This window comes from Bos taurus, chromosome 22 (assembly GCF_002263795.3).
Source record: "Bos taurus isolate L1 Dominette 01449 registration number 42190680 breed Hereford chromosome 22, ARS-UCD2.0, whole genome shotgun sequence".
In the NCBI taxonomy this organism is placed as follows: Eukaryota; Metazoa; Chordata; class Mammalia; order Artiodactyla; family Bovidae; genus Bos; species Bos taurus.
Genome location: NC_037349.1, coordinates 17,758,725 through 17,902,903, shown reverse-complemented (window position 1 = coordinate 17,902,903; position 144,179 = coordinate 17,758,725). Strand labels below are relative to the sequence as shown.

The following is a 144,179-nucleotide window of genomic DNA, read 5'->3' as shown; positions in this document are numbered from 1 at the left end:
GAAGACCCTTCTCTGCCCAACCCAGTATGGTCACTATTCATAGCACACTTCTGTGACCAGAGGCAGGGGTCTTTCCCAGACTCACCCATTCTCTGACACCAGGTGAGTGTCCAACCATTTAGTTCTGACACTGACCCCACAGGCTAAAGGCTCAGCCCCACAACACTGCACCCACTCCAGGCACCAATCACGTGTCCCCACTTGTCACCTGTACTTCTGACCAATCAGACATAAATCAGGGTTCTCACGACCGCCTCCATGGGTTTGATAATTGGCTAGAGCAGCTCAGAGAACTCAGTAATGCTTACAGGTTTACTACAGGACACGATAAAGTATACGGATGAATAGTCAGGGACACAGGGCGAGGTCTGGAAGGGTCCCAAGTACAGAGTTGGAGAACGTCACTCCCACCCCGCCCGACACATGGATGTGTTTACCACTCTGCAAGCTGTCCAAACCCCATGATTTACGGATTTTTATGGAGGCTTCAACACTTGGACCCCATCCCTTATTAACTCAATTTCCAGCCCCTCTCCCTTCTTTCTAGATTGGGGGAGGGAGCTGAAAGCCCCAAGCTACTAATTTGGTCAGGATTTGGTCTTTCTGGTGACCGGCCCCATTCAGGAGCCCAACCAGGGAGGCCTCAGTAGAACCAAAGATCTATCTCCTCTCACCTAGGAAATTCCCAGGGTGTTAGGAATTTTGTGTCAGGAAGCAGGAGCAGAGACCAAGACACATATATTCTTATATGACTTAAAAATCTATTTTCTTGTGTACAACATATAGGGGTGGATCATGTTTATTTTGTTTCTTCTTATTTTTCCACCAGAATGTAAGCTTCATGAAACAGGGGCCTTCTTCATGCTTGATCCCTCATATTGTCAACAGTGTCCAGCACATAGTAGGCACTCAATAAATCTGGCTGAATGAATGAATAACTGTTTGACAGAGGAATGAACAGCCTATATTTGAGTTTGCTACTGTTTTGTGCTCCCATCCTGGCCTGAAAGCTTCTCCAGAGCAGAACCATGCCTGTTTCATGCAGAGAAGGTGTCTTTATATTATCTGCATTTTCTTACTTCCTATATTCTTGACTGTCTCTCCCAGGGCTGGTCACTCCTTAGAGATCTTAAACAACAGTCCTTTGATATGGAAACCAATCTGATCCTGCTCCACATCCATCGCCTTTGATCAGACTCCTGCAATTTGAGACACTACTCCCCTGCCCTAAGTCAACCCCAGGCTGCATACTGGACAAGAAGGGACTCTCCTGTAAGTCCAGAGCTCACATAAAATTCTCCAAACTACCCAGCCCTAGACAGCTCAGCTTATTCACCTTGCCTCTCCCATGCCTTCCTGTGAAAACCACAATAAAGGCCCCTGCCCACTCTTCCTCCTCTCTCTTCCTGCCTCCTGAGGACCCTGGTGTTTCCCTGCATGGCCCCCCATGGCATTATGAGTCCCTCCTCTTGGGAATGAGCAACAGACTCTCTTTTCAAGGGCTGTCCTCTCCTGATCTGTTGGCCTCATGACACATAAATAGTAATAAGACCTACATTTGAATACAGTCTCCTATCCGCAAACACAGCCTGTGCTTAGTCGCCCCCTGAACCACATGGGCTGATCTCACAGGTGAAAGTGAAAGTGTCAGTCGCTCAGTGGTGTCTGACTCTTTGCCACACCGTAGACTGTAGCCCACCAGACTCCTCTGTCCATGGGATTCTCCAGGCAAGAATACTGGAGTGAGTTGCCATGCCCTCCTTCAGGGGTCTTCCCAATCCAGGGATTGAAACCAGGTCTCCCACATCGCAGGTGGATTCTTTACCACTGAGCCACCAGAGGCTGGCACTCAGCAAACCCCACACAAAGATCACACGGGGGCAGGAGTCCCGCCTATCCACCCCACTGCTCTACCTCCAGAGCCTAGCACACTGCCCAGCACACAGCAGGAGCATAATAAACATCAACTGAATAAATGAATAACTTGGCTGAGGGCCTACGAACTGTCAGGATCGTCCACATCTCAGAGGATAGCACAGTGCGTGCATGCACCGAAGCCTGGGGAAACCCTGTTCTGCTACATCCCAGCTGTGCAGACTTGGACAAGTTACTTCTCTGCACCTCAGTTTACCCACATAAAATGTAGTACATAATAATGCCCTCAGAGAATCGCTGTGAGTGTTAAATGCATTCATTTAGGCAGAGAACAGACAGCTGCATGTGGCAGACGGTCATCACCACAGATGTAATTACCTGCCCTTCTTTTCTCTGCCAACCAGCTCTGAGAAGGACGGATTACTGTTTCTATGTTGGAAGGAAGAGACTGAAGTGAAGAAGTGGCGGGACTGTACTTTGACCACTCATCGTGTGTTAGAATCCAGGCTTCCTCCAGTCAGGATGGAGAGCTGGGCCTCCTCTCACGGTGGGGCCCACAGCCCACTCTGGCTCTTGCCCACCCTCCTTGGGCTGCACACACAAGTCATTTGGCGCAATAACCTGGGTTCCAGGCATTCAAATTAAGCTACAATTACGCCTTTGAAATCAGGACTATATTATGCTTGGCAGAGAGCTGTCCAGTGGGACTCAGGCCATAGCACCCCCTCCACACCAGCAAGAGTTTAAGCATTTTTATTAGTTGCCAATGATGAAAAATTGTGAGATTCCACAGAGAACATCTAAATGTCCATATTCTGCTGAAAAAACAAAAAAAAAAAAAAAAGAAGGGCTGTGCTTATCAGAGTTCAGACCCACCTCTCCAACACCACAGACCCTTTGTTCACGTTCACTCAGACTGTCACACCCTCAAAGGCTCCTGTTTCCACCCTCTCTAGTTCTCCCTTCAGACACCTCCCAGAAAAGAATTTTACCCCACTGCCCTTGGCACAAGAATCTTTTAGAAGATATCAGGGTTAGCATGTCATGCCCTTGCTCTAACTTCCTGATTCTTTGTTTCTCTACAACTTCATGACTACACTCCTTACTGGGACATTCCAAGCCTCTATGGCCCAGCCTCTGGGTACTTTTCCGACCTCATTTCTTTCTATTTTCTTCAGAGCCATCTTAAACTATAATCCTATCCTAACCAGGCAGACAGACAATGAACAAAGAAACAGATGAATGAGACTGTGGAGATATGAAAGAGCTGAACAGGGCAGTGTGATAAGCAATACCTGTGGGTCACCTAGAGGTAGAACAATCTAGGAAGGCTTCTCAGAGGAGGTGGCCTTTGAACTGGAACTCCCATGAATAGAGTTGGTACCAATGAATCTTAAAGACGGATCTTCATCCATCCTTCATTATGAAGGATTTCAGTCCTTCCTGTAGCCCTGTCTCCATATTCCTAGCAAGGCAACTTGGCTACCCTCCAACCAAGAAACAAAGTCTATTTCCCTATTCCTTGAATCTGGACTATCGTTGGGACCTACTTTGGCCAATAGAATGCAAAGACCATTCTTTCCTGGTCCAAATGCTTGGGCATCCTTGTTGAAAATCAGTTATCATACATGTGTCTATTTTGGACTCTCTTCTGTCCAGTGGGACAGGGTCTATATGTCTACCTTTCACGAACACGACACTGTCTTGATTGTTCTAATTTTATTTTATTTTTTTTATTTTTTGATTGTTCTAATTTTATAGTAAGTCTTGAGACCATAAAGAGCTAAGTTTCCCACCTTTGTTCTTTTCCAAAATTGTTTTGGTGGATTCTAGATCATTCTCATTTTCACAAAAACTTTAGAATCAGTTCATCAATTCCTACAAAAGTGCCTGCTGCGATTTTGATTGGGACTATGTTGATCACTTTGGGAAAAACTGTCATCTCAACAAATGAGTATCTCAAACCATGATTATGGTATACCACTCTATTTAGGTCTTCTTTCTTTCTCTTGTTGCAGATGACTTCCATTGTAAAAAGTCTTGGCTATTTTAATGAAATTTATTCCTCAATTGTTAGTGGTAATATGATTTCTAAAAACTTCATTTTCTAATTGTTTACTGCCAATACATAAAAACACAATTGACTTTGATTAGCCTTAACCGGAAGCCACATACATCTACCCTGAACATGCATGTTCACTGTTCAGCCAGAGACATGGGGAGAAAATGGAGAATGTAGGGGTTCCCCCTCCAGCTCTCTCTCCTGCCCAGGACTTCACTGTCACTTTTCAGTAGCCCCCAGAACCAAGCTCTGATCCCCTGGCTAAAGATATGGCAGGATTTCTATTGGAGTTTTAGGTACAGTTTATTGCACCATGACTGCACCCTACCTTCAAGCTAAAGCCATAAACGCTGCAAACTACTCAATGCTGGGTCACTTCTTTCAAGTTTTGACCCTCTCCAAAATCTACTTACTCTGTGCACTTTACAGAGTCTTCAGGTCCTGATTTTCTATCTTATTCAGAGCTTATAGTTATTCTCTGAAGGAGGATCAGCCGGTTAAGAGCCTAGTCTACCATCCCATAAGTGCAACTCCTTATTGATCTTAACACCTCTGATAGAACAAAAAAGTTAAAAAGAAACATATAAAAAAAAAATAAAATAACAACTGTTGGCAAGGATGTGGAGAAATTGGAACCCTTGTGCTTTGCTGGTAGGAATGTAAAACGGCACAGCCACTGCTGAAAAGTTTGGCAGTTCCTCAAAAAGTTAAGCATAGAACTATCATACAATCTAGCAATTCTCCTGGGCATATACCCAAGAGAATCAAAAGCTGAGACTCAAGGAGACACTCGTATACCAATGTTGAAAGTGACGTTATTCACAACAGCCAATAGATGGAAATAACCCAGTGTCCATCAACAGATGAACGAATAAACAAAATGTGGTCTAGATACAATGGGGTAATTTTCAGCCATAAAAAGGAAGGAATTTCTGGTACATGCCGTTTGCTAGAGATGTCATAACAAAGTACCACAGACTGGGTGACTTAAACAACAAGAATTTATTTTCTTCAGTTCTGGAGGCTAGAAGCCCAAGACCAACGTGTCAGTAGAGCTGATTCTTCCTGAGAGCTGCGAGGAAAGGATCTCCTTGGCTTTTAGATGGTCTTCTCCTTGTATCTTCACATGGTCTTCCCTCTGTATAAATCTGTGTCCAAATTTCCTTTTCCTGTTAGGGACACTGGTAACACTGGATCAGGTCCCATCCACATGACCCGATTTCAGCTGAATTACCTCTGTAAAAACCCACTCCACAAATACGGTTACATTCTCAGGCACTGACAGTCAGGACTTCAACATATAAATTTTCACAGATGGAGGGAGGAGGGACACGAAACTCAGCTCTAACATACAACAACATGGACAAAACTTGAAAATATTAAATAAGCCAGACACAAAAAGACAAGTATTATGCAATTCCACTTATATGAGGTACCCCAAACATTCAGATTCATAGAGACAGAAAGTAGAATAGAGGTTAACAGGGGCTGAGGGGAGAGTGAATGGGGAGTTAGTGTGGAATGGTTACACAGATTGTCTTTGGGATGATGAAAAGTTCTGGAAATGGATAGTTATGATAGTTGTACAATATTGTGAATGTACTTAATGTCACTGGGTTATATGGCTAAAATGGTAATTTTGTTATGCATGTTTTACCATAATAAAAAAGAATACTTCTATAAAAAATCTATAGGAAGAAATTATTACCCTATGTTTCTTTCACATCTGAAAATGGATGGAGTAGTAGAGAGCATTTCTATTTTGTTTGTTTCCTGAGAAGAAATTTTAATTTTCTATTTTTCCCCCTTTGTACCTCAATATACTGACACCAAGTGACACCATTATTTTAAGACAAGAGTGAAAAGTGAAAGTCACTCAGTTGTGTCCAACTCTTTGCCACCCTGCAGACTATATAGTCCATGGAATTCTCCAGGCCAGAATACTGGACTGGGTAGCTTTTCTCTTCTCCAGGGGACCTGCTAAACCCAGGGATTGAACCCAGGTGTCCCACAATGCAGGTGGATTCTTTACCAGCTGAGTCACAAAGAAAGCCCAAGTATACTGGAGTGGGTAGCCTATCCCTTCTCCAGCAGATCTTCCTGACCCAGGAATCGAACCAGGGTCTCCTGCATTGCAGGTGGATTCTTTACCAACTGACCTTTCAGGGAAGCCCTTAAGATAAGAGAGAGGTTGTTAAAAGCAAAATTAGAAAGAGAAAACAGTTTCTGAACAAGTCTTTTTAAAATGAAGTTAAAAGTTAGATCTTCCTTTGGAACAGTGGGTCATCAATAGCCCAGGGTGAAATAATTTAATTTCAATGGTTCCTTGAACTCTCCCAGGGTGGTCAGCTGGGTGTCCTTTTACCCCAGTAAGATTCCATCTTTCGGACTGCAGACTCAGAAGAATGATTTCTCTCTGTGTCAAATGTCACTGTTACCCATTTATAGAACACAAAATGTCGTGGTCCCGGGAGTTTGGCATATGAAGACAAGCAATTTGTGTTTTGAACAAGACATCTGGTACAAGGCATTTTCACTTAATATTTAAAACCACCTTGAGAGAATTATAGCAATCCTTACTGAACAGATAGGAAAACAGGCCTTGATCTTCCTTCAGGAGCCTACACACAGCATTGGAAAATGGATGTATATTATAAACTATTTGCAGAAAAGTTGTAGCCTTTCCTCTGATGGTTCCAAAATAATTGCCTTTTCTTTCCACTGGAGAAATAAGAGGCAAAGGAGATATATATAATATATCTGTATGTACTGTAAATCTTAAATATTTGCTTCATCACCTTATAAACCATGTCACTTTAGGCAAGTTACCTCACTTTCTTACACTTAGTTTTTCTCAACTGTAAAATGAGAGAAAATACTAAAATTTGACTGGAACTTAGGAAGCATTTGATAACTATTAGCTAGTGTTATTATTATAAAGGTGGTTATTCTTATGTTCTCAGCAGTATATCAAGGGCCATAAGCATATTATTATGTTTCCTCTCTTTCTACAGATATATATCTCTCTATTAGCACCCATCTATCGCATCTAACTCAATCATCTCAGCAACTCTGCAGAACTGCTTCTCTCAACCCTGTCGTATCACAGGGAAACGGACGTTTTGAAACATTAAGTACCTTTCCCAAAGTTTGCACAGCTTATTGGTTTAGACATTCAGGGTCAAGGTTAAGGAAAAACTGTGGCTTCGAAGTCCCAGTTTCAACACTGGTTTGTGACTGTCCCTGGACCTTCTCCAACCTCTGTTTCCTCACCTGGAAAATGGGAAAAACCGATCCCTTCCTTCTCTACGTCCTTGCTGTGGGTACCATCCGAGACTGTTGGCTGTGACACCCGGAGTCACGATAAAAGAGTACTCAGGCTTCCTGGGAGGCCCACATCTGTTCTATTCCAGGCAACACTCCCAGTTCCTAGTACTTTGAGTGGGACACAGTAGGTACGCAATTCAAAGAAGCCAGAAGAATGGGCAAATTAACTGTTTTGCCCCAAGCAGAAGATTCCTGAATAATTCTCCAAATCCCAGTGATCCTGTGGTCCTCAGAACAAGAGCCTGGGAGGAAGATCAATCACCATGTCTGTCCCAGGTCGAGCTGTGATTCCAAAGAGGAAAAACGGACCCCAAGTTCCCGAGGCGGGGCGTGGGGGCGGAGACACCTTTATGTCAGCAGCAGTTGTGGCAGAGGGAGGAAGGCCTGCTATCTTTGCAAAGGCTCTGGGTGCTGGTGCCCTGCGTGCTCACAAGGCCGCCTCCACAGAGAGGGGAGAGTCTCTGGATGCCTCACAAACTGAAGTTCACAGTGAAAGTGCGTGCCAGTTTCATTCACAGCCTTATTTTGGCAGTTCAGAGCTCAGCCACCCTTTCAAGGTCCACGCTCAGGTCATGGAGAAAAGCATTCTGAGTCACTCACTGGCTGCCCTGTGGCCATCCCTGTGTTCAACTTGGGTTTTTCTACTCCTCTCAGCAGAGATTAAAGTCTCATTTAGTTTTCCACTATATCCTGGAGGATGCATGTATCTGACAATGAGTCGTGCCTAGAAAAATGAAGAAAACCCTCCAGAGGCAGCCATTTATTTGTTTGCAGATAAAGCTGCAAAAGAACCTAATTAAGGCTTTTATTTTTCACTTAGGGTCAGTTTTGAAACACTCCATTACCAAGAGCCCAAAGGAATCTGCTTTCAGAGTCCTAAGGACTTGAGCAGCTAGACTGGGAAAAAAAGGATCTGGGAGTCAAAGAAGATGCAGGCTGCCTTCCAGAGATGGGGGCAGAGGTCCTGAGGTTGAAGAAGAGCCCCTTGCCGCCAGGAGAGTGACTCTCCCGGTCACAGAGACAGTCACTGACAATATTATGACACCCACACAGCCCACTGTGCAAACTTAACTGCAAGTTATTTTTAAAAACTGTTTAAAAGCTGCAAGGTGCTTAGTCCTTCAGGCCTCAGTCTTCTCATCCATAAATGGGGATCATAATGCTTGCCTACATCAGAGTTGTTCTCAACAGTCCAGCGATATGATGAGCAACAAACCAATTTTCACAGCCACTGCTGTGACGGAGGTGCTGCTATTAACCTCACTTCACCCATGAAGTAAAGGGGCTTCCCTGGTGGCACAGATGGTAAGAAGCCTACCTGCAGCGTGGGAGACCCAGGTTTAATCCCTGGGTTGGGAAGATCCCCTGGAGAAGGAAATGGCAACCCCCTCCAGAATTCTTGCCTGGAAAATCCCATGGGCGGAGGAGCCTCATGGGCTACAGTCCATGGGGTCGCAAAGAGTCGGACGCGACTGAGCCACTTCACTTTTCACTTTACCCGTGAAATAAGAAGCCTTAAAGAAGGCCTCCAGGCATATGAAAGATTAAATAATTTTCAGAAGCATGAATAGAATTCCCAATTATGTAATTTGAAACAAACACACACACATATGTAAATTCACACACTGAGATGAGTTTAAGTCAACTATAAAGTTAGAGGGCACTCTCCCCACGAGCACCTTCACTTCTGACACCAACTGCAAACTCAGGGTGGTTCCCAAAACCCTCATGCTTGCTAGAAGAACCCACAGAACTCATGAAAACTCTTAGACTCACAGTTATGGTTTATCACAGGGAAAAGATACAGACTGAAATCAGCCAAGAGAAGACATGCATAAGGCAGAGTCCGTGGGAAAGGTCAAAGGTGGAGTTTCCACTGCGGGTCACCGACAGTTGACTCTCCTGACATTCACACGGGCCACCACGCACAGAGTGTCTCTAACAAGAGACACTCACCCAAGCCTCAGAGTTCATAATGTTCACTGTGGTGCCATTACACAGGCACAGCTGACTGACTGATTTATTGATTCACTGATTGACTGACCCACGGTTGGCTAATCTGCAGGTCATCTAGTAACTGCATGACCCGAAGCCCGCACTCTGCATCACCCAGTTGGTCTTTCTGGCGTGGCCAGCCCCACCCTCAATCACCCTGTTATATCCAGCTGACCCAGGCAAACAAAGATCACCTTCCAGGAGCCAAGGACAAAGGCCAGACCTCCTTTGGGGCGAGGCTAAACTCTGTACTACATATACACACATATATTTGCTTGTATTTACACAGATAAGTATATAAATGCCTACAAGAGAGATTAGAAGGAATCTTACACACTGGGAACGGTCAGAATAGAATGAAGTGTAACCTAAATGTTTCACTGTTTTGTTTTGTTTTTTCTATATTCCTCTATTTTTTTAACTCTTTTCTGGTGAGAATATATTCACATATTATTTGTGAGAATAATTACCTTTAAAACTTCAGAGAATAAAGAAAAAGAGAAAAGAAAACAAAGTCTATTGTGGCCGCCGGGCTGGCAGTCTAAGGCATCAGGTCTGAACTGCCTCCTCATCCTATAAATAGGATGAAATCTGCTGACTTGACCTGGTGTGGAATGGCCTGGGCTGACTGTGTCACAGAGTTCGGAGTTGGGAAATCCTAATGAAATGGTGCACAGCTGGGACCCAGGAGGAAGAGGAGGGAGAGGAAGGTGAATCCACAAGAGAAACGACCCTCGGACAAAAGCCCACTTAACACGCAGCAAGGCTGCACGTTAACTGGCAGCCAGGCTGGGCTGAGTCCTGGGAGGAGACACGGTCAGTGGTTGGGATGGTGAACATGGAATTCACATCTTGGCCTTGAAAACGGGTGAGAGAGGTAAAGGGCAGAGGAGCAGGAGCAATCACCCCCACCTTGATGGTCCTCCACCCCAAATCTGACCCAGGAACCCAGGAGGAGTCAAAGCCCCAAGCCCCGCCTGTGTGGCACCCCATGGCACCGATCTGTCCTCCTCTCCCAGCCACACAAAAGCTCTTCCAGCTCAACACCCCAGAAGCTCCCTGATTTCACCCAACCTCACAGCACAGGTCAGGACAGGCCCTGGCCACGTGTCCTGGTCATCTTCAGGATAAGCTCCCAGACCTTGTTCTGTGGGGCCCAGCTGTCCCAAGCAAAGGCAAGGCCTGTGGTTTTCTTTTGAAAGGCTGTTGCATTTTCCCTTCTGAAAAGACTTCTAACAAACCCTAGCAGCAAAGAAAGGCCAATTTGCACAGAGTTACATGCATGAGAAACATAAATGAAAATCATTTGAAAGCATAATTCAAGCACCCTATGGAATCTATATGATTCATGTTCTCCAACTTTTTTTTTTTAGAAGAGTAGGATTCTTTGAAAGAGTTCATAGTGCTATTAGAGGCATAACATGAAGTTATAAATACAATGTCTGCTATATACTGGGTACCACACTAACTCAATTAATCCTCACAATTAAAAATTGCAAAGTGCTACCCCCATTTTACAGATGTGGAAAACTGAGGTTCAGAGAAATTAAGAGGCTCAACAGCACACAGACAGTGAAAGGAAAAGTCACGATACAAACCCAAGGCTGATGTGAGATTCTGTACTCTTCCCAGAAGGTCCTAAGAGTTCCTGGCTCTCTCAGCTCAGAGGAAGTCCTGGTTCCAGTTTATCACAATGAGCTGTAATTTATCAGGCTTTGTTGTCAAATTCAGCAACATCTTGAATCCCAAAATGACCTGGACTGACTGTAAGCTCACCTATTACAGGGACACATTTTCCAAACCAAAATACAAGCTCAGAGTCTAACAGATGAGTTATATTCTCCTTCAAGTGTGAAGTCAATGTGGGAAGGTGTCATTTGGACACCAAAGTATGATGATTCCAAGGACAGTTCAATGGTTTATGAAGACCATAGGGGAGAAATTCAGGCACTGGGATTACCCAGAAACCCCATGTTCCCATAGCATCCTGTGTGCACCTTGGGCCCACCTCTCACCAGATGCTGGTGATTGACATGTGTCTTGCCCAATGGCTTGCAACCTGGAGGACAGAGGCACCTGGGGCAACACTGAGTTCAGTGAGGGTACTGAAAGAAAGGAGAGAAAGGAAAGGAAGTCAGAGAAAGTGGGAAAGGAAGGAAAGATAAGAAAAGTAAACCAGAGAAATGTAAGACCTACAGTCACTCTAGTTATAAAACCACTGAGTCCAGTCCCTGGAAAAGGTTCCACGGGCAAACAGACCTGTAGGTAGGAGGCTCCTCTTTTCCTGCATCTGTCACTCCTGATGCAGCCCTTCCTGGTGACCTCAGCCAGCAGCCTAGAGACTCCAGAACCTGCTGACCAGCCCCCAGGACCACACAGGCAGTGCTGCCTGAGGACCGCCTCCCTCGGGTTCCCACGGCCACCTGGAGACCCGGTCCTCCACAAAGATGATGAGGACCCCCAGGAGCAGGACGGGTGATCAGGCACAGGACAATCCCCATCCCTGCTTTAACACTATGACAAGTCACTTGCACAGGGATCGGGTGAAGACACAGACTATCTGGATCACAATCCAGCTCCCCCAAGCACCCTGCAAGTGGATGAAGAAATAGGAGCCAGATGATGGAGCCTGTAAGGTGTTGAATGACCACCCCCTAAAAGGGCACTGACTGATGGCTTCACTGAAGCCTGACAGGGACGCACGTGTCCAATTCCACAGGTCATGCTTCTCAGCGACAGGTGAGCACAGGGTGGGCAGCACAGACCCGACAAGGGCTGCCAACTTTTAAGAGAATTAGGACCCCAACATATCCAGGCAGCCTGGAGCAACAGCATGGATCCAACAAGGCGCAACTCTAATGGGAGAGATGCTTGAGAGCCCTGCACTCGGGCCCCGAGATGCAGCTGCCCAAATCCCAGAGGGAGCTCAGCGCTTGACAGCCGCGGGTGTGAGGAAGTCGTGGGGTTGGGCCATGCGTCAGGAGCAGGGGTGTCTGCCAAGCAGGGCTGTGACGGTGGCTGTGCGAGAGTCGGAATAAACACAGTGCCTGGCTCCTCTCTGCTCCAAGCAGCGCCTCCGAGGTCCCTCCACTTTCAGAAGGACAGCAAAGAGCTAGTACTCATCCAGGAGAAAATGGTGACAACAGTGGGGCAGATGGAAGCCACGTCATATAAGCAATGGTGGAAAGAGCTACGTTTAGCCTAGAGAAGCAGCTCGGGGGACAGGAGAGCGGCTTTCCAATGTCTGAGAGGCTTTCCAATACATAAGGGCTGTCACAAGGGAGAGGGATTTCAGCAGGTTCCATGTGGCTCCACAGGGTGAGACTGGGAGATGGAAGTGGCATCAAGGCAGACTGGGCTGTGCAGAAGTCAGGTGCAGTCCAGCAGTTTGAGGTGTCTCCAAAGAGAATGAGCTCCCCGTCATTGGAAGTAATCAAGTACCAGCAGAATGACCACCTCTTAGGGGTACTGGGAAGGGTATCGGCCAGCTAAGATGACCCCTGTGGGCCCTTTCACCTCCAAGTTAAACCTTTCCTGGGAGACCTTAGGAGGAAAGACCTATTTCTCTAGCAGGGTGTCTCTAAGGGCCTTTTCCTTAAATTCTCTGGCTAAAGGCAGGAACCAAGCACTTTCAACAGCTGCCATCCCACTGATTCCTTTTCCTAAATTAGGCTCCCTGGGGCCTCACACCGGCTGGAGCCCAGAGACAAGGACCCTACGTGCTCCAGAAAGTAACTAAGTCCATGATATCATCAGTGACTTGTCCCAAGAACACCGAAGCCCCAGGGGCAGAGGGCCAAGTTCCTCAAATTACCATTCTTGTGGCAGATTTTGGCCTTTTGTCCCCATGGGCTCAAGTCTCTGCAAGGCGACACATGCCAAACAGCGCCCGAAATAGAGCTGAGTGCCGGGACACAGGCTGGCACCCAGGAAGGGGACACCCATTCAAGGACACGAGGGAGGCGGCCTCTAACAGCCCTGCCCACCTCTCCCTCCACTGTCGTCTACAGTTGTTTTCTTCTGAATCAGCCAAGCAAAGTCAGGGGTGGGAGACGCTCCTCCCCACCAATAGGAGGGGGGCAGGAGACACCCTGAGCGGGGCAGGACTGGCGAGTCTTGGGCCTCTGCTCAGTCTCAGTTCCCCCAGCAGATGAGCGAGCGCTCTCAATGCGGTAGGCATCCTGCTACAGCTATCCATTCTACCAATGGGAAAGGAAAGGACTAACAAGCCAGCAGATACTCTCTCGCGTCGCACTGGAGGCAACTGGAGTCCAGAGACGTTCAGCAACTTGGCCAGGGTCACACAAGGCCTCAGTGCAATTCTTAAACAGAAGTAGGTCCACGAGGCCCAGAAGCACCAAGGAGGCCTTCTACCATCCAACCCACCGGCTCTCTCATCTCTGGATCCTCTTTTTTCAAGGAATCAGAATGTGTTGGGAATCAAAATTCCTAAATACATAGAAAATGTAAAATCTCTGGGTGCCTAAAGGAGGTGGGTGGGATCTGAAGAGCTTGGGGCTTCCAGAGACAAATTTAGCTCCTTCTCAAATTTCCGTCTTGGGATGACTGTCAATCTCGGGAAGATGAGAGAAGAGACGGAGACAGGTAGGGGCAGGAGAAGCAAAGTGAAGACACTGCCAAACTGGGCACAAAGCCTCAGCCAAACAAACCAACTCTACAGAAATCTGTGCATCAAGTAGCAATTGCATATAGTTCCATCTAACACACCAGGAGGTATCTGTGGATGAAATAACACAATTCTAGGATTTCCTTCCAAATTACCTAGTAGGATTAACAGAAGCAGAGGAGGTGATAAGAGATGAAATGAGACCGGCCCTGAGTTAGTAACTGCTGAGTCCAGGCACTAGATACCAGGGGCTCATTATACTTAACATTCTCTCTACTCTCGTACATGATTAAAATTTGCTCTAAGATTTAAGAAAGAGACGTTGCCAATATTTTGAGCATCCCTGCTAATGTCATGGCCTAGAAAGAGAATCTGTAAAGGATGCAAATATTTTCCCAAGGTCAATTCTGGTGTCTGTGATTATGTTAGTGCTTATTAGTCTTTCTGGAAGGCATATGAGCACATTCCTACTGAGCAGGGCAGGGACTAAGAAAAGCATGCTCATTAAAGACACGACCAAAGAGCTATTCATCCTCACTTTTTTTCTTTCCAGGAAGCCAATAAGCTGGTTTCGGCCTCCTTCAGGGGAAGGAATTGTCTCTGCGGAAGCTCCTAGAAGGTATGGGGTGGGGCGGGGGGGGGGGGGGGGGGGGCGGGGCGGGGCGGGGGGCGGTTCTCATCCTTTTAATTGCTTCCTGGTGATCTCAGAGCTGGGCTATTGTGCCCTGGCTCCAGTGATGTCACCAGCGAGCCTGCTTTGGAGATTCCAGCAACCCCTCCGCAGAGCCTGGCCCATCCAAACCCAGTTGCTCAGATGCCTTCTCTAAATAGAAGGCTTGTATGATGATGCCTCCCATCTGCCTGCTTGAGGAAGCCACCAGGCCACACCAATTAATCCTGAGCTAATTTTTACCTGTGTCCACCTGTCAATGTCAATTTCCACAGGTCCTGAATAATGCAGCCACGTGGTGTGCTGATGGGACAGCCTGACTAGGGGACAGGACTGTCCATGTTCTGGGGTGAGTTCCCCTGGAAGTTCAGGGATGGCTCTGGTGGTCCACAGACCCAGCATGAAAAGACCCAGGCCCACACAGCAAGAGATTTACCATGTGCTACTCTCAATTCTCTGTATGTCACACTGGTTACTGCAGGAGAAAGTAACCACTGCCACTCACTTTGCTGCCGTTAAGTCTTTAACATCCTTCTATTAGATTGGTGCAAAAGCAATTGCGGTTTTTGCATTGTTGAACTTTGCTGTTTGATATCAGAATACATTCCTAAATAAATGTGGTTATGTTACATATCATTTTAATGCATATTTCTCAGTTTATTTTTTTGATAATGACATTACTTGTTGTTTATTTTAGACTAGTGAAATGATGTTAGACAAAAAGAAAATTCAAATGGTTTTCTTATTTGAGTTCAAAATGGGTCATAAAGCAGTGGAGACAACTTGCAACATCAACAATGCATTTGGCCTAGGACCTGCTAATAAACACACAGTCCAGCAGTCATTCAAGAAGTTTTGCAAAGGAGACGAGAGCCTTGAAGATGAGGAGCACAGCGGCTGGCCATCGGAGGGTGACAGTGACCAACTGAGGATCGTCGAAGCTGATCCTCTTACAACTACACGAGAAACTGCTGAAGAACTCAACATCAACCATTCCACAGTCATTCAGCATTTGAAGCAAACTGGAAAGGTGAAAAAGTTCATTAAGTGGATGCCTCATGAAGCTGACCAAAATTCCAAAAAACTGTCTTTTGAAGTGTCATTTTCTCTTATTCTACACAAGAACAAATTAGATGGTGACATGCTACAAAAAGTGGATTTCATACAACAGTCACTGACAAGCAGCTCAGTGGCTGGACCAAGAAGGAGCTCCAAGGCACTTCCCAAAGCCAAACTTGCACCGAAAAAGGGTGACGGTCACTGTTTGGTGGCCTGCTGCCTGTCTGACCCACTACAGCTTTCTGAATCCGACAAAACCACTACCTCTGAGAAGTATGCTCAGCCAATTGATGAGATGCGCTGAAAACTGCGATGCCTGCAGCCAGCATCCATCAAAAGCAAGGGCCCAGTTCTCCAGGACAACACCCGACTGCACATCACACAACCAACACTTCAAAAGTTGAGGGAACTGGGCTACGAAGTTCTGCCTCACCCTCCACACTCACCTGACCTCTTGCCAATTACCACTTCTTCAAGCATCTCAACAACCTTTTACAGGGAATACACGTCCACAACCAGCAGGAGGCAGAAGATGCTTTCCAAGAGTTTGTCAAATCCTGGAGCTCAGATTTTTATGCCACAGGAATAAGCAAACTTATTTCTCATTGGCAGAAATGTGTTGAGTGTAATGGTTCCTATTTTGATAAATAAAGATATGTCTGCCTAGTTGCAATGATTTAAAACTCCTGGTCCAAAACTGCAATTATTTCACCAAGTGAAAGTGAAAGTCACTCTGTTGTCTGAAAGTGAAAGTCACTCCGTCGTCTGAAAGCGAAAGTCACTCCGTCGTCTCCGACTCTTTGCGACCTCAAGGACTATACAGCCCGTGGAGTTCTCCAGGCCAGAATACTGGAGTGGATAGCCTTTCCCTTCTCCAGGGGATCTTCTCAATCCAGGGATCAAACCCAGGTCTCCCGCATTTCAGGCAGATTCTTTACCAGCTGAGCCACAAGGGAAGCCCCAAACCAAGAACAAACCTCAGGTTTAGGGTTCCTGCAGGAAACAAGATCCAGCTAAGGCTGAATGACTTTGATTTCCACCATGTTTAATTCTACAGCCACTGCCCTTTCCATCATGTTTAATTCTGTAGCCACTGGATGTGACACTGGCTTCCCATGGACAAGGCAAAGAAATGTTAAGTAGATACAATTCAAGAGTTCTGCAAAGTGTGATGACACAGACAGATTTAACAGGGAGCTAAAGAAGTCTGCATGGGCCCTTCTTGCATCCACCCCAGGACCACTCCATACAAGTGACGGTGTGAAGAGATCACAGAAGACAGGGAAGCCCATCTCAGCTGAGTGGGATTAAGCTACCCTACAGCCAACTTTTCAAAGTCTACAAAACCACAGAACCATCTGAAAATATTTTGTTTGTGTGTGAGTGTGTGTGTGTGTGTGTTTTCTCAGTTACCAGGCCTAGAAATCCAGAAGTCACCCTGACTTTACCATCAAAACCCACTTATCATCCCCACCCCTGTTAACCCCACCCATTATCACCATCATTAGCATCACCATCATTGTCTTCACCATCATCAGCATCACAATAGATAAATGACATTTACAGAGTGCTTCCTAAGAGCCAGGCGCTCATCAGTGAATCCTCCCAACACTTGACAAGCAGAGATAATCTCACCCAGCGTATCCTACACATAATGAAACAGACCGGGAGAGGTTAAATGACTTGCTCATGTTTACAAACCAACTCAGTGGTGGAGTCAGGATTCGAACCCAGGTTTGCCATCAGAGACCAAGCTCTTCATCACTGAATTTTCCTGCCTTTAATGCAATCAACCACTAACCTAGCTTAGACCTTCAGCATTTCTTTCCTCGTTGTCAATACTATTGATACCTGATCAATCTTCTTGCTTCCTATTGACCACTCGTAGGCCCACAGGAACCAGGTTATCCACTTTTCAGTCACCAGCTTGCTGTCTGTAACACTCATTCTGCCCCAGACTCACCTGCCTAAAATCTCCCAAATGGGCTTCACCACTGGATCGTAAAAACTCCCTACACCCATTAGGGCTCATTGATAGAAAACAAGACAAAGATGCTAGGTACTTCAAGAAAGGAAGAAAGGCAAGGGCAGGGAATATATTGGAAAGACATTAAGTAGCTCGCTTATGCTAAGCATGGAGCCAAAGATATAGTAAGCACTCATCCCAAGTTTGTTGGGTGGAAAATGAAAGAGAGAATGGGACTTCCCTGGTGGCTCAGAGGTTAAAGCATCTGCCTGGAATGCGGGAGACCAGGGTTCAATCCCTGGGTTGGGAAGATCCCCTGGAGAAGGAAATGGCAACCCACTCCAGTACTCTTGCCTGGAGAATCCCATGGAGGGCATGGAGCCAAAGATACAGTAAGCACTCATCCCAAGTTTGTTGGGTGGAAAATGAGAGAGAGAATAGAGACCAAATAGGGCAAATTGCTTGGTGAACATCCTTTGCTTGTAATCCAATTTGGAATTGCTTTAAAAGCCCCTAGCAGATGAGGCTCTGGGCTACACATACCCCTTCCCCACTACTGCCATCGGAGTTGGAAGGATTCCCAGAAAACCTTCATAAAATCACAGGTAAAATAAGTAAAGCACCAGCCTAGAACCTAGAGATTTACACCTCAGTCCTGGCTCCACCACTCACTGGGTGGCATTCTTGGGCTCAACATGTCTCCTTTCTCAGCCTCAGTTTCCATGTTTGTACGATGGTCATGTCTAGTAACTCCAAGTTCCCTGCGCTCAGAGGGGAAAGCGATAGAGTGTCATTGCGTAAACCCTGAGCAAGTCCAAACACAAGCTCTGCAATCAACATTCTCAATCATATTTTGGAATTAGTATTAAAATAAACTCTACCCAGCCGTGGGAAATAATGCGGCCATGATGGCAGCTACAGGAAGAGGGCTTTGTTCGAGGGAAAGGCAGTCCTGGGTTTCCAAAGCTGCTGCTATTATTATAGCTAAGTGCATTTACAGCACCAGGGCAGCAGGAGGAAGTTGACAATTTAAGATGAATGAGCTGGGACCTAGCCACCATCCAGCAAGTAGACTGTACAGGAGAATATATATTTTGGCCCTGTGTGTGCAGAGACATGAACACGAGTGTGTGTACACTTGATGGAAAAGGCCCTAGCGAACTTTCCAGCAGTAACTCGCACAGACGAAGTGTGGAGGAAGCTGGGACTGAGGGGTCCAGTATCTGCTTTTTATGTGGTCACTGATTTTGCATCAGTGGTCACTGCAGCCCAGGCGTCCTGCTTCCACAGCCAGGGTGTGCCTGCTCTCCCATCAAACCCCCACCCACGAATCCTTGCTACCGCACACCCTGCTTCTCCTCCAAGGGGACCCTCAGTCTGCTGGTGGCCGCTGTCGGTGCCCCTGTGTCCACAGGAGGCAGGTGCAGACACGCTCCTCCACGTGAGCACAACATGCAGTGTTTTTTGTTCTAAGTGGATTGGCACCAACCCACCCTCAACCTGCCAGAAATCTCCTGTGTTCTTTGGGCTCAAGCCCAAGGTCATCATATCACTTTCCAGGGAGCCATGGAACTGGACCCAGAGAGAAGGAACATCTGGAAAGTAGAAAATGGACACATGTTACTCTTGGAACCAAAGCAGCTTTCACCCACCACACAACAGGCGCCAGGCTCACCTTCAAGACCAATACCAACAGACCAACAGACACAGAACCAGGGGGAGCGGCCAGGATCTGGGGAAGGGCCAGGCTAGGAGCAGGGGTGTGGGGAGAACGGGCCCTGAAGAGAGGCCCTACCAAACTCCCCACAGGCAAAGCTATGTTGGGATTTGCACCCTCCTAGGTGACTGGCAGGAGAAACAGGGCTAGTAAAGAGTCTCTGCAGGGCCTCAGTATACAGCAAGAGTCTTAAAAAGATGTATATAATGTTGCACACAAACCCTGTACTCACAATTTCGTGTTTCTGCATTTACATCTGACATCTCCTCTGGTGTCTGATCCTGGGCCAGGCCCTCTTTTCACTCCAGCTCCTTCAATGCTGCCTTCTCCTTGACGTGTGACCTTGAACCACTTAGAGCCTCAGTTTCCACACCAATGACTTCATCCAGTAAACCTCAATTCCCCACTCTCTGTGTCTTATGACTCTGGCTGTTCCCAGCCTCTATGGAAGGAGGACCATTCCATGAAGGCCGAAGGGGTCCCAGCCCTGATGACATTTCAGAGCCACTCTGGTATTCTGAGATTCACATGTCCAAGTGACCATGGCCACGAGGGGCAGCAGGGCTGCCAGGACACCCCTGGAGAGCTCCTATCTGTGTCTGCTGTAACCGAAGCCAGCTCTTCACTCGTCTGAGTGAACACAATGCAAAACTCAACACTTTATAAACTTTCAAGAGAAATGCACTGACCCCAGGTGGGTTGGTCAGAATCTGGCAGGAAACAGCCAGGGTAATCAAAACGAGCATCATTTAGGCCATGTTTAACAGAAGGTCATTTTGCAAAGGTATGGGCAGGGTGCAGAGACACCCCAGGAGATCACGTGCTTCCCTGCCATCAGCACAACCCCCCAGCACAAGGTGATAGGGATGTAGGAAAACAAATAGCCTCCCCACTACCACTGCTCTCCTCCTTCTCCCTGATGCCCCACTCAGACATAAATGGGGGCACCCCACTGGCCAAACCCAAAGCTCCCTGTTGCCCAAACCCAAAGAAAGCCAGAGGGCAAGGAGCCCATGCAGGATGGCCTCGCAGGGTGAGGGAAGTAGAGAGAAGAGACGCCGCCCACCGAGCACTGGGGGATTTCTTAATAACCTTTACTGGCGACTCATGTGTTCACAGGGAAGGAAGGCCCACGTCACCCAGCACCCTGAACTTCCCTTGAAAAGCTCCCCACCTGACTACCTGAATCATCAGGGCCCTCTCCTCTCAGCAGTGCTATCTCTCTCCCTCTCTCCTGCCCTTCCTCTGCCTGAGGGTCAGCTTTCAAAGCCAGTCACTCCCTCCCCAACTTCAAACCCTAACTTCATACCTCTCCCTCCTTCATTATGCAGAGCAATTTACAGAGCATCCTGCCCTCTGGTCCAAGGGGTCATCCACGTCTGACCTCCCAACCGTACAGCGCCCTCCCTGAGAGGCAATCTGGCAAATCATCTTCTTGTCTCCTTTCACGTTTCTGTCATTCGTACTGTGCAGTTCAAACTCATTATCAGCTGCAAAGCCTTGTTTGGGGAGTGTTGCAAGAAAAATAATTTCCCCTAATTGATCTGGGTAAACATGTGTCTGTCAATACAAATCCCATCCCTTCACGGATCATTTGCTGTGTCTCCAGCTATCCACCCCAGGGCAATGCTAAGGAGGCTGGATCCATCTTTGAGAAAGCTCTCTCTGAGTCAAGCTGGAAGAAAGGAAAAAATAAGCAGATGCTTCAAGCCAGGAGGATTTCTTGTTGTCATGATCAACTCTGGTCTGCTCCCCTGCAAGAGTCCAGATTCCCTCGTCTCCACCAAGAGTCACTGCCCTGGAGCCCCCGGCCCACAGCTGCCCATCACCACACCACACTGGCCCCACAGCCTGGCTTGTCTGCATTCACTCTAAGTGAGGAGGCTGCTTTCTGCCCCATTTGAGGACAGCATGTGTCACTTAGAGGAGACTGGCCCTCTGTCTTCCTAAGCACCTCCTCCCTTGGAGGCAGATCGACCATCAGCGGACGCTGTTCATGGCAGGAAAGAAGCAAAATTGGGAGTCTGATTTTCCTCCCAGTTACTGACTGAGCTGAGGCCAGTGTAGACGGAGAGCCTCCAGCCCACCCCCTGCATCCTCAGAGGGCACTCTGCACCCAGGTCTTCATCAAGTTCATGGGTGACATTGAACAGGCACAAGCTTACTGTCTCTGGGGAAAGAGGTTGGCTGGGGGATGCCTCACGTCCAAGGTGTGCACAAATCCCACCCTGGTTGTTGACTGTGTTGCTGTGTAGATTCCCCAACCCCTTCTGGGAATGGCACCCAGATTTTCCTAAGGGAACCAGCCGTTCTGAGTTCTGGATCCAGGAGGCTTCCACAGGGCAGGTCCCAAGCCCTGGATCCAGGCCTCGCCAACCAGCTCACTTCATCCGCCAGCTGTCAGCTGCTCTGCTCACCCGCAGGAGGGCCGGGGCCTCGCCCGGTCTCGCACACACTGGGAGGCACACCATCCATGCCGGCACACCGCCCCGCACCCAGGACTCAAAGACAGCCAGAGTGATTCTAGCTTTCCTGTTACGTGACGGTGGTGGGTGATTTAAAGTCTCTGCGCCTCAACCTGCACACCTGTGAGACGGAGATAGAAAATGCCCCTCCTTATAGACAAAAGGGAACCTGCCTACACAGTTGGCACGAATGTAAATTGGTGCCGCCACTATGGAGAACAGTATGGAGCTTCCTCAAAAACCTAAAAATAGAGCTACCATATGATCCAGCAATCCCACTCCTAGGCTTATATCCAGAAGACAGAAATTCTAATTTAAAAAGACACATGCACCCCAGTGGTCATAGCAGCACTATTTACAATAGCCAAGACACAGAAATGCCCACTGACAGATGAACGGATATAGAAGGTGTGGTGTATCTATATACAGAATATTACTGAGCCATAAAAAGAGGGAAATAACACCATTTGCAGCAACACGGATGGCTCTAGAGATGAGCGTACTACGCAGGTAAGTCAGACAGGAAAGACAAACATCACCAGGTACCACTCATCCTTGGAATCCTACAAAATGATACAAATGAACTTACTTATAAAACAGAAACAGACGCAGAGGTGGAAAACAAGCTTAACATTTACCAAAGGGGAAAAAGCAGGGGAGGGATGAATTACAATGTAAATAACACACACATACTACTATATACACAGATCTACTCTATAGCACAGGGAGCTCTACTGAACACCTTGTAATAACCTATCATGGAAAAGAACATTAGAAAGGATAGATGTATAACTAAATCACTTTGCTGTACACCTGAAACTAATATGACATTGTAAATCGACTATACTCCAAAATAATAATAATAATAAAGTTAGAGTTAAGACTTTAAACCAGGAGACTGCTTTTGCTAAACAACACAGCCCAGTTTAGGAATACCTTAAATAATCAATAATAAGTGTTGGAAGATTAAATTAATAGTGTTAAAGAAAAAAAGTCCCTTCTTCCTAAGATTGCTGAGATTTAGGGTCTAGCACATACAAAAGCTCATGATAAACTTAGTAAAAGCTTAACAAAGATTTGTCATCATTATTCTCAGTGGCAATCAGTGAAAAGGCAAAAGGGGATTGGGCAGAATCACAGCACCTGCCAAGGCCTGACGAGACGAATCCCACTGGGCTCTGTAATATGACTGAGGTGGGAAGAGACAACAGTTCTGTTAATGTAACAAAGTTCCGACGCTGGGCTGGGTCTCCTGCATGTTTGGCCATGAGCTCCCAAGGTAGATGCTTGGAGTTCTACCAGATCCCTGGGGACATCTGAAACAAAAACAGGCAGGAAGCACAGTATCTCTCCCTCTGATTTCTTCCAGGAACCCAGGGTACCACCAAGGAGGGCAAGGATCACACTAAAGGGCTGTCCAGCACCCAGGGACGGGGGTGAGGAGGAGCAGTGAGTGACTGAACTACCTGCCGTCACAAGCCACTGCCTAGCTCAGAGGGCGTCACCAGCAGGCCTGGGGACAAGGAGTAACAAAGGCTGAGTCTCCTGTTGCATTTATTCCTGTCATGATCAAGTCTACCTCCCCACCAAACCAGACACAGCGTGGGCTCTGGAGCCAGACCGCCCATGTCCATGTGTCTAAATAACTGCTTTTCCGCTGAACATGGGACTTGGATTTAACTTCTACAGGCCTCAGTTTCTCCTTTGTCAAGTGGAGTTTGGGTTCAGACGTCCCTTGCAGGACTCTCATCAGAGGACACGTCAGGAGTCAAGAACAGCCTCTGACACATGAGTGGTACTCCCGAAATGTTCACTATTATTTTGAAGACAGAGAGTCCTCAAGGCAATATCAGGGCCTGATCCACCTTTGCTTCCCTGGTCCCTTAGATCCAACAGCTAATGTGCTGACCTACAGCCCTAACTTCCAGTCTGGCATCTCAAGTCTGCTTTCCTAAATGTCCCTACTGATTTCCATGGTCTCTTTTTGGAAGGAGAAAGCAGTTTTACCTGGAGTCAATGAATAACGGGAGATATTCTACACCTCTGAAGAAAATTTCTGGAGCCACATCGAGTTCCCCGATAGCCTGAGGACTGCTGAGAGACCCCACAGGGTTCTGGTGCAGGAGAGACCCTCCAAGGTTTCATGTGTGTGCGCCTGCTGCCCCCTGGTGGACAGAGTTAAAGTGAGCAGGAAGTCTTGGAAACAATGAAGGCTGTCCTTGCCACTCCTAACAGGAGGAATATCTATGCAGAGTTTTAGTTTGCGAAGTGCTTTTCCGTTCAGCATCTTATTGTTGGTTGTTGTGTTTGTGTTGGTCGCTCAGTCATGTTCGACTCTGTGCGACCCCATGGACTGTGGCCTGCCAGGTTCCTCCATCTGAGCCTTCAAACAACCCGCAAGGGAGGGAGGGCAGGAATTCTCCCCCACTTCAGAGACAAAGAAACAGGGTTAGAGAAGGTAAGCCCATGGCAAGCTAAGGAATGAAATTTCAGGCTCAAAAATCTGATTCCAAAGCTATTCTTTTGACTCCAAAAGTCAGTGTCCTGTTCTGACCATTCATAGAATCATCTTGGGCACTGGTTAAAATTACAGAATCTTAGCCACCAATACGCCAAATACCTAGGGCTGTGAGTGAGAATCTGCATTTTGACAAACTTTCTAGGTGATGGTAAGTAGAGTCAGGTCCAGATACTCCAACTGGCTTTTGAAAATCACTGCCTGGTTATCACATAGCCTCGGATTCTGTGCTTAGACACCCTTCTAAGTCTGTGTGAGCTGCTAGACTGGGTGGCTGATGAACCAAAGAAATGTATGCCTCATGGCTCTAAAGACCAGAAGTCCAAGGTCAAGGTGCCAGCATATCCGTGTGCTGTGCAGGAAGGGCCTCCTTTTTAGCTCACAAACAGTCGCCTTTTGGCTTCACATGACAAGGGAGCTCCCTGGGGTCTCTTTTAAGGGACACTGATCCCATTCATGACAGCTCTGCCCTCATGACCTAAACACTTCCCAAAGGTCCCACTTCCAAACACCATCACATTAGAGGGTTAGGATTTCAACATATAAATTCTGAGGAGACATGCAGTTTATAGCACCCTCCCTCTGCTCTGCCCCCAAAGCTAAGGGTCTAATCTCTTCCTCCCAACTTTGGCCTCTCCCTGGATCTCATCATACTAAGAGCCCAAATCATCTGAGAACTCATTTGCCATGCACACTATTCCTTGATGCTCCACCCCCATAATCCTAGGGGTCAGTGTTCCCATCTTACAGTTGGAGGCCTCTGGGCCAGTACAGGTGAGCTGTAAGATCTGAACCCTGGACTGTGACCATGGAGACCACACGGTGTGGCTCTGTGCCACGCTACCCTGTCTCCCCAGCAGAACTCCCATCCTGTGTTCCAGCCCCCTTAAAGCCCTGCCTGATTTTCTGATCATGAGACAAAAACAAACTGTCACTAAAACGACACTGACTCATTTGGGTCTAAAAGATGAACTGCCCTCGTCCAGGTCACATCTTTCTTTGAGGTGGAAATCCCATGGCTAAATCCCATGTACTCCTACAGCATGGGGACCTGGCTAGAGGGAAGGTACCCCAAATCTGGATGTCCTTAGGCTGCTCCAAAGTACAGGATAAATATCAACTGCTTAGAGAACCACTAGACAGAACATCTACGGTGCTGGTCTCTATGCATGTTTCACTACGAGAAATACGCATTCAGAAAATAAGCTCAGGTCAAAGGTTTAATTCTCTGAAGAAAAAAAGAAACAAAAGACAGAAGGTTCCCAGGACTGTCCCGCGGTCTGTCAGAGAGGCGCCCACCTCCCAGAACAGGAGAGAGAGGCGCCTGGCTCTAGTGTGTCCCAGAGGCGGGAGGAAGGAGGTGAGGAGGGGGCACTGTACGGAAGGCCTTTGGGGCCTCCAACCACGGCAGCCCCTGTTGGCCTGTGAGCCTGGTGTGTGTGTGTGGGTCCCAGAGATTTCATTTGAGGGAGAAACGGTGAAATTTTAAGAGGAAAAATAAGAAAAGGAAAAATGGGATCCAACCTTCTCCTCGGAGTACAAACCTGAAGGCCCAGAGGGAGGTAAATGGACTCATCCAGGGCACACAGCTGGGAGAGGCCAGACTGGAATCAAAACCCAGTATCTGTGTTAAATCAACACGTGGCACCTCCATCTAGCCCGTGGGTCACACTCAGTGGTTTTCTCCGATACAGGCCACACTCACGTAATGCAATGATGGGCAAGACCCAGGGCGCGGGGAGGCGGAGACCAGGCACAGCAGGGGCCGGCACTTGCGCATGCACCCTGGGAGACAGCGAAGAGGCGATGCCGCAGGACGCAGCCTGACCTCGGGGTGAGGGGAAAATGACCCAAGGAAGCAGTGTGTGGGGGCTGAGCTGAGCAGGGGAGCTGGTGGAACACATGTCACTCACAGTCACTTTGGTGCACGAGCTTCCGCTCACTAGTCACCCGGAGAGGCACTGTGACAAGCATTCAAGCACTGACTGCCCCCAAAAGGAAGAGATGTCCTTTCTAGGTACTGAGCACCTACCTACACAGAGCTCTGCAGTCTGATCTGTTTCCAGTCTGCCCTGCAAAGCAAGCTGTACCACCCCATCTCACAGAGGAGAAAAATGAGGTTAAAAGAACTGCCCAGTGTCACGAAGCTGATAACAGGTGGAACCAGAATTTGAACCACAATGTATACGGTCTTTCCACAATCCCTGCCTATGAAATGTAAGCAAGCAGAGACTGGAGTTTAAGCTGAACGCCCCAGCCACTGAATCTAGACAGGTCTTTCCTGCTGAGAAATATAATGCCACAGTCCTGACTTAGAAAACACAGTTCTCTCATGGCTGTCTATATCAAGGGCTGCCCATGAATTTGAAATTGAAGTTGGCTGAAGTACAACAAGCTGATAGGTGTTGAAGGCTGGGGTTAGGGAGCTACAAAGAATGACAGGGACCAGGAGGGAGAGAGGACAACCAGGTCAGGGAGAAAGTCCCTCCTGCCTTCTAAGGAGTGATCCTCCCAGCCTGGCAAACACACACATGCAATACACACAAATACACACACATCATGCATGCACACAAAACATACATATACCATGCACATGCATATATACACATGCACATACTCGTGCACACATCTATACACACATGCACATATACACACATGCTTGTACCCACCACCACTGCCGCCACCTTGGGCCTTAGGCTTCTGCATCTTGTAAAGCCACCTGACTCTCACATGGATTCTCTCGTTTTCCTCCACTTGCAGACAGCCTCTCCTTCCATCCTATAGTCTGAGGGCAGAGACATCAGATGTCTGGGAAACCCTCACCAAGCCCTGCATGGCTCTGGCCGCTGGGCAGAGGCCCAGCGTCTGTCAGTGACTGTAAAGGGCAGGGCTGGTGTTCTCTTTTGGCAGGTTTGTAAAGAGAAACCTAGCCACTGCATCTGCTGTGCTTCCACAACTGAACCGAACTGGGACCAGAGCCACAGTGTACAGCGGCCAGTGCAGGGGTTAGGGCCGCCCTCAAATTCTGCACTCTACCCTCCAGGGACTTTAACTGGTCTGGGGCGAACAGTGACAGCCAACTCAGCCCTAGGGTAACAGGCAGAAAGAGCAAATTAAGTCAGATCCTGGCCACAGCCAAAGTCATGAAAACAGATCACACTGCAGGGGAAAACACACACCAGTTATCAAACAGCCAGAGGACCCAGTGACCATCTGAGATTTTGCCAGAACCACCAGAAGCAAGGATCCCTGTGGCTGCTGGTTCACAGGGGCTCAATTAGAACAGTACCCCCATGACCCAGTTTATTCCAGCTGGATTTTCTCATTGGGTCTGGTTCGCATGCCAGCAGCACATATGAGCTACACGGCCTCAACTCTAACATACTCAAGGTTCCCTTTTCACCCTACAATGACACTTATACACAACCCACTTACATCCCATTTTTAAAGCAATCTAATGCCCAAACTGAAATATAAAGGAGAAATGAGAAGACAACAGTGGTTTAATACATGTATTTTGATCTGTGATGCTCAAGCACATGGCCCGAGGAACTCCACTGAAGGCAACGGAGTTACAAGTGTGGACTTAAGGGAGAGGATCAGAGCCATTTCAAACAAGACATACCATAAAACTCAAATAACAGAGGTGAACACTAAATAAAACTCAGCGTTGCATTCATAAGACCTTGTCGAAGTTCTCTGTGGGTGTCGGCGGGGTATCTGCCAGCCTTGTGACATGTGGAATGATGCTCCACTGTGTGAACATCCCTGAGCACTGCCGGACACCCAGCTCTCCTGGACTCCGTCCACCAATGAGAGCGACAACCAAAAACCATCCCTCCATTTGTACAATGCCGCGGGGGAATGGCCCCAGCCTCCCCCTCCACGTCAGGCCTGGGGGAGCAATCCTCTTCCAGGTGGAGGCAGGCGTTGGAAGACCGACAGGGGCATCTGAGCACTCACAGCCAGGCTCACGGTGCCTCGCGCAGCCCCTGACCCAGCACTCCAAAGGTGACCAACCGGGCATTCAGTGTGTGGGATGTGCCCTCCCCGCTCCCAGCGTCCCTGCACAGGACAAGGTATGCAATTCTCCTTATTCTCAGTGGGCGGGTTGTAAATTCAGCATGTGATACAGCAACCTGCATGTATCCTCTAAAACTCTGTAAAATTTACCCATGCACAGGCACCAGAGTAGAATGAGCATACAGACCCTTAGTCTACCCAACAAGCAGACTTGTTCTCCAGTCTTGGAGCAGATCTCTATGTCCTTAATTAGGGTGCACATGAGGGGTGCTTACCCTGAGAGCCGCCACGCTGTGAGGAAGCTCACGCTGCTTGGGGAGGCCACGTGTAGGTGTTCCAGCTGACAGTCGCCATCAACCCCTGGATATCTGGGGGAGCCAGCCTTCAGATGATGTCAGCGCCCTTGCCCTTGAGCCACCCCAGCCTTTGAATCTTCCAGATGAGGTCCCAGACATCATGGAACAGAGATAGGTCATCACGCAATAGCAGCATCTGAATTTCTGACCCACAGAATGAGGAGTAAAATTCTGTATGCTTTTGCCTGAGTGGCATTAAATGGCAGCAAATTTCCATGTATCTTTCAACAATTCAAGATCACTCAGCTCCACAAAAGGCCCATGCTAGCAGACACACACCAGAACTGAGACTGACCCAGCAAAAAGCAAAATCAACCCCACACTCAATCAGCACTTTAGTTCAGAGGCCAGAGGCAAAGCCCCTGGTTTAAGTTACTCCTCCTAAAGGAATGTGTGTCGATGAATTCTTGAGGGATAAATACAAAGTGAATTCTGCCAAAGGGGCTCCAGAGGGACTTGTGGCTAGACAGAGGAGCCGCATTCTCCGGAAGGATACCCAGGGGTTTGTGACTGTCAGAGGAGCCAACAGTGAGTGACCTCAGAGACCTCGGCCGTCCTCGGGGCACATGTGAGTGGCGGGCTCTGGGGGCAGCTGTGTGGTGTCAGATGATGGTGCAGCCACAGCAGTATCTCTCGGGGTAATCTACCAGATACACCTGGCGGTCGGTGCCATAGATGTAGTAGACGTCCGTCTTTCCTTGGTACCAGTAACGAACTTCTGTGAGGGGGATCAGCTCCAGGGTCTGGCGCTGAGGAAACAGTTGGCCAAAAAGAAAACCTCAGTGTTCTGTTCAAGTCACTCACCTCCTCAAGAACCCTCATAGCTCCCTCCTGCCTGCAGGAGGAAGCTCATGTTCTGGAGTTGCCATTTTGGCCCAGACCTGCCTTCCAGATGTATCTCCTCCTAGGCTCCTTCTCTCACCCGAAGCTCTGCCCCAAACTGACTTCTCATCTTTAACCATCACCTGATTCTAAGTTTCATCAAGTGAAGGCACAGACAACCCCAGGGGAGTTTCAGGATGTAGGGAAAGTCACCAGCCCAAAACAGGACATTAATTTTTAGATGGGGCAGGGAGAGAGTGAGATGGAAAAAATTGGAGGGTAAAGTCATTGTAAACATTTTTATATTAAAACAACCATGGAGATATTAGGAAAGGAGACATTAGGGCCCCATGTATGACAGCTGTCTCCTAACTGGATTCTACTTGCTAATGTCTTAACCCTGAGCAAAATATCAGCATGACTCTTGGTCTATAGATGCCAACCCAAAAGACAATCTGGGGCAAAGATTCACAGAAGTGTTCCCCCATTACATCTCTTTAAAAAAAATGCATGTCTGCCCCTAGCTCACCCCTCCCTGCTCCAGGACCACCACACAAATGGCCTGTGTCACCTGAGATGGGGCTGTGCCATCATAGAAAGCCCAGGAGACCCAGGGTGTGGACGGAGGCCTGCCGCCAACATACTGTGTGATCTTGGGTAGTCAGTGCCCCTTTGCCAAATGAAGGGTTCAAAAGGACTCCAATTGCCAGCCTCAGCAGTAAATACACCCCAGGAGAACCATCTGTAACCACAAACTGCTAAAATCATGTCCTGATCCTCTTTCCCAGCCCCAAAACAGACACCTCAATATTTGGGGGTCTGCATTGTAGTGCCCCCAGAATATACCAGGGCTGCAGGAGCAAGGGTCCTTAGGTACCAATCTGGGGTCCTCTCTGGATGGGGCTGCAGACCAGGCATCACCTCCAGGTGAACAGCCGCTGAGGTGTGGCCGATACTCAGAGTACTGCTCCCACTGCATCGCCCCCTTGCCTGACCATCCTGCTCCGGCTCCCCAACCCCTTCACCCATTTTCCCTGGGAGCCCTTGCTTAACACGTGACGAGCACACAGATCCTTGTCTCAGAGCTGCTTCTGCAGAGCCCAGCCTAATGCAAGGTCCAGCCACACCCATTTACAGATGAGGGCATGGAGGCCCACGGACAGAAGAGAGGGTTCAAAACCCGTGACCATGTGCAAGAACCAGGGAGCAGAGCCTGACCTGGTAAGCGAACCGTCCCTGCAGTGGTTGCCAGGTGAAAAGCACCCTGAATCCCTCAGCAGATAGCCCTGCAAACCTTCCCTGGCTTTCAGAGAGTCACTTGTGTGCCTTGAATGTGGTAGATAACATATTCCTTAGAGTTGAAAAAGTTGAGTTCTACTCCTGGGCTCTTCCACTAAGAAGCTGTGTTTCCTTACCTAAATTACTTCCACTCTCTGGGCCCCCTCTGATTTATTGGAAAAGTCATGGTTTGAAGTAGACCAGAGGTAGCTGAGGATGCCCACAGGCTAAAATCAGCCTGGTAGCCCATACAACGTTCTTAGCATTTTTTAAAATTTTGTTCTCAATATTGAAAAACTGGAAGGTTTCATATAAAAATGTGGACTTCAGAAGGTCTGAAATCTCTGTCCGAGGGGAGGCCCAGCCTTCTGGATAAGGGGCCCTCCCACCCACAGTACCACCCACCCTGCCGGCCTTTGAGTTTGCAGTGCCCCCACATCATGCTGAGGTTCATTCCAGCTCCAAGAGGGTCACTATTAAGTTAAATGCATCCTTTTCTCTCCTGCAAATAGGGTAGATGTGCAGAGAGAAGGGGAATACTCATTGCAAAGGGAATAGAAGGACACTTCCCCGGTGATCCAGTGGTTAAGAATCCACCTTGCAATGCGGGGTGTGTGTGTGTGTGTGGGTGGGGGGGGGGGTGCCTGTTCGAGCCCTGTTTGAGGAACTAAGATCCCACATGAGGCAGAGCAACTAAGCCCATTGCCACAACCAGATAGTCCACGTGTGCGCTGTGCGCTCAGTCATATCCAACTCTCTGCGATCCCACGGACTGTAGCCCACCGGGCTCCCCTGTCCATGGAATTCTCCAGGCAAGAATACTGGAGTGGGTTGCCGTTTCCTTCTCCATAGGCCACAACAAAAGATCCCGCATGATGCAACTAAGATCCGACACAGCCAAATAAAATTATTTAAGTTTCGGGTTCCGGGTGGTTAAAGCAAATGATCTCATTCCTTCAAAACCCTCTGAGGCGATGGTAGCATCTCTTTTTCACAGGTTAAAAACTGAACTGCAAGGAGTTCGCAGCTGGTGTGGGACCACTTTGAGATACGGGAGAACCAGGATCTGCACCCAAACTGTAAGACTCGGACCCGGGAGAGACTCCTCACCAAGTTCAGGCGCTGGGCTTCACGGCTCGACCCCTCATCTTCCCGCCCCATTTCTTTTACACACACACCCCCGTCCCTTCCGTCCCTTCCCACACACCACGCAGCATCTGGAGGCGCGATGGGCAGCACCGCCACCTAGTGGCCAGGAGGATACAGACGCGCAACTGCCCTGGCCCAGGCCGCCGGTCCAAGCCTTGGGGGCCGGAGATTTGCCAAGAGCCCTGTCGGGCCGCACGCTGGGTTCCAGCCCTGCCTTCCACCCTAGATCTCGAGCTTTCCCGTCCCCTCTCTGAATGAATACCAGGGGGTGAGAATCAAAATCACACTGAGCCACATTCCTGCGTGAAACCCTGCAAGCTTCCTGTCACTCTCTGGATAAATTAACCCAAACCTCTCCCTGTGGCGTTCGGGGGACCCGGCCTGCTCTTTGCCCTCCGGCCACTGCCCCAAGTCAGTCCCCAGTACCTCCGTGCTCCTCCCACTGGGGCTCCTTCCCCCCTCACCCTCCCCGCCCCCATCATTCCGCCCTGGCACTCTGGGCAAGGAGCCTCCCTGCAGAGGGAAGGGCCCACTCCCTCCTTTATGTCCACAGGGCAGTGCCCTGGAGCCCCAGCCCAGCCGGCACCTCACTTCCCACCAGTCTGAACCCCCTCAGCTCACCTGCTGCAGGACGCGGGCCCGGGAGGCCAGGGCGGCGCTGTGTTCTGAGATGCCGCGCCTGGAGGCCAGAGAGATCTCCCGCAGGGGGAAGTCCACAATTGGATACACCTGGGGGAGACGCAGACCTCCTGACCCGAAGCCTCAGCACCTGGAGCCTTAGAGGGCTGAGGGGAGCTTGAGCCCAGAGAGCGGAGGGCCCAGGCCAGGGGCGAGTGGGATGGGTGGGGCTTTTTAAACCTCTGCAGACCCTGGATCCAACCAAAGAGGAGGACTGTGGACAGAGTACTCCCCCACCCAGCAGACCTTTGCTGCTGCCTAACTCAGGTTGAGGGTGGCTGCAGGGCTTCCTAGAGCCGTGATGCCTGAAGTGAGCCTTTAGGAAACAGAGTGACTGGGGCAAAGAAAGAAGGCTAAGGACTATAGCGCAGTCATAAAGAAGGAAACCCTGCCATTTTCAACAATATGGGTGGCAAAGGGCATTATGTTAAGTGAGGTAAGTTATAGAAAGATAAATATCCTATGATCTCACTTATATGTGGAATTAAAACAAAAACAAAAAACCAAACTTCTAGATGCGGAGAATATACTGATGGTTACCAGAGATGGTAATGGGAGTGGGGGCGGGGGGGGAGGGTGAAGGGGGTCAGTTAGTACAAACTTCCAGATAGAAACAAGTCTTGGGGATGTAAATTACAGAGCTGTGACTACAGATGATAATACTGGATTGTATATTTGAAAGCTGCTGAGAGTAGCTCATAAAAGTTCTCATCACAAGAAAAAAAAAATTTTAACTGTATGGTGATGGATGTCAAACTAGATATATTTACCAGGCAATCTGAAACAGCCACATACTGTAAAAAGAGAAAGGAAGGAAGAAAAGAAAAGAGAAATAAAGAAAACCTGACCCTCCCAATAAACCTCTCCGTAGATGTCCTATAAAAGCCACATTCTCTTACCAGGTGGACAGCAGGGGGCAGCAAATCTTTTCTGTAAAGGGCCAGAGTAAACACAGGCTTTGAAGGCCATAGGGTCTCAGTCTAACTGCTTAACTCTGCCCTTGAAGTATAAAAGCAGCCACAGACAGTACACAAACAAATGAGCTGTGCTCCAATAAAACTTTATTTATATAAAGCAGGGTGAAGGCCAGAGTTTGCAACCCCCAGTGTACAGATGCTCCCTAATCTGGCTGCCGGCACCTGTTGTGTCTCAGCCCCTTGCTCTGGCCGGTTCACTGCCCCCAGCCCCCCCGCTCTCTGCTGCTCATTACGGCCTCTGTCCTGCTGCTTCCTCTGCTGGACACTTTGACCCCTGTTGTCACACCGTCCACTTGCTCCCAACACCACTCCCCACCCCAACACCTCTGCCCCTTCCTGTCTTTCTACCATACAACACTGTGAAGAAAATGCCATTATCATCTTCTCCCTCAACAACTGTGAGATCTGAGGGCAGAGATTGTTTTCCAGGATCCCCAGGGTCTAGCATAGTGCCTGGTATAGGAGGAAGGTCTCAAGATTTGTGCAGGGGAAGAAGGGAGGAAAAGAGGGAGAGAAAAGGAACAGGGGAAGGATGGAAGGTTGACGATGTAAAACTCAAAACAGAAGTAGCCCTGAAGGGTCCCAGCAGCTTGTGTCCTGCCTGGGAAGCTCTGCTCCTGCCCAGTCTCTGGAAGAAGGCATTGCCTGCAGAACCGGAATACCCGGGCTCACAGGGGAGGAGGGACCCAGCTCCCTTTGGGGCAGTTGCAAAGCCCTCCTCACCGTTGTGTTTTCGTCCTTAAACAGGGTCTCTCCTCTGGCTTTAGCAAGCAGCTCCCCAGGGAAGTCCAGCTGGTGCTCAGACACAAACTCAAACAGACTGTTCTTCCTGGAAGTGAGGAGGATGAGAGACGGAGCCAGGGGATTGCGTTAAGAACATGGCCTTGGCATCAGGCAGCCCAGGGCAGGAGGGCTTGCCATGCTACCCTTGGGACCTTGGGAACACGCTTTAGCCTCTCTGGGCCTCAGCAGCCTCACCTGTAAGGGGGGAAACTAGTCAGGTGCTGATCTAGCAAGGTGCCTGACGGGAAAAACCCTGAATGTGTGTAAGCTTTCCTGACATGGGAACTCAGGACCCGGGACTCCTATCTCCCAGCAGGCGCCTGCACTGTTAGAGCCCCAACCAAGTGGACCTCCTCTGCAGGCGCCACTGCAGGCCATGCCCCACCCCAGCCACCACCCGACCTGGCCACGGCACGGAGAGGCACACGTACCACGCGATGACCAGCTGGATGAAGTGCAGCAGCTTCTTCTCGCCCTTACAGGTGGCACAGGTCTTGTTCCCCCTCCCCGAGCACGTGCTGCATCTGAGAGGGGCCCCAATTGTAACAGACAGTCATGGCATCCCAGTGGCTCCAGGGCCCTTGCCCCACTTCCTTCCTCAGAAAGGTGGGCTGTGGTGGGCAAGGCTTGCTTCAGTGTGCCCACCACCTAGACCTCCTGCTTCTCATAGCAGTGCTCCAACCTCCTACTGGAGACCACCCTTCTCCCCCCTCCCCAGAGCCTACACGGTTCAAGGGCTTGTGCCCCATCCCTCCTGGGACCAGCCTGGGACCTCAGCCTGGCCAACCAGTTCATTCCATCTCTCTCGCCACAGGGCTGATACAAAGACTAATACATGAGCCAGGTGGGTGTGTTGAGATCTACACCAGAACTTTTGTTGGGACTATCAGGAAAGGGTCATCCTTTTCTACTGAGATTGCCAAGCTTGGAGCTGCTGGTGGCCACCTCTGCCACCACAGGAGATAACCTGCCTGAGAATGAGGCCAAAACAAAGGAAAGCAGAGTGCAGGACAGAGACAGATTCCTGGTGATATCGCTTTAGCACCTGGATCCAGCTATACCTCAAGTCATTCCAGAAATCTATTCCTAGACTTTTCCACTGCATGGGCCTACAGGTTTTCTATTTTGCTAAAGCCAGTTTGAATTGGAGTTGTTTTGCTTTTTAAATGAAAGAAACCTGAGTTTCCTTCCAAATCTAAGACCTTCTTTACCAATCACAGGTGGCAGATCCTCCAAAGCTCACCATCTGGCTTGTTAGAAGGATGGCCTGGGCCTTGGTGAGCCCAAAGTGTCATTAACCAGTGCACCTGTTGAGAGTTTCACTCGTCGGGGTTTCTTGTTCCCTTTTAAAAATTTATGAATACATCATTTCCAAAATGGGCAACAGGCCCATTGACTGCAAAGTCCTGCGAACAGGCACTTTGTTGATCTAGCCAATCAGCCGACCTTCCTTGATTCCTCCTACATTTAGTCCCTGCAGTGGGTTATAAATAGGGTGTGCCCAGGCCTGGGTCCTCCGAGTTAAGAGTCTCACCTTGGCTGCTTTTCTATATTCACTTCCCCTCCACGTGAGCAGGAAGAGGTCTCCTCTCTTCACCCACTGCCTCCCTTCCTCCCGGAAGTGCCTCATCCCTCCCGTCCACCCACCCGCAGATTGCCTGACGGGCTCCATCTGGTCTGGAGAAACACTCTCCGAGGTGACAGGCACCTACAACGCCCAGAGCTCTGGGGACACAGGGGTGACAAGACAGATCGCACACCCACTTGCCTTCCTGAGGGCAGGCAGTGACAAGCAAGAACACCCGTGAGAGCACACTCAGCTCCTCAGCTCTGGCTGGGGAGCCCGGTCTTACCTCCGCCTGCCAGACCCCGAACACATCTGACACCGCCGGGCGGACTTGGCTTTGCGCTTGGCACCACTGCAGGAGGAGCACCGAGCCTGCAGACACACGCAGCCTCAGTCCCACCCGCCTCCCCGGAGCAGGCAGAGGGCATCCTGAGGCCCAGCTGCAGGCCAGACAGTGACCCTCCCCAAGCCACTTTCGTGCTCCCTTTCTCTGGGCCTCCGCCCCTTGTCTGTAAAAGACCCTGCATCCTCACGTCTCTGCTTTTTCTGAGACATTCGCCTCTGCTGCTCTTCTCTGATCCCCATGACCCCCAGGGATCATCCCATACTAAGCAGCCATGGCCAGAAGAGGCGGGGAGATGGGCAGGCTGGCCCTTCGGGTGTTGGGGGTAACAGTTCAGTCTTAGAAAAGCCCCCAGAGATGGCCCAGGTTACACCCCTATAGTAGGCTTGGGGTGGGCTCTGGAGCCATTCCAGGGAAAGCCTGAGGGACAATGTGGGAGGAGGTGAGAGGGGAGAGAACAGCAAAGGCCACGGGGAGGGGGCCCTGGGGAGCAGGCCAGGGCAGGAGTGAGACCACAGGAGACACAGGGCTGGCACAGCCACAGCCGGACCCCGCAGGGCACAGAGCCGGCAGAGCGATGAGCCTGCAGCAGGTCAAGGAAGGAAAATGCTCAGCTTAGAGCAGCAAGCGGTCAGTGTGTATCCAAAAGGCTGGGGCACAAATCGGGAAGTGGGGAGATCTGAGAACACACAAGGGGCGTGGACTTCCTGCTGGGACAGCCGGTGCCTACAGGGGTCTGCAGAGAACACTGATGCCGCAGGGGCCTGGATGGTGCTGAAGGGCCCACAACAGGCTGAACAGTATACGTTATCCCCTCACCCCCAGATTCACGTCGAGCAGAGCCTCAGCGTGTGGCAATCACCTTTGCAGATGCAATTGGTAACAGTGAGGCCACACTGCAGAAGGGTGGGCCCCGTATCCAATGACCGTGTCCCTGTGGCACGGCAGAGACCCACACACGGAAAAGCGATGGAGGCAGAGGTGCGGTGAGGCAGCTATAAGCCGAGGACTGCCAGCTGCCACCAGAAGTCTAGAGGAAGGATAAGATGGCACCTCCATCAGGGCCTCCCAGAACTAACCCTGCCAACACCTTGATTTTGGATTTCCGGCCTCCAGAACTCTGAGATAATAAATTTGTTGCTTTAAGCCACCCAGTTTGTGGTCTTTTATTACAGCTGCCCCGGGAAACTAATCCAAGGCCCGAGTCTTGTCCCTCCAAGGCCCTGAGTGTCCCTTCTCGTCACGTGTGCCTGCACTGTAAATCCTGGGCATCTGTCTCTCTGTCCCACAGACAGAGGGTCCCTGCAAGGAGCACCCCAGGTCTCTGTCCTCCTGCAGCTGCACTGAGCAGGTACTCAATAAAAGTTTGTAGGTGGAGGAGGGAAAAAGACAAGAATAAAAACCATGAAGCATCAAAATGAAATAAAGTCAGTAGAGACCAGCCAATCCAACGTTCCCATTTTACAGGCAGGAAAGTGGAGGCCGGGAAAGGGAGGATGACTTGACTGAGATCCCACTGTTAGTGCAGGGAGGCCCAGGCTCCAGCCCAGCACTCCACCCCCACAGGGCCCTGCTCGCACACATCACCTACTCACCAACAGCAACGTGTGACTCACCGTGCCAGCCCCGTGGCAGCCACTGCACTTGTAGCGTCCACGCCCATGGCATTTGTGGCATTCCTGAGAGTAAATGCTCGCCTTGATCCCGTTTCCCAGGTACCAGTAGTTCCTGATTTCACCACCCCCACCCCCAGGATGTCAGTATCCCAAATAAATGTCCAGCAGTTCAGGCCACAGTGGGAAGATGGCCATTCACTCATGACAAGGATTCCAAAGAGCCTTGAACGCCAAGCCAAGGAGGTCACATTACCATCTCGGAGCTCCAGTCTGTCCTGGATGCTAAGATGGGGAGACCTGGTCTCTGACTCCCATGTCTTAACTCATACTCCCAGGCTAAACCACAAAAGCCAGTATCCTTTGCCTAATAGGTGGCTAAAGGAGTCTTTGGGAACAAAAGCCATTAAAAAAAAAGAGAGAGAAAAACAGGGTATTTTTGCAAAAGGCAGTGAGGTAGCTACTGGAATTCAATAACTGAATCAAAATAGCTTTTCCGCCCTGGAGAACAGAATGAAACACTTTCTTGATCTCTCAAAGTCGTTTTCGTCTTATGACGCTGTGAAAACTCAGAGGGTAAAACGACACGCTTGAATCAAGTTCTACAGTGAAAACAAGGAGGTGATTAGATGAGAACATAACATAAACATCTCAGCTGTGTCTTTACAACACACTAGGCTACCCTCGCTGCCTGTCCTGATTACATTTCTGTAAAACAGCATGGATGTCGAATTCTGCTCCCCTAATGACTTCCATTTTAAAAAATCCCATGATGCTTTAATTTTGTTTTATATTTGTTTCATTCAGCTATTTACCGATGGGCCAAAAAATAAAAATAAAAAGGATAAAAACATTCAGAGGGCCTAAGAATATGAATGCTTACTATTCAAAGCTGGTGACAATTTCATACCATCCTGTTGCTATGTGAATGCTCCCTATGCTACATGGAATTTGGTATGAGCCTATATCCCATAGACTGGGTTTCCTTAGAATTCTGTGCATTTGATGGGCAAGGAATGAACCACCAGCCTAGACTCTCAGTTTCCTTTTTAAAAGGATAAAATTTGAAGAAACCACAGTGCCAGAAAAACCAGCTCAGAGAGGAGTAAAGTCTCCAATAAACAAGTTACCTTGACCAATGATGAGTGAGGGACTTGGAACCTCCTAGTGTCTTCCTGAAACATTGGGGGAACCTGGACCTTGATGTCCCAGAGCCTGGGGGAGGTTCCTCTTTGTGGCCCATCCACGGAGTGATCTGACAGAGAAAGGGGTCATGTTATGACCAGCAGACAGCTGGGAGTACCAGCTTTCATTTACTCATCAAAGAGTCTGGACCTTCACCTGGTACCAGGTATTAGGCTCAACCCGGGGCCAAGGGACTGGTAGGCACAGGTCCCCTTAGAATCTGTGGTTAAGAACCTAAGCTCTGAAGTTGAACAGATCTGGCTGACTCCTGTTTCTTTGTACTTCCTTGCTGCAGAAGCCCACCCCAGCTCCTCTACCTCTGTGCCCTGCAATTCTCTCCTCTCTAAATGGGGGCTAATGGTGCCACGATGGTAGTAAAAATGCGTAGCAGAAGGCACACCAATGCTTATTAGCCCAGGGCTAGTACGTGCTGAGCGATCAATAAACAAGGACTGGAACTGCTACCCTCACCACTCCCACCATCGCCTTCTTTCTCGTCCTCCTCCTCCATTCAAGGAGACAGACTCAGCAACAACCACGATACAATGGCATATGACGCGGTAAGTGCTTTGGACCAGAGCTGAGTGAGTGAGGGGTTCAGGAGAGGAAATCTTCAAAGGCTTCCTAAAAGAGGGGACCCGTGAGCTGAGCCTTGGAGGACAGGCCATAGTGGTCAGCATGGAAAGCAGGCTGAGCACAGAGCTTCCCAGACAGACAGCCTTAAGCCTTTGGGTGCTGCAGAAGAGGGTGGGGTGGCGCACTGAACAAGGAGGGGGTCTAGAGACTCGGGGAGGTGCTGGGGGTGGCCTGGGAGGCCGGCAGACGCCCAAGCACACTTGCTCCCTTTGCCATCTGGCCCCAGGTGGCAGCACCAGCCTGTGGCCAAAGACGAACACTCGACTTTTTCAGGATCTCCTGCATACCACTTCTTGGACAAGGAAGCGTTTGCTAAGCTCAGCTCTGGGGAGGCTCCAGGAAGAAAGGCTATGCTGTTGTTTTATGGGAAATCAGGCTCAGGGCAGCAGAGCATCTTCCTCAGCGTTAGTAGCTAAGACAAGTCCTGACATTCACCACCAGCCCCGTCCATATCTGCTTCCAGTTACACCGGTATCAGACAACTCACTTACTGGTAAAGGGCTGAAAAGTCCATTCACTTATCCTGGATTCACTGAAGGTCTCCAATCGATACTGCAAAGGAAAAACAACTTGTTCACACTCATGCCCTTAGGAAGACAGAGCCTTATGCAGAAAATGAGGCTTCCCACCCCTGGGCTCATCATGCCACGCACAGCACCCAAGGGCTGCTCCAAACAGGCTGGCAGTAGTGACTTCTCACAGGTGGCCCAGGGCACTCCTGCAGGGGTCACTCAGTCCGAGGCCTCGGACAAACAGATTAGTTGTGTCTTAAAAAACAAGGCTTTGGAGCCAGCAAATCTGGTTTGAATCCCAGCTTGGTCACTTCTAGTTTCGTGTTTGGGGGCAAGTAACTCCACTTCTCTAAACACCCAATTCCTCCTCTTAACTGGTGATGATGGTTATCTACAGTGCAAGGCAGCTATGAGGATTCGATAAGACATATATGGAATGTGCTTCCCATAATGCCCAGGGCATTCAAGCTGCTTCACAGTGGCTGGTACTCATGATTCCTTGTATTATCCCTCACTGCAAACCCAGGAAGTGACAGAACCAACGTCACCACCAGTCACACACACACAGCCCCCCATGATTCCTTTCCCCCGGCCTCCCCAGACCCCCGCCGGCTGCCCCTCACCCGACACAGGTTCTGTTGCTTCAGCTCCAGGATGACGAGGTCGCTGGCGGCTGCGCTGCCATAACAGCACTTGGAGTTCACGAAGCTGAGGAGGGCTTCCCGGGCCACCTCTTCTGTCACCACGGGGACTCTGCCGGGGACGGAGCAGAGGGGCAGTGGGTGTGGGGACACCCTGCGGGCTCACCCGGGCCAGCCAGCCCCCTCCCTGTGCAGATGTTAACTGAGGACTGGAGACTGGGGCGGGCAGGGAGTTGGGGGGCGCCATGGTCCCCAGCAGGGATAGAGCCCTCGGGCGTCCACCTGGGCAAGGTGTCTCTGGCATTAGGAACTGTGTGAACAGACTGCCGGTGGGAAAGCGGCACCGTCTAGAGGACAGAAATGTACTTTAGCTGGAGTGTGGGGCTGGGGAGAAGGGCTGATAGAATCCTAGAACTTGAATAAAATAAAAACCCAAAAAAACAAGATGAATGTCATTTCGTAGATATGGAAAACTGAGGTCCAGAGAAGATGTCACACAGCTAGACAGAAGCAGGGTTAGGCAGACACGGTTTCTGCTCTCGGGAGCTGTAAGCAGCACTCAGGAGGAGACCCCAGTCGAGAACCTTCTGACAGTGGCGTCCAGGGAGACTTCCTGTGAGCCTGCAGCAGGAGAGCAGCACTGGCTGGAAGGCAGACGACAAGTGGCCCTTCCTCGGCCAACTCTCGGAGACTCCCCTGAGGCCCAGATGACCTGTCCCTCCTCAGCAAAAGCCCTCCTGCCCTACCGCCGCCACAGGCAGAGGCCCCTTCCTCCTTCCCCTCTCGTCTCCATATTCTTCTCCATGGCAGCCCAAGTCCAAATGTAAGCCCTGCATTCACACACGCTGTGTCCCCAGCATCCCTGCCCAGGGCACAGAGAGGTCTGTGCACCCACAGATGGCGCACAGCAGATGGAGAATGTGGGGACTGGGGCGGCTAAGACGAGTCCACGGAGGAAGTGGGTCCGTGGGCACACAGGGCGGGTGGCCAACGAGCAGAAGGGAAGTGGTCCAGGCAGCAGTGGGGCGAGGAATCAGGAGGACATCCTCGAAGGCAGGACATAGCCGCTCTAGACTTACAACAGGCATAGCTCCTTGTGTCCACACACACCTGGCTGGACAGCCAGAGCTCTGCCCTGAGTCCTCCACACAAGGAGGGTCTGCTCCAGGGAGCAGAGCAAGTACAGCAGACTTTTGCTAAAGGCTTAGAGAGCAAATGTTTTAGGCTTTGTGGGTCATATGGCCTCTGTGTCACCACTCAGCTCCTCTGTCACAGTGTAAAGGCAGCCACAGACACTAAGGGAAATAAAACGCGTGGCCGTGTACCAATAGGCTGTGGACTGGATCTGACCCAGGGGCTGTCATTTGCAACCCCTCATCTGGACTAGCGTTTTCAACCCTGGCGCAGTAGCCAGACAGCTTGGAAAGCTTGGACAAGTACACATTCCCAAGTTCCATCGCTGGAGAATCTAATCGAGCGGGACTGAACTCTGAGGCACAGTCTATATTGAAATCTGTGGCCCCTGAGATCTCCGAGAAGGGCTCTCAGGGGACAAAGGTGACCAAGGGATCGTCATGCATGACCCCGTGTGATGGCTCCCCGGGGTCACCAGAGCTCACCTGTGTTCCAGAAATGAGGACCAGCATCTTTGTTCCTGGGGTCTCCCTGCGGTTTCTGAAGGTGGGAAAAATATCTGGTGTCCTGGAGGAGAGGGGAGGAGTCAGGGTTCAACAGTCTGGCTTCAAGGCACAGGTATTTGTGGGATGAAAGAAGGAAAAATGGGCCGAATGTGAGAAAGAACAGATGAAGAAGGAGGGTTCCAAGACCAGTATCATCCTGGGCTTAAATGGAGATGGACGTGGTCATGGAATGTCCATGGACACAGGGCCTATGCCCCTGTCCTCCAGTTCCCTCCAGACAGTGACAAGGGGCTTCCCAGGGTCCCCAGGGGACAGGGGAGTTCTCCCAGGCCAGCCTGTTCCACACACACCCCCTCGACAGCATCACCCCTAGAAGAGGCTGGAAGACCACACACTTACTGTCCCCTTGAAGGACCCAGTCACAGCTGGGCAGCGTCTCCAGGAGTTCTGCCGGGGGCGCCAGAGGACTCTCAGCCTCGAAACTGAGGTCTACCACACCTGAGGGGAAACAGGCAGTGCTGAGCCTCGGGGAGGAGGGGCCACGGCAGCTCAACAGGCAGCTGACAAGTGAGGGCCAGTACGTGGGGAAGAGCCCCGAGGTTTAAGTCAGCTTCACTGTGGTCCCCTCGGGCCCCTGGGGACACACACATCTGCAGGGCAGGCAGTGATGGGGTGGGGTGATGAGAGTAGCAGCAGTAATAATGAGGAGAAGATCATGAGGCAGGGCAGCTCCTGCTCGTCAGCACCTGCTCTGAGCCAGTCGTCAGGACAGGTGCTTCATAAGCAGCATCATATTCCACGGCCCCAGGGGACAGACACTGCGTAACAGATGCGCACACTTCTACGACGCTCCGCTCATCACAAGACGGACCTCTGTTTGCTCCCCTCTAACCTGGGCAGGCTTGTGACTGCTTCACCAAGGGAACACAGGGAGCAGAGAAGAGAACTGCAGCTCCTACTGCTGGCCTCCTGAAGCCAGCCCTCTTCAGGCCTGAGCTGCCAGGTAAGAAATCAGACCATTCCACTGGAGAGGCCAAGTGGAAATACCCACAGACTACGTGGACAGGGGCCCAGTGGTATCCTGCCTTCTCCAAGAACCCTGCCAAGCCACCAGGAATATGAGCACATTTGGGCCCTGTAGTCCAGATTACTGCCTGCCAGATCACTGACCCTTTAATGGACTGCATGTCTGCAACCCCCCGAAATTCATATGTTGAAACCCATACCCCCAACAGAGCTGGGACCTTTTGGAGGTGATAAGGTTGACATAAGGTCTTAAGGATGGAGTTCCGTGATGGGATCAAAGTCCTAAGAAGGTTGCTGTGTGAGCAACCAGTGAGTAGGCAGCTGTCTACCAGCCAGACGCCGGGTCTGTGAACTGGAAACTCAGGACAACTCATGAAGCCTCCCACACATGGTGCCTCACCTCACCATCCCTCCTGCAGGTGTAGAAGGCAGGACTTCTAACTCCGCTTGACATGAGCAGTGTGAGGCTCAGAGAAGTTATTCAAGTATCCTGAGGATGCACATTGCTAGACTTAGAGAAGGACAGAGGCTCCTTGCTCCAGCTCTAGCCCACTGGGCCATCCATCAAACCTGTTCCCCAAAGCCCCCATGCTGGGAGACAAGGATCCCTCAGCTCTGTCTTTCTAGTGGTCAATTGACCACAGGAAGTTGACTTTAAAGGGTGAGCTGATAAGCAGTTAGTGGAAAGGGATTATCTGCATTAAGTCACTGAAGCCCACTCGATTCAAGCTTTCAGTGGATCCACCTCATCTCCTGGATCCTTCTCTCTTTTTTCTTTTGCAGTTCTTTAAAGCCTGCTGCTGTTTATCACTACAAAAATAAAAATAATATGTTCTGTCCTTTAGAGATTAATAAAAACAAAGGCAAAAGGAATAAGATCTTGTTCAAAAGTAGAACAGCCTAGGTTATCTGGAAGTAGAGATAGACGGCAGGTAGTGAGGAAGCCTGAAATTTTGGAATTCAGGTCAAGAACAGTGAGGGAAAGAGGGGATGTAATTAAAACAAATAAAAAACCCTGGCTCAACCACCTCCCCCGTTAGGGATGTACTTGTCCTCTGACAGTAAGAAATACTAATGGATCTCTTAAAGTTCTGCCTCCTGGGTGGAAACTTTCAAAGGAAGCAGAAATAGAAGGACATTTGTAGATGTAGAGTACCTTTCTTAGCTGGAAAACTATATCTGTAAGTGAACGATTCTGCTGAGACCCTGGGGAAAGCCCTGGGACAGATGTGGGTATGACATAAAGTGACACCATCCCAAACCTTTGAACACCTGTTGCTGTGTCCTGAAATCCCAGGATGAGAATTCACCTGGAATTATTTGTTGAACCTTGGTTCTCAATATTATTTTGCTTCTAATGAGTTTACTAGCATTCTCAGCGACTCTAGCCACCAGGCACCCAGGGATCAGCAAACATTTTCTACCAATCAGTTCAGTTCAGTTCAGCCACTCACACATGTCCAATTCTTTGTAACACCATGGACTGCAGTACACCAGGCTTCCCTGTCTGTCACCAACTCCTGGAGCTTGCTCAAACTCATGTCCATCGAGTCAGTGATGCCATCCAACCATCTCATCCTCTGTCATCCCTTTCTCCTCCTGCCTTCAGTCTTTCCCAGCATCAGGATCTTTTCCAATGAGTCAGTTCTTCGCATCAGGTGGCCAAAGTATTGGAGCTTTAACTTCAGCATCAGTCCTTCTAATGAATATTCAGGACTGATTTCCTTTAGGATTGACTGGTTTGATCTTGCAGTCCAAGTTACTCTCAAGAGTCTTCTCCAACACCTCAGTTCAAAAGCATCAATTCTTTGATGTTCAGCTTTCTCTATGGTCCAACTCTCACATCCATACATGACTACTGGCAAAACATCATCCCAAAGCTTTGAACACCTGTTGCTGTGTCCTACAAATAACCAGGTGGTAATTTCAGACTATGGGCTGTACAGTCTGCTTCAATCATTGTGCCCTGAAAGTAGATGCAGACAATAGACAATTGAATAAGTGTGGTTTGGTTTCAAATAAACTTTACAAAACTGGCAATGGGTGAGCTATGATTCATGAGCCATATTATGCCCTCCCTGACCTACCACACACTTGTGCGGCTGGGTTTGAAGGGGATCAGGAAGGTGGAGGCTGGAATTTGAAACTTTCTGGGCTGGGGTCCATGCTCATTCATTGCAGTATCTATGAATCCAGTCAAAAGAATTAAAGATGAGGGGCAGGGTTGGACTGCAGCCCAAGGTGATTAGACTCAGAATCCCTGGGCACAGTGGTTAGGAATCTGGGCTCTGATATGCCACCATCTGAGCCAGGTAATACATGACACTGTCAGACATACATCCTCCCAACACTCAACATCCCCAGCTGTGGAAAAGAGCAGGTGATATTAGGGCCCATCTAAAGAGACAATCTGGTCCCATCACTTCATAGCAAATAGATGGGGAAACAGTGGAAACAGTGTCAGACTTTATTTTTTGGGGCTCCAAAATCACTGCAGATGGTGACTGCAGCCATGAAATTAAAAGACACTTAACTCCTTGGAAGGAAAGTTATGACCAACCTAGATAGCATATGCAAAAGCAGAGACATTACTTTGCTGACAAAGATCCATCTAGTCAAGGCTATGGTTTTTCCAGTGGTCATGTATGGATGTGAGAGTTGGACTGTGAAGAAAGCTGAGCGCCGAAGAATTGATGCTTTTGAACTGTGGTGTTGGAGAAGACTCTTGAGAGTCCCTTGGACTGCAAGGAGATCCAACCAGTCCATTCTGAAGGAGGTCAGTCTTGGGTGTTCATTGGAAGGACTAATGCTAAAGCTGAAACTCCAATACTTTGGCCACCTCTTGCGAAGAGTTTACTCATTGGAAAAGACTGTGATGCTGGGAGGGATTGGGGGCAGGAGGAGAAGGGGACAACAGAGGATGAGATGGCTGGATGGCATCACCAACTTGATGGACATGAGTTTGAGTAAACTCCGGGAGTTGACAATGGACAGGGAGGCCTGGTGGGCTGCGATTCATGGGGTCACAGAGTCAGACACGACTGAGTGACTGAACTGAACTGAAAGAGACAATGTGTATACAGCTCTCAGCCCCAAGCCTGGCATGTAAAACATGCTTGGTCAATGCCTTGGACCTGAGGAAGGCAGGTCTTCTTCATTCTTTGTGCTCCTTTAAGCCAGGGGACCAGAGTGAAAATGTCAAACATGAAAAGAAAGGCAAGGTTATCACAGCCGCATTCCCTTGGAGGGCCACCACCCACCGGGAAGTCTTGACTCTGATGGGGCATCAACACTCTCTTGGACAAAGGAGACAAGGAAATGCCACGTGGCCGCTCTGTCCTGCTAGAAACCAAACAAAGAGGCAGGAAGAGGGGAAGAATAAGAGGTGGGAAACTCAGAGCTCCATCCATCAACTGGGAGTCACCCTGACCTCTGGCAACGTGTCAGAGCTAAATTAACCTCCCCATTATGTTAAAGACAAGAATAAAAACCTCCAGGCTGAAGCACAGTCTGACACATCATTTCCTGGGCAGATAGCATCAGGCACAACAGGAATGCGGATGTCACGGGACATTGTGTGGCGCCCAGTATGGGGAGCTCTGATGGGGGCTACCAGCCGCGTCACCATTTCCACGACACTGGGCTGCATTCTAAGGCGGTCGTCTGGCTGGACCACTGCCCCCTAACAATGCTGGGCCTGGTTTGGGGATGCTCCATGGTCTCTCTTGCACCTCATGACAATCACTTTTGTAGAAGGACCGCATTTTGTAGAAGGACAAGATGGGGTTCAGAGATGTGGTTTGAGACAACGTGCTCACAGCAGAGACAGAAACACTACTTAGAACTCAGCGCCTGATTCCAAGCCCCACGGCCTTTCCACTCAGGTGGACATCCCACTGCTCCAGGCACACAGGTCAAGTGGTTGCCAAGAGAGCTTCACAAAGGGCTACCCAGGTCGTGTTTCTATTCACTAGACACCAGCTGTTTTTCTTTTGTATAGAAAGGAATTTTTCTTATGCAGACAGGCACAATTCATGGATAACCCCTCAAGTTTCTGTTTTTAAAATGTCATTCCTCTGATGTCAGAGGATCAAAGGAGTCCACGTCTCCTGCTCCTGATTAATCATTGTCAAAGCACTGAAATTTTAAAAGTGACTTCCATGTGGATGTCATATCCCAGAATGTCCCTATCCATGCCTCCTTTGGTACCAAAGTATATCACTGGAGGAATGCATTTTCTCTGAAGCTGCTCCACATTATAGACACAAAAAATAAGGAGAAAAAAGCTTAGTGACCAGGAAGCGTATCTCAATTGGCTAAAGGGGATACCATCTTTCACCTAAGAAGGGACATTTAAATTATAGAAGTCCCACAGCAGCCTTCCTTTCTGAAACCAGGAAAAAATTTTACCTAGGTTCAGATTTCATCAACTTAGTTTCTAAAAAATTTCAGAACCATCTCACACCTTGCAGTAGACCCAAAGTGCTGGCTTAAGGTTCAACTGCGTTGGAAACCAGCACATAGAGTGACCCTACAGCAGAATAAGGGGTTTTAGATTTTAAAGGAACTAAAAAGAGTTCATCTTTCTCTTTACCTTGGTTACCAAAAAGGCTGATGCCGAAAGAGAAAGAGCACAATAATAGTATTTTCCATTGAGAGCAGTTTAAAGTTCCAGGGGACATAATCCAATCATTTTCTGATCATTTACTCCATGACTACTCTGGGCTAAGTGATATACTGGGCACTTTACATTAAAATTAATCTTTTACAAATTATACAAGATGACACAATGTCTATTTTTTTCTAGGGGGAAATAATGCTCAGAGAGGTTTAGTGACTTAGGTAAAGTCACCCAGCAATTAGGCAGCACTTGGATTTGAATTCAACTCTGACATAGCCCATATCTACTACAACAAAACCCAAATATAAATGGAAAGCTAATGAGCAGTGCTTTAAAGATGAAAGATTGCAATCAACTATTAGCAGAAACTTATTACCATAATACTGCTGCTAAGTCGCTTCAGTTGTGTCCGACTCTGTGCGACCCCATAGACGGCGGCCCACCAGGCTCCCCCGTCCCTGGGATTCTCCAGGCAAGAACACTGGAGTGGGTTGCCATTTCCTTCTCCAATGCATGAAAGGGAAAAGTGAAAGTGAAGTCGCTCAGTCGTGTCCGACTCTTAGCAACTCCATGGACTGCAGCCTACCAGGCTCTTCCGTCCATGGGATTTTCCAGGCAAGAGTACTGGAGTGGGGTGCCATTGCCTTCTCCACAATAATACTATGGATACACAATTCCAACATATCAGAGGTGAGAGTAGGTCCTCCCCAAATACATGCTACATTATCTATGTATATTCTCTCACTTCAATATGAAAAAGGACTCCAAGAAAACGTAAACTGAGCTCTCTAAGATTAGCATGCATTCATTTTATACCCCACTGAAGTTCTGAGGCTTGAAGCTCTGAGAAACCAACGTTAAAGGCAGTAAAAAGTGTTGGGCTTGCACAGGACCTTCCAAGTCACCAAGTTCAGTAAGTCTGAAACTGTACTAATGTCACAGTCCTCTCTGAGATTCAAATGAGACCTGTGGATACCCTACCCCAACCCAACACACACAGAGCACATATACATCATATTTTGCCCTCGACTTCATGCTTCTCAAGTTAAGAACTTCTGACCAATCTCCTTTTACAGTTGGGAAGCTGAGGCTCAGAGAGGTTAAATGACTTGCCCAAGATCACACAGCCAACTGTCAGCAGGGCTAGAACTTGAGCCCTAGCCTCCCAATTTTAAGTCTGATGCTCTACTGTGCTGCCTGTTCCAAATTTAGGAGCAAACATTTCTGTTTTAAAACATAGCACATCTCTTCTGAAAATACCACTTCCTTTTTTATTTCTTTAAATAGTTATCAGATTCCATTGAATTTCTGTCCCAGGAAGGACAAGATGGACTTCCCTGGTGGTTTAGATGATAAAGAATCTGCCTGCAATGCCAGAGGACCCAGGTTCGATCCCTGGGTCAGGAAGATCCCCTGGAGAAAGGAATGGCTACCCACTCCAGTGTTCCTGCCTGGAGAACTCCATGGACCAAGCAGCCTGGAGGGCTATAATCCATGGGGTCGCCAAGAGTCAGATATGACTGAGTGCCTGACACCATGACTAAGGACAAGGTGGGGTTACCTGGGCTGTGTTTGATGAGTGGCAATGAACAAGCCACCTTCTTGCTAGAGGGAGATCACACATAAAAACCTTTCACTGACATTTCTCTAAAATTAACTTCATCTAAGAACTGATGCAACTGTGAAATGGGAACCCTGATATTCGGGCTCACATTTGGCTCTGGAGAATGGGGGTGGGGACCGACTATCAATCAGAAAAAGGAAGGATAAAGAATCTTAAGATTCAGATAGTGTTACAGGATTAGGGAGAAAAGTTCTCACCTTGGTTTCTGCCTTCCTTTCCCACTGCCCAGGGGTACCTAATGGGAGAACAGCCCGCAGGGTGCAAGTGGGCTTTTCAGGCAAGAAGAAGGAGGGAAGGAAGGAAGGGATGCTGTAGCAACACAGACGCAGAACCAAGACAGTGCTGAGGGCAGCAGAGAGATTTCAACCCAGTGGCCCCTGAAAGCGGCACCCTTTGCCCTGCCCGGCTGTACTCACTGTCATCGTCACTCAGATCCCTGTCCATGGTCCAGATGTCCAGTCGAGGAAGTGTCTGCCCTCCCAGTGGGCCCAGGCCGCTGGGATCTGAGGGACCACCCTCGGCCGCTCCCAGAACAGCGGGCCCATTGTTGCCCGATTTAAATACAACAGAGGGAAACATCTGCGGGGAAGCTGTGAGCCCATCAGAGCACTGCTCGGGTCTAAGTGCTGCTCTTGAGGCTCCTCCTCACAAGACCCTCCACTTGCCAGGCTTGTGCTACCAATCTCCTGCATCCCCACACAGTCCTATGAGACAGGCATTTCTATGGAGCTCATTTTTCTGAGCAAGAATTCAAATCTTCATCTGTCTAGACTCTTAAAGTCAGAGCTCTTGACCCCTGTGCCACATGGCTCATCTGAAGGAGGCAGGTTCCTGAGTGCTGTGTGGGCAGGATGGGGGAGGAGGAGACACCAAAAAATGTAAACTGTAATAACCATGAGGAGGTTACCTCCCCAAGGGGCAGAGGAGAAGCACATGGGATCTCTCAAGACTTAAGTGTCAACCTCCTGGGCTCTCAGGGGAATTGTTGAGGCTGGGGTTATGAAGTGATGCTCCAAAACCACACGGAACATTGTGGGCAGAGCCAGCTCCTGACCCAGGCTGCGTGGGCCCAGCTCTCTGTGAAACATCTATGGGTTTTTAAAGGTCTATTCCTAAGCCTTCTGCATCAGGACTGGAAATGCCTGCAACCCCAACCCTTGTAAGGATACCCTTCTCCTCTAGAGGAGTCTGAACAATGTTCAGACTGGACCTGGTCAGCTGCTGCTGGAAGCAGAGAGCTCATGAGCTGGCACCACCTGCCCTGGATCCCTGGCAATGACCCCTCACATCTGGACCTGGAGTTCTCTAGCCAGGACAGCCTGGCTTGGTAGGGCAAGTCACATTCCCTGTGCCCTGCCTGCCCAGCCCAGCAGTTCCCATAGGATGTGTCACGATGCCCACAATAGACTGTCGTGCTCGCCTGGGAAGCACTGTGACTGAGGAGTACGGGCCTGGCCTCGACAGCCACAGCAGGCACAGAGATGTTTCCAGAGCGCCCTCAGCCTCACTCTCCCACATTCACCCCCACCATCCACTGCCCACCCTCAACAGAATGCTGGCGGCAGTCGTGAACACAGGAGCAATAATCTGACAAACGCTTCTTGAATATGCGCAGACGACTCAAGGCTCACAAATAGGTTTTTTTATGGTGGACTGGAGCACTGCTTTCTTTAAACCTGAGAGTTAATTCCATTACTGCCTATTCATGAGAAAGACCAAGACCCTCAAGAACTCATTTAGCTTTTTGATAGCTCTGTACATTGAACAATGATTTTAAGCCCTTGGAGAACTGTCCCCATGGTAATAGGATTACCATAGATGTATACGCCTGGTGTGTGTATCTTACTCTAAATATAATATGCATGTGTGTCTACATCTTTGTCTGTATGTGTGTGTGTGTATTTGAACCTAAACACGACAGATGATAGACAGAGAGAGGCAATTTGTGGCTTAACTAAAACCATACACCACTGTCAAATGTTGAGTATTTTGTTGTTGTTCAGTACTTTTCAGGCAACAATGTATGCTTGCCAAATACCCTTCTCAGCATTTGAAACAATCATAGGAAATTATTAAATGGCAAACAGAAGAACAGAATTTTAAATACAGCTGAGTACTAAGGGGTCCAGAAATCTCAAGGCTGCAAAAATGCAGACAACCATTACCTGTACCTTAGGAACCAGGGAGCGGTGATCAAAAGCAGCAAAAGTCCCTTGCGGAACACTAGGTTAGATCACACAGTAGCAGGTTAATAAATCTCTCTTGAAATACATGGAGAATGAACAAATCAACTGACAGGCCTTTCTAATCTTGCTTAGGCATCAAGACAGGAATGCTGTCTGCAAGTACAGTGGCATGCTCGAGTGACTACGGGCAAACAGTATCCATCACCACGTAGTATTCAGGTGTCAGGAGAAACAAGCATTGTTAATTCTAGGATCCAGGCCAGTATGAAGTTAATACTGGTTCCCACCTCTTACTGGTATCAGAGGGGGGCTTCAGGTGGGTGAAGAGAGGCATCAACTATGTTCCCAACATTTTACATTTATCCTGTATCACTGCTGCTGATATCAAGGAAAGGGTTGCTTGTAGCTCTTCTTCCTGAACCTGTCCCCAGTGGTCCATGGATGTGATCCATTATCACACTCTTCACGTCTTGCACATGGTAAGTACTCATGAAACATTTGTTGAATGACCGTAAGTATTTAAGAGTTAACTCTATCTGTTTACTGCTGAGAATCTTGTTTGTTCTTGGAAATAAAGTCTGCATGATCTCATAGTTTGCTCTCTGAGTCGTGAGAGTACTGTGGCTGTGGGACTACTCAAAGTAGTCGTGGCTGTGGGAATTGTGTTGGGCAGTACAGGGCTTTAGAAGAGAATCCAGAAGTCATGGTGTTTGGCACCAGCTGAACACGATGCTGAGCGAAATGCCTAAAGGGAGGGCTCAGCCAATAACCGCGGGTATTTAAAAGGCTGTCATGAGGAACTGAGTCTCAGGACACTCATGTTACAAGCAGACTCACTGAGAGCCAATCCAGAATGGGGGGACCATTTCAACATATCAGAGAGAAGATCTGTCTAGTGACAGATCTTTCCACTGAGTTGGGCCTCTCCAAAGAATATTAAAGCAGAAGCTTGATGACTAGACAAAGTGGACAGTAGTAGAAACTAACCGTTTATGGCTTCAGAGGCAGTGTAAACTGGGTTCAAAATTCAAAAGTGGATGCTGCAGCACTATGGCCCCCTTTGAGTGCATACCTGGAAGACAGTGAAAGGAAATCCTCCTCGTGGAAGAATCCTGAGCAGTGAGCCTGAAAGAAGAAATGGCCACCAGTAAGAGTCTCTACCAGGCTTCCCTGGTGGCTCAGATGGTAAAGAATCTGCCTGCAGTGCAGGAGACCCGAGTTCAGTCCCTGGTCAGGAAGATCCCCTGGAGAAGGAACTGGTTACACTCTCCAGTATTCTTGCCTGGAGAATTCCTTGGACAGAGAATCCTGGCAGGCTATAGTCCATGGGGTCGCAAAGAGTTGGACACAACCCAGCGACTAACAAGAGTCTACCAATTCATGGGCAAAATGCTTCTGCTAGACGGTCGGAACTTTAGAAGGAAGTTCTGGAATACTGGTGACAAGGAGGTCTGGAAATGAGGAATATTGATAGATTTCTCTGAATGGGCAAAGAACACGAAGACCTTTGCATCTCATGTTACTGTTCATCAAAGAGTGACTTCAGCAGATTTCAAGCATCCTGTAAAGCTGAGGTGTGACCCATCCTGGGGTTCAGGCCCTTCCTGCAGTTACTCTGCCACTACCTGGTGGGTCATAGTGGTAGGGACAGAGGGTGTGCATGGGCTCAGGAAAATGGCTCACTGTGGCTGGTCTGGCTACTGCCGAGAGCCCAGTCTGCCGGGAGCAGAGGCCAACAAGGAGTCCCAGTGTGGTGACCAAGAAGCCCCCTGGTGGCAGGATGAGTACCCTGAACAGCTTCCATCATGGAAGAGGCAGTGTTCTGTGCTTCTGAAACACTGGTTACTCACAATACTTCCACCTTTCCTGGGCTCTAGCAAAGAAGGGACAAAGGCTGCATCCTCCAAGATGGAAGAAATCATCAGACCAGGCTGGACGAGAGACAGAGACTTCTGGCAAGTAGGTCTCATGTTTAAGCCACCACAAAGTTCACCAGATGCACCTTCAACGGTTCAGGAAGTGCCCACCATGTGCCCAGCCCTGAAAAAAAAACCAAACAAACAGGTAATTCCTTCACTGGAGGAACTCCTGGTCTTAAGTGGGAGACAAGTTCATAACCTAGTACTTAAAAATCAGAGGCCCAGAGGCTGCAGCAGAGGAGCAGACAAGATGTTCTGGAATGTCAGGGATCAGGCACTACGGGGGATACACACATTGGTGTGGTCGTGGCAGAAAATGCACCACTCACTTGGCTGGTGACACTGGAACTGTTGAATGAGTACTGGGGGATCTCCCTGGTTACTTAGACATCAGACTTCCTTGTGGGAGACCTCTCAGCCAGTCCAGGCTGATGACCTCTTTGTATTAGAGGAGGCAGCTTATACTTGGTTCTTATAAGGCAGCTCCGGACAAGCATCAGCCCCCACTTGTGTCCTCCCTGTGACCACACCTCAGACCCCTGGAAGCTGTGGCTGGTTTTTCTCCCATCAAAGTAGTGGCCACTCAACAAGGCCAGTGTGTCTGGTTTCAGGCTCTTGTTTCTCAACCAACTTACCAAGGGGCTTACCAATATTACAAATTCTCAGTTTCCACCTCCCAAAATCCTGATTAATTATGTCTGTGGTGGAATCATGGGTCGTGTCTCTTTTTACAAAACAACTGGGAGATTCCAATTCAGGTGTTCTACACTTAAAAACAAAACAAAACACTGACTTAGGGATCAGCCCAATTCAGCATTCTAACTTCTTTCTTTTAAGAGTCATTTCAGGGTACAAACCACAGCAGAAAATGAGGTGAAACCTACTTGAGGTGGGTTTTTTTTTTTTTTCCTTTTTATGGAAAGGATTTTTGTGGGGTCAAGATGAAGATTAATACTGGATTAAGTTCTTTAGTAAGATCATTCTATCGACCCACAGATTTTCATTTTCCTCTCTCAAGGGCACAGATCTTATAGGGGTAACAGCAATCACCAAAATAAGAACTGAGGAAACTTTTTAGATTCATAGAGCATTTTCTAAGATGTCATCTCATTTGGTGGCAGCTCCAACTTGAGCCATCCTAGGACATTCAAATACAGAAGTCATCTCTTTCATGTCTCCTCTCCCCTTTGGATCCCAAAGAGCCACTAAAACCAGCTGATAAGCAGATGGCATCAAGAATTCACCTAGAGGACTTCACTGGTGGCACAGTTGATAAGAATCCGCCTGCCAATGCAGGGGACCCAGGTTCAGTCCCTGCTCTGGGAAGGCTCCACATGCTGCAGAGTAACTTAGCTCAGGTGCCACAGCTACTGAAGCCCACATGCCTAGAGCCTGTGTTTCACAAGAGAAGCCAGTGCAATGGGAAGCCCGCACACCGCAACGAAGAGTCAGCCTGCTTACCACAGCTACAGAAAGTCCACGTGCAGCAATGGAGACCCAGCACAACCAAAAATATACAAATAAATTAAAAAAAATTTTTTAATTTTTTTTAATAAAAAATAAAGAATTCGCCCAGAATTTTTATGATTCAGGATTCAGCCATTGCTACACAAAGCCAAGTAGAAAGGCTCAATTCTGGTCAAAGCGAACTGTTTTCATGAAAGTGGTGGTGGTCACAGAGCACCTAAAAAAGTTTAATTGTGCACATAAAATTGACCATCTTAACCATACATTCACACTGCATAACCATGACTGTCATCCACAGATGATGGTGGATTTTTTCTTCATCCTCAGCAGAAACTTTGTACCTGTTAAGCAATAACTTCCCAATCCCTGTTCCCCACCATACCTGGCAAGCACCATTCAGCTTTTGGTCTCTATGATTTTGACTACTCTAGAGATCTCATGTAAGTAGAATCGTACAGTATCTGTCATTTTGTGACTGGCTTATTTCACTTATATTGCAGGATTCTCACGGTTCACCTGTATTATAGCATCTGTTAGAATTACCTTCCTTTTTAAGGCTGAACAGTATTCCTTTGTATATTTACATCATGGACACTCAAGCTGCTTCCACCCTTTGGCTATAGTGAGTCATGCTCTTGTGAACATGGGTGGACAAATATCTCTTCAAGATCCCACTTTCAATTCTTTGGGGTATATACCCAGCAGTGGACTTGCTGGATCATACAGTAATTCTATGCTTGATGCTTTAAGGAACCGCCATATGATTTTCCACAGCAACTGTACATTCCCACCACAGGGTTCCAACTTCTCCACATTCTTGCCAGCATTTGTTCTCTGTTTACGCAGTACTTTACAGCTTACAAATTGTTACTAGCTCCGCCTGACGGATGTTTTCTAAAGGCTCAGAGAGGTGAAATAACTTGCCCAGGATCACACAGTAAGAAGCCAGGCCGGAGCCTCCTAATTCCTGGTGCCATACTGTCCCCTTGCCACATGGCAACACCTAAGCACTGGTTCCAAACTCAACCTTACTCTTTCCAGATGGGGGTTCTGCCCACCCCCACCCCCCCATCTACAGAGTTCTCAGCACTCAACTCATTTGTCCATTCAGTGAACATTCACTGAGCATCTACTAGGAGCCAGGCCCTGCCCCAGGCCCCCTCAACAGCCCATATAAATAAACCTGGATCCACCCACAAAACCCCCTCAGGAGCCAGGACTGCCCAACAAAGGAATTCTACCCCACAGGGCCTGGCAGCTGCGATAACATTGTTCCTGGCTTATCAGCAGGCTGGTAGATGGAGATCAGTGGTGCCCATGACAGGAATCGAGGATGGAGTGGAAGAGAATGGTCTTGACACAAATAAGAAACTGGCCCACGTGGGAGGTTCCTGGAACACTGCACCCAAGCACCTTCCTCTCCCTGGGAGCCAGGGAAACCGGCACATCTCTTCAGCCCCAAATCAGGGGCTCCTAACTGCAGTGACAGAAAGGGGACTGAGGTCTTTCAAAGCCTCCTAAATGCCAAGGATGAAGAGAGATGCTTTCACAGGTGCTTTCCCACCTAAATCCTTATAGCAACCCCATAAGGTAGATATTGCTGTCTTTACAGATGAAGAAGCAGGGGCTCAGAGAGGGTGAGTGACTTACCCAAAGTCACACAAGCTCAAGTACAGCAGAGGCAGGATCTGTTGGCACCAAAGTCCTAATGTAGGCCAACAATCCTATGCATTTCTATGTGTTGTTGTAAGAATCTGGGGGAAGAGAGAGTGATGTGATTTTCTGAACTGGCTACAAAATGGCTCCATCCTCATAAACCTGGCTACCCAATCAACCAAACAGGAAAATCATGAAGAAAGGTGTGAAACTCTAATGCTGGCAATTCCCTGGCCTTCGGAAGGTCACTCTTCAACCTTCCCTATTCTCCCAGAGTGATGATAATCTGAACCTCTGTCTCCTTGACAATACAGAAGCCACACTTCAACAGATGTCCTTCCCAGGCCTTCCTGGAAATTCCCAAGGATCACTCCCATTGCACTAGTCCATGCAGGGTGTGCAGCCACTTGACACTCTGGCCAGATGTCCTTGGCTCCTCCCTTTAATCTCCTCAGGGTCTCCGCTCCCCATCACTCGCTGTCCCCTTGACTTTAGTGAGGCCCCTCCTTTAGGTCTTTAGAACCAGGCTATCTCACTTTACAAAATTCAGCTGCAAAAACTATGGAACACAATGGAAAACTTAATCTGGAAACCGGTCACATAACAGCAGCTGGGTTCCCTCAGTCCTGACTCTCCAGGGAACCCCAAACTCACCAACTCCTGTAACAGACCCTGGCCTGCCACTGTCTTACAAGGGCCTGGCCACATCCCCCAGTCGGGGGCTTCAGCAGGCAGGCCCTGGGCTGCACCCTCAGCTCCGTCAGGACTAACTCCCTGGTCTGGGAGCAGCCCAGAGGGGGTCCCTTATGGAAAGGCCCTGGGCAGAAGGGAGCTGCCCGGCCCCAAGGCATGCCTCACCCTCCAGAGGGGCCCACGACCAGGCACCGGCCCATACAAGGTCTCCTTGCCTGAACCTGGTCCCCACAGAATCCACCGAGGCCTCTGCTGTGACTGCCCCACAGCTCAAGTTCCCTCCCTGCGGGCCCGCACCTCTGCTCCCTCACAGGACGGGGTCCCGAGACACCCCCCACCCCACTGCCCTCCTGCCTGTAGATTCCTCTTCAGGCTTCCTCCCAGGAAGTCGGCCCAACACGGGCTCCACATTATGTCCAGCCCATCGGGGGCCCCAGCCCCTGCGGTCCCTGAAGATGGCAGGCCGCACACCTCTCCTCACTCTCACTTCCTGGGGGCGACGAGGTGGGGATGGGGCCTCCTCACCCTCGACTCTAAATCTAGAGGCCTGGACTCTCCTTGTGTCCACCCGTGCTCACTCCCGGGTGACTCCACACTGCTCCCTGACCACTAACCATTTCCAAATGTGCTCCCTTCCTCTGAGCTCCAGGCCCCTCTCCAGATCTTCACTCGGCTGTAACAGACTCTCAAACTGACCCCTTGACTTCTGTGCCCCTGACCTCCGACTCCCCTCTTCTCCCCATATGCGCATGCAGGTCAGCCCATCACATCCACTGTCTGGGTCACGTCACAGTCTGACTCCTTGCTCCCACTGTGTCTGAGCCCCCACCCTCTTCCCCCTGGGTCATCACAGGAGTGTCTCCCTGGTCTTCCTGCTGCTCCCCTCACTCCCCAAGAGCCTGTGTTCCACAGAACCCTCAGACTGATCCTTCTATAAATGCACGTCCCACAGCGGCCCTCCTCTGTTCAACAACCCCCGGCTGCCATCTCACAGGTCCCGAAAGTCAAGCCCCTGCCACAGCCTGTGAGGAGCACCCCACACTCCTCCTATCCTCCTGCCCTGGTGCCCGCTATCCCCTATTCCAGTACCCCCACTACACCAAAGCCACACCAAGCATACTCCTACCTCAGGACCTTTTCTGTGGCTGTGCCCTCTGCCTGGAATTCCAGACCCCACAACTCATTACCTCACCTCTTCTAGGCCTTTGCTCAAATGTCACCTTCCCAATGAGGCCATCCCTAACCCCACCACCTAAAACTGGACACCCCCACAACAACTCCACCAGCTCTCCAGCTACACAGTCCTACTTCCTGCTCTTGTCTTTCTTCACAGCACTTACTACAACCCAACACTTAAACTATCTTACTGTTTTATTTAATATCTCACCACCCTATAATCGGGATATAAAACTCCTGAGGACATATTTTTGTCTGTTTTGTTCCTTGCTGCATGCTGAGCACCCTGAACAGGGCCTGGCAAGTAGCAGATGCTCCATAAATATGTGATGAATGAATGAATGCACACTCAACATTATCATGCCATGATTTCATCATCCCATTGTTCTAGACTTCTGAGATTATTCAGATGAGAATTCTGAATAATCTGAATTCAGATTATTCAGATTATTCATAGATTTTTTCATCTATGGAACAAAAGAAAGAAAAGAAAAGAGAAAAAGAAAGAAAAGAAAGAGATGAGACTACTAGTAATTTTTTAAGTACCAGTTTGTAGATTTGCACGCTTTGAAGAACAGGAACCCAGTCTCAGAATGTCTTGTTACAAGGACAGAAGGAGGAAATTCACTGTGACCCTCAGGGGCAATGGCTCAGCTAAGGATGCTTCCCCAGCAGCTGGGAATACGGAAAGCCCTGTCCCCACAGCGTCCTAACACAGACGGGTGACAGCTCAAGATCCAGCCCGTGGCTGCAGGCACATTTCTCCTGGGGCTCTTTGGTAGGTCCAAGCAGATATGCTGCCTGGGTGCTTCACATCCTGGCAGCTAGACCCAGTTTCTGTGGCCTGGCTGCCAGCCCCTCTGGGTGAAGACCTGGGGGAGGTTTTCCTCCTCAGCTCCTGGGACTCAAGGAGGACGGAGCCATCCGTTCCCAGCAGAAGTCCTAGAGGCTAGTCTCCTAAAGCTTAAGGCTGCTGCCACCAGCAACTTCCTCCCTTCCTCTTCCCTTCCTCCTATGCCATTCATTTGTCTCCACAACCAATTTGGAATTTTTAAATTCTATTCGATCACTTACATTTCAAACACAAATTCAATTTGCTCTGTGAGGCCGAGGGACAGCCCTGCCCTAGCCCCTGTGACCACAGAGGGGGCTTCCATCGTCAAGGCTCCGGGGTCCGACCTGTCCCTCCTTCCACAGCCCCTGTGGAGGGGTGCAGCTGGGAGGGGTCATCATTGCTGGGGGTGAACACCTGCTGGCATCTCAGAAATCCTCTGGTCCTACCTCCCCACCATACACGGGGGAAACTGAGGCCACGGTAAGGGAAGGGTCTTGCCCAGGGTCATGTGGCAGGAAGAAGCAAGCCGGCACCCAGGATCTTCCATGACAGACAGGCCCTCACATTTTGCCCTGAGGTCCCCAGACATGAAGTGGCTTCTTCGGGCCATGCAGGGAGCTGCCAGCAGGGTAGGGTGCAGGAATTAGGGGAGTTGGGAGCAGAGTGGGGCACAGGAATTGGGTACTTTTCACTCATCACTAGCGATAAGCTCTGACCCTGGCAGAGACCTCTACAGGCGCCAGAGCCATAAGTAACAGCAGGCACACCAAGGTGCCTCCCTCAAGGCCAAAAGTGGCAGAGATGATTTCTCGTCCCCCTCCATATTGGGCTTCCCATCTTATGTCAGCTGGAGACACCACCCTGAGCAAGGACGGACTTGTGGCCACAACCCCAATCTAATCACCTTCCTCCCCAGGCCAGCCCTTCCCTCCTCAGCTTCTTCTGGCCCAACAGCTTCACCATCCCCACACTCACCCCCCAGCCACACAAACTGGAAACCTCTAGTTATCCTCAACTTCACCTCTCTTCGCCCCCGACACCCACTGCCCATCTCTCCTCCCCCCATCTCTGGACACCTTCCTCATCCCGGCCCCCACTACGCCTCCATCCTGGGACCCGGGCCCCTCTTACCTGCTCTGCAGCACCAGCCAGCGGCCATGGGTCTATACCACACGCATGCTCCTCGATGACCCCGGGGCTGAGGTGACCACCACCAGATCCCAGAGGGAAGCACGTGAGAAGACGACCCCGAGTAGCTCAGGTCCCAGACAAAGCTGCAAAATACTCTTCCCTTCTCCAGTTGAGTCACCCACCCCACCCACCTTGGACTCTTCTCCCTGATCCCCGGCCTCTGCACCGCTGCCTCCCTGACACCCCACGGTCTCAGGTGCTCTGGGAAGGGCTCGGCGACCTTGTGGATCCGGAATGTAAAGGGCTTCACTGGCTCTAGACTTCTCCAAACAAAACAGCCACAAGACCCTGGATTCCTCCAAATAAAACAACCACAGGGCCAGCAAACCTTTGTGTCACTAACAGCGGCCGCGCCGCACAATGAAACCTCCTGCTCGTAAGGTCTACCAAGGCTCTGCCTTTACTCATACTGATCAGAGTCCCTCTTCCCGGAAGGCAAGATGGAAGAAAGGGGAAAACGGGGAAGGACTGAAAGCTCCTTTCTGCCACACTTCACAAGCTTCTTAGTTCAAATCTTCTGTGGCTTCCTGTCGCCATGGAACAGAGTCTAAGTTTTCAATCTAACTCCCCAAAGCTTTTTAGCTGCACCCCTCTCACTTTCCCCTGACCCTCCCACACCCCTGGTTCAGTCCAGACACGGGGCTCAATACCAGTAACAGAGAAATGACTGAAATACTGTTCATGAGCCTTTTGCTCTTACTGATAATCATTTTTAATTGGGTGGGTTTTTTTTTTCTTTATGTGAATTTCATTTAAATATAACACACACCATAATAATGTACAAATTTAAAACACAAGGCTCAGTGAATTTTCACAAAGTAAAGGCACCCATGTGACGACCAGTCAGATGAAGGATAGAACAGGACCAGATCCCAAAGCCCTCTCGTGCCTCTTTTGGGTAACCACTCCCCTGACTTGTAACACCAAAGCTCAGTGTGCCTGTTACTGAACTTCATGCACTTGAATTCATACAACAGGGATGTACATTAGTCATCTCAGGCTGCCGTAAAACTAGCCTGGAGGCTCACACAAGAGAAATCTATCTCCCACATTTCCGGAGCCTGGGAGTCTAAGATGCATGTGCCAGCATGGTGGGCTTTGGTGAGGACTCTTTCCATGACATGCAGATGGCCACCTTTTCTGCTGTATATTCACATGGTAGAGAGATATTCACATGGTAGAGAGAGAGCGCAAGCTCTCTGGTCTCGTCTTGCCAGGACACTAACCCCATCAGGAGCTCTAGCCTCATGACCTCACTGAATACTAATCACCTCCTCAAGGTCCCACCTCCAAATATCATCACATTAGCATGGCTGGGGCTTTCATGATTTGGACCTCATTTGTGTCTGGCTTCTTTTATTTAATATTACATTTGTAAGAATTATCCCTGGCCATCTTTAACATTTCCTGGCACTCCACTGTAGGAATGTACTGTGATGTATTCAACCATTCTCCTCTTCATGGACTCTAAAATTGTTTCCTATTTTTTGCAATTACAAAAAAAATGCAATTTTTAAAAACTCCTTGTACATTTGCCTGGATTGACATATTTCCACAGGGTAAACTGATTAGAAACAGAATTACTGTAACTATTCCATTTCTCAGACAGGAAAATGAGGTGCCGGGGCTCAGGGGGGAAACGTGAACACCTCAGTGTTTCAGTGGGCGACCTCTCCAAGGTCACAGTGAGTGGTTTCCCCAAGGTTGCAGGGAGGGCATGGCAGAGGCAATGCCAACAGTATGCCTCCCTGACCTCCCACACCTGCCCCAAGAGTCCCCACTATCCTTACTTCATTTCCCTGAAAATATTCACTTGGACTTAGTTATGCACACAAACTTCATGGAATCCCAAATCATGCCTCAGGCCAGTTTTCTGATTGACACTTGGAGCTGATGGTGCAGAGAGAAAACACTGCTGCCCCTTTGTTTAGAGAAAATTGGGCAGCCTGATGATACAGCCTCATAACCATCCAGCATTTGTTCAACTTACTGCTTGAGAGTTTCTAAAGTACAAGGCTTGGATCCCTGATTAACGGTAGAGGTGAGAGAGGCAAACAGACAGACAGAGGTTCTGAAAGTACACTCTGGTTTTTTTCAAGTTCGGGACATTGGGGGATTGTTCAGATTTCTCCACTTTTTTTCTTCCCCTGGTACTATCATGGAGCAGGGGAAATTGCATTTTCAAAGGCTGTTTTTCTAACTAAACATAAACCTGTGCCATTATAAAAAACAGGGTTGTTGGTTTTGTTTCTTTTTTTTAATAATAATTTGTGTCCCATTTCAGCAATGGTAAAAAGAATAAAACGTTAAGAGAGAGAAAGCCCGGATAAGTACAAATCTCAAACCTTGCTTCATATTCAGGCTCAGAACTGAGAAACTCACAGCTCTGGCAATACACACCCTCCCCCATTCTCATCTCCAAAGGCTCATTTCCCATCAACAAGCCTAACAGGAAAGGCAGCGAAAGGCCTGGCCCAGGACAAATGTTAGCGTTTATTCCAATAGCGCTTGGGAAACCTCTTGGAACACACTGCCACCATTCCTGTCCAGAATCCAGGGTCCCTCTGTTCAGGTAACTGGGCTGCTGCTCAAGAGGGAAGGCATTTTCCCCCCACTCACCGGGAAGACACAATTCCAAAGCTCCCAAGAATATTGAAGCGGTGCTGGAGCTGTGGAATGGTGCATGCAGACCAAGGTGGCAAGAAGTGTCCTTCAGAAAATGGGGGGAATCGGGGGATGCAAAGAGCTGACCCCTGGTGATTTTGCCATCCTCTGCCTCCTCGCAAGAGCAAAAGCAAGTATTAATAGATGAACCAAAATCTGGATCTGAACTTTAAACGTGACCCCAGCAGGTTCTGCTGTCCTGCTATGGGCTTTAGATTCTCTGCTTGTGAGGTGAGGCTTGGGGTTCGTCCAGCGAAAGGGGAAACTTCCCTCTCTCTCCCTAAAAATGTATTTTACAGACCAGAGGCAGGAGAGAAATAAAAAAGACTGATCAAGTTGAAGTCTGATTCAGAGCATCTCTGGGACCACAGTGCTCACAACCTGCTTGATGACGGATCATTCGAATTCCCAAACTCTCAGCTCCCCTGGACCAGCAACAGGCAGCCAGTGCTTCTCCACAGTGATCTCACCCCCACATGCCCCTGCCTGTGAGGAACTAATGTGGCAAAAAAAAGAGTGAGGACCAGGCACCTCACACGCATCAGCACAGTGAGTCCTCACTTCAACCTAGTGAGAGGGGAACTACCACTATCCCCATTGGAGAGATGAGGAAACTGAGGCCCAGGGAAGGAACTGACTCGACCAAGTCCTACAGGTGAGAAGTGGCAGAGTATGGGCTTCTCTGACTCTCATAACCTTCTTATTCATAAAATTTATCATCCTTACATCCAATACAATTAACATTGTAACTGCTTCCCTCCTTATCAAGATTCCTTGGTACAGGCTAATATATCGCCACATCTCTAACCCTGGACTCAGTAAGTATTCATTGAATGGGTGCATGGACAGATGGGTGGGTGAGTGGGTGAATGATAGGTGAATGGGTTGGTGGACAGATGAGTAGATAAATGGATGAGTGGATGGATAGATGGGTCAATGACTGGATGGGTGGGTGGATGGATGAATGGGTACATGGACAGGTGGGGGGATGGGTGGGTAGATGGACAGATGGGTAGAAGGATGGGTGGATGGATGGATAGGTAGACGGATGGTTGGGTGGGTAGATGGATGGAGAGATGAACAGATGGATGGGTGGACAGATGGGCAGTTGAGTAGATGGACAGATGGGTGAGTGGGTGGACAGTTGGGTGAGCAGAGAGACAGATGGGTGGGTAGATGGAAGAATGGATGGGTAGATGGATGGGTGGACAGGTATATAGATGGATGGATGAATGGATAGGTGGGTGGTTAGATGAGTGAATGGATGAACAATGGGTGGGCGGATGGAAGGATGGATGGACAGACGGATGGATAAATAGATGAATACTTGACCCTGATGCAGTAAGAAATCATTGAAGATTTGAGGGCAGAGGAGTGATGTAAAGTGACATAAAGAAATGTAAGATTCAGCCCCTACCCTCAAGGAGACTTTAATCCAGTTGGAAAGACTCGGCATGGATGTTTGAATTGTCTCTTATCACTAAGAAGTCACTTCCACCGAGGTGCCCTGTATTTACAGAGCGTGGATATGACAGGAGGTCGGGTGGAAGGGAACCCATGTGAAAGAAGTCAGAAAAGGCTGCCTGGAAGAGGGGAGGTTGGTGCTGTATACCGAAGGATGCGAAGTAGATGGCTTGGAAGGGGGAACAAAGGCAGACTCCAGAGACCATGCTGCCACATCTACTCCAGGTGTCTGTCTGCTGGCAGACCATTCTGCTACATCCTACCAGGATACCGAAAGAAGGGAGGGTGGGGGAGGAAAGAAAGGAAAATGAGGAAAGAAAGAGGAAGAGAAAAAAGGGTATGAGGAAGTAAAAAAGAGAAGAGGGAGGGAGAAAGACGAGCCTTCTCTGGACTTCTCTAGGGTAGCCTGGAGGTTCAGCTCTGCAGGCTTCTGACCCGGGCCCCTCAACCCCAGTCCACTGGAGATTCAGCCATGGTGACTCACACGCCCTCAGTGTGGGGGCATTCTGGGCTGATATCAACATGTTGCTGTCACTTGCTAAACCTTTCCATCCTCCCTGTTCTCACAGCCCTACACGGCCAGGAGCACAAGCATTATTCTCTCCATAAAAACTTCAAGGCACGAAGGAGCCACTGATGTGAGGTCTGGGTCAGGGGAAGACCAGGACAAGGACTAGCTCCCCAGCTCCTCCCCGTTCTCATCCGCTGGCTGCGAGGGCCGGTAACAAGGGAGGTGAGAGGGACACTCACCGCGCAGCCCAGCCAGCAGCCTGGGGTCAAACCGCTTCCTATCTGGTTAACCCTGGGCAAGTGATATTTAACCTCCCTGAGCTTCGGTTTCCACATCGGAAAAATGGGGGCCACACCCCATAGAAATATTACAATATACCCCTATGATATTATAAGATAAGAGATGATGCTTGGAAAGCCTGAGACCCAGCAGAACTTCAATAAGTGGCAGGCATTACTATCTGCAGTAGCACTGATTTGATTCATATTAGATTAGGTGATTGGATGGCATCACTGACTCGATGGAGGTGAGTCTGGGTGAACTCCGGGAGTTGGTGATGGACAGGGAGGCCTGGCGTGCTGCAATTCATGGGGTCGCAAAGAGTCGGACACGACTGAGTGACTGATCTGATCTGATCTGAATCTATTTCCGTTGCCTTTTGCCTGATGTCTCCAGAATCTCTCCGAGTGAGAATCCTGGTCTCCTAGTTCCCGGCTGAGAGAAGGTGGGGGTGGGCCACTCTGGGACTTTATAGGACACCTGCCTCCCTGCCAGGGAAACTGGTCCCCAAGGGGCCCACTGACGCCTGCAGGAGACCGGCCGGCCTGCGCTGGCGACTGGCTAGCGCCGCCGGGCCGGGTGGGGCTGGCCTGTGAACTGCGTGATGCATTCTTGGGCCCCCCAAGGTAAAAATAGTTTTGTTTTGTTAGGCTGGGTGGTTACACACTCTTTGACCTGGCAGCCTGCCCGCTGGAAAGGCAAATGCCAGACTATTTCAGGCTGTAAAAACAAGCCCCTGCCAGGCCCCAGGGTCAAGGCCCCAGATAGTGGTAATAATAGTCCACTAGCTAATTCTTTCAGGCCAGAAAAAAAAAAGAGTCCTACGGCTGCATGATTCCTCCTTCTGTTATCTACAATCATAACAGCCAAAACCACTGCAGACAATGCGTATGATTGTCAAAGCTCGTTCCCCAAACAGAACAAAACACAAAAAGGCTGCAGTAGGAATCATCATCTTCATCATCTTCCAGCACTTTCCACACACACAGCACCCTGATGGGCATGTTGCTTTCACTCTATTATTCTTTTGTAGCAGCCCTGGGGCGTAACTATTACAAGTCCCATTTTCTAGAAAAGGAAACTGAGGCTTGGAGAGGAGAATAATCAGCAAGGCTGGATTCAGGTCTGCCTGACCTTGAATCTGACACTCCTTCCTCCAGCCTGACTTTCATTGGTTTTCTTTGTTTTAAGTAAGAAACTGCACTGGTACATTTTCAATGGCTTTCTGGTGCCTCTGAGATAAATTCCAAATTCCCTAGTTCAAGGCCCTAGGAAGTCTGACTCCTCCTACCTTGCAGTCTCCATGCTTCCCCCAAATTCATATGTTGAAATCTGAACCCCCAATGTGATAGCGATTGCAAAGCAATCAGGTCATAAAGATGGAACCCCCTGATGGGATCAGTCCCCTAACAGGAACCACCACAGAGCCTCTTCTTCCAATGAGGACACAGCCAGGAAGAGGGCCTCACTAGGCACCAGATGGGCCAGTGCCTTGATCTTAGACTTCCCAGCTTCCAGAACTGTGAGAAATAAACATTGGTTGTTTAAGCCACCTGGTCTCCGGTGTTCTGTCCTAGCAGCAAGTTAAGACACCACCCTACACTGCCCAGCTCCAGCTCCACCTCCTCCAGGCAGCCTTCCTTGATTTCTCCCAGCTCAGAGCAGGGTGAGGGTCTTCCTGTCTGACCACCTGACACAGCCACTGTGTGTGCCAGGTACCTCTGCAGAGGTGGTCTTTGACAGTTAGAGACATCACATGCCCATATGCTGTCTTCCCAGGGAGAAGGCAGAGGCTGCATTTGTGCTTCTGTCCCTATCACTCCCCTGTCCCCAAACCTCCAATGACATAGGATGATATTCACCCCTCTGTCCACACATCATCCATCCATACATTTCTTCATTCACTCAGCAAACATCCATTGCATGCACTGTGAGAGAAATGGAAACCAACTAAACACCTACAGTTGGGGGTTTCAGGGGAGGTGGCAGATGAAATGCAGCCAATAAAGGCCATGGACTGGGGGAGTGCAGGGGTCCTGGGAGTCTTTCCAGGGATGGGGTCACCTGAGTGGACTTTACAGGAAGAATGGAGGTTGATTAGGTGAAGCTAGGAGACCATTCTTGGTCAGGTCTCATGACACTCCCTCCGTGACGGGACCTAACATCCTTGTCCCCCTCGGCTGCTCTATCAGTCATGTCCCAAGAGGGAGACTGGCCCACCCAAATCAGGTTAGGAAGAAGTGTGTGTTCCCACGGGGATGACTCTTTACAGGGGACCGGTGGGGGAGCCACACAGTCAGTGTGGTCTGGCTGGTTGTTGTGGAGCTGGTCCCACCCACGAGGTTTGAAAGGGCGAGGGCAGACAGGGTCTAGAGGAAGCCATGAGCACAGAGTTGGGTAGAAGCCTCAGGAGAGGAACAGTGACTTTGTGCCAGAAAGATCCATACCCTAAACCTCAGTCTCCTTTCACTGCCTGACCTCCCACTGGTACCTCCCATCAGCCAGCTCTGCCACAGTAAAGGAACTGGTCAGCTGCCCAGGCAGACAGCAGCACAGAGAAGGGTGACTCCAGAATGGCAGAGGAAGCTGTCCAGTGTGGCTGTCCAAGTGCTCCTGATGGCCGCATTGGGTCCCCTGAGCTCACCCTGGCTTTCATACCTGCTTCCTTTGCTCACTCTGTCCCCTCTGCCCAGAACGCCCTTGCCCAGCTTCTGAGCCCATCAAAACCCTCTGCCTCCTTTAAGCCACACCCACAGGCTACATCCTCTGAAAGTCTTTGCTTTTCCTACTCAGAAAGCATCCACCTTTGTAATGCTTGTGTTATACTCTCAGGGGTCTTTTTCCCTCCACCTCTTTTAAGGGCAGGTAGGTTCGTCTAGTCAAGGCTATGGTTTTTCCTGTGGTCATGTATGGATGTGAGAGTTGGACTGTGAAGAAGGCTGAGCGCCAAAGAATTGATGCTTTTGAACTGTGGTGTTGGAGAAGACTCTTGAGAGTCCCTTGGACTGCAAGGAGATCCAACCAGTCCATTCTGAAGGAGATCAGCCCTGGGATTTCTTTGGAAGGAATGATGCTAAAGCTGAAACTCCAGTCCTTTGGCCACCTCATGTGAAGAGTTGACTCATTGGAAAAGACTCTGATGCTGGGAGGGATTGGGGGCAGGAGGAGAAGGGGACCACAGAGGATGAGATGGCTGGATGGCATCACTGACTTGATGGACGTGAGTCTGAGTGAACTCCGGGAGTTGGTGATGGACAGGGAGGCTTGGCGTGCTGCGATTCATGGGGTTGCAAAGAGTCAGACATGACTGAGCGACTGATCTGATCTGATCTGATAGCCTAGAATACCTCAAAACCCGTGAAACGTCTGAGACATGCCTACTTACCAGCTCACTAGTTAGCCTGACATTTTCATGGATGCTGCCAGAAGACAGGAGACTCCTGGATCAGAGACACAGAATTTAATCACTCACAGCAATAGTGTAGCATTTTTGCCCGTTTCCTAAGCCCCAGTCCCCATGTCGTGCCATGCCAAGTCACTTCAGTCATGTCTGACTCTTTGTGACCCCATGGACTTTAGTTCCTCAGGCTCCTCTGTCCATGAGGATTCTCCAGGCAAGAATACTAGAGTGACTTGCTATTTCTTCCTCCAGGGGATCTTCCTGATCCAGGGATTGAACCTGAGTCTCCCACATTGCAAGCAGATTCTTTACCATCTGAGCCACCAGGGAAGCTCCAGTCCCCAGAGGACCACATAAAGAGAACCACGCTAATGCCTGTACACACAGTGGGTTGCATTACAGGAGAATAACACTGAGCTACAGAAACCCAAATATTCTATAGTGGGCAGTAAGCTCTCTGTTCCAGAGGAAGACTCTCTCTTCTAGCAAGGGTGTCTGCTGTACAAATATCCTAGTAAAGATAGTCCAGAGAACAGGACAGATGGGGAAGCACCAGCCACGGGGAAACACCAGAGGCCCAAGGAGAACCATCCCCCAGCAGAACCTAAGAGGCATGCACTGACTGTGATATGCCCGACCTTGGTGTCACTCTGCCTTCCTGATGGCAAACATCAGGACTGAGCATCATCAGAGCCCTGACGTGGTCCCTCCTTGTGGGGTGCCTTCCAGTGGCTACCAGGACCCACAGTGATATTACTAAGAGAAACTGTGAAGGAGCTGATGGGTAATAAAGAAACTTACTGGTTCCCCCAAGCCCATGGGACCCTTAGCCATGCATGGGCATGAGAAAGGGAGGCAGGATCAAGGAGAAGGAAGAGAGCAGACTGGGTCCAGTCCTGCCTCTTACTAGCTGGTGGCTATGGCAAGGCACAGAATTCTCTCCTGAGCCTCATTTTCCCCATCTGTAAAAGGGGTATAACAGGAACTAGTTCACATGGTGGTCAGAAGGATGAAATTACTTTATTCCTGTAAAGTACTCAGGTCAGCACATAAATAGCAAGTACTATATGTGTTAGCAAAACAGAAGAGACAACAGAAATGCAGAAGGAGGAGGAGGCTGGGCACAGGGGCCAGACTGCCTGGCTCTGCTCTGGAACAGGGAGCAGAGTCTTAGCTGTATTGTGAAAGGTAGAGAACACCATTATCCACCAGTCTTCGTCCCCTGATCAGGGCTTAGGTGAATGTAATTTCTTACATCACTGACCCTGGTCTCTGACCGCATCTTCATTCATAGATGGGATGTGACGACATCCATGTGGTTGACGATGGGTGGCTCTGACTCCATTTCTTCAAACAAATCACTACCCACTAGAAAACAGAAATTAATAAATCCTGTTAGAATCTTTTCAAATGCTAAATAAGCACTGTGCTACTATTCCTATTCTCATTTAGAAATTGACTTGCTCTCTTCAGCAGCCAAGCTTTCAGGACCAAATCATTGGAAGATCATAATGGCATGAAGGAAAACAGCCATTGCCACAAACTGAGCATACTAACAAGCTAACCAGGCCCAGAGCTGGGGCTTTGCATGCATTTCCTGTCTGATACTCACCATAATGCCCAGGACGGCCATATCATCATTATCCCCAGGTGACAGATCAGAAAGCTAAAGCTCATGGAGGTGAAGTAACTTGAACTCAAGTTCTAAGCTCAGATGTGAACCCAGGCTGACCAGACACCACCACACTGCATTATGCTGCTACAAGGAGCCTTGGGAATCACCTCTCCCCACACTTCTGACCTACAGAACAGCAGACGTTAGGCAGATTGGCAATGCCACCTGCTGAGTTGGAGAAGTGCCTGCAACCAAAACTCTTAACTCTGGGTCCAGACTTCCACCCTCCCTTCATTCTTTGTCCTCTGATAGCTTCATCGGTTAAGTTGTGAGAAATAAACAGAAAACAACAGAAAACACAGAGAAAATTAAGAAGGTCGTGGGATGCAGGAACCACAGCAGTGTGGCTGGAAAGGCCATTTCCAATTCACTCAAGCCCGAGAATTTCACGGTCGAGCTGAGCAGGGATGTCCACCAGGGGGCGGTATGAATCTATTAAGTGATAAGAGCCTCCATCCAAAGTCACAGGATGTCCACAACTTAACAAGTGTTTCCCAAGGATGGGGTCCCCTGAGTACCGCTGGGACACATGAGGTAACTATAAAAGGCACACAGATGAACTCGTAAAAAATTGTAATAATTATGCATCTTCTAAGAATGTATTGTTCTCTTTTAAATACACTTGATGAAGAATTTGCTTTCTGCCTGAAGCATCAATATTTTCTTGGATTAGAAAGTGAGAGGTTCTTTAGTTCTTTAGCTTCCAAAATACAGCTTCTAAAAGAAGAAAGTGAAAAATCAGATTATGTCATAAGTTCCTCTGGTTCTGTTAATGCTAAGTGTCTGCTGATCGGGATGTCCAGCTGTAGGTTCTTAGCAGGTCATGTAGCCCCATGGCTGCTGCTAACCAGAAAACACTCAAGACCAGTGACTCTGTAAGGTGAGAGAGATGGAGAATCCACGTAGTTGCTCTGCAGCTTCTAGAAAATGAAACTAGGCAGAGAGGCATAAAGGAAAACACATCTTCCAAGAGCCTCACATTTTCTTTGGCAATTCCAGGTCATGAAATGCTTGTCCCTTGGGAGCAGGCCACCATGTCACACAACTCCTGGGTCACGATTTCCCATCGCAGTCTTCATGAACTGAGGTGTCCCTTTACCCTGGAGTTGTGTAAAGCCCAGCCATACCTGGCGGCCCTGATTATAAGCACTCATTCATCCATCCATTCATTCATTAAACAGTATTTCTGAGAAACTGCTTTTTGTCAGATACTATGGTTGGCCTGCTTTTAAAAAACATAGAGCCAAACGTGCTAAGTGTCAGGGGTGAGAGCATGGGGGAAAGAGGGGACACAATTTTGAATTGAGTTAATGCATCCCATTTTGAGAAACCAAACTTTCCCACTTCACAGATGAGGAAACTGAGATCTTCAGAAGTGATTTGCACACTGACAATGACACACCCAGGAAACAGCAGAGCCTGGTTATAGCCCAAGCACCTTGGCTTCTCCCCATGCTGTGGCCTCTGACCCAGGCTGCCCTCCCCTGACCCACAGTGGGTCAGGAACCTGCTGGAAAAAGCCAAGATCAATGCTCGTATTTCACAGAAAAGCAAATTAAGGCACCCAGAAGACAACCTGGACAGGTTATCAAGATCAACATCCATCCAACTCTGAAACATTTCTCAAGAAAGACATCTTCCAGTTCCTAGAAGTCTCTTCTGGATGTGAATCATAAAAACACTGAATTTGGATTCTCCCTGGCATCTAGCACCTGCTGACCCACCTTTACAAATGCCTCCCCTAAGAAGTGCCCCACACATGCAGATCCCCGCCACCTACACATCTCCTCTACCCACTCTTACTCTGACAGATTTTCTGCTCCACATTCAACTGAGAAAACCCTTCTGTGTCAATGCCCTGGACCATTTATTGTCAAAAGGGTGAGACGCTAACTGCAAGCACTTCAGTTTGGGTGTATTTCAGTTGCTACAACAGGAAGAGAAAAAAAAGAAGAGGAAGAAAGATGAATGAGGAAAAGGCACTGGAGGGGAAGGAAGATGATGAAGATGAAGGAAAGGAAGAGGTGAATGAAGGGGGAGAAGACTGGAGGAGGAGCAAGAGAAGGGAGTGGGAGTGGAAACTGAAGTTTAATGCAACTTCTACAACATCCCCCAATTAAAAGGAAAGCCATTCTGACTTAGAGACAAATCTTAGCTAAGAAGCAAAAAAAAAAAAAAAAAAAGCTTAACTCTCAAAGAATGTCAGAAGTAGGGCAAGACCACAGAGATCTCTATGGGAATCTCAGCTTTCAACACATACACACCTTTCCATTAAATACCTACCCAAAAAACCCCAAAACACCTGCTTTCCTTAATGTTTCTTAAAGTCTCTAAACAGATTGTATATAATTACTAAAAACAAACCAAGGCTATAGAAAGTTTAGATCAAAATTATTTTTCCCTAAAAGGTAAACTGAACCTTGATTTTATTCACATGCTACCAATCTGCTAGCCTGCCCCAGCTTTTCTCTCTTAGGTCAACAGTGGCCGCTAAAACATCACCAAGATTCATTCCAACATCAAGGCTGTTGCATGCCACTTTTTTATGTTGACAAAAAAAGGTGAAATAATGTACAACAAATGCTGACTTGTTTTCAGAAAGTGAGAGAGAATATTTACCTCACCACCCAAAGTCAATTTGAGGTGGGTGTATGTTGTCTTTGCTACTAAGTCAAGCTTGAGTTCCAGTAATACCTCTGGGAGATCTGGCAAAGAATGAATGCTGCTGAGAAAGGGGTTCCTTACAGAGTTTCAAATGTGCTCTTCAGCCACAATATCAGAAAAAATGTGTTTAGTTGACCCTTCATATCCGAAAGTTTTGCATCCACAGATTCAACCAACCGAAGACTGAAAGAAAATTTTGAATTCTATAAAGTTCCAAAAAGCGAAACTTGAATTTGTCACACACTAGCAACTCTCCTCATAGCTTTTACATTGTGTTAGATACTGTAGCTAATCTAGAGATGATTTAAAAGATGACTTACGAGAGGATGTGTATAGGTTATATGCCAATATTATACCATGTTATATAAGGGACTTGAGCACCTGTGCATTTTGATATCAGTCAGGGATCCTGGAACAAACACCTTGGAGGTATCAAGGCTCAACTGTATAAACTGAAATTCAAGTTTGAAAAAGTCTTTCCCTGGGTATTCCAAAAATAGGGTGACTGTGACTTTCATTAATTTCATCGAGGTTAATCCCTTGGCAAAAAAAATGAATCTTGATGTTCTGCGATTAGGGCTCAAATCTTCACACAAAAAGGTAAGAGATAACCTGATGTTTCAACAAACTCTTGTTCACCAACTGGCTACCTGAACAGCCAGTCTGAAGCTGCCCTCACAGAATTTTCCACTCACATACTGGGCAGTGTTTAGACATCCTAAAATACAAATCTTCCCTTGGATTTTTGTCCCAGATGCTGATCTTGAACCTAGCACTGCTAAAATGGCATCAACAGACACCAAATCTTATTTATTTTTCCTAGCTAAGCTCATTACCTCAAAGAATTCTGGCAACGCTTCAGAGAGACTGCCAATGTAAGAGGTGTCTCCAGTGCTAAGGACCACAGCACAGCATGCATAAACAAGCAACAAGAACAATTTCCCTTTACTGGTGATGAATTAACCCGAAATGTTCTTTCCTCTGTGAAGTCCTCTCTTCAGCCTCTGACCATTAAAACCAGACAAAACAATACCCTGGAATTTATTTGTAATTTTTTTTCTCCAAATTAAGAAACACTCTGGCAACACTCAGGATTCATGGTTTTCATGATTCTCTTCGACAACATTAAGTTCCTGTCATTCTCTGTTTAGATTTTTAAAAAACTATTTCAGTTGTTTATAAGCTAGGTAAATTCCTGCTTCTATATTCTAGCACAGTAGCAGAAGAGAACTGTGCCCTATTAAAAAAAGGAAGAAAAAATTCCATCCAGACCTGTTAAAGGTTTGTTTGAGGACCTCAAATAAAGCTGAGCTGCTTAATGGTAGTCTCAGCAGCCTCTCCCATTCGAATAGAACACTGGTTCAACATAATAGAAAGCAGTTGAAAAGCGATTTTAATTATCTGTACTTTGCTGTACTGTTTAATTTATAAAAATAGTATATCATGTCAAGAGGACACAAGAGCTAACCTGAAAGAGCTCCCACCAGCCAAACCTGGAACAACTGGGGCAATAAAAAAGTAGCTGTACTATTTTACTATAGCCCAACAAATAAATACAATGTCCATGAACCCAAACTCATATTTAAAAAGACTGAGTAAATAAATAAATGGGAGAGAAGTGATGGCTCTTCCTTTCAGAAGAACTCCAGTTGACAAATGGAGAAGGAGTGGGGGAAACAGAAGCCCCCATCAGAGCACCACAACAGCCATAGTGACTGCAAGATCCACAAGGAATACTAAGGCTAGCGAGTGAAAGATGAAGGAGAAACAGGGCATTCGATAACCTCGGAGAATCCCCCCCTCCAACTATTTACTATTTACTAAGGGAGAAACAGCAAGCTTGCAGTGGAGAAGTGGCGGATACCACGTACCAAGGCGAGCTTCAGTGGGAACAGACACACCCGTCTCATGCACCCCGGTCAGAGGCACCGGAAGGACACTCAGCTCTGCAGCCTTCTCTCCCCAGACCCATCACCACCATCCATCTAACACGAGGAAACAGCAAGCCTAAACTGAGGGACACTCTACGAAATGCCTGACCAGCGCTTTCCAACATGGTCAAGGTCACAGGAGACTGGTAGAGGCTGAGGACCAGTCAGCAACTGGAGACCAAGGAGACCTGAGAACCAGAGGCAGTGCATGATCCCAGACGGGGTCCTGGATCAGAATAAGCATGTTAGCAGGAAAATGGGGGAAATCTGAGTCCCTGTGTTCTCCTTAGCAGCCTTGCTGCAGGATTAATGCTTAGTTTTGGTAAATGTACCATGTTAACATCGTAGGAGGCTGAGTGGTGGGTGTATGAGAACTCTCTTTGCAACTCTCCTGTAGGTTTACAGCTATTACACCAGTAAAAAAAAAAAAAAAAAAAAATTTAAAAAGAATAAAAAAGTAGAAGATGGTATTGTAAGAAGTCAAACCAAATAGGAGGTTGAAAGAAAAACTTCACCTGCCCTCTAAAACCAGTTCACCCCTTGAAGTAACCTGTTTGGCATTGACTTTATGGTTTCTTTTACTCATAAAAAAAAAAATATATATATATATATATAGATACATAAATGTATCTATATATATATATATTTATTAATGTTTTCCCTTTGCTTTTTATTTGATTGTGTTAAAATAATGGATTGTTGTGAAAAGGTGAATATTTACAGATTTAAACTTTACAGAAATCTCTTTAAAAACCTCCAGAGGGACATTCTGTTGTATGGTGCCCATCAAAACATGGGGGAACCCTTCTGCACCCTGATTTATTTCTGAAGTTCATAGTTCCTGTTCAGAAACCTTCCCTCTTACCCAGACAAAATAATAATTTGAAAAGAGGCATGCACTCCTATGTTTACAGCAGCACTATTTATAACAGCCAAGACACAGAAGCACCCTAAATATCCACAGACGGATGAGTGGGTAGATAAGATGCAATAGTACTCAGGCACAGAAAGAACACAATAATGCCATTTGCATCAACTTGTATGGATCTAGAAATGATCATACCAAGTGAAGTAAGTCAAAAAGAGAAATACAAATTCCATATGATATCACTTACATTGTGGAATTTAAAATACGACACAAATGAACATATCTATGAGACAGGAACAGACTCACAAACATAGAAAAGAGACCTGTGGTTGCCAAAGGAGAGGAAAGGTGGCCGGGATGGTGGGGAGTGGGAGTTTGGGATTACCAGATGCAAACTATTATACAGGATAATAAGCAAGATTCTGCTGTATAGCACAGGAAAGTATATTCAACACCCTGTGAGAAACCAAAACGGAAAAGAATACACACACACACACACTCATATATAATTGAATCACTTTACTGTACAGCAGAAATTAACACATTGTAAGTTAACTATACTTCAATAAAATTTAAAAATCAAACCCCAAAACAAACCTTCTGTCTATTTCTTCACTGTACCCTTATATCCAAGTTTCTGACCCACAGTGGTTTCCTTCCTGGTCGACTCACCTCAACCCACCACCTCAGCCCAGTAATTCTTCTCTGTTTATGCCCCTTTTCCATGGCTGCTGCTGCTGCTGCTAAGTCGCTTCAGTCGTGTCCAACTCTGTGCGACCCCATAGATGGCAGCCCACCAGGCTCCCCCGTCCCTGGGATTCTCCAGGCAAGAACACTGGAGTGGGTTGCCATTTCCTTCTCCAATGCAGGAAAGTGAAAAATGAAAGGGAAGTCACTCAGTCGTGTTTGACTCTCAGCGACCCCATGGACTACAGCCTACCAGGCTCCTCCATCCATGGGATTTTCCAAGCAAGAGTACTGGAGTGGGGTGCCATTGCCTTCCATGGCTACTTCCCCTTTAAAAGGAAGCAAGTTAAACTTCCTGGCTCCTGAAGATGCCCCAGTTCACTCGGTAGCATGAGCTCCATCACCAGAGTCCAAAGCAAGCAGCAAAGGATCCTGGGAGATGGCGGGGAAGTTGTGACTTTATCAGTATCTTGGTTCCCACCGCGCAATGTTTGACTGAAACGTTTTTCAAGTTAGGTGAGCTATACGGTGGCATTATCCAGGATTTTTAGATATAATCCATCCTGAAGAAGTTATATTCTATCCTTTGCAATAAACATGGATCCACACTTGATACAAGCCTTAGAAGTTTAGGGGGAAGGGGTGTTTGTTGCTGTAGTCAGCAGGCAGCACCCCCAGAGAAGGGAGGGAGATAACAGTGAGGAGAAGAGGGCTGGCTGCACTCGGGTGATGAGTGGTGTCAGCAGTGGCCTGTGGGGGGCAGAGCGGCCCCAGGGATCCAGCTATCCTTGGACCCATTTCTGTCCCTCTCCCTATACACAGACAGCTGCAGCAGACTTCGATCCCATCTCACTATTTAACGGAATTTAAAGGCAGATCCACGCATCCTTATTCTGATTTCTTTGGGGAAGAAATAGGGGAGATTCTAACTCCTGAGAGGATATCATCAAAATAATTGATTTTGATATTCTATTATAGCAACTGTCAGAAAAAAAAATTTTATCTTTATTTGACACCAGCCTGTCTTGGCACTGAATCTCAATCTTTCTACTCACTTGCTGTGTGATCCTGGGACAATTACTTCCCCTTTCTGTAGAGCCTACCGCCCTCATATGTAAAAAGATGTTGTGAGGGTTAAAGAGCTAATGTAGGTAAAGTATCTACACTAGAGGTATTTAAAAAGCCTCCAATCTTAAAAGGACAAACAACACAAACTACTTATTGAAATTAAATGGGTGGGTGTATGGACAGATAAATAGATGTATACACATATATATTTGGCATTTAGAGATATTTTGGTGATCTGACAAGCTCATGTATATGAAAGTGCTTACCAATCCAATTTTACTAGAAAAACAAGCAGACACTGTACTGTATCTCGAAGCTTCCACAGATGCTAAGCAGTGGCTACAGAAAATGGCAGGTGAGGCTAGGCTGCCCTCAGGGCACACCCACAGCAATCGGGGGATTAACCACGCTGGTCCCCTTTCAATGCCATTCATGACCTATGACCTTGGTGACTGGCTACTGTTCCTTCATAACCCACCACCAAGTGATGGGACTCGAGTTTAGGGCCTGAAGTGATTGTTCATGGAGTCAGGGTATCTGCTTGTCTGTGGATGTGAAAGGAGGACTCAGCTGGGCCCAGTGTTGCAGGAAGCCAACGTGGGCCTCCCGGGCCACCCGCCCCCACTCACCACGCTTCGCAGACACAGGCAACGCTGCCAGGGCCTATCTCAGCTGCCACTCCTTTCCCCCTTGGAGCCACACTTTTACACTTACCCCGCTACGGTGAAGTGCCACTTAACCTGGGAATTTCACCTTTCAGAACATGACTCAGAATATAGGAGAGAGAGCCAAAAGGTCCTTTGGCAAAGTCAAAGCTACTGCCAGCACCAAGTGCGTGCACCAAAGCCATGCTCGCAGCCATGACTCATAGTTGAGACAGAATTGTAACCAGGTTAGTTATCCGATAGCCCAGATCACAGAGGATTAGAAACAGTGACTTCAGAGGGGGCAGAAATTAGAGGCAGCCGACAATAACAAGGAGTGGCAGTTGAAAGTGAGGAAAGAAATGCAGCCAAAAGCTTCAAACACCACAGCAATCCAGGTCCAGTGATATTAGAAGCATCATGTCAAGGAGGGCAGGACAGAAAGGAATGTGGAAAGGGGTGAAGGCCACCAACGCAGAGCACGGCTTCACTGAGCACAAGACTGAGCAGGATCTCACTGCTCACGGCCTGAGAACAGACACACAACAAGCAGGACAGATGGAAAACCAGGGCAGATCCCCAAGTCCCCGACCACTGACTGTAGCACCCTGACCCTTCTGCCACACTCAGGATACGATGGGAGGTGCAGATGGCCTGGGGCAGCCCCAGAGGGAAAAGCATGTGGGACAGAGAGATGACGCCCCAGCCAGACACCCCCATGGCCTGGGAGTCAGAACTTCCACCTGATTCTCAGTGTTCCGTGACCTAACAGGCAACGGTAAGTAGACGCAACCAGCCCTGCCTGGGGCCCAGGGAACCAGGAAGGACATTTTGGGGAGGGACAGGAGTGTCCCAACAGGTCGGGAGGGGGATCCAGTCCCCTCGATCATTTCTTTTCCTGTGACTGATGGTGGCAGCAAAGCTCACTGTCAACTTGAGGATATGCTTGTTTGGCTCCTCCTCGGCTAAAGAGTTAGAAGAACTGAGAGGCAAAGGGGAAAGCATGAAAGGGAGGGAGAAGGTCCAACCGCAGAGCTGGCACCAGCCCTGTGACGTCAGGTGCTAAGAAACATACTCCTGCCTAGACTGCAGACTGAAGTAAGCCAATTCATTTAATTGCAAATTAAACATGCAGTATTCCAAATGCTCAGTCTCTGGCAACATGGTGAATTTACCAAGCATCCTAAGTTAGAGGTACACAGAGTTATATGATTACAGGTTGAGCTGAGGAGAAACTATTAATCATCAATAAGCAGACAGACTTACCAGAGAGTTAGTATCAATATGAACAGCTGGCACAAATCATTAAAATGTGAAGATGAATGTGAAAAGGGGATGGGAAGGAAATGTCCCCAAGAGAGAACAGAAATAATAAAACTCCATAGAAAAAACTGTTTGGCATCACCAGTTACCAAAGACATGTAAGTAGAAACTATGGTGTGTCACACGACATCGATTAAATAATCAAAAAGAAAAAATAACAATAATGCCCGATGATGGCAAGGTTGTAAGAAAACTGGTAAATTCAAATATCACTAGTGGCAGAGTATTTTGGAAAGTCATTTGGAAACACTTCTTGAGCCATAAAATTATTGGTACCCTATGGCCCAATGGTCACAATACATGGAGTTTTTTCTAAAAGAATCCAAAAGTGCAATGTCCAAAGATGCTAGAACAACAAAGAAAAATTTAAAAGTAATCTAAGCACACATGGTATGGAAACAGTTCAGTAAGTTATAACATGTGCACCTAATGGAATATTTTAGAGCCATTTAAGGTGACAATTGTGAGAATTATGTAACAACTTAGAAAATGTTTTTAATATACCTAGTGTGCAAAAAGAAAATGTACAGTTGACCCTGAAACACGGTTTGAACAGTTTGAACAGTTCTACAGTCTGAGGTTGGTTGAATCTAACACAGAGAAATTTGCATATACTGAGGGTCAGCTATAAGTTATAGTCAGATTTTTAACCGTGTGGAGGGTCAGTGCCCTGACGCCTGTGTTTTTCAAGCGTCAACTGTATAGAGGTAGGGTTACCATTATGGAAAATTTCTGTTTCTAGGGGTACGAAAATAAAAGAAGTTCAGAATAATGAAAAGTGCTGTTACCTCAGTAAGGTGGTAGGGATTAGCTGATTGTTCAGAGTGAAAACTGTCTTAAGTGTTAGTTGCACAGTCGTGCTGTTACCTCAGTAGGGTGGTAGGGATTAGCTGATCGTTCAGAGTGAAAACTGTCTTAAGTGTTAGTTGCACAGTCGTGCTGTTCCCTCAGTAGGGTGGTAGGGATTAGCTGATCGTTCAGAGTGAAAACTGTCTTAAGTGTTAGTTGCACAGTCGCGTCCAACTCTTTGTGACCCCATGGACTTTGCCTGTCAGGTTCCTCTGTCCATGGGATTTTCAGGCAAGAATACTGGAGTGGGTAGCCATACCCTTCTCCAGAGGGAACTTCCCAACACAGGGATTGAACCTGGGTGTCCCACATTGCAGGCAGATTCTTTACCATCTGAGCCACCAGGGAAGCCTGAAAACTGCCTTATGGGAAGTTAAATACAGAGGGTGCTTCTAGCCAGCACTGCTCACACCCCACGTGGTTCTGTCTTCAAGCCCAGTTTTCCAACATGCCCGCATCCCTCTCCCCACACTGGTCAATCAGGGACTCAGGCTTTCAGCACCCAGAGTTCTGTTCAGATGAGAGAAGAGAAACCACCTGAGCCCCCCTCAGGGAAGAAGCCTGGAAGTCATAAGGTGACCCATACTCCCTGGGTTTCCACTTTTTAAAGCAGCTGCAAAGATGTGATCTCCCTCAAGACTCATGAGAATCACGGGAGGAGGTGTAATTAGAGAATACTGTTTGGGTTAGAAACTGAGGCTCAGAGAGGTGAACCACCCTCTCCAGGGCTGCCTAAGCACATAAGCAGCACAGATGTCAGAGCCCAGGCCTGCTGACTCCAAAGCCCATGTTCTGTTGGCTCAACAGGGAGGTTACTGGCAGAAGCTTAAATGCCCTTGAAACCTTCATAACAAGAAGAAATTTGGATTCACCAGAAACCTCCCAAAGGAAAAACACTGATTGTCCAGAGGTTTCTGAACTTGAGCTTGTATCAGAATCACCTGGAGGGGATCTAAATGTGGATCACCAGGACCTACCCTGGTCTGGGATGAAGCCCAATAATCTGCATGTCTGACAAATTTCCCAGTGATGCTCTGCTGCTCATCCACATACCACACTTCGAGAACTGCTGGTCTGGAAGTCTTGAGAAGGGCTTCCGCTTAGAGGTGCAGTTGGGGCAGCAGGGGAGAACCAATCTCCAGGAAAACCAAGGAGAAAAACGCATTCTCTCGTTAAAGCAACTGGAACTATGCGGGCTTGGTGTTAGTGGTGTAGTGGGTTGGAGGGTGTGGAAATTGAGGGCATAAGTGGTTAGGTGTTGTGTGGGAATAGGGGTGGGACACATGGCCAGTGATGGCCAGATGGACAGGCTGGCTGTCTGGATTCCAGCCACCTGGAGATTAGGGTGGGGCTACCAACATCCAAGGCCGTGGTATCGGGGGATAAAGTGCCTGTGGGCAGTCATCTGACATACAAATCAGATGAACCAAAGATGAGAGTGGCCTTTGGTGGCCTCTACCATGTGCTGGCATGAGATCACTGCCACGCATTTATGAATGCAGCATGAATGAACCGATCTCACTCAGTGGCTGCACCCCCTCTAAGGTCAGGGAGGAGTCTGGGCATGGGGAGGTGAGGATGCCAAACCCAGCTGAACACCCTGAATCACAGTGGCTGGTGTGACATCCAAGATCCCACCACCAGAGATTAATGCTTTCAGGGAAGGCTCTGGCATCTTCCAGGATCCTCTGTTAAAATGTCCCTGGTAGGCTGACTCACCCATTAGCTCAACAAATATTTACGAAGTATCAGGCAGATGCTAGGCAATATAAAACCTTTAGACAGTCATGAGCTAATGCTTTAGTGGGTGTTAATCAGCAATCAGTCCATCTCATCTTCATGTAAAATGGTCAGCAAAGTGAAGGAGCAGGGGGCTGAGGAGCAATCTGTGACTTGGGATTTACGTTCTAGGAGTCAGCAGGCTGGTGCCGTTATTCTGATGGTGGCTCCTGTCAGAGCGGCCAGCGTGGCCCAGAGCTCCTGGTTCATGCCAAATGTCAAGCCTGATGATGGAGGAGTGTGAGTACCAGTGGTGTGAATACAGTGGAGGGTAGGGAGTGGAGAGGGCAGGCAGCAAGGGGAACAGGAAAGATGGAGACATGGGTGGCTGGGTGCTCCTGACCTCAGTTTGACAAGAGCTCCAAAGACATGCGTGTAGACTGAACTCCAGGGGAGTGGTGGGGAATTGGGGTTGATTCTTCTGGAAACCCACCCACGATATCCCAGAGGCCTCCACTGTGGAGAAAAGTTGTTTGCAGTCAGTGTGAGAGGGGTCCTGTAACTTTCATTGTGCTTGAAAGTATTCAAAAGCCAACTGAGGGAACCGAGGGAAGAGCACTAGACTTGGAGTCATGAGCCTCAACTCAAGACTCTGGGCTGTGCCATCTATGTGCTGGGAAAACTCAGTTCAGTCACTTCCTCTTTTGAGCCTCAATTTTCTCACTCATGAGAGAGGTGCTAACACCTCCATCCTAGCCTCTGAGAGGCCACAAGAACAGTGGTTAGAGGCCCTGACTCCAGAGCTCCACCGCTGCGATGCACAAGCCATGTGACTTTGGGTCGGTTATCTAACTTCTCTGTGCCTCCATCAATTCATTTGTAAAATGAGGCTAATTATCATTTCTAACAAGATTCCTTGTAAGAATTAAAGAAGATAATATGCGTAAAGCATCTACAACAACTTTTGGCATCTGGAAAATGCTATATAAGTGTTTATTTCAAAAATGACTGAACAGGATATTGAATTGCCAAACCCATCACCTACCACAACCTATGGATGCAAAGGGAGGGGATTTCTGAAGGGAATTTGCTGTAGGTGCAGGTAAGCAGGTCCTTTCCAAGCCAAGTGGGGGGAGCCCCAGAGAACCATGTGGGTAGGCTAGGGGGTGCTGGCAGGATGAGCACGGGCAACACAGGCATCCCCTCCTGACTGATCTCTGCTGAGCTGCAGAACCTCAAAGGCCACCCTGAGCATTGAAGAGTTCTGGGGGCACCAGACAGGAGGTCCTAGGAGGCTGGGGGTTATGCAAGGACAGGCCTAGTGCTGGCCCCTCAGAGAAGCCTAAAGAGGCAGAGGCAGCCTGCAACAGAAAAGCAAGAACAGCCTGCATGCTTGGTGGGCCCAGTGCTCTGACCTGAGTTTTGTCCCCAACTCGTAAATTCGTATTATGAAGTCCTAATCCCCAATGGGATTATCTGGAGTAAGGAGGCAATAAAGGTTAAATGAGGCCATAAGGGTGGTGAGCCCTGCTCTAAGAGGACCAGTGTCCTTTCAAGAGGAGACACCAGAGAGCTCACTGTCTCTTTTCCCCATGTGAGGACGCAGTGAGAACGAAGCTGTCTGCAAGCCACGAAAAGCACCCCTATCTGAAACCCAAACAGCCTGCACCTTGATCCGGGAACTTACTTCCAGTCTCCATAATTCTGAGAAATAAATGTCTGTGTTAAACCGCCTATCTCTGGCACTGTGTCATGGCAGCCCAAGTGAAGGCACCCAGGCTGCCTGCAAGTGCCCAGGCACCCAGAGGACTCTGCAGTCCTGTGGCTACCTCCAAAGTGCAGGAGCCCCCGGGGTGTGCACCCGGGCAGGACCAAAGATCAGGCCAGAAGCGCAGCTGGTGAGGCCAGGACAGAGGCCCCCACCAGGCATTCTGCAGGGAGAGCAGGCTAGGGATTGGCCACTTGTGCGCCCGGAGGGGTAGCCACAGACAGCACTGGACGGGGCATGGGCACCACCTGGAGCTTCCCTCTTGTAAGGAGACACTCACACCTCTGTCTCTGTTATTGCCTGGTCTTGCTGTACCATGTGCCTCCAATCCCAAATTTCTGGGACTCCCCATGGGAAATCTGACCTGTGTCCAAAAAATGTTACCATCAACCAATTCCAGGGCTCTATAGGGCTGGCTCTTGTTTCGGTTGTTTAAAGTTCAACTCCAGACACCCACTGGCTGCTGCTGCTCCACCCCACGCTTCCCTGGCCCCAGGCTCACCCACCAGAGTTCCCTCCCCAAGGCTGGAGGCACATGAGGCTCAGACCTCATGTGTACCTTCCCATGCTGCTAACCCTGTTGATGTCAGCTCTACCCACCAGGACCTCTCCCCAGCACCTCTCCTCCTGGCTGTACTCCAAGGGAACCCCAGATTCATTAAGACTGAAGGTCTAGAAACAACTTACACAATCAGACCCAGGATCTCCTGCCTGATACTCCCAGTCAGAGGCCTCTAACCCCCTTACAAAAATTGTCCCAGAATCCATGTGCAGCATCTCGGCACAGGCTGGCCCCCACTCTCCACCAAAAGGTCATCTTCAATTGCCAGCCACGGGCCCTCTTGTTCCCTTTCTGAAGCATCCTGTAACCTGAGGGAGAGCTTTGGGCATCACTGAGTTCAAACCTCAGCACCAGCACTTAGAAGCTGTGTGAGCTTAGGTACATTACTGAGCCTCTATGAACCTCAGTAGCTCCCCCCTTCTGAGTTATGAGGGCAATCCCATGAGAACTAACACATGTTACCCCTCCCTCCATTAGGTAACTCGCCTGAAGTCACATTGGGTATGTAGCTCTAGAATCAGGGTGAATCTGAATTTATACACCCAATTTATATCTCATCTTCTCAAAACACACATCTCAAGATTTTCTGTGTTTAATATTAACGTCAATTCAAAATTATGTGGAATTCAGCCGAAAGCTGCTCGGATTTCTTGGCTCAGCTGTGACATGAGTCATTCTGTGCGTACAAGAGCCAATCCTAGCAGCTTCCAGAACCACGCACAGCCTTGATGTGCAGTCAGCTGCTTCCCGCCTAGTGGAGCCGGCATTCGACGTGACTGGAGCCGGACGCTCGTTCACAGTCCTCCCCTTCTGTCAGTGTGAAGCCAGCCCAGTCGTTAACCCTATGTCTCTATAGCTCAGAAAAAGAGTTTTATACAGAAAACCAAAGTTTTTCTCTATCACCTGTGAAAATTCATTCATAGAATTTGCCAGCTGAGCATTTCTGCTCTTTTTGTCTTCTCAGAGAGAATCCACGTGGTATGATTTTCATTTACTTGCTCAACAAATATCTATAGATCTCCTGCTGGGGGCCCGGCACTACAGTCCAAAAAGTTAAATTCAAAAGAACAACTTATTCCCAGTTGCTACTCATTTTCCATGAACCAACTGCTCAGTTAATTCCTCAGAATTGAGTTCAGAAACCTTGAAAGTCCTGCAGGCTCCATAACTACAGGTAACCTGGTTTTATTCAAAGAAAGACTGTCCTGTTCCAATCCCGTTAAATAAATCCACTCCCCTCAACCAGGCCAGCCTGGGGTGGCGTGCCTACGAGGCTGCTGCTTCTCCTCCACGCTTTCTCGTTCTCTGTTTGTACCCTCTTCTTTCAGTTAGCAAGCTTCCCTCCAACTCCCTGGGCCATCTTGCCACAAATCTAAAGCCACTTTCCCCTCCGTACCTTTCGAGGGTGAGGGGCCCAGTCCCTGCTCCAGTGTGTCTTTTGCCCCAACCACCACCACAGCAGTTCTCTGACAACAGCCGAGCCTCGGACAAGTCAATTCAATTCTGACCCTATCTGGAGATCGCCTGAGATACCACAGGTTAAGAGCTCAGTTCCACAAGACTGTGCACCCTCCCCCCACACTCCTCCAAAAACACACATTTCAGATGCAAATCACAAATCCAGATTGCCACCTGGGCTTCTGACCAACTGGCTATAGTTCAGAGGTCCCCATGACACCCACCTTGGGTTCAGTTAACTTGCTAGAGTGGTTCACAGAACTCAGAGAAGCATTTGACTGTTGAGATGACCACTTTTCTTTTTGTTTACTATAAAGAGCTATAACTCAGGGACAGCCAGATGGAAGGCATGCATAGGGTGAGGGTATGGGGGAGGGCCACAGTGCCTTCAGGCCCTCTCTGGGCACACCTCTCTCCCAGGACCTCCACTTGTTCACTAACCCGGATGCTGTCCCAAATGCATCCTTTCTAAGAATTTCTGCAGAGGCTTCATGACAGGCATGACTGATCATCACTGGCCATGGATGACAGTTCAATATCTAGCCGCCTCCCCTCTAGGGAGGTCAGGGGTATGGGAGTGTTACAGGAATGGGGACAAAGACCAAACACATATTACTTTAAATCACATTGCCCCTTTCCCTCATTCTAGCCACTGCCTGCTGCCTCAACTTCCTTGGCTCCTGGGAACCAACCAAATGGACCACTCTTTGCTTTGTCCACTGAACGGGGATAAAATTAAAGTCTGCCAATAGGACATCTCATTTCACCCAATAAAGCTAACTCCTCCTACCCTATGGTACATAAATATGGATGGAAATATGCACGTTGGCTAAAACTTCTCTTTACAAGCCCACGCCAGCACTACAGCACACGAAGATGAAAGGCTATAGGGCGATCCTCACACAACTGAGCAAAACAAAGCCCTGTCTATCTGAATTTGAACAAAATAAGGCCAGTCCCCAACTACAAAAGTTCTATTCCAGTAAGAATGACTTTTATTTACCTGGCAGAAGTGCCAAGTTCATCAGATAAATGCAACCTAATGAATCCGTCTGCTCGGCTGCCTCAGTGTAATGGTCTTATTAAATGTTCCCAAATGGTTTCCCACCCCCGCCACCGGGGCTGATCAAGGACTCTTTCTTTAAACACTCCATTTACCTTCCGACAGTCATTTCTCACACAGCCTAATAACCTTGTCTCCCTTGAGCCAGTTTAGGTTAAATTTTAAGCTGGAGTTTACCAAGTTTAAGGAGGCTGGTTGGGACATTTTTATTTCCTGTTGCAGCCTCACCAGCCACTTGCTCTATAACACCCAAAGGACAACTTCTTATTTTCCAATCTGTCAAGATCCTTTCTCGGGACTTCCCTGGTGGTCCAGTGGCTGAGACTCCATGCTCCCAAAGCAAGGGGCCCGGGTTTGATCCCTGGTTGGGGAATTAGATCCCATATGCCATAACTAAGCATTGGCATGCCGCAACTAAAGATCTCGCATGCCTCAGTGAAGATCAAAGATCCCATGTGCCGTGACTAAGACCCAGCACAGCTAAATAGATAGATGGATATTTTTTAAAAGATCCTTTCTCATTGTAAATGTGCATCTTGTCACTCTTTTTGTCTGAGTTCTTAAAAGATGTGTAGTGTTTCCCATAAAAGACCAGCCACAGCTAAACAATTTCACAAGGACTCTGGGCTTTCGACAACAGTCAGTCAGTGCCCTTCTTACTCACAAAAGCCATTGTAGCCCACATCAGTTTAATACTGAACTTGGCCCTTTCCTCCAAAGCTCATGATGATAGGCACGCTAGGATATGTGAAGCTTTATGAAGACAGTGAGGGGTCACAGGGAGAAGACCCAGCTGACAGCAATCACCCTCAAACCCCTATCATGGACTCCTTTTCCCCCTGAGTCTCTCTCCCTGGCCCCAGTCACCAGGCGGCCCCGTGGCTGTGCCTTCGCCCTCCCTACTGGTTCTGAAACTGGGAAGCACTGACCCCCACGTTCACGGCAGCACTGTTTACAACTGCCAAGTTACGAAAGCAACCTAAGTGTCCAACAACAAAGAGATGAAGAAGAAACATGATTTTATATATATATATATATATATATATATATATTATACAAACACACAATGGAATACTACTCAGCCATTAAAAAGAATAAAACCTTGCCATTTACAACATGGTGGACTTGGAGAGTACTATGCTAAGTGCAAGAAGTCAAAGACAAATACTGTATGATATCACTTATTTGTGGAAGCTAAAAAGTGTAACAGACTAGTGAATATAACAGAGAAGAGAGTCATAGATTCAGAGAAGAAACTAGTGGTTGCCAGTGGAGGGGGCGGCATGGAGGGAGGGGACTAAGAGGTGCAAACCATTGGCTGTAAGATAAGATCGAGTTTAAGGATATACTGTGTGACACGGGGAGTATAGCCAATATCTTGCAATAAATGTAAATGGAAAGTAACCTTTAAAAGTTGTATTAAAATAATAAATACATATGTATTAAAATATGTAAAAAAAGTAAGACTGGGACTCACCTAGAGTAGACCTCTGAAAATGACTGATGCCAGGTTCTAAACTAGAGATGCCGACATAACTGGTCTGTGTGTGGCCGGCACGTTGACTCTTCACAGTCCAGGAGCACTCCAGCCCTAGACCAAGTTGGCCCAGTCCCTCTTCACTTTGGGTAAGCTGTTTAGCTCCATACGCAAGCTTGAGCACCCCTCTCCTCTGAAAGGCAGTAGGGCCTGTGATCAGTTTTCCACAGTCCCTACCATTCCTTATCCAACCCCACACTGAAGCTGAGTTTCCCTCACTTAGTCACTAATGTTTTCCCTGTCAATTTCCCAATAGCTAAAAAATAAATAAATAAAAGGTATATGTCTTGTCCCCAGGTCTACCCAAAGAGAGAGCACCAGCAAAGCCCTGTGTTTCCTCCACCTGGGCTGGTTTGCTCACTTCTCTTGAGGGCATTTAAATCTGTGACCCTGGCACTGTCTTCATTTCAGGAAGGATGAAATGTCCTTCATGTCATCATCATTCCTGTCATAGGGGAGAAAACTAGGGCTCACAGTCATACAACGGTTAGATCCTCTTAATTTAACTCAGAAGTCCAGGCTCTTAAGATCTACAGGATTCTGCAGTCTCCAGAGGAGCTGTGTTGGTACCCTACACTATTCCCTGAGAGCTCTGGCTGTTGGAAAATCCCTCCTTCTATGGGACTCAAATCACTTTTCAGCTCAAATATAATGTTCATATAAAAAGAAAGGGAAGGAAGGAGAGCCTGGGGTCCAGATGCTTTTTGGCTGACCAGTAGGTTCTGTTCAGCTAGGGACCAGCAGTGTCTCTGCTGTCTGGAGAGACCGCCCTGGGGTATGGGGCCCCAGAATGCCCAGAGTCAATGCTGAGGGCTCAAAAGGAACCTAGGTGCTTATTCGCCAACAGGCAAGAAGTAATGGGTCCCTAGAGACCAGACATATAGGGTTGGAGGCAGCAGTCAGGACAGAGTGGAGGCGAGAGCCTGGAACACAGGCTCTGATTTGGAGCTGAGGTTGAAGGGATGCACTTTGAAGATGGGAACAGGGGTTTCAAATCAAAAAACACATGTGGCTTCTAGAAGCTAGAGAAGGCAAAAAAGGAAAGTCTCCCCTAGATCCTCCAGAAGGAGCACTGGACAGTTGACCACTTGATTGGAGGACTTCTGACCTCAAGAAATGTAAGAGAGAAATTTGTTATATTAAAAAGCACAAGTTGTGCTCATCTGTTACAGCAGCAAAAGGAAATTAACACCGTTAAAGGTTTGGACCCTTCCACCTTGGAAGTTGCCTACGGCCGCATAACAAAGCACCACTAACAGACTGGCTTACACTACAGAAGTGTATCGTCCTACAGTTCAGGAAGCAACAAGTCTGAGATCAAGATGCCTGCGGGCTCACATCCCTCTGAGGGCACAGGGAAAAAGCCGCTCCCGGCCATGATCCTAGCTTCTGCTAGATTCCTGCCTTGTAGTAGCATGACTCCTAGCGTCACATCACATCGTCCCTGTGTGCACATCTGTCCCTGGGTCCACATTTCCTTTTGACAAGGACACAGTCATTCAGGATGAGGGCCCACCCTACTGAGCTTATTTTAACCCGGTCATCTGCAAAGACTCTATTTCTAAATAAGGTCACATTCACAGGTACTGATGGCGATGACTTCCATCTCTCTTAGGGGCACACAGTCCAACCTATACACAATATTACTCCTAAAATCTGCCTCCTTTAAATACCTGCCGTGCTGCTGAGCCCATTGAAACTGCCCAGGAGCAGAGACCAGCTGCTTGGGGACAGCTGGTCTGTCCCCAGTTGTGGTCCAACCACAACTCCCTGTAGTTCATCACAGTCCATGAGGCGTGGGGTGCTGTGGTCCCCCGACATCCCCTACAGGCAGCAGATACCTCCAGGTAAGGACCGTGTGGCCCCTTCCTCCTACAGCCTTCAGCGCCCCCCCTGCTACCCGTCTCATGTCACCTGAGGCTGGGCCCTGCATTGGTCACTGTTTTTCTCATCTGCCTCCCAGGGGAAACATGCAGCTGGCCATCTCTGCTCCTAACTTCTCCGCTGCATCCTCAGCACCATTGAAGAGCCACACCCCCGGTAAGCATTTGCTGAGATGATGCATTCCTCATCTGTGGTTCCCATCCATCCGCTGAGTCCTACAAACACACCAGCACCAAGTCACTCTGTGGTGACTGAAGAAATGGTCCCAGAGAAACTTCCCTACATACAGAGACGCTGAGCTTGCCTGGTTTTTCGGCTTGTTTGTTCAGGCCACGCCATGCAGCATGTGGGATCTTAGGTATTGGAAGTGCAGAGACTTAACCACTGAACCACCAGGGAAGTCCCTAGCCTGGTTTTAAACACTGTTTGTGAGGTGGGGGCATCCTCTGAATGATCAGGGCTCTCAGGGTGCAGCTGGCCTTCTAAGCTCAAGTGAAAATTAAACTGGGACTTCCCTGGTGGTCCAGTGGTTAAGAATCTGCCTGCCAATGCAGAAGACATGGGTTTGATTCCTGGTCCGGGAAGATTCCCCAAGCTGTGGGGCAACTAGGCCCGTGCACCACAGTTACTAAGCCCCTGCTCTAGAGCCCACGAGCAACTACTGAAGTTTGTGCACCCAGAGCCTGTGCTTCTCAGCAACAGGAGCCACCACCACGAGAAGCCTGCACGCTGCAAAGAAGAACAGCCCTGGCTTGCTGCAACTAGAGAAAGCCTGCACGCAGCAATGCAGACCCAGCACAACTAAAAACAAATAAATAAATACAAAGAAAATTAAACCGGAGTGGATTCTTTTGAAGCTGAGACCCGATCTGACAGCAAAGTTCTCCCTTAAGAGTAACACTGAAAGTGAAAGGGTTAGTTATTCAGTCGTGTCTGACTCTGTGACGCAGTGGGCTGTGGCCCACCAAGCTCCTCCATCCATGGAGTTCTCCAGGCAAGAATACTGGAGTGGGTAGCCATTCCCTTCTCCAGGGGATCTTCCCGACCTAGGAATCCAACCCAGGTCTCCTGCACTGCAGGCAGACTCTTTACCATCTGAGCTACCAGGGAGCCTATCAACTATCATTAGCAAGAGGGCTTACAACAATCCAGGCACTGGGCTTAATGAAGCCAGAATCAGCCACTTATTCACCCATCATTGAGACCACCCAGAATCAATCTCATCCTTAAGCCTTCAGGGATTTGAGTGAAGTTCTTCTGTTTTTCCCTACTGAGACTCCTCTTCTCCAACCCCAAACTGTTCTTTCTCATTAAGACATGTTTCAAGCTCTTGCCCCATCTTACTCTCTTACTCACCCTCTCCAGATATAATCGTTTTCTAAGGCCCTAAACAATGTTCCAAGTGTAGTCTGACCAGGGAGGAGTTAGGTAGATAGCCACCTCCATTGTTCTAGGTGATATATCTCTTTTAATGCATCCTAAGATCACAGTGCCATTTTTGGAATCTATTCCAAAAATCTCCAAGGTCTCTGGTAGGAATCAGGTACCATAAGCTGCTACAAAGAGATGACGTTGTAATTCCCGTGCTATAGCAGAGTAAACTGAAGCTTGGAGAGGAGTGACCTGCTGGTGAGCATCTATCCAGTTACTCAGGGTTCTCCTGTCTCCAAACCTCAAGTTCTCCCCTCCTTTAACCAAGACATTTTGGTCTCTCAGTTTCTTCATCTGAAAAATGCAGAAACTGGATCTCTCCCAGCTCTGGCATGCTCTGACTTGTCTTCTAAATGCAGAGTCCAAAAGCCAAAGGGTGAACAGAACAAAGAAGCCTTGTGCCTAGATCTAAAACTCCCAAGAGAAACAAAAAAGCTCCCTTTTCTACTCCTCATCCCAGCCTTACCTACTCTGGAAACTTGGGATTAAGTGATGCATGCTGTTGGTTAATGGTAGTTCTAAATTTGACAGTCGAGCCTCTGGGCTGCAGCAGTACAACTTTCTTGGCAAGTCAGCCCACATCATCTCTCCTATTTCTTCCCTGTTCTCACTCCATAAAAGTATGTCTCACTGCACATCCCATTTTCAAAATATTTTTTCGTCTCACTCCCGTAGCAAGCCAAATAACACTCTCCCAAAATGCCTTTAAAACAAGAACACAGAGTCCTCCCTAAGCCCCAGGTGCAAAATGGATTTCGGAAAGCCGCTCTTCTTCTGGCCCTGTGTTCTCATGCCAGGAGCACTGCCCCAGGGCTGTCTCAAAAGCTTCATCCTTCACTATGTTCTCAGTAACATCTTCTCCCTGGGTACGTGTGCCCGCTGGTGCCCCACCTGTTTTTCTCCTGGTGGGAGAGGCACAGAGTCACAATGTAAGGAACACAGTGGGTGTCACCATCCACATGCGACAGGTGAGAACTCAGCACAGAGAAGACAGGGGGCTGAGCCAAGATCAAGGAGCTGGTTAGTGCTGGCCCTGAGAAAAGACCAAGTGTCCTTTCTACTACAGTGTGTCTGGAAACAGGATTGCCACCATGAAATGAGGGACAGATCTCTGTCCCTGACATCTACCTCTTTCCAGTCTGCCTCTCTGATTCCAATCACCCTCTGTCCAAGAGCCAGCTGAAGAGCCACCACCTGCAGGAAGTGCTTCCTGGGCACCTCAGCCCATAGACCCTGCTTCCTCTGAAATCCAAAAAGTGCTTCAGCTCCCCGCTACCTCGGCCCTTAGCACTGATGACTGGCTCAAGGCAGTGACCCCTTTCCACGACCAACGAGCCAACTTCCACAAACCTAGGGTGCGTTGGCCTGGCACCAGCACACGGGGAACCTCCACCAACAGCACTTGCTGTCACTACTGTTATCACTCAGTGTTCCAGCTGCTGTGACTGCGAGACCAGCTACCCCCAAATTTAGTGACACAGGGAAAGTCTTCTGCTCATGGACTCTGGTTTAGATATTCAGCGCACAGAGAGAACAGCTTGTGTCTGTTCCATGAAGCCTGGGCTTCAGCTGGAAGGCATGAAGGTTTAAGGGTGCCTTGAAATCTAGGAACTAGAGTTATCCAAAGTCTCCCTCGCTCACACGTCTAGCAGTCGATGCTGGCTGATGGCTGGGAGCCTTGGTTCCTTTGCCTGTGATCTCTCCCCATGAGCTAGCTTGGGCTTCCTCACAGTGTGACATCCAACTTCCAAGGGCAACAGTCCAGGGAGGAGAGACCCTGGAAGCTGTATCCTTCTTACAGCCTGGCCCCAAAGTCAGAGAGAATCAGTGTTGCGAGACTCTGGGAGTCAATCTTGGTGGAAGGAGTGTCAGTACCATTGTAAGAGCATAGATGAGGCCACCTTTGAAAAAATAGAACCTCTTAAAAAAAAAAAAGAAAGAAAAATACTATCTCTATAATCCTTACTATTATCTTTTATCATCACTTCTCCTTTAGGATGGGTCTCCTTCAGATGGCTCCTCCATCCCTTCTGACCATACAGCTGCCCCAGCTTTTAACCAGATATATCTGGTCCTGCGGTGGACAAAGCTCAAGCTCAGGCTCAGATTCCCGCCACAGCCCATACGAACACAAGCAGCACTAACCTTCGTCCTAATTTCTTTGCAGGAGGAGGTGTATATATCCCCAGGACCTGGTCCCAAGCAGGAGGTTGAAAAAAAAAAAAAAAAATGTAATTCCTAAGAGATTTCAGGACAGAATTTTCTAGTTGCTAACAATTTTTGCTAGTCATACTGTGTAGGCCGAAACTGTACTCAGCTAAATATCTACACTTCCTGGCGTCATTTGCCAAGACAGATGGTGAGTGAGAAATAAACGGTTGTCATGAGGGACCTCCTGGAAAGTTTTCTAATGAAGTTGACTTGGCTGATGGATGCATTTTCCTACCCTGCCCGTTCCTCATTCTTCTTGTCTAGACTCAGACATGATGGCTGGAAGGGTAGCATCCTTCTTGTGCCTACGAGGTAGCTTTGAGACTAGAACAGAAAGATGGAAGGCTGGTGCCTGATAACATCATGGAGCCACCACAGTAGTTCTAAAGTATCTATTTGCATTAAGCAAAAGAGAAAAAAAGAAAGCCCCTATCTTGGATGCCTTATTTTGTATCTTTACTATTTGTATCCAAGTACAGTTATTGAGCCACCCCTCCTGACCTTGACCTCACACACTAGTAAAGTAATGCTCAAAATTCTCCAACCCAGGCTTCAGCAATACATGAACCGTAAACTTCCAGATGATCAAGCTGGTTTTAGAAACAGCAGAGGAACCAGAGATCAAATTGCCAACATCTGCTGGATCATCAAAAAAGCAAGAGAGTTCCAGAAAAACATCTATTTCTGCTTTATTGACTATACCAAAGCCTTTGACTGTGTGGATCACAATAAACTGTGGAAAATTCTGAAAGAGATGGGAATACCAGACCACCTGACCTGCCTCTTGAGAAATCTATATGCAGGTCAGGAAGCAAAAGTTAGAACTGGACATGGAACAACAGACTGGTTCCAAATAGGAAAAGGAGTACATCAAGGCTGTATATTGTCACCCTGCTTATTTAACTTCTATGCAGAGTACATCATGAGAAATGCTGGGCTGGAAGAAGCACAAGCTGGAATCAAGATTGCCAGCAGAAATATCAATAACCTCAGATACGCAGATGACACCACCCTTATGGCAGAAAGTGAAGAGGAACTAAAAAGCCTCTTGATGGAAGTGAAAGAGGAGAGTGAAAAAGTTGGCTTAAAGCCCAACATTCAGAAAACTAAGATCATGGCATCTGGTCCCATCACTTCATGGCAAATAGATGGGGAACAGTAGAAACAGTGTCAGACTTTATTTTGGGGGGCTCCAAAATCACTGCAGATGGTGACTGCAGCCATTAAATTAAAAGATGCTTACTCCTTGGAAGGAAAGTTATGACCAACCTAGATAGCATATTCAAAAGCAGAGACATTACTTTGCCAACAAAGATCCATCTAGTCAAGGCTATGGTTTTTCCAGTGGTCATGTATGGATGTGAGAGTTGGACTGTGAAGAAAGCTGAGTGCCGAAGAATTGATCCTTTTGAACTGTGGTGTTGGAGAAGACTCTTGAGAGTCCCTTGGACTGCAAGGAGATCCAACCAGTCCATCCTAAAGGAGATCAGTCCTGGGTGTTCATTGGAAGGACTGAAGCTGAGGCTGAAACTCCAGTACTTTGGCCACCTCATGCAAAGAGTTGACTCATTGGAAAAGACCCTGATGCTGGGAGGGATTGGGGGCAGGAAGAGAAGGGGACGACAGAGGATGAGATGGCTGGATGGCATCACTGACTCGATGGACATGAGTTTGGGTAAACTCCAGGAGTTGGTGATGAACAGGGAGGCCTGGCGTGCTGCGATTCATGGGGTCGCAAAGAGTCAGACACGACTGAGCGACTGAACTGAACTGAACAGTTACTGATAAGAGTCTTTTTATCACCACCAGCTTTTAGATTAGTCTTCCTGCTTCAAACCTCACCCAGCTCCAATCAAATCTTCCTTACATGTGAATCTGTTAAAGACTCTTTTCTGCTATGAAGTCTTCACTGGCTTCCCAGCACTTCTAGACAAATTTGTACTCTTCAGTATGACATTTGAGATTCTTCACACCCAGACCGGAATCAAGATTTATCCCCTCCCTCACCCCTCAGACAACATGTGCTCAAGCCACTACACAATTCTCAGCATTCTGGCTCACAGTAGTCCTCTGATACAACTTCCCTACCTGAAATGTTCTGTGTGGTAAACACCTTAAGTGGCTAAAGCCACTTACTTCAGGAAGTCTTCCCTGATGTCCAGAGTAAGCCATTGCCTCCCATGGGCTTCTAAGACAAGTTCTTTGTAAGTAACTCAAATCTGCAGTATTTGCCACACATTATTACAATTACTTATTTTTCTGATCAGTCTGTCGCCTAAGGCTGTGGGCTCCCCAGAAGGCAGGGACAGAGCCTTACTGGTCTGTTTATCCTAGCTCTTGGCAAATTTTGAGATGAGTTGGTGGGTGATAAATGAATGCACAGACCCTACCACCTGAGGACTCAGAGTCTTCATCCTTCATGCGGCAGGGGCCTTGGGTCATGGCTGGGCTGAAGAAGGATGCAGGGAAACTGACCAGACACCTAAAAGAGGTGCTTGCCCGATGCTCGTGCTGTGCTTGGGGTCCATGGATAGCCTGAAGCTGTCCCTGGGGACAGGGCAAAGGGCAGGGTGAATATGGACTCCACGTCCCTTCCACATGTATCAAAAGGCAAAGGAGGGTGGGCAACCCCATGAGTGGCCTCCTTCCCATCTTACCCTCCCCCAGCCCCAATCCACGCTGCAGTCCATCAATCCCCATCCAGGGGAAACCCCAGAGATGGGAAAACCTCAGCCCTGCTTTGGGCCACCAAACCATAGGGCAGGTGCCAACTGCTCCAACGAGAATCCCCACCAGAGACCAATTTCATTCTAAAGCCCTTCCCCCCACAAGCTCATCTCGTCTCCACAAGGCTGAGCAGAGCCCCGATTGGTACTATTATGGACCCATTTTACAAGTGGGGATGTGGTGCCCAGAGAGGCAAGTTGTATCCAAGCTCACACAGCCAGCAAGAAGCCAAGCTAGGGGCGAAAATACAAGTACCAGGGCTGCACAGCAGCCGCTGACTGCGGTGGCATCAGGGGATGCCAGGCCCTTGACTCACTTGTGAGGCCCAGCTCCCACGCAGCCCCCTTTAAGGAGTGCTGGGTCTTCCAGCAGGGCTCCAGTCTTAATTTTAGCTTGGAGGCTTGCCACTGGACGCTTCAGCCAGCGGCAGGCTGAAGTTATGCGGGACAGCTGTCAGCCGGCACGCTGGGTGGGGCCTATTTAGCCAGCAGGGGCACAAGTCTGGGGACATTGGTGTCTGTGCCCCAGGTCTTTTCAGCCCCGCTGGCCACACGGCTCCCATCTCCTCCCGTGGGTCCCCTGGCTCCACGATGATGGCCGAGGAGCACACAGACCTGGAGGCCCAGATCGTCAAGGACATTCACTTCAAGGAGATCGATCTGGTGAACCGGGACCCTAAGAACATCAACGAGGACATAGTGAAGGTAGGCTTGAGGGCCTGCCCTGGTGCTGCCTGCCCAAGGGTGTGGGTTTGGGTGCTAGATGGGAGTGGGCTCTGCTCCAGGGCCATTGGCTTCCCTGTTCCTCCCTGGCTTCTCCAAATACCCGCTCCGAAACCAGCTTGTACCCCCAGAGAACCTTTAGTGTAAACAAGAGCAAAGAATCAGTCACACATACAGGACCATCCACCAGGGCGGGAGAGGCGAGTTGCAAAGGAAGCTCCTTACAACTCAGCCACTATTCCCATCTGCTCCTGGAGTTCAGCCGGGAACAGACAAGGTGGCCAAGTCGGGCCCTTTCTGTGCCAGGGGCATTCTGCGGTCTCCACAGTGGGCCTGGGATTAATCCCCAGAAGGCAGCTTCCAGCAGGGCTCCTGGCCCCTCACAGGGGGCCCAGCTTCCCCAGGGCACCACTGAACACCCACTTCCCCAGGCTGGGGGGCTATGACCAGCACTCATGTCTGTTCCCAGCCTGACGCCAGTGTCCAGTGGCCAGGGCAGGGCAGAGGCCCTCAGAGGGCACCAGGGCCCTTGAAAGGGGATCTCAGATGAGGGTTACCCTGCCTTCAGGGAGTCTCCCCCATGGCTGTGCCTGAGTCAGGCCTCTTTCCTTGCCCACATGCCACCAGCAGCCTGGCTGCCTCCAGGCCCACACCTCAGTCCAACCTCCACCCGATAGCCACAGGCATCTTACTACAGCAGAATTCCTGGGAGCAGGGTGCCCAACCACAAGCATCAGAGTCACTGGAAAGGCCTTTAAAAGGGCACGTGAAGGGGCCTCTAGGGTCCTCTGAATACATCAGAAACACAGACCAGCCCCGCCCAGTAGAAACATAATGTGACCCATTATACAATTACTCTATGTCACTTTAAATTTTCTAGCAGTCATGAGTTTAAAAAGGAAAAACAAACAGGTGAAGTTAATTTTCACAATATTTTTCATTGAACTCTATGTATCTAGATTTCATAAAATGTAGAGCTGAAAATTGATTCACAAGCCCAAACTGTTCCAAACATTCTTAAAGTTTCCCAGTCACAGGATAGACTATCGATTTTTACATTTTAAGTAAAATTAAACATGATGTAGAATTCTTCAGTTGCACTCACCATAGGTCAAATACTCATACATATCTCAAGGCTACTGGGTTAGACAGCGTGGTTAAGGGCTTGTTCTAAGCACCGCCCTGCATTGTCACCTTCAGCAGGATACCTCCCAAGCTGGCTGAGTCTAACTTTTTCCCATGGCTTCTGAACCCCAGCATAATCTGGCCCCCACCTTCCTCTTCTACCTCCAGCCCCCATGTCAGGAGCCAGTCACAGGAACCAGAACATACTCCTGTGTCTGCCAGGAGTGCCTGCTTCCTCTTCTCCATGTGGTGTAGGCCCCACTCAGCCATTGAGACCTGATTTAAACATCACCTCCTCCAGGAAGCCTTCCCTGACTGCCCCAGGAAATCAGGAGCTCCTTCCTCTGTGACCCCACTTCACGCAGGCCATTTCTCTGTAACAGTTTACATTATGCTATTATTGTATTTATAAGCATCATTTGTGGTGGAGATAGTATAATCACGACACAGCTTGGAAAGTTCAGCAAAATTAGGGAATGAGTTTTCCAAACTGAAAAGCACTATAAAAACTTTAAGTAGTATTTGTCACGGTTTGGGCAGTGTGATCTAGAGGGAATGGTCCCAGACTTGACGCTAACAGATCTGGTTTCAAATCCAGACTCGTCTACCTAAAAACAATGACACCAGACCCTCTGCAAAATGTTCATAATTTACCCACCCCCATCCCGACGGGGTAAATGGATCTCAGAGCAGCACTGTGCAATAGAAATAGACCATGAGGATTACATGAGATAAGGGATTTGAAAGTGCCTAATAGAGTCCCTGGCACAAAGCAAGCGTGTGCAAATGTGAGCTGATAGGAGCCAGGAGCCTGGAGGGCAAAAGAACTAAGCCAGGGCCAGCACGGATGCCCAGGTTCTGCTCTGGTGGTCCCTTTCCAGCTGCTGGGATGGAGAAGAGGATCCCAGGGAGAAGGCGGTTTCTGAAGGATTCCTGCAGCAGGTGACAAGTGGAGAGAGGCTCAAGGGTCCCAGTGAGCCAGGAGCGAGCCGGCTCCAGGCCCAGACTGTAATTCTCAGGAGGGATGGCAGTGGCCACACTGGTGCAACTGCTTATGTTGCCTCTTGGGGACTAGAAGCTATCCTCACTGGAGGCACTGAGCCACGGAAAACCATCCCTCCAAGGTGAAGCAAAAGGCCCACAAACATTCCTGTTGGGAGTGAAATGAAATTCGCTCAGTTGTGTCCGACTCTTTGTGACCCCGGACTATACAGGCCATGGAATTCTCCAGGCCAGAATACTGGAATGGGTAGCCTTTCCCTTCTCCAGGGGATCTTCCCAACCCAGGGATCAAACCCAGGTCTCCCGCATTGCGGGTGGATTCTTTACCAGCTGAGCCACAAGGGAAGTATACTGAGGATAAGCTGGTCTGGGAACTTATTTGACTTTTTCTTTCCTTTTTAATGAGTAAGAGGAGACTTCAGGTTGGTGTAATGGGCTGTGAAACAATAAAGGAAAGGAAGAAACAGGGGAGAATGTGGCTAGAAGAGAGGGGTCAGACTGGACAGACTGGCCTTCGGGTCACCTGGACGTCTTTCATCAACCGGGCAAAGGACAGGGGCAAGGGGAACAGACTTGGAGAGAAAGAGAAACAAGGCGAGGCCAAGAAGGAGGCTGGAGCTGCCCGCGGGCACGGAGGACACAGTAAGACGGAATAAAGTAAGACACACCGGAATAAACTGGGCTACGGAGACCCACGCCTGGCCCCATCCTGACACTAACTTGCTATGTGACTCTGGGAAAATCCCTTTCCCTCTCTGGGCTTCAGTCCCTAGTGCAGACAGAGGCCGAGTGGAAAAAAGTGAAAGTTGCTCAGTCAAGTCCAGCTCTTTGCGACCCTATGGACTATATAGGACTCTATATAGTCCATAGACTATATAGTCCATAGAGTCTATATATATAGAGTCTATATAGTCCATAGAGTCCATAGACTCTGCCCATGGAATTCTCCACGCAAGAATACTGGAGTGGGTTGCCATTCCTTCTCCAGGGTAACTTCCAGACACAGGGATCGAACCTGGGTCTCCTCCATTACAGGCAAATTATTTACTGTCTGAGCCACCAGGGAAGCCCGGAGTGGAAAGAGAGACCCATTCCCTTACCGGTGCTGCTGAGTTTTCACACAGTAAAGCCAACGGTGGAGAACAGGAGATGCACTCACTGGGTCCATGGATTTGACCCTCAGGAGAAGGAGGTGCTCTCTTTGGATTTCCAGAGTCGAAACTTCACTGAACTTCACTGAGTAAGGCCTGGTGTTGCCCTTGAACCCAGGATGGAAGTGAGTGCCAAGGGCAGAGGGAGAGCCCTGCACAGCCCAACAGACTTGACTGTAGGCTCCGTGCTCTGGGGTGGGGCTGGGCAGAGGGGAGGCTGCCCCATTGCCTTTGCCCCTACCACCACCACCACCATTCACAGAACATCAGTGCCACCAATCACTGCTTGCTCTGTGCCAGGCACCGGGCTGCTGCTGAGATGGTGATGAGCAAGTCAGACCCACTGTCTGTGAGCCCTGTGCCAGGCTCTGGGGCAGGAAATGAGGGCCAGTGGTCCAGTGCTCCAGCTGGCCAGATAAGACACCGTTCCCTTCAGATCCAAACTGCAAAGCCTCCAGCCCCTCCCCCATGCACTTCTGCAGGACCCCAGCCCCACCCCCACTGTCTGCCTGTTATTTGAGAGGGGTCTCAGGACTCTCATTGACAACTCACGCTTAGGCAGCGGGGCCGTGGAGCAGGACATCTGACCCCTGTGTCAGGCGGGTCATTTGGTTTCTGTTTTCAGCCTCTCTCTGAAAACCCTTCAAACAGACCTGATCCCAGCCCGTCACACCAGTTCCCACCTACCTCCAATCCATATCTGCCACACACGCCTTCCTCCCCCAGTAAAACACACAAACACCACCTTCTGCCGCTGAGCTCAAGCTAAGAAGTACCTAGAGAACCCAACAGCTCCCTCTTCCCCCCAGTTCTCCAAAATCTGTTTTCAGTGTGGACCCACCTGGACACCCTATTGCATGAAGATGTGACTGACCTGGTGCTTCCTCTTGAGAAGAATCCAACCCAACAGAGAAGATGAGGCTACATTGATGAGAACGTACAGGAGGCGGTGGTAAACACCATGAATCAGCCATCAGTTGAAGGGTCACAGGAGGTTAAGAGAGGAAGGCACTCGCAAAATCAAGGGCCAGCTTCATGGGGAGGTGGTATCCACGCTGCATAAATAACGAGGAAAATGTAAAATGTGGAAAGGGGGCATCAGGCTTTCCAAGAAGAAGGGACGAAATAAGCAGAGGCCACAACATGGAGCAGGATGTTGGGCAGCATCAGCAAAGCTGAGGCCCAGGCACGGCCACTCCCCAGCCTATATCCATGGCAGACATCACCAATGGATCACAGCACGTTTCCAGGAAGCCATGGGCCATAGGCTTGGCCGAGCTGGCACACAGGTGAAACCTCTTTGCTACACTGTCTGCAGGAGAACAACAGGATTAGAAATGCCTGCATTTATGGGAGAAAAGGCAGAAGGGGCCGGATGATGCTGAATTAGGAAAGGTCATAATCTGCCAGGCATTCCACACTGGCAACTTCTTCATTTGAAAACTTTTCATCTTGCCCCCTGGCGAGTACCTCTAAGAAGGGCTGCTGCTAAGTCACTTCAGTCGTGTCCGACTCTGTGTGACCCCATAGACGTCGGCCCACCAGGCTCCCCCGTCCCTGGGATTCTCCAGGCAAGAATACTGGAGTGGGTTGCCATTTCCTTCTCCAATGCATGAAAGTGAAAAGTGAAAGTGAAGTGACTCAGTCGTGTCCAACTCTTAGTGACCCCATGGACTGCAGCCCACCAGGCTCCTCCATCCATGGGATTTTCCAGGCAAGAGTACTGAAGTGGGGTGCCATTGCCTTCTCCGCTAAGAAAGGCTACCCTGGACTAACTCCCACTGAGGTATTTGTAACTTCGTGTTGTGGGGACTCCTGTGTTATGAACTAGAATTTTTAAAAATGTGGTCCACTTTCCTAGGGGCACTTGTTAAAATGCAGACTTCCAGGCCCTGCCACCAGTCAATGTTTTGTGCTTTCAAGAGCTAGCCAGTCCTCTTCGTCTAACAGAAGACACGCCTGGAGTCCAGAGTCATCACCAGTTTTCCTTAAAGATGCACAGTATCAGTTGTGTGACAAACCATCCTAAAACTCGATGGCTTAAAGCAACAGCCCTTCGAGGCTCTCTCAGTTCTGTGGGTTGACTGGACTTGACTGGGCAGGTCTCAGTGGCAGCATCTCCTCTGCCACATCCTGCTGGTGGAGCAAGGCACAAGGTGAGCCCAGACTGAGACTGTGCCCAGACAGAAGCCCTGACAGGCATCACTAATTGGGGGTCATCTTTGGAGACTAGCTAATGTCCCTCGAGAAGCTGGTACACAGCCAAGCCTAGAAGTCAAGCCAAGGCAATTCCTACTCCTCACCAGTCCACCACACCAACCTCACAAAGGCAGAAACTAAGGGGCCAGGGAGAGGATGGAAGAGATGGGCAAGGGCAGGGCTCACTAAGATCTGAAGGGGACTCCTCTGACGGGACACTTCTCTCCTCCCTGATGCCCCCTGTTATCTGAGTCTCTTCATAGCTCCTTCGTCTGTGCCCTTAGCTTCAGGCCAGGTGCCCCAGCGCCCCCGCCCCGTAGGATGATCTGGACCCCAAACTCCCACTAGTACTTGGCCCCCTCCTCCCACTCCCAGAACCGACCTGTGCTTCATCCTTGCCTCACCTCTGGCTAAGGAACCAGGTCCTGCAATGACCCTCGTCAGGGAGATGGCAGGAGAAATTGAGGTCCAAATTTTGATGTGGGTTCCACCCCCTGCTTGTCCCTTATAGGCTGGGTGGAATACTGGATATAAGACAAATGGCCCAACCTGACACCTACAAGGGCCAAATTTTGGCCCTACTATGGTCATCCCAGATGGTACAGAATTCTACTGCTGTTATTATCAATTATAACACAGAAGCAATGCTTTGCCATTTTCCGGCTACTCTGTAGCCATCACTGCATCTTAACTTCCTGCTTTAGAGGTCAGTGCTGCTCAGGCTATCTGGGTGAAGGCCCGTTTTATTGTTATTATTCCAATCTGTTGTACACCAATAGTTTGCAAAAGTCAATCAAAATTAACTACTAGAGAGATGCAGTGAAAAATAGGTATTGACGATGTAAAATCCAATTTTTATTATTATTAGAATCAACAGACATACAATTACTTGCTGAAATAACTATTTCTAAACTGCCAGCTCTCAGCTTGTGGACTTACATTGTTAGGAGGAGCACACTGACCGGACCACCCTTTGAGTAGCTAGATAATAGGTGACAAAACCAAGATCCCACAAAGCTAAGGCACTCCTTCAGATCTTGACTTTAAAACTAATTCCGTGTCACTAGGGATGTTGGCCCAATCCTCTTGGTAGTGTCAAAACCCACAAACAAAAAATCAGACAAAAAAAGGGGGCCCAGAGAGGGAAGGCCCCAGACCTCAAATCACACAGTAACTCAGTGGTCAAGTAGAGACTCAACCCAGACGGCCATCCCCCTGCCTAGAGCCATTTCCCCCAACCAAGGAGAGCCTGTCTGAATCCTGCAGGGCCCTGCATGCGCAAAGACTGAGTCACACAGGAATGAGGGGGGAGGCATTTTTGATTGGTGGGGGGGGGGATTGGGGGATGGCTGCTGGCCTCCCTCGCATCCTTGGGCAGCGCCCAGCCCAGCTCCCCTGCACCTTCCCTGCCCTCCTGGAGATGGCAGGAGCCCTGCTGGCCAATTCCAATGAATCAACTAGCTCTCTTGCTGTTCCAAAAATAAATACGCCAGAGAAGGGGACACCAGCTAAATGAGCCGCCACTTTCTCCCCGTCCCAGCCCCTCCTCCAGCTGCACACCCAGCCCTCCAGCTCTGCCCACGGACTTAGCCCCTACCCCACCCTCCCAGAAAAAGCCATCTCCCCTCCACTTCCGGAAACGAAATAAGAAATGAAGTCACCGTGTGCTTCTGATACACTGGCACGTCTGCCTAGAGCTGCCTGAGCTGGGCTTTATAAATATCTTCCCAAAGTAGTATGGTGATCAGAGCGGTCTCAGCCCTGGTTAAGGGAACGGCTGCCTCCTCCCAGGATGGCCCGTCTCTCTGGGAGCATGATTTCAGGTTCACAGACAACAGAGAGGGTGCCCTGGGCACAGTGCCAGAAGGCGATTACTAAAAAGAATTCAAATTTCAGCAACAACAGCTTCTGCCTTCTGCCAAAAAAAAAAAAAAAAACAAGGATGATCATTAAAAGACATCATAGAGAGGTTCTTGGCGGTAGGATTATTACCATAAGCAGAGAAGGAGGGAAAAGAGGAATCCATCCATCTTATGGACATGTGCACACACTTATTTACGACCAGGTAGGCTGGAGAATCATTGCACTTATAATCTGGGGTACCAAGAAATTTTCTGAGATAAATTTTCACAGGAACTTTAGAGCAGCTGAACAAATGATTTTGTCACTCAGATCAGAACAGATCAGTCGCTCAGTCATGTCCGACTCTTTGTGACCCCATGAGTCGCAGCACACCAGGCCTCCCTGTCCATCACCAACTCCCGGAGTTCACTCAGACTCACGTCCATCGAGTCAGTGATGCCATCCAGCCATCTCATCCTCTGTCGTCCCCTTCTCCTCCTGCCCCCAATCCCTCCCAGCATCAGAGTCTTTTCCAATGAGTCAACTCTTCGCATGAGGTGGCCAAAGTACTGGAGTTTCAGCTTTAGCATCATTCCTTCCAAAGAAATCCCAGGGCTGATCTCCTTCAGAATGGACTGGTTGGATCTCCTTGCAGTCCAAAGGACTCTCAAGAGTCTTCTCCAACACCACAGTTCAAAAGCATCAATTCTTTGGCGCTCAGCCTTCTTCACAGTCCAACTCTCACATCCATACATGACCACTGGAAAAACCATAGCCTTGACTAGACGGACCTTGTTGGCAAAGTAATGTCTCTGCTTTTGCATATGCTGTCTAGGTTGGTCATAACTTTCCTTCCAAGGAGTAAGCATCTTTTAATTTCATGGCTGCAGTCACCATCTGCAGTGATTTTGTCACTGGGTACCTACTATGCACCATGTACTGTACTAAGCATTGCCCAGGAGGATGTGCCTAGCACAGTCCTGTGACTCTTCCTTAGAACTGTGTACCCCAACTCACAGATGACCCCGCCCTGCCTCCTCCCCTCTAAGCTGAGTGACAGGTGCATCTAGGCATCCTGATTCTACCCTGAGCTCTTCACACAGCCCCAGCCAGGGTCAGACCCATATGTGCCTAGCACAAAGGAGGTATTGAATAAGTATTTGTTTGGCTGAGTGGACGGATAGGTATGAATGGGTGGATGAGGCTGGACAGATGGATGAGAGGACATAGATGACAGGTAGATGGATATGAATGGATGGATGCATATGGGTGGACTGACGGATCCATGGGAGAATAGACAAGATAGATGAATGGGTAGATGAACAAATGCTGGGGACAGATGGACAGAAAAGAACTTATGTCTGTTCTTCATAACAAGGTTGTAAAAAATAGCAAACCCATTTTACAGATCAGAAAATGAAGCTCAAAGAGGTTAAGTTATTGCCAAAGTCACTCATCAGATCAGCAGGTGTGCAAATCCACCTTTGGGACCCTGGCTCCTGTTGAAGAAAGCACTCTAACAGCCATTAGCAGCTAACAGTTAGCGATGAGGATCCTGTACCAGGCAATATGCTGGGTATTTACCTGTCTTAACTTATTCAATGCTCTGATAAACCTAATGAGATCAATCTAGGAAAACGAGGCATAGGAAAGCTGAGACGCTTGTTGAAGGTCACAGGGCCAGTAAGAGACACAGCTGGATGCAAACCTCAAAAGTACGAGTTGATCAGGGCCCCTTCCACCCTCAGAGGCCAGACACAGATAATCAAACGCTGCTGAATGGAGGAATATGCTGAAATACATGAACAAAGCCGGCTGGGCTGCAGAGGGGCAGGGGAATTGCTGACTGCTTGGAGTTGAGTGGGTGGCTGCAAAGAAGGGGCCGGGGGCCCTGCCCCGGGGCAGGTCTCTCTGGCCGACTAGGACCAGATCTCAGAGGGAACAGTCTCCCTCCCTGACAGCCAGTGTCTGCCTCAGCATCTGACCCTGGCTGGGGCAGTGTGAAGAGCTCAGAGTAGAATCAGGATGCCTAGATGCGTCTGTCGCTCAGCTTGAAGGGGAGGAGGCAGGGCGGGGTCATCTGTGAGTTGGAGTCCACGATCCCCAGGAAGAGTCACAGGAAGGGGAGGCCCCAGGCACTGAACAGGACAGAGGTGGAAGGCAGGGAGCACACCTCCACCCAAAGGCCTCCCTCTGCTGCCACGTTCCTAGGACTGCAGCAGGACCCAGAGCCCAGCCCAGGCACTAAGAGGCATCAGGCACAGGGGGGCATGGCCACGATAGGGAAGGGGCTGGCTGCAGAGGTCAGAATCCCTCAGCTGGCAGGATCCAGGCCTTGGGGATTTGGCTGAAACTCCATAATTTTAGTGTGTGTACCCAGGGCAAAGCTGGAATGCTCCCCTGGGGCCTATACTCCTCAGCTTCTGGGATCTCGACTCCCCTAAGGAACAGCAACTCTGGATTTCTGCCCATATAAACTGGATGTGGAAAGATACCAGTTATTTCCACTCACTCTCCAAATCCATGGGACATTCCCCAACCAACTTGGGCCTTCTTTTCCAAAGGTCCGGCACTAGATCTAGAGACTGGAGACTCCTGCATCTCTAACTCCAAATCTCCCACCAGCTACCACCTCCTAGAAGCCCTCCAGGAATCAGTGCTCTCTTTTGGAGGAGATGAGGACCATATTCATAGTTTTCCTTCCAGCCCTTCCCTTCCATCCAGAGGGCTGGCTGTATGAGAGGTTAAGTGATCTCCACTAAGCCCCAAGAAGAGAAGGCTGGAAGCTGAGATTCACAAGTGGATCCTAAAAGGCCCTGACTCCCCAAGTCAACTTGTGCACATCGCCTGCAGCCTGAAATCTCATCCTGTGAATTTTGCTCCCCAATCAACATATCACCCCAAGTGTCGGGCTGCATCCTCGGCTGTCTCCAGGGGGACCCAGGGATCTGAGGCCTGGCCCGGGAGCTCAGAATCCAGCCACGTGAGAAAAACAGGACTCAACAATGGACATACAATATGGTCATGTCCACTCCCCACCCCTCAGAACATTTACACTGGAAAGAAAAGCATCAGAGCAATAATAATTTTAGTATTACTAGTAGAGAAATGCAAACTGGAAATGCATGTGTTTTGTTTTTCCTACTCCCTTAATTCTCTGCAAGGTGGCTATGTTATAAGGAAAAGTAATTTTAATAATAACTTTATTCATAGAGAGGATCTCCTTCCCCCTCAAAAGTGGGAAAAGGGTCTGCATGGGAGACTGAGGTTTGAGCTCACTGGCCCGACTCCCCACCCTCCAGTTAGTCTGATTCATTTGTGCATTCATTCAACCAACTGCTGTTAAAGCAGCCCAGGAACACACTGCCTCTCATTTTATAGACAAGACAGCTAACGCTCAGTGCTGCTAAACGACATGACACAGGAGAAAGCAGCATGATGCTGCTTAAGGCATAGTAGGGACTCACGAAAGGTTAGTGAAGTGACTTGGCCGAAAGCAATCTTTATTTTTTCCCACTTACCAACTGGGGCCTCAGTCACCATTTCAGTGGGATGTGTGAGCAGGATTTTCTTGAGTGTCCACCTTCTTTCCAGATGCAAGGGAGGGACAGGGAGGAGACTTCCCTGGTGAGCCAGGTTAAGACTCCACACCTCCAAAGCAGGGGGTGCAGGTTTGATTCCTGGTCAGGGAAGTTAAAAGCCCAAATGCCATGCGGTACAGCCAAAAAGATTTTTAAAAAGAAAAAGAAAGGACCGAGTAGGCAGCATGAGAGGAAAAGTCTGAGGCTGCTCAGGACCAGGGCAGAGAGAACAATGCTGCACTCCCGAGGTGCAGCACTCAGAATCCAGACGCCTCCACCAGCCAGGACAACACAGTCCTCACCTCACCACCGGCCAGATCCTGAAACAGCTCAGACCAGTGCACCTCCTCTAGCCTCCTCCATCACCCCGGACAAGGCTGGACCCAGCGACGCCTCCCAGCTGGCCTCTCCCCCAGGCCTCCTCACTCCCACCCCAACACCCACCCCAGTCATGTCAGCCAGGATGAGCTACTCAAAAGTCAGACCAGAGACGCAGAGAGCAGACTGGTGGTTTCCAGAGGCGAGCAGGGAGGAGGTGAAATGCGTGAAGGGGGTCAAAAGGTGCCAACCTCCAGTTACAAGATGAATGAGTCCTAAGGATGTAGAGCACAGCATTGTGACTACAATGCATGGTGAATAATAGTGTATTGCACATGTAAAAGCTGCTGAGAGTAAGTCATAAAAGTTCTGATCACATGCACACAAAGATGTTAACTATACTCAGTGTGGTGATCATTTCCTGAAATATAAAAATCGAATCACTATGTTGAACACCTAAAACTGACTTAATGTATCAATTATACCTCAACTGAAAAAAAAAAAAAAAGCTACAATCCAGCCAAGCCACTCCCTGTGCAAAAGCCCTCACTCAGAGGCTGCTCTCTGCACAATGCCTGCCTCATCTGGCCTCTCCAGCCTCCCTCTGGCCATCGTGGGCCTGTGCTCGGCCTTCCAGAAGGCCTGTAACTCCCCGAGAGAGCACACTATCTATCCCACTAGGTCCCAGCAGTTGGTGCCCCAAACACTTTTCCAGCCCACACCTCCACCCACCACCTGGTTACCACCAGGAATCAGCTTAGCTAGATATCACCTCCTCCAGGAAGCTTTATCCCCAGGCTGAGTTAAACGTCACCCTGTGGGTGCACATGGCCTCTGTCCTTCCCATAATTACCAGAGAACTGGCCTTGTTCTCTCTGTGGCCGTAAAGTCCAGGAGGGCAGGAACCTTCACCTGCTTGCCATCCTATCAGCAGGCACCCAGTAAATCTTTGCAGGATTACTGCCATTCCAATTCCCTGCTGCTGCTACTGCTGCTAAGTCACTTCAGTCGTGTCCGACTCTGTGTGACCCCATAGACATCAGCCCACCAGGCTCTCCTGCCCCTGGGATTCTCCAGGCAAGAACACTGGAGCGGGTTGCCATTTCCTTCTCCAATGCATGAAAGTGAAAAAGTGAAAGTGAAGTTGCTCAGTCGTGTCCGACTCTTAGCGACCCCATGGACTGCAGCCTTCCAGGCTCCTCCATCCATGGGATTTTCCAGGCAAGAGTACTGGAGTGGGGTGCCATTGCCTTCTCTGTCCAATTCCCTAGGATCATAAAATAATAGAATTTCAGAGTCTCCTGGCCAGCCTGGAACTTACAGTTTAAATCAGTCAACTCCTTGGAGCCTCTTCTCCCCCATAAAAGAGAGGACTGGACCAGCTCTTGTGCCTCACAACTCTAGGACAACACCAGCCATCACCTGGGAGCTGGTCAGAAATGCAGAGTCTCAGGCCCCAGCTGGACTCACAGGGGTCTGAAGTCCCGTGGGTGTGGCCCAGGCACCAGCTTTAACAGGCCACTCAGGGGTTCTGACCCTTAATAGGTGATGCTGTGACTTGAGGATTCCCCCTCCTGCCCCTGCAGGTGGATTTTGAAGACGTGATTGCGGAGCCCGTGGGCACCTACAGCTTTGACGGCGTGTGGAAGGTGAGCTACACCACCTTCACTGTCTCCAAGTACTGGTGCTACCGCCTGCTGTCCACTCTGCTGGGTGTCCCACTGGCCCTGCTCTGGGGCTTCCTGTTCGCCTGCATCTCCTTCTGCCACATCTGGGCGGTGGTGCCCTGCATCAAGAGCTACCTGATCGAGATCCAGTGCATCAGTCATATCTACTCACTCTGCATCCGCACCTTCTGCAACCCACTCTTCGCCGCCCTGGGCCAGGTCTGCAGCAACATCAAGGTGATGCTGCGGAAGGAAGTGTGAGGCCGGGCGGGGGGTTGATGGGGCAGCAGGGCAGGGGAGCCTACTGCTCGTGGGGCTGCTGGTGGGCTCTTTCTCCTTGGGGACCACTGCCGCCCCCCAAGATGGGAGGACGCAGAGTAGGAAAACCAGAAAGAAAAGACAGTCCACCATGGAAGCACAGTGGGCTTCCCTCTGCCCCCTGCCGTACCACGATGCCCCCGTGACTGGGTGCCAGAGAAGATCATTTGCTAAGAGGCAGCTACTGCAAATCTTTGCATTCACTTGTACTGTAACAGCATAAACCGGCCCACAGTTCCCACCCGGGACACCCTACCCCTGCCCCAGGAAACCACCAGTGACTGCTGGCATTAGGAGGGTGGCTCCAATAAAGGGTTTCGGTTGCATCTGGAGAAGGCTGTTTTTCATCTGTCCACTCTGTGGGCACATGCCCTGATCAGCTCCAAAAATAGGTTTCACTGCCCTGAGAAGCAGAAGGGTCAAGCTGGCTAACCCGTCTCTCAGCCAAATGCAAGAACCAGAGTTTGGTTTCTCTTGGGATTCTTGTTCACTGGATATCTGCTCCCACTGTGCTCCTCGGGAGATTATTCCCCATCGACTTCTGTTGCCCCTGGGCCAGCCAGGGGTTACTCACAGAAGGAAATAGCCCCTGGGCACCACTAAAAGCAGGGCCTGGGTTCAAACCTCCCTTTTGGCTCAGATGCTGAGCCCCTGGCATCGCCTCCTGGCATGTACACCCTCAGCCCCAAGGGATGCGATGAGGGCATACGGTCCAATTTGTTCACATGTGGACCAAATAAAAGGCAATGGAAAAGGCATGGTCCACCTCCTGCCCACCTAGCCTCAGCAGGAAAAAAAAATCAGAAAAGCAGAAATCTTTCATTCTTTAGGGATGCTTTCCCCAAGTGTGTTATCTAGAGCTAAGTCCTCGAAAAATGCAGGGGGCAGCTTTTACACTTAAATTTGTTTGGAAAATGTATTATATTTCTCTCAGAGATTTTCAATAGACATTAGAATGTTAAAGGCTCTGACAAGTCCTGCAGTAAAGAAAGCTATTTAGGCTCCAATCCTATTTGATCCCCCCGCTCCTTTTTTTTTTTTTCATGCAACGCCTATAAGTCTCATGAAATTCAGGTTCCAAAGTACTTTTCATGTTTTCAGAGGTGCCACCTCACTGGCACCTGGCCACGAGCCCAAGGGACCTGGGGGTGATGTGGTGGAGGGGGCCACACCTGCAAGGGAGGCAGGGCAGGAGCAGCCTCCATTCTATCCTTGCCTCCCCTCCTAGTTGGTCTCAACTTTATCGTCCATGAAATGATCTCTAAAGTCCATTTTAGCTCTTTTTACCTGCTTTTGTTTTTTCGAGTATCTTAGTATGAAAATTTCAAACACAGAGGAATGTTGAAAATGTCTGCTGTGAACAACTATCTACCCACCATCTAGGCTCTAGAATTCACGTGTTACTGCTCCGCCTTCAACACGTTCCTACTCATCTTTCATCTGCCAATCTCCCCTTTCTTTTGCATTTTTAAAGAAGCTGCAGATATCGGTATATTTTGTTCTTAAACACTCATCGTCATCCCTTACTTTTTGCAAACAAGAAAGTCACTGTCCAGAGGCCAGACTTGTCAAAAGGTGCACAGCCAGTCACATTCATGCTGTGGTTCCAGCCCACTGCTCTCTGTTCAAGGGCCCTGCACATTCTCAAGTGGACTCACAGCCTAGGCTCCTCCTGCTGAAAGGTTTAAAGCGAGTACCCCTTACACCCCCTCGAAGGGCCTGCCCCTCAGACATCTCTCACATTGTTGGGCCAACCATTTCAGACTTGGAGTCTTGGCTTATGCAGAGATTTTTGACCATCTTGGCATTTACTGTGACCTAACTTGACCCTGACTCCAATTTTTCAAGCTCACTCTCCTTCTCTAAGGGCCAGACTATGACGGGAGTCATTCCTTCTGTGACCCCAGCTGAAAAGCAGCAGTCAGAACAGCGTACTAGGGGTATGATGAGAACGGGCCAGAGAAGGGGGTGGCATTCCACTCTCATACACTGCATCTGGCTCATGAGGTATTCTTGCTTAAGACACAGGTTGTGATTCAGTAGTGGAGACCAGGAATGACCACAAACCCATTTGTGATTCTGCAGGTAGCTCCCATGCCCCATTTGAAAAAAGATATGCCTTAAGCTTCCTTCAAGATGACAATCTAGACTCCCATAATGTCCAGAGTTAGATGCTGGGTGTGGCTACATCATACAAGAGGTTTGTGTATGGGTCTTAGAGCATCTTCCAACAGAACTCTGATAAATGAGAGAACCTGTGAACCAAGAGATTGGGATCAGGTCTCCTGCTGACCAACACCCCCTGCCCCCTGGCATCTGCCACAGCCCAGATGCACCTGTGTCACAATCAGACAGATTATGCAGATTCAAGGGAAGCTCGGCAAGGGACCTGAAGTCTGCAAGCCTCCAGATATGGTCACTGTTCTCAAGAGAAAGAAAGAGGGCAAAGCAATAAATGGAAAAATATATTTATTAAGTGCACCTTTTATAGAGCACTGTCGGGTACATCATTCACCAACTGGCGCAGACAGGAGATAGCATAGAAATTCACCAAGTAGAACAAAGTCAAGGAATTCACATTTTGCACTTAGGGGCATTTCGCTGCAATTAAACACAAAAGGTTACGCATTTTGAAACCAGGATCTTCTTAAAAGGCAGCCTCCAGCAGTCACATCCTGTAGAGCCATCCCTCAAGAAGACCAAATAGTATGGCAGATTTCTTTTCAGCACGTAAAGAAATAAGGCTCAGAGTCTTCAAGTGTTTGCATTTCACTTTTCAACATGAGAACAATGAAACATTCCAGAAGAAAATCTTCATGCTCCAATTTATTGGCACCTCCAGGTACCAATAGGTGCGTTAGGTTTGTAAACAGTCCTGAAACTGCAGGCAAAGATGGCTGGAGGACCTCAGGCATTAGGTCTGGAGGAAGACAGAGACAAGGGAGCGCTAATTGCCTTCTTCCAGGCTTGGGTTGGGGAAACAACAATCAATTGTGAAAATACTCTCCAGGAATGTTGGGAGGGGAGAGGTGCATAGCCAGTGGTGCAGCTGAAATCAAAGGTCACTGATCAGCTATAAAACAGACTCCTGTGCCATAATGAGAACCAAGAATCCAACCAGAGCTTTCACAGCAAGAGAATGAGGAAAGTGTCCCAGCTGGTTCTGATGCCCAAGAACCTTGCAGCTCCAGGGTTCTTGGCAAGGTTATGCCTGTGGTCAGAAAAATCAACTGAGTTGCTGTCTCCTTGATCCCCAGTGGCCTCTGGTGGCTGCTAGGATGGCAACTTCCCTAGTTGACAGCAGAGACTTGGGGCATTTCCGGCTGGCGAGCAGAAAGGCTCAAATGCTAACAGGCCCCGCCATCACTGCATTTGCACCCACGCTGCCCTGGTGTCCTTGAGGTGGGCACGGAGACCCCAAATCGGCATCCAGTTAGCTCCCCAAACAGCCAGGACTGGCTGGTGTCGACACTAGGGACCTGTCACAGCAACACTGCACTGCCTCTGGGTTCAAAGCTGACACTGTCCTCTGTCTTCAGTTAGTACCGAAGATCTTGTCCTAAACGGTGGGGTTCTGAACACTGGCATTTCAGTGCATACTTCTCTTCTCCCTGAACATCAAGATCCTGCTAGCTCATTCTACTGTGTGTGAGTGTGTTTGTGTGTGTATGTGTGTATGCAACGCAGTATAGAGTGAGAAAAGGAAAGTAGAGAGGGGAGAGCTGGGGCTTTAGGAAATGCTATTGTATCACAGTGAGTCCAAAAATACGTGTGCAAAAAACAAAAAAAAGAGTGCCAGTGTGCCCAGTCGGAAAACCTCTGATCTACAATATCCTATACTGAATAGCAAAAGGTGTTTCCTGGACATGGGCACATGTGCTTCAAGGCTGAAAAGACACTTCACAACATGTGTACCAGGTATTATCACTACTGGTACTTTTGGTCAAACTGGAAACACCATCTTTCGCAGGAAAACTAAGAAAACCATGGATTTTTCTGAAATGATGAGTCACACGGAAACAAAAGCTCTGAGAAGTAAGAGATTCTAAGAAATTTGTCCTTCAGGCTGGTTGCCTCTGAATTCAGTTGGTAAATATTTTTTAAGTATTAATGTAGTAGTTTTTAGCATATTTTCAAAATGTATACATCACTAATTCCAGAAAATCTTCACTACCCCTCAAAAAAGCCTGTAACTTAACAGTCCCTCCCCACTCACCCCAGTTCCTGGCCCCTGGTAACCACAATTCTGGTATTTGTCTCCACAGATTTGCCTACTCTTGACATTTCATAGAAATGGAATCACGCAGTATGTGACTTTTCTCAAGGTTTCTTTCACTTAGTATGTTTTCCAGGTTCATCCGTGTTGGAGCATATGCCAGTACTTCGTTTTATTTTATAGTTGAATCATGTGCCATTGTATAGGTATACCACATTTATTTACCCAGTGATCAGCTGATAGACATTTGGGTTATTTCCACTTTTGCCTCTTATAAATCACAGTGCGAGAAACACTTACATACAAGTTTTCATGTGTGTGCAGGCTTTCATTTCTCTTGAGTAAAAACCAGGAGTAGCATTTCTGGCTCATCCGGTAATTCTATGTTTAACTTTTTGAGGAACTGCCAAACTATTTTCCAAAGTGGCTGCTCCATGTTACCTTCCCACAAGTGATGGAGGAGAGGTCCAGTTTCGCTCCCACCTGTCATTGCCTATCTCTCTGATTAGAGCCATCTTGGTGGGTGTGTACTGCTATTTCATGGTGGTTTTGATTTGCATTTCCTTCATGAATAAGGATACTGAGAGTCTTTTCATGTGCTTACGAGCCACTTACATCTTTTCTTTGTAGAAGATACAAAAATATGTCTACTCATTTGTTGATCAAATATGTTGCTCGTATTTTAAACTGTGTTATTTGGCATTTTACTGATAAAAAGTAAGAGTTCTTGATATATTCTAGACACGAGATTTTGGCTTCCAAGCATCTTCTTCCATTCTGGTTGTTTTGTCACTTTCTTGATAGTGCCCTCTGAAGCATAAGAGTTTTGTGCCCCATTGATGAGGTCCAATTTATCTATTCTTCCTTAGGCTTATGTTTTGGGTGTCGTATCTAAGAACCCATGGCCTAGTCCAAGGCCACAAAGAGTCATCCCTGCTTACTTCTAAGATATAGTTTAAGCTCTTACATTTAGGTTGATGCACTTTCAGTTAATTTTGTACGTAGTGTGAGGTAGGGATCCAACTGCATTCTTTTGCATGTGGATATCCAGCTATCCTGGCACCATTTTCCAAAAAGACTACCATTCCTATTGAATTCTCTTGCCACATTTGTCAAAAATCTATTGGCCATAAACACAAGGCCATTCCATTCCACTGGTTTATATGCCTCTTCTTTTGTCTATGCCACACTCTTTTGATTACTGTAGCCTTATAATAAGTTTTGAACCGGAAGTGTGAATGCACCAACTTTGTCCGTCTTTTTCAGTGTTTATCTGGCTATTCTGGGTCCTGACATTTCCATGTGAATTTCAGGATCAGCTTATCAATTTGTACAAAAAAACTAGCTAGGATTTTGATAGGGATTACACTGAATCTATATATAAAGTTGAAGAGTATTGTTAACAATATTTAAGTCTCTGATCCATAAACATAGGATGTCATCCCATTCACTTAAGCCTTCAACGTCTTTCAAATATACTTTGTAGTTTTCAGGATATGTCTTGCACTTCTTTCATTACATTTATTCCTATTCCCTCTGATACTATTATAAACAGAATTATTTCTGAATTTTATTTTCACATTGTTCATTGCCAGGGTAAAGAGGAACAACTGATTTTTATATTGACTTTGTATTCCACAACCCTGATTCACGCATTAGTTCTACTGGGTTTGTGTATGTGCATGTGTGCATGAATTCCTTAGAATTTTCTATATACAAAATTGCATCATCTGTAAGGAATTTTACTTCTTTTACACATTTGGATGTCTTTTATTTCCTTTTTCTTTCCCAAATGCTTCTTAAGTATTAGCATACCAAACACTTTTAACCCAAGTTTTACTTGGCTGCCTGTGCCAGACAGTCTCCGAAGAGAATCCCCTGTTCTGGGGCCACCTTCAGACAAGTTGGTGCTCAAGGATGCTAGCACCAGTCTATTCAAAGGCAAAAGCGCTTTGAGGCCAGGAGGCTATTAGTACTACCACCAGCAAGGTCCTAGTCCTCACCCCAAGCTCAGAACGCTAGGCTTCTGTACCCAATGGTCACCAATCTTATACTTACTACCTCTCTCAAGATCCCAGAATACAGTAAGTCCTCTACACATGAACCTTCTAGTTGCAAACTTTCAAAGAGGCATGGCAGCCCCTGTATTCCAGGTGTACTTTTCAAGGTACTCTACTATAAAACTGAAAATGCTTTACTTTCTGCGTTTATGTATGTATTACTTGTGTGAAAAGTATTACAAACCTATTACAGTGTAGTAATATACTAGTTCAGTACAGTACTCTATACAGCACTATACTATATAGTAAACTAGTACAGTACCATATAGCTGACTGTGTTAGCTGGGTACCCAGGCTAACTTTGTTGGACTTACTAACAAACTGGACTTACAAACGTGCTTTCAGAACAGAACCCATTCTTATGTAGGGGACTTACTGTTAAAGGAAGGCAGCAGTGGGGTCAGGGCAGGAGAAGTACCCGTGGGAGCCCACGGAAGATCCGGGGCTTGGTTTGATGGTGGAGTCACCCTACCATCTTTCCCCATGGGGGTTGCTTCCCCACCCAACTCCAGCTGCCCAAGGTGCAGAGGGGTACAAACTGAAAGGTACCTTATACACACATATACACAGCCACCAAGAACCAGAGTGTCACTGTCGCACAATCGAAGCCAAGGAGGGCAGTCCTGGCCCTATCAGTCACAGCGTGGATGGCTGCGAGCATCTTCTCTGGCTGGAGCTGTACTGGCTCAGGACAAAGGTAGACGAGTTGCTCTTTTTGCTGACGCTTGTCTCCCCAGGCCGGCTGCCTTTCAGGCGGCGGAATGAGCAGCAGAGGAAGCGCTGCACAAGTTCTTGGAAGAGGTGGCCCGTGAAGAGCATGTAGATCCAGGGGTTGCAGCAGCTGTTGAGGCTGGCCAGGAGCATGGCGATGATGAAAGGTGAGGCTGGAGGCGGAAGGGGAAGAAAGGAGAACACGGCATCACTCTCGTGGCATGAAGCCTCACCTCCTGAGAAGAGGGACCAGGTGCTGTGTCACAAGGCGGAGGACGGCAGAGACCAAGCCTGCCTTCCTCCCACATCAGTGCTCTGAGCACATGCACAGCCCAGCCCTGGAACGTTCCTTGTCCTTTCTCCCATCCGAAGCTTCCCTACCACGTGCTTCCATCTGCATGGCCACCTGTTCATTCCTTACTGACCTCGCAAGTCAACTGCCTCCCACTCAAGAGTATCCAAGCACACAGAGGTAGAAGCTACCAGACCTAGCATGTAGCCCTGCCAGCCATAAATACTTTAACTCCCCAAGAAACTGCTGTTTTCTCATCTCTGAATGATGATAATGAGAGTCCCCAAATCTCACAGGAGCACAGCAAGGGCAGAAGAGCACCTAATACTACAGATGGCCAATGCACGGCAGCTGCGATCGTGACCACGTGCCAGGGGGCCGTCTGGGCTCATCTAAGTCCATGCTGTTCTGAATGAGTGCCCCAGCAGGGGAGGAGAAGGCTCTAGACTTATTCCAGCTGACTTACGAAGATGCTTTTAGCCCAGGAATATCTGATCTTGCATGCAGATCTCAGAGGTAAGGTCTTCTGCTTTGCTCACACACAGCCAGGACACTGCAGCTGGAAAGAGTGCTGTAAAATCACCCCCTCCACTTTCTGCTCACCTGCATTCTACCTTCAAGTCCCAGGGCCACTCCACTCTCCTGGCGGTGGTCTTCTACACTGAAATCCTCACTGTGTCAACCATCTCCTTTCAAAACATAGCCACCCAGTGGGTTGCTGCAATCGGCCACTGACTGAAAAGGTGACTGAGAGAGGCGCTGCCCCACTGGAGTCCAGCAGGCTGGCAGCGGATGCTGTAGTGGCCACTCGGGGTCCCGTGTTAGGACCGGGCACTCAGCCCAGAGCTGCCAGAGAATAGCAAGCAAGCACACAGCAGAGTTTCTCTGGGGGCACTGCCTTCAGCCAGGGGGTAACACCCTGTACCAGGCAGCCCATATCCAGTGCCTGCTTCAAGGCAGGGCCCCCAGGCTGGCTCCTGTGTCTGCATCCCAGCTGCTCTGAAGGGTCAGCCCAGCTCCCAGGTTCCTGTGACTCTGGCCTCAGTTATGCTAGAGCAGAGTGATGGGGAAGTCAGTTTGGACAAAAGGAGGGTGTGGAAATCAGAATCTAGAGATTCATCCAAGAGAGTGGTCAGCAGCCAGCATCTCCTTGGGGGTCAGGCCCATGGGGAGCCCCTTACAGAGGACCCAGATGCAAACCCAAGGGGTGTGAACCCCCTTCCTACCTATTCATTCTCTGAGCCACATCTACTGTCTGAACCTTAACAGCCTTATCTTGAAATGGAGGTGACACCCACTAGGACTTTGAGAAAATTGGGGGAAAAAAAAAATTGTGTGAAAGGGCATTGTGAATGGCAACGTGTTTATTCAAGTTATTATATTATTATTTACAGATATGAAATGTGATCAACTGCAGATTTTTTTTATCACTCTTGAGTTCAATTTAAGAAACTGTTCTTTGCCCTTTTTTCCATGACTTAAAAAAAAAAAAAAAAACTCAAAACCCAGAGCCCTGAGATTGGATTACATGACCCCAAAGGAACTCCAGATGGTCTGCTGTGGAAAACTTTACTCTGCCATAAGAAACCCAGCAGGGAAGGGGGCTGCAGCCATGGGTGAGAAAGGGATTTCAGGGTCTCCACCAGGCGAGCTGGCTCTCATCCATGTCTTCTATCCACCTCAGCAAAAGGAACACCTGTCCCTCAAGGTCCAAGCCCTGAGGGCTTGCAAACCACTCTCTTTGGTCCTGGAGAGAAGAGGGGCTGAGTGGGAGGCATGAACCAGGGATCGGGCCTCACACCTGCCTGGCCTGAGCTCAGGGCATTTCTCAGGAAAGGGAGGGAGGGGTGGAGGAAGATATCAGATGCCCATGCATCCTCCCCTGCTGTGTCTACTCAGTGCCAGCCACCCAAGCAACCCTGGGGACCTGCCCTCAAGGGATTTACAAATCCAGGTGAGAAGGAGAGAAGCCAGACAGGCCTTCTAGTCAGTGGGGAGTGGCAGCATTGGCAGACAGGTGATGAGCGCAAGGCAGGGCACTCGGGGTAATCTTCAAGTGGGGGCTCCTACATGCCAAGCAGAGAACTGAGCAGAAAGGGCCATGTGCCAACTGCAAACATTCCCTGCTGGGCATTTACCGCCCCCAGGAGACAGACACCATGCTGAACTTCCACCCAGAACCATGACTCATGAGGAGGTGGGTGGCCGAGGGCCATGCAAGGACAGGGTGTCCCAGTGGTCCACCCACCCACCAGCCTGGCTTTACTCAAGCCGCATGAAGTCCCCTATGCGGATTTCCCGGTACTGCCCCCGCCTGTCACCATCACTGTCACCCTGGGCCCAAATTAGCCCGGAACAGCTGACGGGCAGCTGGCCATGGCCTCTCCTCTCCGGCTGCGCTGTTCCTGAGGCAACGAACACATGTCACTTACAACTCAAAGACCTATGGCTCAGTTGAATCTGATCAAGCTCATCAACCTTCCTAAGAGGCTCTCACTCCAGAAACCACTCATCAGTTCAAGGCCTCCCCTCCCCAACCCTTCCCCAACCCATGGCTCCCAAATCAGGCACCTCTCATAAGGACTAAATCCCTTATCCCTACAGGAGCTATAGGAGAATTTGGGAGTTGTGGTGTACAGAGGCTTTTTTAAAAATGATTTCTGGATGTACATGTACAGAAAGATTGAATATGAGTATGTTTTCCAAGGCTCTTTGAAAAGAGCACCATTTTACAACATTGGAATTGTAAAAGTCACAGGTGTGTGATCTTACCATGCATAAGGTCAGGAAAAAGAGCTAAACTTGTGGGCTACACAGCTTTAAATAGTCTTCCGTGATGCCATTGCTCAAATCTGGGGACATGTGGGGCCTACCAGGAAGGACCTGAGAAATAACCATGTTCTAGAAGCAGAAGAGGTGAGGTTTCCTGCAAACGGAGAGCCTTTCCTTACCCTTTAGAGAATGACAGGACCCTGCCACCAACTTGGGCCACTCATGCAAAGGCAAGCCACACATTTTGGGAACAGAGATAACACATTAAAGCTTTTTAAAGCCTCATTACTTAATGTCCAGTCAAGGGCCCTGCACAGGCATCACCTAGGAGCTTGTTAAAAATGCAGTCTCACAGGCCCCACCCAGATGTGCTGAATCACAATCTGCACTTTAACAAGTTCTCCCACATGATTCTGTGTACAAAATGAAATCTGAGAAGTATTCCAATGATCTCATCAGGCAATGTGTGTATGTTTCTTTGCATAACCAGCTCCTACTCATCCTTCAAAACCCTTTTCAAATGTTGATTCCTCTCTGATCCTGATTTTTTTCCAGGGAGCTAGAATCAATGAATCCTGGGGGCACTCACGGTACTTCTGACAAGTGAATACAACTCTTACAGCATCGTCCCTTCATATTGTAACTATTTCTGCTTATAATCTGTGGTTGAGGACTTTGTGACATCTGTGGCTCTGTCCTTGGCCACTAGCAGAGGCTGGAAAATGGGAAATGTCCAATAAGGGACTAAGTTGAAGTGAAGCATGAAATTAGCAGACAGGAGGTCCTGATAAACCAGTCACCACCACCAGTATGTTGGAAAAGCAAAAAGACAATTTCTCAGCTTGATGATGGGAGATGGGCCCCTAACAAGATAACTGAACGCAAATTCAATTCCCCCTGGAAAAAGTGAGTTCGCACGCAAATATTAAGGTCAGGTGGGGATAAAGAGAAAGAAATAGAATGAATAAGTGTGACCATTACAGTGTGAGGCGTGGACTGTGGAGGGCAGAGGCCCCTGGTACTGAAGCATCTGGAAAGGGGGGGAGGTACCAGTGTTCCAGCAGAGCACGGAGGGAGGTGCCCTCCGTGGCACCTGAGGCTGCCCCTCAGTGGCCTGGAATCAGAATCACAGGAAGACCACCTGGTTACACCGCTCTGCCACCCACTCATCCGAAACGGTCCCCTTGGGCTTCCAAAACTCAGAGCTAAAATCTCCCCACCTTGCATCATACTGCTTCCTCTGGGGAAACCTTAATTTCCCTTGACCTCTTAACACTCTTGTTCCCAGCATTACTGGACTTGCCACCACTCGATGAAAATTGTAGTCCCTCTGTGAAAATGCATTCCTGAGCTCAACAATCCACACTCCCTCAGCTGTATGGACGGATTCCATGACCTGACACATCTTGAGATCTTCCTCTTCGTAAAGCACTGGCAGCGCACTTACTGCATGCCAGGCTGTATGCCACCAGCACCTTCTACCCTCCCCTCCCCACAACCTAAAGCCTAATCTTAACCCCAGCAAACAGCCCCAGGCAGGTTTAGTCAACCATCCAGGGTGACTGCTGCTCATTTTACAGATGGGGAAACACTTACAACCAGGCCTCCTATGGATTTCAACCTTTCCCCTGGCAAAACACCCTGGCAGATTTTTGATTACCCCAAGTGGTGGGGGGCGCACTTCCTCACTGAGTAGCCAATTCTATGGCCAGAGGTCTGCATAGAGTCTTATTTATCTTCAGTTCAACTCTACACACTCATCCCTGCCCCATCTTATGCACCTTCCTCCTCCCATAACCCACATGTTTGTTCAACTAGCACTGGTTGCACTCCAGGGGATGGCCAGCCTTGTGCTAGGCAATGGGCACACGTCAGAGAACAGGACAGGTGGCATCCCCCCTGTGACAAGGTTCACAGTCCACCTCTCTGGCTTTTAACAAGCTTCTCCACACACCAACCCTTCTGGACACACTACATACTGTCCAGCAGACTCTGCCAACACCCCACCCCCTCCTATTTCCTCTGACGAATAAATGTCTATTTCCTCTGACTGCCGAGATTCTCAAAGCCAATCCCAAGAATGAAAACAAAACTTTAAACAACCAGAATGGGGGAAAGGCGGAATGACATTGATCGTGTGGTCCCCAGGTGCTATGGGTCACACCATGTCATCCTCATTATGACAGAGGAGGAAGCTGAGGCTCAGAAAGGGGAAATCATCAGCTCAAGGACACAAGAGAAAGTGGAAGGGTGGGCTCCAAACACAGGCCAACACCGGCTCCAACACCTGCTGTTAGCCTGCACCGAGACCTGGGGGACCTACAGGCCTGCCTGCTGTCTTGACCAACTGGATACATCCATCTGTCTTCATCTCCCCCCAGAGAAGCAGCTCAGGGTCAGAGTCCCTGTTACCAGCAGCCAAGCAAGTTCCACAGAGTTCAAGGGGAAAGGTTGTTGCCAAATCTTTTGGCTGCGCAATTTGATCTTGACGGTTCCATCCGGGGCTTGTCCAAACCTGCTAGGGCTGTCTGGTCCAAGCCCTCCTTCTGCAGACTTACTAGACTCACCAAAGCAGGGTCCCAATAGCATGTGGCTACTGGGGCGGGGACGCTCATTAAATTATCACAACCCTCCTCTTGCTTTTTTCTCCTCTATTTTCTGCTCTGAACAATGAAAATACTGAAATCGAGAGTTTTCCTCTTTGCTTTGGCTCTTATGAAAAGGAAGCCTTTTGCACAGCCCCCTCCCCCCAACACACAAAGAAGCTTTATTATTGCTATTATTATACTTTTATCCTTTTCCCCCCTTTCTTCCCATTTTCCCCTATCTATTTTATCATGCCTGGGACCTGAATCTTGAGCCCCCTCCCCAAATTATTTTTGGAACAAGGCGAGCTCTAAACCAATAAAGGCAGAGCTTGGTGTGAGTGAAGGTGTAGGCGGGGAGAGATGGAAAAGGAGCAGCTGGGTTTACAGGGACCGGCAGGGGGAGCGAGACCTAAGGAAAGAGTTCTGTGGGGGCCACAAGGCCAGCTGACAAGCCACATGTGATTTCTCCAGCTGCTCAGTTAGTCCCTGATCTGTGAGCAAAGCAAAGTTAGAGAGCTGAATGATGATTTCAGCTTCCACGGGTTGGCTGCCGTGTTGGAGACTGGTGGAAGTAGTACTGATTCTATCCAGAAATGGGATAAGTTTGCTTTCTCACGGACAGAACAGCTGAAAGAAAGCCTCCCAGTCTTTCCTTACAAGCAATTGAGCCGCCGGCATTCCAGTGCATTGAGATTACCTTGCAACCAAAAGGTGTTAAGTCGTTCACCACCACAGATCACCCCTCCTGCTGTTTGCAAATGAGCTACCGGAACTGTCTGTGATGAAGGCTGAAGGCGCAAAGCCTCGGCCAGAAGCCAGCGCCCCAGAAGCTCTGCTCCCCTGGATCCCTCCTCATAGCATCCCACCCTACCTTCGCCTCCCGGTTTCACCAGCCACCCTCAGTTCTGACACTGTCTGTCCTCCACTGGAGAGCGCGCGTTTCCCGCCTACCAAAATCAACCGGGCTCCAGAGACAAACGGGGAAGTTTGCGCTCCGTTCGCTCCCTTCCCTGCTTGCCCCCACCCCTCAGCAGAAGCACTGTCTGGGCTCCTGGGTACTGACAGCGCCGCCGCCGCAATACTCACCTCTCCACCTCGCGGCTGGAGAGAGGGCGAGGGGCACAAGTCGCCTCCTCCACTCGGCAAGGGATTCCCAGTCTCCGCCCACTGACAGCGCCCTGCCCCACACCTTCTCAGGCTCGGTTGGAAGAATCCAAGCACCCATCTCCCGCTGCTCTGATTCAAACCAGGTCTCCCGGGTTCACGCTGACTTGAACTTAAAGTGGAAGTTCAAGGGAAGTGAACTTAACGTGGCAGGAGATGGGGCCTGGGTCGGAAAGTCACCTCCCCGCATTGCTCACCAGGTGGAAAAGGCAAGTCATTGGAAGCTCAATTTTCGGGTCCGTAACAGTGAATCAAATACCCCATGTGGCCTAAAGACTGTGGTAGGGATTTTACGTGCATTTTCACATTTCATTCCCCTACTGTTGAAGAGGAGGCTTCCCTGATGGCTCAGTGATAAAGAATCCACCTGCTAATACAGAAGACTCCGGTTGGATCCCTGAGTTGGGAAGATCCCCTAGAAAAGGAAATGGCAACCCACTCCAGTATTCTTCCCTGGGAAATCGCTTGGGCAGAGGAGCCCGGCGGGCTACAATCCATGGGATCGCAAAAGAGTCGGACACTGGTTAGCAACTAAATAACAACTGCAGGGGAAAACTGGCTTATCATCTTTGCTATTTTACAGAAAGGGAAGTCAAGGCTCAGGGAGGTTATGCCCCAAGTCACCTGGCCAGCAGATGATGCGGCCAAGGCTCAGAACAATCCACGAAGCCCGCCAAACCCAGGACAGGGACAGCAGGACCAGGCCACGCCCGCCGCGCTCCCTCCTCCCGGTGCTTCCGCCCGCGCTACCTTCCTTGGGCGCATCGGCATCCCAGACACTCCACATCTGCACGAAAAAGAATGGCGTCCAGCACACGATGAAGGCCAGCACGACGATGAAGGTCATCTTGACCGTGCGGATCTTGGCCTTAGAGATGAGCTTGACGTTGCTGACGCGGGCCAGAATCGCGCGCCCCGCCCAGTCTGCCGCCTCGCCCTCAGCACCCGCGGCAGCCTCTGCCGCCGCCGCCGCCGTCTTGAGCCGTAAATTCTGCCAGATCTTGAAGCTGATAAGGCCATAGCAGGTGGCAAGGACGATGACGGGCACAATGTAGACGGCGAGCGTGATCCACGTGATGTAGGCCTTGGGCCCCCAGGGTTGAATGAAAACGGCCCAGCAGTCGAAGACACCGTCGGCCACCTCGCGCAGCGAGAAGATGTGCACCTGCGGCGCGCTGGCCACCAGGCAGCCGAGCCATGTGACGAGTACCGCCAGGCGGTCGGTGCGGCGGCTCAGCGAGCGCAGCGGCTGGCAGATGGCCAGGCAGCGGTCGAGCGACATGAGCAGCAGCAGGTAGGTGGACGCGAACATGCCCACAACCTGCAGGTACTTGACGAGGCGGCACAGCAGGTCGGGCCCGTAGAAGCGGAACGTGATGTCCCACAGAAGCTGCGGCAGCACCTGGAACACCGCCACTACCAGGTCGGCTATGCTCAGGTGCTTCATGAAGAAGAAGAGGCGCGAGTGCTTGTGGCGCGTGGTGCGCAGCGCTAGCAGCACGCACGCGTTGCCGCTCAGCGCCAGGAACAGGATGAGGCACAGCACGGCCACCTCCACCCGCGCCAGGGCCTCGTTGCGCTGTGGCGGCCCGGCAGTGCGATTGCCCTCGGTTCCCGGCGGCGCCGCGCTCCCGTTGACCGCCTCAGCGCTCCAGTTAGCCGCAAACGCACCCTCCATGACCGTGGCCGCTGCGGTGCGCCCCGGCCTTCGAGTCCTTTAAGGCGCGGCGCGGGGGCGGGGCCCGACTTGCAGTCCCGGCGTGCCTGGAGGCGGGGTGGGGGCTCCTGGGTTCCCCTCCCTGAGACTCCGCGGACCGATCTGCTGGGTCGGACTCTGAAACAAACCCCGAGGGCCGTGAGAAGACCGTGCGTTTCTCCCGACGCGTGTATGCCTCAGCTGTCCCCTTTCCAGGAACTCCAAATCATCTAGGACTAGGGCCACCACCGCCGGCCCTGGGGTTGCTGAGCGGCTGTCCTAGAAATTCCCGTTTGAGAAACTTCTTTTGAGACTTTGGAAATGAGCGGGAATCTACCGGACCCGCAGTTCCTTGAGATAGTCGCTTCCACTGAAGGAGAGGGAGGAACATAACCAGTTTCCTCCCGGACTGGGACTTCTAAGCCAGCCACCTCGCCTAGGGATCCCCCAACTAGTTATTCCCCAGAACCCACAGGACAGCCACCTCTCCTAGTAAACCCCACTCTGATGCTCCCTCTGAAGACACCCCCCCCCGCCCCCAAACAGCCACTTGCCTGGGAAACCCTGCTCAAGACCATCCCCCTCCAACCCCGTTTCTAAAATGCTTAGCCATCCACCCCTGAACTTCCACAACAACCGCTTCTTTGCCTCTATCCTGGAGGCACTCCTGACTCAGTATATCCAGGACGCCTAACCTGTTCTCAGTACCCCTGACACCTCTCAGGGGAAATCCTCCCCAGCCCAGCATCCTCGAAGGTTCGGGAACTCAACAGGCGTCTTGGCCCCCGACAGCCAAGGGATCTCCGTCGAGATCCTGAGCAGGTACTTTACAATCTCTCAGAGTACCGGCGGCGCCTCCGGAACTAGGATCTCAAAGCACTCCAACACCTTTTCTCGGGTCCCAGTGGCTCCACCAGCGCCAAACATCCTGTCCACTCATGCGCTGGATTCAGCTACCTGAACCGAGTCGTAGGGCGAAACTACACTTGGTTCCCTGGGGAAGTTGCACCGCCACGGATGGTTCCAAAGCCGCGTGTGCTCCCGGGGCAGGTTGAAGTGGCTGCTGCCGGCACCCAGTCTGATAGGATGCCAAGGGCTCGGACGCTGTAACCTGGGGTGGAATCACCTCGCCTGCAGCCCTGACTGGTGGCTGGGTAGGGACTAGAAGCGATCAAGGAGCCCTGTCGAGGCTATGCGCGTGGACGGCGTTAGGATGCGGCGCTGCCTGCCAGTGGCCAGCTTTTCTGCAGCGTGTAGCGTAGGCTGTCCCACCTCATAGATCCGCTAGGAGGCGCGGAAGGCCGGTCTTGCCGGTTCCCACGAAGCGGTGTAATCTTGCCCAGCGTTGCCCCAGCGTGGTAACAAACAGGCTTATTTGACTGTGACTTAAAGCAGCAAGAGGGAAGAGGCTCGTAAATAATATGCTTGGTTTCTTCCTTTCTTGATTTAGAAGCTCCTGACTCTCAGGCAAACGGGAGGCTTGGATAGCAGTGTTTCCCTGTTGAATTGACAGTGAGGAAGTTACAAAAGCATTTAACAGATATTCCCCAATCATCAGGTCAATTTCAGGGCTTCTTCCCCTCCTACTGTTCCAGGGAGCTTGATGTAGTGGATTTAGCAGTGGATTCATGCTTTGGAATATTTTTGCTCCTATTTCCATTCAAGAGGAATGAGATACTTTCTGTTCCAATCAGCACTGGGAGAGGTCTTTCTTCACTTAGTTTTAGGGGAAGATCTCAAGGCCCTCCCCCTCAAAAAAATCTATCTTCATTTTAAAATGACTCTGTTTGTCTATGGCCCAAAGCCATTACTGCCTCTTTGCTATGCTTCAGTGTTAAAATCCTAAAAGATGTCAAAGTAATATGAAATTCTAAGATGGTTTTTCTGACTCCTAGCTCTTTTTCTATTCTAAAATCATTAAAAAAAAATAATTTAAATTGGCTGAGAAAAAAATGGCAGAAAGAAAAAAGAGGGTTCAACAGTGGACATGGCTCTTTAAGTATCGTTAAATGCATCTCTTCCTGACATTTCACTTACCCCTTTTAAAATTATGTGGCTAGAATAGTGTTAGTCAAGGATGGGGGCTAACAGTTATAGCCCTGTGCCAAGACATACTAGGGGTGGGCCACTGCTGCTGCTAGATTCTGGGCTTTACCATCTACGACCTGTGTGGCCAAGTCACGGAGCCCCGAGACTCAGTTTCTCTGGGGGCTGACCTCGTGGGGCTGTGAGGAAGTAAGACTTCACTCACGTGAGGAGTGCTCTGCAAACAGTTAAATACATCTGAAGCTGTTTTCTCACATTGACAATCCTCACCCCAGAACTATCCTATGAAAACATGTTCTCATCCAATCAACCTCCATCTTACTTATCTTCCTGGATTGAACTCATTTATCTTTTCAATTAAGACCAACAGAGTATGTGTGTGTGTGTGTGTGAGAGAGAGAGAGAGAGAGAGAGAGACAGAGAGAGAGACAGAGAGAGAGACTGTACCAGACAAGGACCTGAGTTAGGCCCTCTGAATCCGAACTGGTGTGATGAGAATCTGAGATCTTTACCTCTTAGGGGAAGCCCTCCCTGACCACCTCAGCCCACTGAGAATTCCCCATTTTCTGAAGCTCTGATGCTTGACTGCAGATTTCACCTATAATACGAATGTGTCGAGTCTCCCCAGTGCAGTGTAAGTGCCTAGAATATGTCTCGCAGATCATGGTCCTTTGTATAATTACCATTATGTTTCCTGTCATGCATACCTATCAATAGCAATGTGTTGAGAGAATGACACTGGATTACCCAAAAACACCCCTCTGCAAATTAACCACTAGGTTCAGTCTTTTGCTTCCCAGAATAATCTTTCTGAGGAAATCTGGCTAAAAGAGGACTCTTTGTGAGAAAGCATGCTATTCTGATATGTTCGCTATTTTTCCTGAGAGGGAGCGATGGCAGAGATAAAGCATGATGCTTCCAATTCCACAAATGTGTCCACTGACCGTGGCTGTGACAACCCAACCTCCTATTAAGGAACTACTATCAACACCCACATTCTCCACTTGCAGACACCACTGGCCTATGTTAAGGCATGACCAGAGAGAAAAAGCCTTCTAAGGGGGGAGCAGAGCTTGGAATAAAAGCAGGTTGTTCTTCTTTTTTCTTTTTTTAAAGCAAGCTATTCTTAGGCAGAAGAAAAGGTTTATTGAGAATCAGGAGCTTTGGAATGTGTGACTTTTTGAAGAGGCAGGGCCTAGAGGAGGGAAGTCATTTAAACGTGGGGGTTATCTTCACAGCAAGTGAATGAACAAACAAATGGGGTTCTCCTGAGGACTACTGAGGAAGAAACTGAGGTTCAGAGAGGAGGAGGGGCTTGCCCAAGGCCCCATAGCTGGTTAAAGAAGGCCAGCATGGCTGGAGTAAAGCACGAGGCAGATCTAGAGAGGTGGCAGGCACCAGACCCCCAGCCTGGTTGACTTGGGTGTCTTACCTGATGGACAGAGGTGACCAGTGACAGGCAAGGGGCTGGCTAGGGGGCCAGGTACAAAACTGCAAGGGGCTAAGAGAGGTGACTTGAGATAGTCCCCTGGGATCACTGGAGAGTCAGCCTAGATTCATTCAGGGCACACAAAGAAAGCAAAGCTCTTCTCCATCTGCCCTCCCCCGCCCCTCCTCCCGACTCCCTCCACCTCCCACCTCGTTTCTATCAGTCCGTCTCTGGTGGGATGAAACAGCCTAAGGGGGATTCCAGTGACCTAACAGTTTCAAAACAAAACTTGCCCTAAACCTCCACGAATTCCAACAGCCCACTCGCTTTCATTTTTCATTAAAAAAAAAACAAAGGACATTTCTTCCCAGAGGGGGCCCCTACTGAAGTTCACCTCTCCTGCTGGGCTGCTGAATGCATTATGGCCGAGCAGACTCTGCTCTTTCCAGCACAAACATTCACTCAATAAATATCTTCTAAGTACCTACTGTGTGCCCGACAGAGTGACCGAGAATCACAGCACCGAGTCTGGAGTTGAACTCCACTAACCAGCGCTCCTGAGATGGGCAAAAGCCAAGACAAGCAGAAGGACCGGGACCTCAACTGCACCAGGGACGCAGAGTCCTGTATGACCAAGGGCAAGTCCTCATTCCTCCAGGGCCCTGGTTTCTTCTCCTAAAAATGAGGGCGTTGGAAAGTCTCTGAGATCCCTCACAGTTCTATCATTCTCTAAGTCTAGCAAGCAAAACACACACAACGCGGCAGGGAGCACACAGACTGATGACGCATCCTCAGCGTCCCTGAGGCCTGGAGCACTCAGTAGGTACTCGGCAAACACTAGCAGGAGGACCGAGCCTCAGAAGTCACAGTGCATCCCTCTGCCACATTCTGCTCCACGAGGCAGTCATGAAGTCCCCCCAGTGCAGGAGGAGGAGAAACACAGTCTGTCTTTTGCAGGGAACAGTGAAGTGCTGGAGGCACGTCTGACTAAAGGCAGTGTTGTAACTTTGGGGGAAAAATACACAATCCCACTGTGTCAGTGAGTTGCTCAGAAAGCTTCAATGAAAGAAGAGCTGGAATGATGCCTGCTACATGGCGAGTATCTAAGAAACAGGAACTGTGGCCACTACCTACAAGGATGCCCAGTTGTCCAGGGACCACAGATCAGGAACCAATGGCCTGGTGCAGAGAGATGAGCTGGAATTTGTCCTCTAAACCCCAAGCCACAGGGCTCAGAGTACACTTCACTATCCCCTAATCTGAGTGAACCAGGGGCCTAGGACAGGAAAGCCACATTAGTGAGAGTTTCCCTACAAGCCCCCCACATCCAATACACCCCAATATTATTGCCCAAGCTCCCAGATTACGAGCCAAGGGTATTGGTCCTAAAGAAAACACATCTTAAACAAGACAGACTAAGCACATGGCTCAGAAATGAGAACAGAAACGTCTGCAGGCTGCAGAGCCAGTGGAGACACATGCAACTTCCGGAAACAGAGGCTCAGATGTCCTCCAGGCCAGCAAAACAGTCCCTGGCAAGCCAGGTGCTTCCAACCCACTCTGGGGGCCTGCACAGCCCAGCCCTGGGCCAAACTGTTGCTGGGGTCTGTCTTCTCTTAACAGACCTCCCTCAGCTTCACCAGAGAAGACCAGGCCACAGAAATTTCAGCCAAAAGTAGCCACAAATTATCACTGCTCCCAGAACTGGTTTTGCTGTTGTTGTTATTGTTGTTTTTTACCTCATGGAGCATTTCTCTCTACCCGGGGCAGGGGCGGGGGCAATCAGGCACAGAGCGACGAAGAAACAACGGACAACGGAGAGGACACGCAAGGGCCTGCCGAGCCCCTGCAAGCCAGTGTCTACTCGTCCCACGGTTGAGGGCCAGCCCAGCATGGAGAGGCCACAAGGAACTGCAACGAAGATACAAAAGAACCATACATGTGTTAAATGATGGCCCACAAAGGACTCCAGAAATCATATCTTGCCATCTCATTGCTTCTTAGAGAACAAAAGTGTGCTTCAGACTGGGGTCGGGCTGACCCCCATTTCTGCTGCTCTCCTGCAGGGCCAGGCCCCTTTGGCTGCAGCTCTGATCTGTTTGCAGCTTGATGGCTCCAGGCAGTGAGCCCTCCAAGCCCTACCCCTGAGCCCCCTGCTCCAGGAGAGCTGCTTCCGGACTGCCTGCAGCTGGGGGAGGGGGCCCTGAGAGTCCAGTTCCAGCCCCAGGGCAGGGCCAGGCACCTACTTTACAAGGTTGAGTGCAAAGTGACAATGTGGAGCCCCTTGTTCAAATTTGATTAAGAAAGTGACATCAGAGTGTTAAATCAGGAGTGGGGCCTGAATTAACGCAGAGATTGCATGGCCCATGAATCCAGCTCACCCATCACCTGTCACAGCATCCATTCCATCTCAAAGACTATCTGACTTTTTCCTTAAGTATCTCTTGATGCTATCTCCCCCATCCCCCACCTCCACGCCACTGCTCCATGCTATGTTGCTGGCCATACACACTTCTTGGACGCTGCAACCCTGCTGTCCCCTCCCACCTGCTCTCCATACAGCAGTTAGCTTTTAAAATGACACTTGTTATGATGTCATCCTCTACTTCAAATAGTTCAATGTCTTCCCCTTGCCCTGGGAGTAAGGACCTAATACTTTAAGGTAGCCTAGGGCCCTGAGTGGTCCAGCCCCTGCTGCCCACAGCAGCCTTGTCCTGCTCCACCCTCTTTCTGGTCCTCTGAGCTTCAGCCACTTCCCCATTCCCCTGGCCACGCAAGCATGTACTCATGTCTCATCTCCCAGCAAACCCACCACATCCTCCTAACTCCATCAGGACTTCTCATCTGCAGACTTCTCCTCCTCAGCACCTTCTATGAGTGTAATTTCACATCCATTTGTGTGGGTTTCTGGGTATGCCAAAGGCTTTGACTGTGTGGATCACAATAAACTGTGGAAAATTCTGAAAGAGATGGGAATACCAGACCACCTGACCTGCCTTTTGAGAAACCTATATGCAGGTCAGGATGCAAAAGTTAGAACTGGACAAGAAACAACAGACTGGTTCCAAATAGGAAAAGGAGTACGTCAAGGCTGTATATTGTCACCCTGCTTCTTTAACTTACATGCAGAGTACATCATGAGAAACACTAGGCTGAAAGAACCACAAGCTGGAACCAAGATTGCTGGCAGAAATATCAATAACCTCAGATATGCAGATGACACCACCCTTATGGCAGAAAGTGAAGAGGAACTAAAAAACCTCTTGATGGAAGTGAAAGAGGAGAGTGAAAAAGTTGGCTTGAAGCTCAACATTCAGAAAACTAAGATTATGGCATCTGGTCCCATCACTTCATGGGAAATAGATGGGGAAACAGTGGAAACAGTGCAGACTTTATTTTTTTGGGCTCCAAAATCACTGCAGATGGTGACTGCAGCCATGAAATTAAAAGACGCTTACTCCTTGGAAGGAAAGTTATGACCAACCTAGACAGCATATTCAAAAGCAGAGACATTACTTTGCCAACAAAGGTCTGTCTAGTCAAGGCTATGGTTTTTCCAGTGGTCATGTATGCATGGGAGAGTTGGACTGTGAAGAAAGCTGAGCACCAAAGAATTGATGCTTTTGAACTGTGGTGTTGGAGAAGACTCTCGAGAGTCCCTTGGACTGCAAGGAGATCCAACCAGTCCATTCTGAAGGAGATCAGCCCTGGGATTTCTTTAGAAGGAATGATGCTAAAGCTGAAACTCCAGTACTTTGGCCACCTCATGCGAAGAGTTGACTCATTGGAAAAGACTCTGATGCCGGGAGGGATTGGGGGCAGGAAGAGAAGGGGACGACAGAGGATGAGATGGCTGGATGGCATCACTGACTCGATGGATGTGAGTCTGAGTGAACTCCGGGAGTTGGTGATGGACAGGGAGGCCTGGCGTGCTGTGATTCATGGGGTCGCAAAGAGTCGGACACGACTGAGCGACTGAACTGAACTGAACTGAACTGGGTAATGATGGGTCTGGTTGTGGTCACCATAATGTCCCCTTGTCTAGTACCTTGGAGCATGCACAAGTCATGGAATGAATGAGTTACCATTGAACCAGTGGCTGCCACCAAGACAGAGATCCTGGGGCTGACAATGTGCCCAGTTGGTCATGAGGGGGAACCGGGACGTCTCAACTGTGACAAGTGGACTAGGTTACCTTCCTTGAATGGATGTTGTAAGGATGAAACTGCATTGTATGTAAGTCAAATCATTATGCTGTGTACCTTACACAGTGCTGTGTGTCAATTGTATCTCAATAAGAAAAAAAAGAGAAAAAGAATGAGACTGTGGAGTCCCATACCAAGGTCACAGGTGCAAGGCCTCACCACAGAAACAAGATCATCTCTGGAACTGACTGAGCCCCATTGTAACTGTTGCCAGAAGCCCCCTGATCCTTACCAGCCAGCTTCCTGACCCGAAATTAGGCAAAAATGACCACCTTGGTACTCACCCTATAGCACCCTAACAAATCACCTAATACCACCCTTCCAGCAGGAATTTTATCTTGAGGATATAGAAACTGGCTACTAGCCCACAGAATTGTCTCTCCCTTGTACCAGTAGGCTGTTCTAACAGTAATGACTCTCCCTGGCCTGTCAGAAGGTCAGTCTTCTGTGCTCACAGCAAGCACATTATCTCTGCTCTTTGTTCTCAGTAAAACTCACTCCTTTCTGCAATACTCTGGGTATGGAAATTCTTTTCCAACCTGCACTCAGACTGCCACAACATTGACTATGTATAAAAAAGCACCTGGAACAAGAGCAATGCTCAACAGAGTCTATTTAATGTTTGTGGATGGACACTGTGAGGCCTGGGGCAGGTGGACATCAAGGGAGCCCTCCAGTCTTTCCTATCCCCAAATATCTGGGATTCTATGAAGAAATGCTTAGGTTCCTTTCTTTTCATGATAGATTAGAGATTGTATGCATTTCCTCTTCTAGAGGGACATGCACTTAAAGGGGGGCTTCTGTTGCTACTTCAGGTTGCATAAGACCCATCCCTGGCCAGGCACAGGCATGGGAGGAAGTGATTCAAATCCAGTGGGGACACGTTCCACACCCAGGTCATATTCTTCTACACTGGTTCAACAATAGGGGAGAAGGTTTCACCTAAATTACATTTCAGCCTAAGTTAGATCTAGCCTAAACCCTCAGTCTAATCTACATTAACTAACTTTCATAATGAGAAGAAGCAGGGTAGACACCCATTCTACCCTACCCACAGGCATAGAGCTGTCCCAGGCATTGTCCATCTGTTTTGCTCCTGAAAAAGCTTCCTGAAGTTCAGACTCAATGAAAAGATGATTAAGTGGCCTGGTCAGTTCAAATAGAAAGGGAGCTTCCCTCCCTGCCAGGCCACCCACCAGGGATGGGAGTAGCAACCGGGGTCCAATCTATTTCCTCCTCCAGCCTGACCTTTGGGTTGTCTTCCTAGGTAGGCTTTGTGGCTCCCATGGGTCCTGACAGGCCTGGAGGCATCTGGGCCTTGGGAGGCCCCCACCAATAGCTTCCCAGGGCGTCTAGAGAGTGGACAGCCACCAAATTCAACATTCAAATGAGGCTCCAGAGGAAGCTGAACCTCAAGGCAAAGCCTGGTCTCCTAGAGACCTAATTTCTGTGATGGATCTGGGCAAAGTAAATGGAAAACCTTCTGTAAAACATTCACCATTCTAGACACCATTAGGAACATTCGTGATTCATGAGAAGAGGTCAAAATACCAACATTAACAGGAGTTTGAAAGAGCTGATTCCCTCATGGATGACTTGAAGGGGTTTAAGCCTTTACTGGAGGAAGTAGCTGCAGATATGGTGAAAATCTCAAGAAAACCACAATTAGAAGTGGAGCCTGAAGATGTGACTGACTGAACTGCTCCAATCTCACGACAAAATCAGAAGAGAGGACAAGCTGCGTCTTATGAATGAGTAAATAAAGTGGCTTCTTGACCCTGTTGTTCATCAGGAATAGCCACAACAAAATGCTGTGCAGTTTGTTGAAATGACAACAAATGATTTAGAATAAATTTATTTAGTTAATAAAACAGTTGCAGGGTTTGAAAGCATTGTCTCCAAACCCTTCAGAAAGAAATTCTACTGCAGGTAAAATGCTATCAAACAGCAATGCTTGCTACAGAACAATCATTCATGGAAATAAGAGTTCATTAATATGGCAAACTTCACTGTCCTATTTTAAGAATTTTCACAGCCACCCCATTCTTCAGCAACCACCACACTGATCAGTCAGGCAGCTGTCAACATCAAAGCAAGATCCTCCACCAGCAGGAAAAAAAAAAGATAACTTGCTCAAGGCTGAGATGATGGTTAGCATTTTTTAGCAACAATTTTAAATTAAGGTATGTATAGTTGACCCTTAAATAACACAGGTTTGAACCACAGGGGTCAACTTATACATGGATTTTTGAGTACTCAGGGATTGGGCACCCCTAATCTAACCCCTGCACAGTTCAAGGCATTAAAACATAACTTTTACATGTACTAGGAAACCACGAAATTCAGGACTCACTTTACTGCAACATTTGCTTTATTGTAATGGTCTGGAATGAAACCCACTTGTCTGCACAGGGTTTGTATGGACACGTATTTCCGTTTTCTTGGGTGTATACCTAGGAGTGAAACTGCTGGGGCATACAGTAACTTTACGCTGAATCTTCTGAGTTTTACATTCCCGCCAACAGAGCATGAGGGTTCCAATTTCCCCACATCCATGCAAACACATATTGCTAATCTGTTTTAGATTCTAGCCGTCTTACTGGATGTGAAGTGGCGTCCTGTGGTTTCCGTGTGCATTTTCCTGATGGCTAATGCTACTGAGGCATCCTTCCATGTGTGTGTTGGTCATTTTTATAACTTCTCTGGAGAATATCTATTCACGGTCCGCCTATTTTTAAAATTGGGTTGTCTTTTTACTACTGGATTTTAAGAGTTTATATATTCTGGATTAAAATCCCTTATCAGATATAAGATTTGTAAACATTTTCTCAGATTCTGTGGGCTTTTTACTTTCTTGATGGTGTTCTCTGAAGCAGAAAAATGCTCAATTTTAAGTCCAATTTATCTGTTTTTTTATTTTCTCACTTGTGCTTTCACTATTGTATCTAAGAAACTACTGACAAACTCAAGGTCACAAAGATCACACAAAGGTCACAAAGGTACACCTGTGTTTTCTTCTAAAACTTTTATAGCGTTAGCTGTTACATGCATTCTGATGCAATGTTTGTATAAGGTACATGTATTTTGTAGATGTAATTTTCTGTATAAGGTATGAGTTTAAATACGTTTCTTTCAAGTGGATATCCAGTTTTCACAGGACCATTTCTTGAAAAAACTATTCTTTTTCTATTAAATGGACTTGAAACTCTTGCAGAAAATCAACTGAGAATAATTACGAGGGTTTATTTCTGGACTCTCAGTTCATTTATTTATATGTCTATCCTCACACCAGTACTACAATGTCCTTTAATTACTGGAGATTTGTGGAAGTTTCAAAATTTAGAAGTGTGAGTCCTCCAACTTTGTTCTTTTTCAAGATCAGTTTGGCTATCCTGAATCCCTTACATTTATATGTGAATTTTAGAATCAGCTTATCAATTTGTGCAAAGATGGCAGCTGGGATTATTTTTTTTAATGCCCTCAGTCTGTTTGGAGAAGGCAATGGCACCCCACTCCAGTACTCTTGCCTGGAAAATCCCATGGATGGAGGAGCCTGGTGGGCTACAGTCCATGGGGTCACTAAGAGTCGGACACGACTGAGCGACTTCACTTTCATTTTTCTCTCTCATGCACTGGAGAAGGAAACGGCAACCCACTCCAGTGTTCTTGCCTGGAGAATCCCAGGGACGGGGAAGTCTGGTGGGCTGCTGTCTATGGGGTCGCACAGAGCTGGACACGACTGAAGCGACTTAGCAGCAGTAGCAGCAGCAGTCTATTTTTAATTTATTTATTTACTTACAATATTGTATTGGTTTTGACATACATTGACTTGAATCCACCATGAGTGTACATGTGTTCCCCATCCTGAACCGAACCCCCTCCCACCTCCCTCCCCATCCCATCCCTCTGGGTCATCCCAGTGCACCAGCCCCGAGACCTTGTATCATGCATCAGACCGGGACTGGTGATCCATTTCACATATGATATTATACATGTTTCAATGCCATTCTCCCATATCATCTCACCCTCGCCCTCTCCCACAGAGTCCAAAAGACTGTTCAATACATCTCTGTCTCTTTTGCTGTCTCGCATACAGGGTTATCATTACCTTCTTTCTAAATTCCATATATATGCGTTAGTATACTGTATTGGTGTTTTTCTTTCTGGCTTACTTCACTCTGTATAATAGGTTCCAGTTTCATTCACCTCATTAGAACTGATTCAAATGTATTCTTTATAATGGCTGAGTAATATTCCATTGTATATATGTACCACAGCTTTCTTATCCATTCGTCTGCTGATGGACATCTAGGTTGCTTCCGTGTCCTGGCTATTATAAACAGTGGGCAGCTGGGATTTTGATAAGGATTGCATGCACTAAAATCTGTAGATCAATCTGGAGAGTATTATCATTTTGGCAAAGTAAGTTTTTTGATCCATGAAAGTGGGATATTCTTCCATTATTTAGATCTTTAATTTCTTTCAACAATGCTGTTTGCAGAGTATAAACTTTGCCCTTCTTGTATTAAATATTTCTAGGTATTTTATTGTTTGATGTTAATGTAAGCAGAATTAATTTGCAGATCATTCAAGTGTATAGAAACACCACTGATTTAATATATTTATCTTGCATTCTGCAACATTGATCAATTGTTTTGATTTTGTGTGTGTGTGTGAATTTCCTCAGTTCAGTTCAGTTCAGTCGCTAAGTCATGTCCGACTCTTTGCGACCCCATGAATCACAGCACACCAGGCCTCCCTGTCCATCACCAACTCCGGGAGTTCACTCAAACTCATGTTCATTGAGTCGGTGATGCCATCCAGCCATCTCATCCTCTGTTGTCCCCTTCTCCTCCTGCCCCCAATACCTCCCAGCATCACGGTCTTTTCCAATGAGTCAACTCTTCGCATGAGGTGGCCAATGTATTGGAGTTTCAGCTTTAGCATCATTCCTTCCAATGAACACCCAGGACTGATCTCCTTTAGAATGGACTGGTTAGATCTCCTTGCAGTCCAAGGGACTCTCAAGAGTCTTCTCCAACACCACAGTTCAAAAGCATCAATTCCTCAGCGCTCAGCTTTCTTCACAGTCCAACTCTCACATCCATACATGACTACTGGAAAAACTATAGCCTTTGACTAGACGGACCTTTGTCAGCAAAGTAATATCTCTGCTTTTCAATATGCTATCCAGGTTGATCATATCTTTTCTTCCAAGGAATAAGCTACTTTTAATTTCATGGCTGCAATCACCATCTGCAGTGATTTTGGAGCCCCCAAAAATAAAGTCTGACACTGTTTCCATGGTTCCCCATCTATTTGCCATGAAGTGATGGGACCAGATACCATGATCTTAGTTTTCTTAATGTTGAGCTTTGAGACAACTTTTTCACTCTCCTCTTTCACTTTCATCAAGAGGCTTTTTAGTTCCTCTCACTTTCTGCCATAAGGGTGGTGTCATCTGCATATCTGAGGTTATTGATATTTCTCCTGGCAATCTTGATTCCAGCTTGTGCTTCTTCCAGCCAAGTATTTCTCATAATGTACTCTGCATATAAGTTAAATAAGCAGGGTGACAATATACAGACTTGACATACTCCTTTCCTGATTTGGAACCAGTCTGTTGTTCCATGTCCAGTTCTAACTGTTGCTTCCTGAAGCCTGCATACAGGCTTCTCAAGAGGCAGGTCAGGTGGTCTGGTATTCCCATCTCTTTCAGAATTTTCCACAGTTTTATTTATTTATCCACACAGTCAAAGGCTTTGGCATAGTCAATAAAGCAGAAAAAGATGTTTTTCTGGAACTCTCTTGCTTTTTCCATGATCCAGCGGATGTTGGCAATTTGATCTCTGGTTCCTCTGCCTTTTCTAAAACCAGCTTGAACATCTGGAAGTTCGCAGTTCACGTATCGCTGAAGCCTGGCTTGGAGAATTTTGAGCATTACTTTACTAGCGTGTGAGATGAGTGCAATTGTGTGGTAGTTTGAGCATTCTTTGGCATTGCCTTTCTTTGGGATTGGAATGAAAACTGACCTTTTCCAGTCCTGTGGCCACTGCTGAGCTTTCCAAATTGGTTGGCATATTGAGTGCAGCACTTTCACAGCATCATCTTTCAGGATTTGAAACAGCTCAACTGGAATTCCATCACCTCCATAGCTTTGTTCGTAGTGATGCTTCCTAAGGCCCACTTGACTTCACATTCCAGGATGTCTGGCTCTAGGTCAGTGATCACACCATCGTGGTTATCTTGGTTGTGAAGCTCTTTATATAGTTCTTCTGTGCATTCTTGCCACCTCTTCTTAATATCTTCTGCTTCTGTTAGGTCCATACCATTTCTGTCCTTTATCGAGCCCATTTTTGCATGAAATGTTCCCTTGGTATCTCTAATTTTCTTGAAGAGATCTCTAATCTTTCCCATTCTGTTGTTTTCCTCTATTTCTTTGCATTGATCGCTGAGGAAGGCTTTCTTATCTCTCCTTGCTATTCTTTGGAACTCTGCATTCAGATGCTTATATCTTTCCTTTTCTCCTTTGCTTTTCGCTTCTCTTTTCACAGCTATTTGTAAGGCCTCCCCAGACAGCCGTTTTGCTTTTTTGCATTTCTTTTCCATGGGGATGGTCTTGATCCCTGACTCCTGTACAATGTCACGAACCTCATTCCATAGTTCATCAGGCACTCTATCAGATCTAGTCCCTTAAATCTATTTCTCACTTCCACTGTATAATCATAAGGGATTTGATTTAGGTCATACCTGAATGATCTAGTGGTTTTCCCTACTTTCTTCAATTTAAGTCTGAATTTGGCAATAAGGAGTTCATGATCTGAGCCACAATCAGTTCCCGGTCTTGTTTTTGCTGACTGTATAGAACGTCTCCATCTTTGGCTGCAAAGAATATAATCAATCTGATTTCAGTGTTGACCATCTGGTGATGTCCATGTGTAGAGTCTTCTCTTGTGTTGTTGGAAGAGGGTGTTTGCTATGACCAGTGCGTTCTCTTGGCAAAACTCTATTAGCCTTTGCCCTGCTTCATTCCGTACTCCAAGGCCAAATTTGCCTGTTACTCCAGGTGTTTCTTGACTTCCTACTTTTGCATTCCAGTCCCCTATAATGAAAAGGACATCTTTTTTGGGTGTTAGTTCTAAAAGGTCTTGTAGGTCTTCATAGAACCGTTCAACTTCAGCTTCTTCAGCGTTACTGGTTGGGGCATAGGCTTGGATTACCATGATACTGAATGGTTTGCCTTGGAAACAAACAGAGATCATTCTGTCGTTTTTGAGATTGCATCCAAGTACTGCATTCCAGACTCTTTTGTTGACCCTGATGGCTACTCCATTTCTTCTAAGGGATTCCTGCCCACAGAGGTAGATATAATGGTCATCTGAGTTAAATTCACCCATTCCAGTCCATTTTAATTCGCTGATTCCTAGAATGGCAACGTTCATTCTTGCCATCTCCTGTTTGACCACTTCCAATTTGCCTTGATTCATGGACCTGACATTCCAGGTTCCTATGCAATATTGCTCTTGACAGCATCGGACCTTGCTTCTATCACCAGTCACATCCACAACTGGGTATTTTTTTTTGCTTTGGCTCCATCCCTTCATTCTTTCTGGAGTTATTTCTCCAGTGATCTCCAGTAGCATATTGGGCACCTACTGACCCAGGGAGTACCCCTTTCAGTATCCTATCATTTTTCCTTTTCATACTGTTCATGGGGTTCTCAAGGCAAGAATACTGAAGTGGTTTGCCATTCCCTTCTCCAGTGGACCACATTTTTCCAGACCTCTCCACCATGACCCGTCCGTTTTGGGTGGCCCCACAGGGCATGGCTTAGTTTCACTGAGTTAGACAAGGCCGTGGTCCGTGTGATTAGATTGACTAGTTTTCTGTGATTATGGTTTCAGTGTGTCTGCCCTCTGATGCCCTCTTGCAACACCTACTGTCTTATTTGGGTTTCTCTTACCTTGGGTGAGGTCAGGACAGGGGGACAGGAGCGGCCGAGAGGAGCTACCCCACGTCCGAGGTCAGGGGTGGCGGCTGAGACGAGCTACCCCACCTCCAAGGTCAGTGGCCTAGAGCATTCTATATACCAGACCATGTCATCTATAAATATAGTTGTACTTCTTTACCAATCTGGATGACTTTTATTTTTCTTCTCTAATTTTCCTGACTAGAGCTTGCAACACAACATTGAATAAAACTGGTAATAGGAAACATTCTTGTCCTGTTACTGATGTTAGGAGGAAAGCATTCAATCTCTCACCATTAAGTACGAGTTTAGCTGGTGGTGTATGTTTGGTTGATATCCTTTATGAGGTTGAAGAACTCCTGTGTATTAATGGTTTGCTAGATATTTTTATCATAAAGAAGACGTTGAATTTGTCTCTTTCCCATGCCTATTGAGATGTCGCTTGTATTCTCCTCTATTCTATTGATATGATGTATTATATTATTTGATTTTCTCATGTTTAACCAACCTTGCATCCTGGGATAAATCCCACTTGGTCACAGGGTGTAAAGTGATTTTTTTTTTAATGTTTATGGATTCAGTTTGCTAGTATTTTTTAAAGAATGAATTTTTGTAAGAGGTTATCTATCGGTCTGTTCTTTTCTTCTTCTGTGGTATTTCCCCCCTGATTTTGATATTAGAGTAATTTTGGCCCCACAGAAGCCTTTTAGGTCTGGTTTCTTTGTAATTTTGTTCATTTTTAATCACTAATCCACTCTCTACTTGTTGTAGGTCTATTCCGATATTCTGGTTTTTCTTCAGTTCCAGTAAATTTTGCCTTTCTAGGAACTTTTTCATTTTATCCAATTTATCTAATTTGTTGTTATACAGCTGTTCATCATACTGTTTTACAATTCCTACAATTCCTGTAAGGTTAGAAGGTAAGGTCTTTCATCCCTGATTCCAGTAATATGAGTCTTCTCTCTAATTTTCTTGGTTAATCTAGTTTAGGAAAATGAAAGTGAAGTCGCTCAGTCGTGTCCGACTCTTTGCGACCCCATGGACTGTAGTCTATCAGGCTCCTCTGTCCATGGGATTTTCCAGGCAAGAGTGCTGGAGTGGATTGCCATTTCCTTCTCCAGGGGATCTTCCTGACCCAGGAATCGAACCCCATTCTCCCGCATTGCGGGCAGACGCTTTACCTCTGAGCCACCAGGGAAGCCTAATCTAGCTTAACGGCTTATCAACTCTATTGGTCTTTTTAAGTAACTAACTTTTGATTCTGTTAATCATTCTCTATTGATTTTCTATCACCCACTTCATTAATTCCTAATCTTCATTATTTCCTTCATTCTGTTTTAGTTTGCTCCTCTTTTTCCAGAATCTTAAGGCAGAAGATCATGTTATTGATTTGAGATCTTTCTTCCTTTTTAATATAGGCATTTATAGTTGTAGTTTCCCTCTAAATACTGCTTTAGCTGCATCCCATAAGTTTTGGTATGCTGCATTTTCACTTTCATTCTTTTCATAGTATATTCTGTCTTTGTGATTTCTTCTTTGACCCAATGCTTATTTGAAACTGTTATTTCCCATGTATTTGTGTATCTCCCCAAATTCCTTGTTTTTGATTTCTAATCTCATTCCGTTGTGACCAAAGAACACATTTTATATTATTTCCATAGTTTTTAATTTATTAAGACTTGGTTTATGGCACAGAACGTGGTCTATTCTGGAATAGGTTCCATATGCACTTGAGAGGAATATGTGTTTGGCTGTGGTTGGGTAGGCTGTCTGATAACGTAAGGTCTAGTTTGTTTATACCATTGTTCAAGCCTTCCATTTCCTTGTTGCTCTTCTGCCTA

The 144,179-nt window shown here is 48.4% G+C and overlaps 3 protein-coding genes across 5 annotated transcripts; 1 reads left to right on the top strand and 2 right to left on the bottom strand.

The window, feature by feature from the left end:
• Positions 1–27,779: 27,779 nt before the first annotated feature.
• Positions 27,780–70,542, bottom strand: SSUH2 (ssu-2 homolog). Of its 2 annotated transcripts, none has more exons than XM_024983130.2 (12): positions 70,461–70,542; positions 42,884–42,982; positions 42,464–42,545; positions 40,827–40,956; positions 40,183–40,243; positions 39,001–39,125; positions 37,874–37,936; positions 36,201–36,286; positions 34,779–34,871; positions 34,288–34,393; positions 32,531–32,638; positions 27,780–29,409 (listed from the first exon to the last, which is right to left on the bottom strand). In XM_024983130.2, exons 1-12 carry the CDS (start codon positions 70,486–70,488, stop codon positions 29,263–29,265), a joined length of 1,128 nt encoding a protein of 375 aa, XP_024838898.1. In that variant the 5' UTR covers positions 70,489–70,542; the 3' UTR covers positions 27,780–29,262. The 2 variants fall into 2 exon arrangements, with proteins under 2 accessions (XP_024838898.1, XP_005222670.1); XM_005222613.4 differs by lacking the exon at positions 70,461–70,542 and adding an exon at positions 50,172–53,020.
• Positions 70,197–126,825, bottom strand: OXTR (oxytocin receptor). Of its 2 annotated transcripts, XR_003031707.2 has the most exons (3): positions 125,744–126,682; positions 118,016–118,350; positions 70,197–70,564 (listed from the first exon to the last, which is right to left on the bottom strand). XR_003031707.2 is itself a non-coding variant. In NM_174134.2 (2 exon segments), coding segments are annotated over 2 exon segments (1,176 nt in total). In that variant the 5' UTR covers positions 126,672–126,825; the 3' UTR covers positions 117,159–118,102.
• Positions 97,773–111,520, top strand: CAV3 (caveolin 3). The gene is given in 2 exon segments (NM_001046558.1): positions 97,773–97,969; positions 110,792–111,520. Coding segments are annotated over 2 exon segments (456 nt in total). The 5' UTR covers positions 97,773–97,855; the 3' UTR covers positions 111,134–111,520.
• Positions 126,826–144,179: the final 17,354 nt, after the last annotated feature.

Bases quoted from the DNA above. Each gene is read 5' to 3' on its own strand.
- SSUH2 (XM_005222613.4), bottom strand. From the start codon at position 50,334: ATGTTTCCCTCTGTTGTATTTAAATCGGGCAACAATGGGCCCGCTGTT. The intron at 42,546-42,883 runs GTAAGTGTGTGG...CCTCTCCTCCAG, and splicing joins CTGGGTCCTTCAAGGGGACA to GACACCAGATATTTTTCCCA. The intron at 32,639-34,287 runs GTGAGGAGGGCT...CGTCTCCCCCAG, and splicing joins TTAAGGACGAAAACACAACG to GTGTATCCAATTGTGGACTT.